General features: G+C 39.9%; 1 protein-coding gene across 1 annotated transcript; it reads right to left on the reverse strand.

The window, feature by feature from the left end:
• Positions 1-49071: 49071 nt before the first annotated feature.
• On the reverse strand, positions 49072-113897 carry C13H1orf87 (chromosome 13 C1orf87 homolog). The gene is made up of 11 exons (XM_075946260.1): positions 113771-113897; positions 100742-100967; positions 91784-91924; positions 90912-91175; positions 85545-85666; positions 82220-82385; positions 73850-73947; positions 63335-63399; positions 57097-57170; positions 53851-54058; positions 49072-49633 (listed from the first exon to the last, which is right to left on the reverse strand). Exons 1-11 carry the CDS (start codon positions 113875-113877, stop codon positions 49473-49475), a joined length of 1632 nt encoding a protein of 543 aa, XP_075802375.1. The 5' UTR covers positions 113878-113897; the 3' UTR covers positions 49072-49472.
• Between the last annotated feature and the right edge of the window lie 30282 nt (positions 113898-144179).

A 144179-nucleotide genomic window follows, 5' to 3' on the forward strand; every position in this document is an offset into this window, starting at 1 on the left:
CTGTAGGACCAAGAGCCCCTGCCGCTGAAAGTTTACTTTTCCAGAGTCGGATAGTGCTTGGTTTGGCTTTTATATCGCCCTGAACCATGTGACCTTGTGATCTTAAGAAAATGGGGTACACTTTGTGATTTAAAATATTACTTCTGGAATCCCAGGATAACAAAAACAATCCTGTACAATAAAAGAACTCTGGAGGCATCACAATCCCTGACTTCAAACTCTGCTACAAAACTACAGTACTGAAAATATCCTGGTATTGGCATAAGAACAGATAGGAGGACCATTGGAACTGAATTGAGGACCCAGATATTAATCCATACACCTTCGGACACCCGATTTTTGACAATGAAGCAAAAATTATCAAATGTAAAAAAAAAGAACAAATGGTTCTGGCATAACTGGATATCAACATGTAGAAGAATGAAAATTGACCCATATCAATCACCATGCACAAAACTCAGGTAGGTCCAAATGGATCAAAGACCTCAACATAAAGCCAGCCACGCTGAACCTTATAGAAGAGAAAGTAGGAAATACACTTGAACGTATTGGTACAGGAGACCACTTCCTAAATATAACCCCAGCGGCACAGAAACTAAGAGAAACAATTAATAAATGGTACCTCCTGAAACTGAAAAGCTTCAGTAAAGCAAAGGACATGGTCAACAAGACAAAAAGACAGCCTACAGAATGGGAAAAGATCTTCACTAACCCCACATCAGACAGAGGTCTGATCTCCAAAATATACAAAGAACTCAAGAAATTGGTCATCAAAAGAACAAATAATCCAATAATAAAATGGAGTACATTCCTAAATAGAGAACTCTCAGCAGAGGAATTTATTTTATTTATTTATTTATTTATTTATTAAAGATTTCTGTCTCTTCCCCGCCACCGCCTCCCATTTCCCTCCCCCTCCCCCAATTAAGTCTCCCCCCAGCCCGAAAAGCAATCAGGGTTCCCTGTCCTGTGGGAAGTCCAAGGAACCCCCACCTCCATCCAGGTCTAGTAAGTTGAGCATCCAAACTGCCTAGGCTCCCACCAAGCCAGTGCGTGCAGTAGGATCAGAAACCCATTGCCATTGTTCTTGAGTTCTCAGTAGTCCTCATTGTCCGCTATGTTCAGAGAGTCTGGTTTTATCCCAGGCTTTTCCAGACCCAGGCCAGCTGGCCTTGGTGAGTTCCCAATAGAACATCCCCATTGTCTCAGTGTGTGGGTGCACCCCTCGCGGTCCTGAGTTCCATGCTCGTGCTCTCTCTCCTTCTGCTCCTGATTTGGACCTTGAGATTTCAGTCCTGTGCTCCAATTTGGGTCTCTGTCTCTGTCTCCTTTCATCGCTTGCTGAAGGTTAATATTCAGGAGGATGCCTATATGTTTTTCTTTGGGTTCTCCTTATTTAGCTTCTCTAGGATCACTAATTATAAGCTCAATGTCCTTGGTTTATGGCTAGAAACCAAATATGAGTGAGTACATCCCATGTTCCTCTTTTTGGGTCTGGCTTACCTCACTCAGGATAGTGTTTTCTATTTCCATCCATTTGTATGCAAAATTCATGAAGTCCTTGTTTTTTATTGCTGAGTAGTACTCTAATATGTATAAATTCCATACTTTCTTCATCCATTCTTCCATTGAAGGGCATCTAGGTTGTTTCCAGGTTCTGGCTATCACAAACAATGCTGCTATGAACATTGTAGAACATATACTTTTGTTGTATGATAAGGCCTTTCTTGGGTATATTCCCAAGAATGGTATTGCTGGGTCCAGGGGTAAGTTGATCCCGAATTTCCTGAGAAACCGCCATACTGCCTTCCAAAGTGGTTGCACAAGTTTGCATTCCCACCAGCAATGGATGAGTGTACCCCTTTCTCCACAACCTCTCCAACAAAGGCTATCATTGGTATTTTTGATTTTAGCCATTCTGACAGGTGTAAGATGGTATCTTAAAGTTGTCTTGATTTGCATTTCCCTGATCGCTAAGGAAGTTGAGCATGACCTTAAGTGTCTTTTGGCCATTTGAAGTTCTTCTGTTGAGAATTCTCTGTTCAGCTCAATGCCCCATTTTATAATTGGGTTGATTAGCCTTTTACGGTCTAGTTTCTTGAGTTCTTTATATATTTTGGAGATCAGACCTTTGTCAGTTGCGGGGTTGGTGAAGATCTTCTCCCAGTTGGTGGGTTGCCTTTGTGTCTTAGTGACAGTGTCCTTTGCTTTACAGAAGCTTCTCAGTCTCAGGAGGTCCCATTTATTCAATGAGGTCCTTAATGTCTGTGCTGCTGGGGTTATACGTAAGAAGTGGTCTCCTGTGCCCATGTGTTGTAGAGTACTTCCCACTTTCTCTTCTATCAGGTTCAGTGTGTTCGGACTGATATTGAGGTCTTTAATCCATTTGGACTTGAGTTTTGTGCATGGTGATAGATATGGATCTATTTTCATTCTTCTACAGGTTGACATCCAGTTTTGCCAGCACAATTTGTTGAAGATGCTCTCTTTTTTCCATTGTATACTTTTAGCTCCTTTATCGAAAATCAGGTGTTCATAGGTTTGTGGGTTAATGTCAGGGTCTTCTATTCGATTCCATTGGTCGACTTCTCTGTTTTTATGCCAATACCAAGCTGTTTTCAATACTGTAGCTCTGTAGTAGAGTTTGAAGTCAGGGATGGTAATGCCTCCAGACGATCCTTTGTTGTATAAGATTGTTTTGGCTATCCTGGGTTTTTTGTTTTTCCATATAAAGTTGATTATTGTCTTCTCCAGATCTGTGAAGAATTTTGATGGGATTTTGATGGGGATTGCATTGAATCTATAGATTGCTTTTGGTAGAATTGCCATTTTTACTATGTTGATCCTCCCAATCCAGGAGCAAGGAAGATCTTTCCATTTTCTGGTGTCCTCTTCAATTTCTTTCTTCAAAGACTTAAAGTTCTTGTCAAATAGATCTTTCACATCCTTGGTCAGAGTTACCCCAAGATATTTTATGCTATTTGTGGCTATCGTGAAAGGTGATGCTTCTTTAATTTCCCTCTCTGTTTCCTTATCCTTAGTGTATAGGAAGGCCACTGATTTTTTGGAGTTGATCTTGTATCCTCAGCAGAGAAATTTAAAATGGCTGAAAGACACTTAAGGAAATGTTCAACACCCTTAATCATCAGAGAAATGCAAATCAAAACAATTCTGAGATTCCATCTTACACCTGTAAGAATGGCCAAAATAAAAAACACTGATGACAACTTATGATGGAGAGGTTGTGGAGTAAAGGGAACACTCCGGGATTGCTGGTGGGAATGCAAGCTGGTACAGCCCCTTTGGATGTCAGTGTGGTGATTTCTCAGAATATTAGGAAACAACCTTCCTCAAGACCCAATAATACCACTTTTGGGAATATATCCAAAGGGTGCTCAATCGTGCCACAAAGACATGTGTTCAGCTATGTTCATATCATCATTGTTTGTCATAGCCAGAGATTGGAAACAACCTAAATTCCTTTTGACCAAAGAATGGATAAAGTAAATGTGGTACATTTACACAATGGAGTACTACACAGCAGAAAAAAAAATGACATCTTGAATTTTGCAGGCAAATGGATGGAATTAGAAAGCACCATTTTGAGCTACGTAACCCAGACACAGAAAGACAATTATCATATGTACTCACTCATAAGTGGTTTTTAAACATAAAGCAAAGAAAACCAGCCCACAAATCACAATTCCAGAGAACCTAGACAACAATGAGGACCCTAAGAGAGACATACATAGATCAAATCAACATAAGAAGTAGAAAAAGACAAGATCTCCTGAGTAGGTTGGGAGCATGGGGACCTTGGGAGAGGGTTGAAGGGAATGAGAGAGGTAGGGAGGGAAAAAGAGAAAAATGTAGAGCTCAATAAAAATTAAGAAAAATTCATTTTGGAAGAGAGTGGTGGTGATTGACTTCATGGCCTTTGGCATGCTAAGCAGGCATTCTTCCACTTCTATCACTGAGGCACAGCCCCAGCCATAAAACATGTGTTTTTTTGATGGCAGGATCTCACACAAGGTTTATTCTAGCCTTGAAATTGCTATGTAGCCAAAACTGATACTGGATCTTCCAGATCTCACAAGTTGGTATTATCTTCATGGACTCCCACTCAGGGCTTAAAGTATTCTTTCAATTTATCCCAAGAGTTTTATACAATTGAAAAAACTATTAGCTAGCTCAGGCTGCTATTTCCCACTTGGGGGTAGTTAAATGAGCCTGTGATTGTTTTTCAGTTCTATTCTTCCTTTGTTCAGTCAGCTTCCAAACAGGTGTCAGAATACAATTTCCAAACCTAATCTCAACAGGCAATGACGAGGGATGTCTTTCTATTGCCACAGTGACTTCAAACAGCTAGGTTCTGTGCACCAACAACACAGCTCTACTTAGGTTCTACGAAATTCACAAGCTGTGTATGATACAGAATGCATAAACAGTACTGAAATATCTTATGCATAATCTAAAATTGATCTTATACTGTCATATTTTTGATGAGAGGAAAGATATTGGATGTGTTTGATAGTTTTTGAAACTTATAGGTCAATACTCTTCTACTTTCATCTCGTTTGGTACCCTACTTTAGTGACTGTTGTAGCAATATCATCATCACCATTATTATTATTATGTTTGGTGTATGTTGTGTAGATGTTTAGGAGTATGAGTGAGTTTGTGGAAGTCACTCTGTCACTTCCCACCTAACTTCTTGGCACAGGATCTGCCACCGAACCTGAAGCTCATCTATTTGGCCCAACCAGCAAGCCAGGAAGCTCCGGAGATTGTCCAGTTTCCATTCCAACACTGGGGTTACTGGTACATGCTGCCACATCTGGATTTTCATATGGGTGCTAGAGATGTATAACTCCTGTCCCCATGCTTTATCACACACACTTTGCTGACTGAGCCATATACCTAGTCTGGCAATCCTATTATTATCAAAAGCTTTAAAAATCCAGTAGGGAGCCTTGTACACTGTCGGTTCCTGTACAAATCTGCCTTGGAAATTACTGCCTGAAAGAACAGAAACAAAACTCTCCAGGCTATGAAGACTGATCAAATCTACCTTTCCATCCTGCTTCTGAATATTGTGTCCCTGTAGTTGACACATTTGGTCTCAGGCCCCTAGGATGAATTGTGGATCAATGGAGGCACACTCCCATACCCATTTCTATGACCCTTGGTATATGCATGGGATGCTCCTATAGACTTTAGCCTGCAGTGTACTCATCAATGAGTCCCCAGCTGTATTTTTTTATTAAAAATTGAATTAATTTTATTGACCCATCCCACCAAATGCATATGCCACATCTTGTGCATGGAAGTCAGAGGACAAGCTTTGAAAGTTCTTTCTTTCCACCACAGATTCTGTGGATCAAACACAGATCTTCAATCTTGCAGTGAAAGCTCTTTTCCCTCTGAGCCATCTTAGTGGCTAACAAAACTCCAGTTTGTTTCTGACAAAATCATGTTGACACCACACTGTGAATCAAGGCAAATACAGTTATCATGGGATTCTAGCCTTGCTCTTACTACTCATCATTGCACCCCACTCTGGGTGGGGGGGCATCTCCCATATCCTTAGTCTTGACTCTGCCTGCATTTGTTAACTTCCATTCATTAACTCTTGACTAAGAAACACTTTGGACGTGTCTCCTCCTCCACTTCCCCTGTACTGCCATTCAAACTGTGAATCTGACAACTCCATTATGTTTACAGAGGATTGAGAAACCATGTCTGTTTTGCTTACCACTGTCTGTGCACGAAAAGGTCCATATACTATCATGCAGCTTAAATTAACTAATCCCATTCTTTAGGATCGCCCTGGGAGCTAACAAGACTCCAACAGATTGACTGGCAGAGAATCATAATGAACTTCTGTGAAGCTGTCTTTGTGCCTTTGAGGGGCATAAGGGCAGGCTGTCTCAGAGGGCCTTCCCCTGAGTCAATCAACTGAGCGATCCCAAAGGAAGCCTGCCTAACATTGCTATAATGAACCCTGAGTCACAGGGACCAACTGATTGCCAATTCTCTATGCATATGGCGCTCTTTCTTGCTAAACTTCCCTAGAGCTCCTCCGCTTGTTTAACTTTCCTTAATAACCAGCAGATGGCTTCTGTCTGGGCAGTCATCAGCTGGTGCTTAGCAATGGCACATTCAAAGGGAGGCATGGGGCTTGTTAGGGGTGGGGATCCAGATGCTGACATGCAGAATGCCAGGTGAAATTATCAGGCACCGTCTAATTGGTGTCGGAGAGGCAGTGAGGACAGCTGAGAGGGGTGTTAGGAGGACTCCTTCCTGGAAGGGATGACTGTTGCTCAGCAGCATGTACCAACTAGCAAACACAAAGCTTGTGGTACCCAGGAACTGCTGTAAACTAGAGCCTTCTTATTTTATGAATCCTCAGCATTACCATGATGTCCTAGGTATATGGAATTTTCATTGATGTAGAGTGACTAGAAACTCAGAACCATCATCTAATCATTTGGTCAAATACCCCAAAGTTTTGGTATGATCTTGCAGTACATCCGGGTACATTCAGTGTATATCACACTTAGGATCAAACAGTGAAAAATGATCTTTAATCATTAATTTTTATTGCATTTTAAGACTTGTATTATTATTATGTTTGAATGAAAATGATAATTGTATGGAGTTTGGGGTACATGTTGATGTTTTGATATATGTATAGTGTGATATTATATAAATATGAGTAAATGTATTTATGAAGGAGAATTGGCAGATAAATAGCTCACTTAGCTTAAGAGGGAGTGATTTAGGTAGACCTTGAATAAAGTTGATGTTGAGCATCCGAAAGAGAAGATAACTGAAATTGATGCTGCTGAGGGTTCCTGAGATTGTGGCTGATGGGTCTGAGGGAGGTGATGACCACGGGTTCTCGCATCATATTGCATTGAGGTTTCCAGAGACGTGCCAACTCGTACTGAGAGTTGGGCACCTTGGAAACACCAGAGGTGCTTGAGCATGCTGGGCTTGGTGGGTGTCTTCTTGGCTGCCTGCCTACTGGGCACAGTCAGCTGATGAATTGCTGTTTCTGTTGCTGGGTCCAGGTCATTAGAAAGGTGTCTTTCTCAGCTGCTGCTGTGGGAGGCATTGTTGGGACCACTGTTCTCACTAGCATAGTTGTCATCTTCTCAGTCACCTTCACCTTGGGTGGCAAGTGGAAGGGGGAGTCTAATTTGCCATCTACATGGGGCCAGGACTAGACAGTGGTGACAATGGTGATGATGGTGCCATCAGGCATAATGATCTGGTCCAGATTCATCTTCTTGGTATGTGTAATGCTAGGGCAAGGGGTGGAAGAGGTGGGTGTACCCAGGTTCTGAAAGGAGCTCTACTCATGGTGCAAGTACACTGTCATGGTGGCTGCTGGGCTCACGGGATTCCCTGGCCCTGGAGCTAATGGGCCACAATGTCTGTACAAGACTACACAGGCTAACAACAACAGCAAACGGAGCCTAGTGCCATCAATGAGTTACTTCTTTTGGAATTGTTGGTCAGTGATGTCCCACAGACACCTAAACATTATAGTTTGTTGCCAGTGCTCATGGCTGCCTCTCAAACTTGATGTCAAAACCCTATTGTCAAAGATACTACATACTTGAGTCATAGGAGATGGAGAAACCAAGCTAATACTAATCTAAAAGCTTCGTTCGTGCTAGATAGCTTTCATAGTGCTTAAAGGTGATATGCAGTCTGTTTGAGGAGAAGATTAATGATCAAGCATACCCAATAGTGAACCCTGCGATCTATACTGACATAGTCAATGATGAGTAGGGGCATGAACATCATGAGAACATTCAAGCACTTTTAATTGAATTCAAGGTACACTTCACAAGATAAAATACCTGCATTGTTATAAGGCACAGAACCTATGGCTAGACAGGTAGTAGGCTCAAGGAAGAATATTAATATTATTTTACTAAATGGACATAATATTAATCCACACATAAAATAACTTAATAGACTATTCATCTCTCAAATGCCTCTCTCAGCCCTCATCTAAGAAGCCCATGTTTGTAGTTTATGATGATCAATACAGAGACCTTTAACTGGCCAAGACGCAGAGAACAAAAGATGGCATTCAGCCCTAAAGAGAACATATGTACTGAACCATCTGCTCCAAAGCTCAGGGATTATTGAAGAAGAAGGCATAGAAAAACCATAAGAACCACAGGCAGAAGATGACTATAGGATAGTACCTTCTGGACCCAGCAGGGCAGCTGTATATGTGACCTGACACCAACTGTGAAAGCATGCATAAGACATAGGTAGGGACAAGGTGCCAGCATGCAGAGGAAAATGGGGCATAAAGTTCTACCCCTGCCTGAGGAACTGTTAGCATTTGTTCGCTGTTGTGAAGGGATGGGCCAATTTTATTTTATTTATGTTTTGGGAGCTGTGGGTCGCATTCCTGCCACCCGGCTCCTGGCCGCTAGCTAGCTTATGCCCCTAAATAACAACACACAAACTGTATTCATTTAAACACTGCTTGGCCCACTAGCTCTAGCCTCTTACAGGATAATTCTCATATTTTGCCTAACCCATTTTTAGTAAACTGTGTAGCACCAGTCTTACCGGGAAAGATTCAGCATGTCTGACCTGGCGGCTTGCTTCATTGCATCTGCCCCAGAGGGGAAAGCTATCGAGTCTGAGCTCACTTCCTCTTCCTCCCAGCATTCTGTTCTGTTTACTCTGCCTATCTAAATTCTGCCCTATCAGATGGGCCAAAGCAGTTTCTTTATTAGCCAATGACCTTCCTCCATTATTTCCCCTTTTTCTGTTTAAACAAAAAGAAAAGGATTTAACTTTAACATAGCAAAATTACATATAACAAAACAGTTATCAAGTAAGAATTATAGTTACAATATTAACATCTACTTTATCTTTTATCATAACTAAGGAAAACTATAACTATCTATATATTTTTTAACTCCATCAAAGACTCCAGAAGGATATAATATTACCTAAGTAAATGAGAAGTAAGCAACTTACAAAACTCTAGAAATCACAGAGACATCTTGCTGCCTGGACAGTCATCCAAAGTTCCTCTGTACCGTTGGGACATCCATCTTCAGCGTACAGGCCCATAGTATCCAGCAGACTTTTTCCATAAAGCAGGAAATTTCAAAGGCAGTTCAGTCACTATCTGCTGTGTCCTGCAGAATGTCTCACAGACTGTTTCATGAATCAGGAACCCTGAAAGATAATCTCACTTTTAGGCAAGTTCAGCAGTCCTATCTCTGCGGGTTCTTTGTGTCCAGTTTATGCAACAGTCCAGGCAAGAGCAGTTTCTTGCCCAAATGGCTATCAAACTCCATAAGGAGCCTCTTCGATGCCCATCGTCTTTTTGAAGTAGATTGGTGCTGCCAGGAACAGATGTCTCATTGTCATGAAAAACCCTAAGTTATTAATATATTTTAAATGCCATATTCTGCAGTCTTTGAAAGATATGAAGAATGTCTATCTAACTGAAATACATCTCTATATATCTAGAAAATCTAACTAACATGACTATAAGCTTGACTATTATTTATGATTATCCATCAACAACCTATATTTCCTAATTATACATTACATTTTTAAATGAACTACAATCACAATACCTTAATCAATATAAAAATACATACATATCAAAATTGACCTTAAAATCCATACCAATGCAAATTATTCATATCTATATCATATCCCCCTTTAAATGTAAAATAATATTTATAAACAATATTTGGGAACATGGGCACAGTTTTTTCTCTCCAAACTGCTTCCTGCTGAATGGGGGCGCTGTTAATCATATCTTTCATGGGGTAATCTGTGTGCTAGTTTCATCTCAGTTGGCAGTTGAGTGAAGCAATTTTCTGAAGGTGTTCACAGCAATCCTTCAGGAGGGCATGGTCCATCATACCATACTGGGATAGAAGCAATCCACAGACTCTTACCCTCTGTGAAAACAAAATAAGAAACTCCTTTCCAAAGCATCATGTCCTTAGATCCAAATTTCAAAGTCAAGGCATTTTCAAAATATCTATGTTGGATCAGTTCAGCAGCATTTATAAACAATATCTTTTAGCAGCTGTTGCTCCTTCCTCAGCATTCAAACAATTCAAAGAGAGCATAATAGCATACAGTATCAAAATTCTCTGTTTATTTTCCATCTTTGTACGGCTTTATTTTAACTCTATTTTGTTTATTTTTACTTTGATTTTATATTCTCTGTATATCTCTGTCCTGGAATAACTCTGTAGACCAGGCTGTCCTTGAACTCTCAGAGATCCACCTGTCTCTGCCTCCCAGGCATTGGGATTAAAGGTGTACACTACTACACCTTGAACTCACAGAGATCCACCTGTCCCTGCCTTCTAGGCACTGGGATTAAAGGCGTGTGCTACCACACCTTGAAGTCACAGAGGTCAATCTCCCTCTGCCTCCCAAGTGTTGGGATTAAAGGTGTGTACTACCACACCCAACTACTCTCTTTCTTCCATTTTTTACTTTTAAGAACTTTAACTTTTAGCTTGCAGATATTTTTAACACACTGTAAATCATTTAAATGTTTTCTTTGACTTTGAATCTTTCTTTTACTGTATATGTCTCTTTTTTGACCACGAGTCTTTAATTTACTGAGCAATATGGGTAGGATTAAAGCCGTGGCTTTGCTGGCTGGATCCAGCCCATTCCTTAGCTTTCCGCCATTCCAACCTTGTGGCTGAGGTACTGGCCAGAGCCGCATTCAGTGCCACAAGTCTACAGTGTTTCAAGGTCCTTGCCAGCAAGTAAGCTGCAGCATTATGTCCATAGACAACACTCAAGTCCTCTCTCTGTGGCTGGCCCTCCTGCCTCAAACAGTCAGAGTCTGCCCTGGCAGGATGGCCCAGAAAGCCGGCATTTTAAAACAACACAGGTTTTTTCCTGCTACTGCTGAAAACAAACAAGCATTCAGTGGGCTTTTCATCAACACCATTTAAATGTTTCGTGGCAGGACCTCTTAAGAGCTGCAGGGTTTTGCAGCTGAAGCTGAGTCAGGAAGCCTCTCTTAGATGAGAGCACCTGCTTGCCTCTAGAAAGCAGAGCAGACCCAAGAAATTGCTGTATCACGTTGGGCGTCATTCTGTTGTAGGAGCTGCAGGTTGCATTCTGCCACCCAGCTCCCGCCACCGGCTAGCTTTACCTGAAACAACAACACACAATTTGTATTCTTTTAAACACTGCTTGGCCCACTAGCTCTAGCCTCTTACAGGCTAATTCTCATATTTTGCCTAACTCATTTTTATTAATCTGTGTAGCATTAGTCTTACCGGGAAAGATTCAGCATGTCTAACCTGGCGGCTTACTTCATTGCATCTGCCCCAGAGAGGAGAGCTATCGAGTCTGAGCTCACTTCTTCTTCCTCCCAGCATTCTGTTCTGTTTACTCCACCTATCTAAATTCTGCCCTGTCAGATGGACCAAGGCAGTTTCTTTATTAGCCAATGACCGTCCTCCATCAATGAGTATAGAGCCCATTAGTCAACTCTGCTCCAGTGAAAGTTCACACATACAAGACTTTTTAGACAGTACAAACTAACCTTGATGGGAACATAAAAATACATAAAGTTGGGTAGGAAGAGAAAGGAAGGAAAGGAAGATCTGGGAAGGGTTACATTTAGGAGATTCAGTATGACAAAAACTCAATTTTCAAGGCACAGAAGGCCTCACATTGGTGGGATATAGTGTACTGGTTTTCTAAATGCAAACTAATTACAACCAGACTGACTGTATCAAAGGCTGGACATGCAAATGATGGCTATTTTAACCTGCATGAAAAAATTAGTAAGTAAAACATAATTTTTTAAAAAAATATAGCATTTTCTGAGTTATCTACCTCTTTTTCATGTAAGATTCTTCTGCCTTCTTTGGAACTGGGAAATGAGTACAAGAGATGAAGAACTTGTTGAGGTAGCACTTGGTGACTTATGAAGCGGGGCCATGAGAAGACTGACATTTCTGCCTGGTGTACAACTCTGGAAAGATATCCCTGATATACTGATGAATAACATCCTTCTACTTTTAGGCTTTAAGGGACCCAAAGGAGAGGTGACAGGAAAGAGCCTAAGACTCATGAAGAGAGACATTTGGCCTCCCGTATAGTCCTGCTCCAGCACTATTTGTTTAAAACTGCAAAAGTGCCCTAGCCCATAGTGCACATTCCCTGGGCACTTACAGAATTTAGGGTGCACAACAACTGTGGGAGAACATAAATGGTTGTTTTTGTCTTAAACTGCTGTTTTGGGATAGATAACTGTCTCATGAAAGGAAAAAATGAGGTATCAACAAAGAGGGAGGCAGTTTCTAGGGCTTGCAGAAAGAGAATGAGAGCAAAGAGAAATTTAGTTTACACCCCGAACCTTGGGAAGAACTTTGGGGTAGCTCCTACCAAGGGAGGTGAGGATGGAAGTTGGATTTGGAAAGAATGTTGTTTGTACTGTTTCTGTTTTCACACAGCAGCTGAGCCTGCATTGCCCTTTGCTGCCAGGTAGGTGCTTCCACTTTACTCTGGCAATATGTAAAATGCAGCTCTGTGGAGAAATGGAAGCAGAAATGCTTCAAATTGAGCAACATCAGAGTAGAGTTCACAGAGAAGTCTTCATACTAAAACTAGGAAGAGTTAGTAAATTTAGTAAAGTCCTCTGCTTTATCCTGCATACACATACTCACACACACACACACACACACACACACACACACACACACACACACACACACACTTGCACACACACCACCAATATGAAGGCTACCAAATTTAGCACTGGACTTGCAATTTTTCCTACTAGACCATCAGGATGACATGCTCTTTCTGTGCTGTTCCTCTATCCTGATAGATGGCAGAAGTCCTTACTTAAGATCTTCCCAGGCCGGGCGATGGTGGCTCACGCCTTTAATCCCAGCACTCGGGAGGTAGAGGCAGGCGGATCTCTGTGAGTTCGAGACCAGCCTGGTCTACAGAGCTAGTTCCAGGACAGGCTCCAAAGCCACAGAGAAACCCTGTCTCGAAAAACCAAAAAAAAAAAAAAAAAAAAAAAAGATCTTCCCATGCCACTTGTATCTGTGTCTCTAGACAAGTTTGTGTTTTCATTGATTTGACAAAACTAATTTGACCTAATGACACATCCTTACTTTGTCATCAGTAGTCTTCATGTCCATAGTCCCTTGTGTGAATGATGACTACACTTCCTTGTTCTACCTGGAACAAGCTTCTCTCATTGACACAACATCCTCCACCACCATTTCACATAGTTCTGGATTTCTTTTCACACCCTGTGTGCATCAGTTTGTGTTTTTGTTGCTGAGAAGAGACACATGACCACCTCCGTATACTGCCACTCCCTTTGGGGGCTATTTTCTTTCAAGCCACCACTTTAATGATATCATAATGCAAAAATGCATTTAGTTCAACTTCAAAAACCTGCATAGTGTATAACAGTCCCAAACTTATTTAGAAGTCTAAAGTTTAAAGTCTCTTCTGAGATTCATACAATTTCTTGACTGCAATTTCTAGTAAAATCAAATAAAAAGGCAGATCGCATACTTTCAATATAATGGCATGGGATAAACCTTACCATTCCAAAATGCAGAGAAGAGAGAATACTGAGGAAATACTGGACCAAAACAAGACTAAAAATCAGCCAGGCAAATTTAAAATTCTGCATCCCCATGTCCGATGTCAAAATGCTCTTCCTCTGTTCAACTTTGTTGACAGCAACACACTTCTTTCTTTGGGCTGGTTCCACTCCAGTTAGCAGTTCTTCTGGGCAGGCATACCATGACTCTGGCTTCTCTAATATCTCTAGCATCTCCATGGCAATCCAGGCTTCAACTTCATAGCTTCATGCAATGGCCTATTTAGGCTTCCATTCGGGAACATCCCTGACACATGCCTGGCCTCAGCAGCTTTTCTTAGCTGCAGACAAATTCCATACTTATTTCTTCTATCTTTAACTGTAAAGCTAATCCACGTGGCCAAAGCTGCGAAGTTCATCTGCTTCCTGTGGCTGAGACATGGCCGCCTCATTCAATTATAGCGTCACCTTTCTGTTTTTGATTTCTGACTAAGTTTGACTGTCCTTGAACTTCCTTGTAGACCAGGCTGGCCTCAAACTCAGAGATCTCTGCCTCTTGAGTGCTGGGATTAAAGGCTTGCAACATTACACCTGGCTTTTAAGCTTTGCTTTAATTCCTTTTTACAAGTTGGAAACTTACCTCAGTGGGATCTTGTCCTGAGGTCACCACTCCCTTTATTCCGTTTATTTTTCCATTTATCTTCTTAAACATAGGATTTACCTCTATTTCACTTCCTCACGCATCTTTTCTCAAATTTTACATTTTGTAATTTACCCTGCTTAGTTTGCTCCCTTTCATTATAAATCTTCATTAGATAGAGTTACCACTAACAACCAATGACAGAGTATGTACTAGGCTGTTTAGATATTTCTTCTGCCAAGAGAACTCTTCACTATAGCCTCAGGCAAACTTTTCACAAAAGGGCAACAAGAACCATCTCTAGGCAACATATCAAATTCTACTTTAAAACATCTTGACCCCCACAGTTCAAATCATTCTCAGCATCATTGTCTTCCATGTTCTTACTAGCATGGCCCATTAAGCAGGGCTTAATACATTCTACTGCTTTCCTAGCCCAAGATACCAAAGTCCAAATTCCTCCAAACAAAAACATGGTCAGGCCTACCACAACAATACTCCATTCCCCCGTACTAAATTCTGTCTTAGTTAGAGTTTCTATTGCTGTGAAGAGTCCTCATGACCACAGCAACTCTTCTAAGGATAACATTTAATTGGGGTGGCTCACTTACAGTTTCAGAGGTTCAGTCCATTATGATCACAGGAAGCATATACCAGTATGCAGGCAGACATGGTTCTGGAGTAGTAACTGAGAGTCCTACGTCTTGTAGGCAAGAGGAAATGGTCTAAGTGTCATACTGAGTGAAGATTGAGCAAAAGAGCCTTCAAAGCTCACCTCCACGGTGACACACTTCCTCCAACAAGACCATATCTACCCCCAGAAAAGCCACACCTTCTAATAGTGCCACTTACTTTGTGAGGGCATTTTCTTTCAAACCACTACACTGTGCATAACCGGAATCAAAACAGAAAGTGGTCCATGCTTCTTTGCCCTTTGATTTCTCTCTTTTACAATGCTAAAGTTGCTGTGAGGCACAGTCCTCTCTAACCCACTGGTAATACAGGTAGTGTCTGTCACCCTTGCTCATTGACATCCTGTTTGCTTTCTGTATTCCCACAACTACTTTTTTCATTCTACTCAATATTACAAAAATGATAACTTTCTCATACAATACTTACTTGCTTTATCTCATTCCCTCAGCAACCTTGATCTCTATACCAGGTGGTCTAATGTTTCCATTAAACCAATCTTTCTTGTCTTACTCTAATATGCTTTCCAAGTTCATTCATATGTTTATCAGCTAAGCTTTGACTTTACTGATTTTATGAGACTTATTCTGATAGTGGTCTCTCTTCCTACCCACTGGATCCTGTTCCTAAAGAGGTTTCTCCCTCTATGCATACATCTCTCACACCATCTCACAAATTTCTCTCTGCAGTTAAGTACCTCATTGTTTGCATCATTAATATCTCTAAAATTGTTGAAACATTTTTACAAATCTGTAAGCATGCTTAGTATTATCAAACATGTAAAAAAATCCAACTCCATGTTTCTTTGTTATTCTCTCCATTTAAGGAAAATACCTGAAATGATTACATTTTGTAGCCTCACTTTCTCCAAAAGTATGCACCCATTGAAGTCACGAATGTTTTGTTCCAGATGTCTCCCAAAACAAACCTGGAGATACGGAGCCTCCAGAGAGGGATTTGAGGGAAACAATTTTGGCGAACATTGCCAAGAAGGTGCAAAAGTGACAGAAAGGGAAAAGTCAATAAAGATAAATAAAGCAAAAGCTGGTCATTACTGCGGGTGGATAGGACTAACTCTAGCAACTCTGCGAAACAATTAAAACAACCAATTATTGATGGCCATGATTTTAAGGTACATTCAATTTTAAATATGCAGTATTTACATACTGGACACATCAAGAGGTTGAAAGTGCTGGGTATGACTGTAATATCTTTACAGCCTTTTTATAATAGCAAATTTAGATAATCCTTGGGGTAGGATTGTTCTTATTCCCATCTGCATTCCCTAGCCTGTCTGGGGACAGTTCTAGCTTTTACATCAGTGGGGATCAGCTAATGTGGTTTACTCTGTTCCAAGGAGACGTCAGGTAAATAATTGAACTTCTACATTCACCCATGGCTCAGCCCCTGCAATACCCCAGTTTCCTCCCTTCAGTTCCTTTTTTAGGTCCATACTGGAGAAAGGATAATCAAGGTCACTCACATAAATCAAGGTGGAAGAGGATGCCTTTCTTTCTCTTTCTCATAGGAAAAAGATGACTTTCACTTCAGGCACACTTTGCTGACACACTTATTTGTATTTCATTGTATGTATTAAAAAAAAAACATCAGAAATCTTGCCACCAAATCATGGTGATGTTGGTTGACTGAGTTTTGAAAGCTCTTAAGCTTTCTCAGTCAGCTACGATTCCCATTTCTAGCATCCTGTACACTGCTCTCACCAAAAATCCCTGCCCATGAAGGGAGGGACATTTGACTTTTGACTTATGACTTCCAGATTCTGTGCTCTGAGGGATCCCAGGCAGATACCTTTTGTAGACCCATTGCAGATAAATGAGTAGTTGAATAAAAATATCAGGGTCAACTCAGGACTTGAATGAGGTACTTGAGATATCAGTCCTTGGAGCCAGGAATATGAGCTGAGAAAATGACTAGTCTTCTGTTTTGGTGCCACAAGAAAGCAAGCTTGCCCTAGAAAACTGACCATATCGGAGCTGTTCATTTTCTTTACTGCTCTTGTGCAAAACTTTATTTTCAAGCCACCAATCAATGAGAAGCTGAGTGCAAAGTTCAGAATGGGCCACACTCTTTCGCCAGTCTGCTAAAGCATCTGTGCTGTCTCTAGACTGTGATGTCTGAGATGGAAAGAGAACAGAAGAAGAACTGACATGTGCTCTCAAGATGCTGGGGTCTTCTCACCTGGGACGGGACAGGATGAAGACAATAGAAGATGGAGACCAATGAAATTGTATGTAATTCTTAGACAACTATTATCTCTATGTTATCTCTGGACAAATCACTCTAATGGACCCAGTGACATATCTTTTTATCTAAAGGAGACAGAAAATGGTGACTCATTTCATAAACAAATTACTTAGAAGAGTCAGAGTATTTATGAGATTCATGGCAATGGGAGCAGGGCTGCCCCTGGTGCTTTGACTGGCTCTTGGTCACTTATTCCTTATGCTGGACTGCCATGCCCAGGGAGAAGTACATGATTTTAAGGCGTCTTGTTAATATGTGCTTTCCTGATACCCATGGGAGGCCTGCCCCTTTCTGAGAAAATATGGAGAAAGGGTGGATAGGGGAGGAAGAAAGGTGGGGAGGAAAGAGTTGGAGGAGAGGATGGAGCGGAGGCTGCAATCAGGATGTAAAATAAACAAATTTTTTAAAGAAATAAAGAGTCAACGTCAGCAAATAGTTGAATAAAATTATCTAGCTCATAAAAAACATCATAATAGTTATATCTTCAGTTTTCATTTTTTTCTCATCCTGTCATAGGTATGTATTCACTTCTGGTCTATTCTAATAGTTCATTTGGGTAAGGCAAAAAGAATCAATAAAGGTTAAAACTAGCCCCTGAGCGAGCCATAATGGCTCACCATAAATGCTCTCCCAACTGACAAGTCTGTAGTTGCCTCATTTTTCTCCACCTGAAGGGTCCTCCTAGAAGTTTTCAAGAGAGAGTAGTTTCCTAGCCACAGTCTGGCAAAGCCAATAGTGTGTCTCTACATCTCTTCTTATATGCTACCAGAAGAAGCCTCTCTGATGATGACTGGATAAGGAGCAGACATAAGTACAGCTGTCATAAGCCACCTTTTTGGGGTGACTTCTGCCATAGTCCAGTCGAGGCAGGTTTGTACGCTCCACAGTAGGGGCATGAGGATTAGAAGAAATGCTAGGTAGGCAGGACAGAGATAAGAAACACAGAGACATAGGATAGTACTAAGAGGGCAGCTCAGGAGATACTGAATGCCGCATTTTGACTTCTGAGTTCTGAGTTTGCCTGTGTTTATTTTTTTTGTATTCTTTTACAGTCCAATACAATAGAGGAGGAAAAAGGTAAAAGACTACTTTAACATGACACAAAGAACAACCAAGACAGGTACTTGTTTTAATAACTGAGGCATCAAACCATTATTTTCTGAGTAAAGCATTTGATGTTTAAGACAGTGAACACACCCTAGACCAAGTATCCTGTAGGCAGTCACTCCCTATGTCAAACCTCTTATTTTAAGTGAAGGAGCACAGGAGTATGCTTGACTTCTTTGATCTTTGTTCAGGGGGCAGCAGATCCACCTCTATGGTCCATCTTCCTGTCCAAAACACCAAGTAACCACACCCTAGGTCAGGATATCTTATTTTGTAGCCACGCCAGTTGTCAACAACTTTGAAATCTCTAAAATTATAAAGATGGACAAAGAAAACACTAAGCAAACAGAACAAAAAAAGAATATTAAAAGCTGCAAAAGAAAAGACCAAATAACATATCAATGCAGATCTATTAGCATTACACCTGACTTTTCAATGGAGACACTAAAAGGGAGGAGGCCTGAAGTGTTGTGGTACAGAATCTTAGAGACTACAGTGCCATTTCAAACTAGTACATGCATCAAAACTTTTGGTCACCATAGATGGAGAAAATAAGATCTGGTGATTTGAATAAAATGGTCCCCGTAGGCCCACAGGGAATAGCACTATTAGGAGAGGCGACCTTCTTGGAGTGGTAGTGACTTTGCTGGAGGAGGTGTGTCACTGGGGGCAGGCATTGAGGTCTCAGAAGCTCAAACTAGGCTTAGTGGCTCACAGTCTCTTCCTGCTGTCTGTAGGTCCAGATGTAGAACTCTAAGTTCCTCTTCAGCACCATGTCTGTCTGCATGCCACCAAGTTTCCTACAATGATGGAAATGGACTAAACCTCTAAAACTTTAACCAAACCACAATTTAGTGTTTTTCTTTATCAAAGTTATTCTAGACATAATGTCTTTGCACAGAAATAGAAATTCTAAGTAAGATATAAGACATTCCATGATAAGATATTTCAAGTCAAATTTAAACATTATCTATTTATAAATTTGGTCACTTAGAAGGTGCTGGAAGGAAAACTCTAACCTAAGGAGGTTAATTATACCCATGAAAACACAGGAAATATTGTCCACTAGCAAAATCAAAAGAAGGGAGAAAGAGAGAAAGAGAGAGAAAGAAAGAAAGAGAGAGAGAACCAGCACCAGCACAGCCACCACCACCAAAATAACAGGCATCAATATCTGTCAATATCAATGATATAAATTCTCCAATAAAAAGACACAAACTAAGAGGATGAAAAAGAAAACAGGATCCATCATTCTGCTGAATCCACGAAGCATACCTCAACATCAAGAATAGATATTACCTCAGGGCAAAGGGTCAAAAAAGGATATTCTAATTAAAAGAACCTAAGAAACAAGCTGGTAAAGCCCCTTTAAAATCTACCCAAATAGACTTCTGTCCAAAACTAATCAACAGAGAAAGGGAAGGATACTATTCATTAAAGGAAAAACTCACCAAGATGGCATTTCAGTTCTTAACATATATGCTCCAAACACAATGGCACTGAAATTGGTCACCAAATTTTTTATATTAAAACTCTGTGTCATTTGACTGCACTGTGTTAAGCCATATAAGTCACCTGTCTGAGAGCAGTGCATTCCAAGTCTTTGCAGCCATTCTGTTTCTCAGCATAACTGTTTTTTTCTCTTCAACAGATAAATAGCTCCAATGAGTGAGAACTGATGAGATTTATGCCCTATTCTATATTTCATAGTTTTAAAAATCATTCTAGTTGTGGCAATGTAGCTAAATTGATAAAAATTCAAGGTCATCCTTGAGTACCTACCAAATTCAAGGTGAGCTTGCAATATAGGAAACACTGTTGGGGGGGGGGAGGGGAGGAGGGAGGGAAGGAAAGAAGGAAAGAGGAAGGAAAGTGTAACATGAGAGCCAGCTTGTTGGGGTTTCTGTCCTGCCCAGTTCTTGCAGCCGTTTAGCCTCAAAGAAAATCACACAGAGGCCTATATTAATGATAAAGTGATTGGCCCATTAGCTCAGGCTTCTTATTAGCTCTTGTAGCTTATATTAACTCATTATTTTTATCTATGTTAGCCACATGGCTCAGTACCTTTTATAGCAAGGCAGGTCACATCCTGCTTCTTTGGTGGTCTGGGAAAGACTGTGGAAAGAGTTTCCTTCTTCCCAGAATACTCCTGTTCTCATTGCCCCACCTCTACTTCCTGTCTGGATACCGGCCAATCAGCATTTATTTAAAATATAATTGACAGAATATAGAACTGTCCTGCATCAGAAAGCCTCAGTTTACCTCATTTCCCAGGCCTGAGCATTCCTTACTTATATACTTCTCTGGAAATGCGTATGCAAAACTTGATCTATTCCAGGCAGTCTAAACTTGTTCATTGCCTCATTTAACTGAATTATCATTGCAGCCCCATGCTGCAGATATTTCTTACTTTACTGTTCCAGGTTTGCAGATGTAGAAACTGAAGATCAAGGAGATGTGTAGTTGTTAATGACAGAACTAGGAACAGATGAATTTAACTTCAAAGCTGTTTTTTTTCTGTTTTATTACACTGCTTTTGCCAAATGCCATGTGGAATTTAACGCATCAGCTGGAAATGTAACAAATCTTCTAGGTGTGTTCTAGTAGGCTTCACTAGAAATAATGCAGATGGGGCTGATTGAAAGTCCAAATGGGCTGCACATCTTTAAACATCTTTACAAGAATGTTAGCGGTAATAGAAGATGAAGGCTCCCCCTTACTGTCTTCACTTATCAATCAGTTTGTCTGAGTTCAGATTAGAGAGAAGAAGGTGCAAAACATACATTTCCATCCATATCACCTAACCAAGCACCTTTGATTGCTTTATTGGGTGGTTGTTTATCATGTCGTTGTAGCCTTTATGTCTCAAGCTATTGTATATTTCGAAACTTAGGTCTTTGGGCGAAATTGTTCCACACGCCAATCAAAAACCTTCCTCCTTTTATTCTTTCCTTGAAATATGACCTTGGCTTCCACCTCTGAACCAGCTAGCCTTTGAGAAGATGCAGTTTATCATTCAGGTTGAGAAATCCAGATTCAAAAGCCTACAGGAATTTTAAGAATGAGCTGAGCTAAACACATAAGAAAACTCTGGCTGGAGGTGCCACAAAGCGAGGCATGGATATTCCAGCCTCATAGTTACAAGCAGTTTATGCAAACCTCTCAAAGGAGTTTTACACAGATACACATAAAATTTCCTCTTTGGAAAGGAGCTATTTCTACTCAAAGACTGTTTAGCAGAGCTTAACTGAGTGTGAGCTGAAGGCTGAAAGAAGAAGAAAAGAGCCAGCCTTTTTCATTAAAGAAGAAAATAACCCATAAGATGAATTATTACAGCCTGCCCTCAAGCAGCAGGGAAAGGGATTCTGTGACCCAGGGCATTCAGGTGGGCTGGGCACACAGTCTCTGCTTGTCGGACCTGCCTTGTTATCTGCTTCCTGCAGATGATTCTTGCTTTGTGTTTGAAGTCTTTGGGCATGCATCTGTGGGCAATTCGGGGTTATCTGGGATCTGAGTTTGAATGGGATGGGCAACATACTCAGTAGAGTACCTACCTCCCACGTCTAAGTCTTGGATAAAGTTCCTTTCACATTTTCATCACATGAGAAAAGGTCTGTGCTCAGTGTGGGCATAGCAGGATTACAGTATTTTAAGCCATGAATGGTGACCTTTTAAATAAAACTGCAAAGTATTTCTAGACACCTATAATTTAGTCATTTTGTCTTGAGGGAAAATGGGAAAAAATATTCAGTGTACAAAAAGTCAATATACAAAAATCTACAATATATTCAATATATGAAATATCAAGATATTGGGCAGTCTACCAGCCCAGGCAGGTCTGTCTTGAATTCTCAAGAAGTCCTTGGATTGTCTTATCTTAGTATCTTGTCTTTATTCTGTTTTTTTCTGAACAAATGGGATATGAAAGGCATTCAGACCATCTCCTGTTGGATCTCCATGTATCGATAATAGTGTAAAGATGACAGAGGTGAAATAGAAATTGCTTACTTGAAATAGATATTTCAACTCTCAATAGAAAGTTTGTGGTGCCTGCTATTTTATTCCTCAAAAAAAAAAAAGATTTTGCTCAATGAAGATTTCAAGTTACCAAACATAAGATGGAATTATCTTAATTAAAACAAATGAAACTATTTAGAATTGTTATACATTGTGTTTTCTTCATCCCTCCCACCTTCCTTGCCTTCCCTGATACTGGTCTCCATTCTTGTCTCCTATCTGTTTGCTGACCCCTACTTCGCCTGTTACATCCCTTATTGGTCTGTTTTCCCTCAGTACAAGCAACTGGACCCTCCCAGGAGAGGCTAGCTACTGGAGTGCTTGTAGGAGATAGGGTTCCTGGGAGGAGAGACAGGGGAAGGGCCACAGCCTAAACAGCAGAGAAGGCTGTTCACTTTGATTCTAGAGCATTCCTCCATGGGGAAGCTCAGCAAAGGCAGCATCCCAGCTGGCTATCATTGTGGTGTGGTGGGTGGTGTCATGTGAACTACATGTCACATGACACCATCAATACTGACATCAGATGGGTATAAATGGTTTCACTAGGGATGCTGCAGCTTGAGGATTACTAAGACAGCCATTCTACCTTTACTTTGTGTTGAGCATGTGGCTGCAGGTGCTTCAATCATGGCTGCTGCTCAGCAGCTCAACAGCATCCTTAGCCAGGTTTAAAACCGCCAGAGACTGATTCCATGGCAATGGGTTTCTGATCCTACTGCACGTACTGGCTTTGGGGGAGCCTAGGCAGTTTGGATGCTCACCTTACTAGACCTGGATGGAGGTGGGTGGTCCTTGGACTTCCCACAGGGCAGGGAACCCTGATTGCTCTTTGGGCTGACAAGGGAGGGGGACTTGGTTGGAGGAGGGGGAGGGAAATGGGAGGCAGTGGCGGGGAAGAGACAGAAATCTTTAATAAATAAATAAATAGAAAAAAGAGAAAAAAGAGAAAAAAAGAGAAAAAAATGAAAAAAAAACCACCGGAGAGGTTTAATCAGGGAAAGCTATTGTCTTATAACCCTGGGTATGAGGGATAAGTCAGCTGTCACTTCAGAGTGTGATTCCTACCTATCAGATCCCTTGGTTCTTCTCGCAAAGTGATGGCAACAGAAGTAACTCCATGGTGTGCCCAGTCTTGGTAGGTTGAAGACTGGCCTGTTACCACGAAGGAAGAAAGCCATGGTATCAATACCAAGTGTATGGGGGATGGTTGGTGCTGAACAAGTATTGGATGCTTTCCAACTCTGCTAGAAAAGTTTGGTCATGAGACTGCTGTCTCACGAGTCTCACAGGATTTGGATCCAGCTGGAATACACCTGGGGACAGTCTCACCTCAGCACTCCCTGAAAAGGGGTGCTCTTAGAGGAGCTTGCCCAGTGACTCCTAGTGAGTTTTCCAGGAAGAACGCTCCCGGATAACATTAGCCTAAGCAGGATTGTGGGGTGACCATATGTGTTTATGGATCTATCCAGCCCTGAGGTGACTCAAGTTGCTCTCTGGCCTTGGGCTACACTGCCTCAGGTCTCATTGCTTTCACGCGGTTGCTCACTGATCCAGTTTCCAGATTCTATGAGGCAGCGACGGAAGGAAGCATCTCTTTGGTTAGAATCTTTGACCCGGATGCCCACACTTGCCTTCTCCTTACCTCCTTAACACAGCTGGAAGAACACTGTGTCTGGAGTGGGCTGTCAGTGAGAATTTACCAGGTGCACGGCAGGGTGGTAAGTGACGTATGCGTTTTCATTGACTGGCACAAGAAACTGCAGCTGTGGTCAGTTCCTGTTTGCTTCCGGACCTCTGCAGGGTGATCACCCATTTCACCCCAAACTGGTAAGAGATTCAAACACTAGCTGTGTCTCGAGGAGGGAAATGCATTTTATGCTTATCTTACTTTGTTAATACAGACAATGCAAGTTCTCTTTAGTCCTCTTAAGTGTCCTTTTCGCAGATTTCACTCCCTGTCCACTTGAGGGCGCTGGAACCCACGTTACCGAGCCTCGCCCGAACTAGTATCCAGGGATGCTCAGAAGCCATCCAAAGGGGCATGCTCCAGATGGTGGCACCAACCTTGCCAGCCTTCCTATCTGTGAACGTCCAAATGTGCTGACTCGCTCAAAGGGAAGCCCTAGCTCCCATTCAGGAATCCCACAGCACAGGTTTGAGCTCATTTTGAGAGAGGCATTCACCACGGTGGAAGGGACCAGTGGGAAATAATTGGAGAAGGGGGCACTTGCCCAGGAACTTGGCACCGGTTGGTCAGAAGGAACACAGATTTGGGGCAGTGGGAGCTGGCTCTGCCTTTCCGAAGGGCTTTTGTTTGGAAGAGGAAATAACTTCATTTTATGGCTCCTGTAGCCGAACTGGGGCCTATAAATAGTATTTCCTTCGCTGTAGCGAAGAACACGGTAAGAAGAGGGCCGGCAGGGTGGCTGATGCAGCAAGCTGGGCTGGGATTGAGTTCCCAGATCAACCTACGGCCTGGTATTGCCACCACCTGGGGGTTTGACAAGCCACTTAACCTTTAACCGTCTCCTATACTCAAACTTTGCGTCAAACAGTATCAGTCATGTTTCCTGAGTATGGCTGTGGAGATCCCATAAATAGAATACAAAGTTGGGCATAGTGCCTAGCAATTTTATTTATCTCTATTTTTGAGAGCGCAATTAAAAAGGAAATCATATAGCTGACCCTGAAGGACTATGCTGAGCTCTCACGAAAGGCTGCTGGTTCCCTTTAAGCGTCCAAGCGAATGTAGTTGATAAGCGCTGCTGCTACTTTTTTTTTTCCCCCAAAGGGGCAAAAGCTGGGCTCAGGGAGCTAAGAGATTTGCCAAGGTTTCCCGGCTCTGAAGTAGTCATGCTGAAAGCCCAAGCCTGGTTTGTGTCTTCCCGTGGCCCCCAGCCAGGACACGCCACTGCCTGCCTGTGTCAGTGCTGGGTCTGCACCCAGAGGCCCCTAGGTCTGGTGAGCTTTTGGCGGGTTTATTCATCATACACAATGGCGCAGGGGCACATATGTTGCGCTGGCAAGGCCGGGCATATTTTCCAACGTCGGGGGAAGCAGTGGATGAATGAATAATACAGGGAGTGGGATCAACAGAAGGGGCAAAAGGAGGCCAGAGCCATATCAGCTCCCCTGCCCCCAGCAGGGCAGCAGAAGGCGCAGCTGGCGAGCTGCAGACTGGTGCTCTAGTCCAATCATCTTGCCGCTGGATTTTTGCACAGCTTTCCTTCCCCATTCTTCTCGGTTTTGACACTTGTGATTATTACCAATCCTGGTGGCGCTGACGCACTGAGTGCAATGGTTACCATGGCATGCTTAATAGCGAGAGCAGATGTTTGGCAGGGAAACACCATGCATTCTAAATACACAAGGCGAAAGTCGGTGGAGGGCGTAATTGATTTGCTGACTGCCCTGGGAAGCCAGCCCATGCTTGCTCAGGGCCAGGGCACCCTACCACATCCTCACTTTAATACCACACAGTCTCATCAGCAGCTGACCTCTGGTAGGCCCCTGGTATCCATGCTATCAAGTCTCACCTGCTCGCTTGTCTTCTGCGGTACTTAACACCTGCAGCCTCACAAACAGGCTTCGTCTGGTCTGTCTCCCATCTTGGTTTGGCACAAGCTGTTCCCACAACTCAGGCCTAGGTTCCTTTGTCTGGTGAGCAACACCCATGTAGCCACCACTTCTTGACTCGATCTGTGGTGGACCTTGATGGTGTCTGATTTGCTGAAGCCCTGCTTGCTCTCTTCATAGGACTTAATCCTGTGTTGTTGCTTGCTTGATTTCTCTCTCAGCAGAATGGTGGTTTCCTGATAACTGTAAGAAAAATTGACTTTAATTGGCAGGGGAAATTACACCAAATCAAACTTTTATTTTTTTACAACCAGGAATACATTTCTTGCGAAATAATATGTAACCCGTAGCAACACCAAGTGCTCACACCCTCACTCCACACAGGACAGCTATTCTGTATACACAGGGCCCTTTCCTATTCCCCGCTCTTCCTCTAGAAATCTGCAGTCCTCTCATTCTTCTCTACCTTTTTGAATCCTGCCTGCCAGTCAAGATGCTTCTTCTTAAATGCTCCGCAGTTTCCCTGGCATACCCTCCGGAACACGTGTGATCCCTTCTTGCTACTGCTTCCTTAGCACCTTGTGTTAATTGCTTTCTCATTGCTATGACAGCATACCCTGGCAAAAGGAACTGGAGGGAGAAAGGGCTGATTTGTGCTTGCCTTCCAAGCAGGCTACGGTCCATCATGACAGAGAAGACATAGTAGTAGACGGAGAAGGCACGGTGGCAGGAGCAGACGGATGGCTAGTTACACTGCGTGCAGGCTCAGAAAACAGAGAGCGGGGAACAGGAAAGCAGGCGAGTCTTAAGTCCTACTCCAGTGTTGCACTCCCTGCAGCAATGCCCTATAGCCTTGTCTGAGAGCACCACCAGCTAAGGACCAATTATTCAAAATATGAGCTATAGGGGACAACTGAATTCCATGTTCCACCCCTGACTTCTATCCAACTGCAAAGGCCCCTGTACTCTAACAATCCCAGCGCTGGTCTGTGGTGATATTTTGTTTGTGGTTTAACAAATAAAGCTTGCCTGAAGATCAGAGTGCAGAGCTAAGCCACTAACTAGTTAGCCATTGAGGCCAGGCAGTGGTGAGACACACCTTTAATCCCAGGGTTCGGGAGGCAGGGACAGACAGATCTCTATGAGTTCAAGGCTATCCTGGGCTACACAGGATTGATCCGGTCTAAAAGAGAAACAGAGTCAGGCGGTGATGCCTCAAACCTTTAATCTCAGTACTAGTGAGTCACATGTCTTTAATCCCAGCACTAGGGAGGTAGAGATTGCAATGGATATGGCGGAGCAGAGAGAGGAATATAAGGCAGGAGGAAACTGGAACACATGATATTCACTCTGAGGACTTGTAAAGACAAGCTACTCCATTCGTTCTGAGCATTTCATAGCGGTAAGAACTAGTTGCTGTCTGCTCTGCTTCTCTGATCTTTCAGCTTTTATCCTCCTAATATCTGACTCAATGTTTTTTATTATTAAGACCAATAAGAAATCAGCATACACTGTTTGAAAGTCCAATGTATCTTCTGAGACTCAAGGCCGTCTCTTAACTGTGAACTCTGTGCAATTTACAAAAATTATATGCTTCCCCACATACAATAGCAAAGCATACATTCCCACTCCAATAGGGAGGAACAAGATATATATATATATATATATATATATATATATATATATATATATATATATAGCAAGGAAAGATAGAACCAATGCAAGACCCAAACCTAGCAGGGAAAATATTAAATGTTACAGTTCTATATCTAGCATTTGGAATCATCTTGGTGACCTGCAGAGATATCTTTTCTAAGATGAAAGATAAATTATTACACCTGTGTTGTAGAGTATTATCTTAACTAGGCAAAGTTGTGTTACATTTGTCTGTGCTGCGGAATAGTACTTTAACTGTGTAAAGGTGTGTTACTTTTTATGCTGCATGTGTTTAATTATGTAAAGAAGTGTTGCATCTGTTTCACCATGCCTGCCTAAGGCACCTGAATGGTCTGATAAAGAGGTGAATGGCCAATAACTAGGCAGGAGAATGGACAGGCTGGGTTGGTGAGTAGAGAGAATAAATAGAAGGAAAAATCTAGGCTTGGGAGAGAAGAAGGAAGGAGGAGAGAATGAGGGAGGTGCTTGGGGCCTGAAGCCAGGCGGACACCAGTCAGTCAGATATAGAGAAGCAGTGAAAGTGAGATATATGTGATATAGAAATGAATACTTTGCATTGGTATTGATCTTTGTCTATTGATACAAATTTAGTGTTGAATTTTTACATTGTGTATATATATATTTCTACTCTTATTTAAGGTGTTATGTTGGTAAACATCTCATTTTAAAATGTAATGTAAAATTAAGAAATATAGGTTAATAGTCATATATAATAATCAAACTTTTAGTTATGTTAGTTAGGTTTTCTAGATATACAGAGATACATTTCAGTTAGATATATAATCTTCAACTCTTCAAAGACTCCAGAAGGATATAATATTTGCTAAGTAAACAGGAAGTGCATTGTAAGCAACTTCCAAAGTTCTAGAATTGACAAGATTTCTTGCAGCCTGGACAGTCACCCAAAATTCTTTTGTAATGTTTGGGTATCCATCTTTAGCCTACAGGCCCATAGTATCAAGCAGATTTTTTCCATAAAATAGGAAATTTGAAGATCTGTTTTGCCTTGTAATGGCAAAGTTTATCAGTTGCTTTCTTCTGTTTCCTGCAGAATGTCTGGCAGTTTCTTCTGTGAAGCAGGGACCCCAAAGGACCATCCCATCTTTTGGAAAGATTAGCAATTACATTTATGTGGGTCCTGAATGTCCAGTTTAAACAGCATACCAACAAGTAATTAGCTGAGGAAGAGAAGACTAGGACCTCTTTTAGATGTGGTCCTGTATACTACATAAGCACCACCCATAAGAGTTCTGCCACAGCGTTACAGCCTCTTTATTGGTCAACTCTGAAGGACACTGATGCAAAGGCAGATCTTCACAGTGGCAGAATTTTGAGCACTTCAAATGGTTTTGTAGCTCGGTTGAAAGGATAAATGGCCACACATGTAACTATATACTGATTTATGCTATACCCTATAGTTTGACTGGATGGATGATCAGTGGCTTGAAAAGAACATGGTTAGAAAATTGATTAAAAAGACATTATGAAAGAACTATGCATCTAGGTATCTCCAAATGGGCCAGGACATGAAGATACTTGCATCACATGCTCAACAAAGGATGACTTTAGCAGAGGAGGATTGCAATAATCAAGCATATAGGATTACCTTTCTGCAGTTAGTATCAGTTTCTTTTGATAGCTATCCCTGTCATTGTCCAATGGGTCTATAAATAAGTAGTCACAGTGTCAGAAACGGAGGTTATGCTTGGCTCAGCACCATGGACTTCCACTCCCCAAAGCTTACCTAGATATAGCTGCTTCTGAGTGTCAAATGTGTCAGCATCAGAGTCCTTGATATGGTATAATTCCCTGGGGATGGTCACGCCAGGAACATGGTGGTATGTGGGCTACAATGTACCAGTTCCATCAGTTAAAGGGCAACACTTGTCCTTACTAGAATAAACACTTCTTCTGCTTATTGGTTTGTCTTTCTTTCACATAATTCCTTTTCCAGAGCCACTAATGGACTTACAGAATGTCCTGTCCACCATAATAATATCATTTCTGACTGAGGAACTCACTTCATAGCCAAAACCGTGTAGTAGTGAGCTCATATTTATGGAATTCACAGGTCTTCCTATGTTCCCCATCACCCTGAAGTAGCTGGTTTGCTATATCAGTGGAATAGCCTTTTTAAAGATGCAGTACAGTACCAATTAGGGGGTAATAGATTGAAGGATTCAGTGGGGTTTGTCTAAAAGGCTTTATGAGCTCCAAGTTAGCATCCAATATATGACACTGTTCCTTCGGTGGCCAGGATTCATGGGTCTGGGAATCAGAAAGTAAAAATTGGAATGATATCACTTTCCATTATTCCGAGACCCATTAGAAAAAAAATGCTTTCTATTCTCACAGCCTTATGCTCTTTTGGCCAAAAATTTTATTTCCAGAAGGGGAAATGCTTTTGCTAGAAGGTCACAATACACATTCATTGAACTGAAAGCTCAGACTTCCCCTAGTCACATTGGGCTCCCTATAACCTTGATTCATCAGGTTAAGAAAGGAATAACAGTGCTAGAAGGGTAACTGATCCAGATTATTTAGGTAGAAATTGTACAGCTTCTCCATAATGGAGGTAAGAAAGAGGAGTACTTCAAGTGTGCAGTAGAACCTTTAGGGCATATCTTGGTGTTACCATGGATCAATGGGATCTTATTAAAACTACAATAACCTAATCCAGATGAAATGATAAATTGCCCAAATACTTCATCAATGAAAGTTTAGGTCACTCCTCTGAGTAAGGAGCCACCATGTGCTGAGGGACTTGAGAGCAGAGGAAATACCGAGTAGAGAGTAAAGGAAGGCAGTTGTCAATTCTAGCCAAGAACACACAGCTCGGCACAGAAATGAGGACTGCAATTACCTGGAGTGTTCCCATCCTATTTTGTTAAGAACATGTTTATGCATATCTACACATATATTAAGTAGATATTTTGTGTACTTTCCTTTGTTTCTTTATCATGTAATAAAACATTGGTAATCAGATAACGTGTCTATGCTATCATATTTACATAGTGGGACACTGAAAGACTAAATATTCTTTAAAGGACTTTGCTGCCTATTCTCAGGGAAAATGGTTAATTTGCAGTTCTGCATTGCATAGCTTTATCATCTTGGGTCGAATTCTGAGATTATTTTTTATTATTTTAATTTTGGAAATTAAGCATAGCATAAGGGAGTAAGATTGGTTATAAGGCTGTCACAGAGTGGACCTGTGATGATTCATCTTAGGTGTTAACTTTACTTGATCTGGACTCAACAAACAGACAGGCTGATAGACATACCTATGAGACATTTTCTTGGTCAGGTTATTTGAAATGAGAAGACTCACTCAAAATGCACATGGTATCTTCTGGTGGCAGTCCATATAAAAAGAAAAATGATTTTTCTGCTTTTCGATCCTTTGTCTTCATGTCTTGCTGGAGGGTTCAGCACCAGTCTCTTTGCTAGTTCATGTACGCTCTTCTGCCATCACTGTTGCTGCAGCCAGTGCTGCAACATTCCTTTTCTGACATTAGAACCTAGCTTCTTCAGTCTGCCAATGTGAATGGGAGACCAGTGGCTCTCTGAGGATTCTCTGGACCTTCAGTGCCAGACTGAGACTGCTGAGGCATCCAGCTCACCAGAATGAGCAACTCTTGGGTTCTCAACATCCATAGTGTGAGGACAGCCATTGTTGTTTTATTGGGTCTAACACATCTCATTTTAAATATATATCAGTCCTGTTCATCTAGAGATTCCTAATACACATTCACATTCTCACTACACATCACTTCTATGACATTAGGAATACATTTCTTTCAGGACCTTTAATTTCCAAGATGCAGGAAAAACTCCTGTTATAAGCCCAGAGCTTGTCTACAAGACTAAGTTTGCATCCCAAATGACTCCTTATTTATCATGTTGGTTATGTGAAATGACCTGTCTCAACTTAATCTTTTATTTACTTGTTTAACAAAAATGTTTAAACCCATGACCATGTGTATACTGTGTGTGGGTATATGGAGGCAAGAGGAGGGTGTTGGATTCCTTGGAGCTGGAGTTATAGGTGGTTGTGACCCATCTGCCATGGGTACTAGGAACTGAACTTAGATACTCTGCAAGAACACATTTAACAGTTGAGTCATCTTTCCAGCCATTCATATATTAATGATATGGAGGTGATTATACTTCAATAGATGCTTTGTGAATTAAGAGACATTGTGATAGCTAATCTTGATTGCCCAGTTGATTAGATCAAAGAAATGCCTAGAAAATTTCTTTATAAATAAGCATGTTTTCTGAGAGGATAAGCAAAAATGTCAGTGTGAGCTTGGGTGGCATAATTCTCTAAGCTGGAATAGCCACCAAAACAAAAAGAGAAGATGGTGGAACCCCTCGGCACAGCCATTATTCCTCTCTGCTTCCTGGCTGCGATGGTGTGAGCTGCTTTGTGATGTCACTCTTCTGCACCCTAATGCATTGAAAATGCAGAGACTCCAAGACAAATATAGATACTTTCTCAATTAAATTGTTTCTCTCAAATATTTTTCATAGCAGCAAAAAACCAATTTGACTAATGTAGATGACGAGGATGGGCATAGTAAGATCTCATTAAATGGTTGTTATTTAAAGGTGATTGATTACATAGTTGCCTATAAAGCCACTAGTGACACCATTCCTTTGTGTTGGATGTCATAATAACTCTGTGTACCCTATAGCATGGTCTAAGTCCATTGCTTCTGTCATGAATCTTATCCCATCTATTGATATCTACTACCTTGTATGTAAATTAGATACATGAGGTAGAACATTAAATATTTGAGTATTTAATAATGAATCTTGTCTGGGTGGTGGTGGCACATGCCTTTAATCCCAGCACTCAAGAGGCAGATGCAGGTAGATCTCTGTGAGTTCGAGGCCAGCCTGGTCTGTAAGAGCTCATTTCAGGACAGTTAGGACTTTACACAGAAAACCCTATCTTGAAAAATAAAAAAAAATTCTTCACGATAATTCAAGCCCACTTAAAAGGTGCAATATAAGAAGAAATACACAGAGAAGTTTCTCCACCAATCCTACTTTACTTTGAAATTGCTTAGACTAAGAATAGTTTGCAGTTGATGATTGTCATAGAGATATCAGTGAGTTTAAATTTCCTCATGAAAGAATTCTGAACTTAGAAAAGGAAGATAGTCTATGTCTCTTTCTCTCCCTCTCCCTCCCTCCATCCCTTTCTCCTTGCCCCATTTCTCTCTGTGTGTTTTGTGCAAGGTGTGAAGGTGCAGGATTTTCCCAAGATGAAACCAATGAAATTTACCTGAAGACAAAAAAGAGGAACGCTTATATGTTAGTATTGTTTTTCAATAGTCACAACTAAAACTATTAATAAATTATGACTTTGGTAATTGTAATCAAGGTGTCATGTGACTGGAGTGGAATAAGAATGTAGTATAAGAACATAAGTGAGACCTGTGGGTAGAGGGCCTGTGCTATTGCCTTCCTATGCTGAAGAACTGTGGCTTCCTCCAAGTTCTGTGGTCCACAGCGGTGGATTCACGATAATTTCTACTTTGTGCCGCTGAGGACATCTGGTCCTTTATCTTCTCATTAGAAGAACTCCAGTGTTAGACTCCACCACTCTCGTTTATGTGGTGGCTTCTCTTCTTTACTTTATTGCACTGTAGTTTTCATTGGTTGACTTTTGAGGTTGAACCAGCCTTGCATCCCTAGTACAGTCTCAGTTGGTAATATACACCGTTGGATTAGACTTGACAATATTTTGTTAAGGATTTTCAGAGTTTAGTCATAAGCCATATTAGAATGCACATTTCCTTGTAATGTTTTGGCTTTGATGAAAAATATGTATTGTCTCTGCTATTCCTTCTTCTATATACTAGAAAAACATGAATAGAATTGATGTTTTTCTTGAATGTTTGTTTGATTTTTCAGAAGACTGCATCACTTTGAAGGTTTTTTATGTTCTAGGGAACCCCGGATGATGGAAAGTCCTTTTAGGATGTCCTATGTTTCCTCCTTGGAAGGGAGGGAAGGTCCTTGAGAACCTCCATGGCAACAGTGCAGCTCAGATGGTCCCATTTTCTTGAGGCACCACCTGACCACTCTCCTTTCCATTTCGGGCCACCATTGTTCTGTTTCCCCAAATGGAGTCTCAGTCTTTGGATACAGTGTGTTAGGAGGCTTGAAACTCTACAGTCTCACTACGTCCTTTGTATCTGTGTGTGGGAACTTAAGCTCACTGTGTTGTGAGGATGGAATGACAGATTACTTCCAAAATATCTGACAGCTTAGTAAGAAGTGATTTTGGGATTTTTGATAGACACAGTAATTGTCTGTCTGTCTATCTATCTATATCTATCTATCTATCTATCTATCTATCTATCTATCTATCTACCTATCTATCATCTTTCTAGGTAAGATGCAATTTTTTTAAAAAAAAATTACCTACACAATTGTATAGTGACGGATTCAGGAGACTTTAGTATATCTATCACCTTGAGCATTTATCACTTCTTTGTGAGGGTACCTTCCAAGTTCTCTCTACTTTCTCTCTCGAATGTACAATGCATATAAAGCTCAGTCACAGTTTCAGAGGAACCAGAGAGCTTATCCTGCCTACTACTGCACCCCTGTACTCTGGCATCATAAGCTTTCAATGGACTCAACTTCCTTTCTCAGGAAATGGAGCCATTTTTTCTCAGTCTATGAGGCCCACCTGGGTAGAAAGTCTGTTTGCCAACCTACGAATCTGAGAAGAGTTTCCAAAATGGAGTCCTGGACACAAACGAAGTCCCTATCCTTCCATTCCACTCTCTCTGTCCCTTCCTACTCCTCCTGTCTTCCTCCTTTCCCTTTCTTCGCTCTCTTTACTCTCCAAGATCAATCCTTTCACCTTAAACATGGCTACATTACACATTGCAAAGTGGAAATGATTTGGAGATGCGAACAATCTGTTCTAGCTTTTTGCCAGATGTGGAGAGGACTCCCTATGTTACTGAGGCTCCTGAGCCTTCCTGACGTGTGTGAAGTAAAGGCAGCTAGTCCAATTCTAACTCCACTCTAGAAGGGGAATTCTTTTTGGTTGAAAAGAAAAATCATGAGTCAGCTACTTAGAAAAGTGCATCGCTGATGATATTAGTACCTCAGAGCAATTTCATCAGTCTAGGAAGCATATTTTCAGGAGACAAAACTGGCAGGGCACGAAGGACAGAATATTAATAAAGCTGTCAGAGGCAATAGTGCTGTTTCAGTTCTGGGCAGCAGAGGGAGCTGTTAGCTCCAAATCCTTAAGTTTAAGGCAAGAAGGCAATCAAGCACAGAGTCTGGGAGAATAAACTTGGCAAAGTGAATTTGGTCTACTTCACTAGAAAGAACTGGAAGGGCAACGTGTGGTTAATTATAATAGGCACAGGTACAATACGTAAGACTTGACTTGAGCTAGGTATTGGTCTGTATGTACCTTATAAATTCGAATATATTAAATTTTCAAAGCAGAAGTATGGAGAGGCAATATTACTGTGGCCTTTCTGGTGGTGAGGAACCTGAGGATCAGTGATATTCAATGGCTTCTCTAAGGTCACACAGTAATTGGCCAAGGTGGGATTTGAACCAAAGTTCTCTGGCTCCAAAGTCTGAGGTCTTAATTATGAATAACTGTTTACATATGCATGTTTGATCCCATTTAATATTGCAAAAAGTTGATATTACCTAAGTTCTTTTTCTTGCCGTGATTTCATTCACACACATTTACAGAGGTGGGAGAAAGAAGGAGGACAAAGTAGAGGATGATATCAAAGAGAAGAGGAGAGATGAAGGGAGAAGGGAGGGGAGGCAAGGAGAGAGAACTTTAGACTGAGAGAATGAACAGTTTGTCTCAAGTCCTCACGTGTTTATTTTTCCTTAAACAATTTTACTGCTCATATGTAACATCTTATGGTTCTATGTTCTTTATCACAAATCAATAACACAGAGAACCTGGCAAGTTTGACCCAGGACCAGGTCATCTGTCTCTAAGGCTAGTGTTCTTATTCTATTGTGTCCTCTACCTCTTCCTTTATGCTAGATTTTGCTGTTAACAGTCATGAGATTTAGAGCCTGAAGACTACATTATCTTAACCTCATCTATCTCTTCTTGGGCCTGCGTCTCTAAGTCAGAAACACAAGAGTTTCTACTGCTTTGATGCATTGCAACACCTATGTTTTGCTCAGAAGATAGCATTCCATGATACTTCTTTCCTCTCCCTCTTCTGTGATATTCCCTGAGCTTGGGATAGGGAATGCTCATATAAATATCTTATTTATGGCTGAATAAATAGGATCACAATCTCTTATTCGCAGCACAATGCATCCCTACATTGATTGCTGCCTAGTGCAAAAAGAAATTTCTCTCATAAAATAGATTGTAATCCCTGTAACAGTCATGCCACTATTGCATTAGTGGTACAACGTTGCTGTCAGGTTAGTATTTTCATAGCCAGCCTTTCCAAATCTTGGGAAAGCGTCTTACAAAATCAATATAACCTTAATATTACATTCCAACTGAAGCAGATCTCAGACAGTGAAGTGCTTTGCCCTTGACATTGTGGTAATATATTGAGAACCAATAATATAAGTTCAATTTTCCCAGTTCAGAGTCTACTCTTTTTTTTTTTTTTAAGATCAGACACTACTGATTTTATGTTCTCACCAAAAGTGATTCTCTGCCTCTGTCTAGCTTCAGGTCTTGACCAGGAATTATTCTTATTTCATATAATAGCTTTCCACAACTACACGATACAGTTATCCAAACAAAAATTTTTGCATCAATGGCTCCCATGCAGAAAGTGCTAGAACTGTTGCTATTCTGGTAAGTGTGTGTGTGTTTGACAAATAGTCCTAGCTCTCTCATATATAAATTGTGTAACCCTAGTTAGATCCTCAGTGTTTTCTTCTGTCAAGTGGGCATCTTATGTACTTGTTGGTTGCTGCAATTGTGCAATGATGAACACATTATGGGAATAAAGTCAAGGTTATCAAGTGGAATCCAAGGCATTGTGACTCTTTCATCCTTCCTTCTGTCTAGATAGTATTTTTTCCATCCGCTCTCATTACACAGTAACCAATGACAGTGGACAAACCTTATTACTAATGTGAAAACCATGTGGGAGAATCCATCTCCCTCCATCAGGACTAATCAACAGGGCCTCATGACCCAGCTCTGTCCTGCCATGAGCTCATAGGAACAGATGGAAAATGGGTTGGGCAGATGGAAAGACTCCATTTTCTGACAGGAGTTATTTATTTGTGAAGGTGGAAACACTTGGAGTGACTCTTTTGTATTGAGAGGATGAAATATCGTGAAATGCACAATGGGGCCAGGGAATTAACGAATGCACTGTGACTACGAGAGTCTCTGTGAAACAGGGAGAAGGAATAATAATGGAGCTTTGAAAAATGCTCCAAACACATAAATTATTTACTCGGTGTATGTCACCCATTCCCTTGCAGCTAGTTCTGCTGTTGGAACTATCCTTCATGCCCTTCCTACGAAAGACGCTGCTCTTTGTGACTGAATTCTTACAAAACATGAGCATTGCAAAAGACATAGCTACCATTAGGAGACCTGTTTAGCACTAGCCACCATGTGTGTTACTTTGCAGGTCTTATATCCAATCTTTATGGTAGCTTTACAAAGTAGGCACTTTAAAATGGCCTTTCCAGGTGAAGAATATAAAATTCAATGACATTGATTTCTCAAGGTCATTGAAATAGGCTTTTTCATTGCCATTGTTTTTGCATGTCAGACCTGTTACCTCAAGTGGCAATCAAGCCGAGGTCCCCAGTTAGTTCCTTGGGCAGCTGGGGATAGGGAACCTGAAATGACCCTAGCCTATAGCAATACTGACGAATATCTTGCATATCATCACAGAACCTTCATCTGGTGATGGATGGAGATAGAGACAGAGACCCACACTGGAGCACTGGACTGAGCTCCCAAGGTCCCAAGGAGGAGCAGAAGGAGGGAGAACATGAGCAAAGAAGTCGGGACCACAAGGGGTGCACCCACCCACTGAGACAGTGGAGCTGATCTATTGGGAGCTCACCAAGGCCAGCTGGACTGTGACTGAAAAAGCATGGGATAAAACTGGACTCTCTGAACATGGTGAACAATGAGGGCTGATGAGACGCCAAGGACAATGACATGGGGTTTTGATCCTACGTAATGTGCTGGCTTTGTGGGAGCCTAGCCAGTTTGGATGTTCACCTTCCTAGACATGGACGGAGGGGGGAGGACCTAGGACTTACCACAGGGCAGGGAACCTTGACTACTCTTTGGACTGGAGAGGGAGCAGGAGAGGAGTGGGGAGAGGCGGAGAAGGGTGGGAGGAGGGGGAGGGAAATGGGAGGCTGGGAGGAGGTGGAAACTTGTTTTTTTTTTCTCCTTTTCTCAATAAAAAACAAACAAAAAAAATTAATCAAGCCTCGTGATACCCTGTGCCCTTTATGTGACATCTTAGAGAATATTCAGGGTTTGTTGGGGTCTGACCCTACTGACCCTGGCTTTGTATCCTTGTGTTTCACCTGGGCTGTGACTTGTGCTTGCAAGCAATTCACAGTAGAGAGTGGATTCCTGACTCAGAAATTTTACTCATCTTACTATGCATAGAGCATTCATTTCTGTGCTCCATGGGCTTCATTTAACCCACTCTGGCCAGTTGTTTTTCTTTGTTTAGCTTTGATTTGGTCCTCACCTAGGAAACGGTTTCTGATGGCAGTCATGCTCCTGTTACCATACTGAGCACTGTTTCCCTGCACGATAGTTGATCATCCTGTCATTCTTTCATATGTCATTAGCATAACATAACATAACATAACATAACATAACATAACATAACATAACAACATACTACTACAGTCAACGTGGTCAGTGTCCATTTTCACCAAAACCTGGACCTTCTGTCTTTCTTGTTACCATGTGAAAGGATCCCAACAGGAAACAGATTGTGTTTTCTAAACTGACGAATGAATGGATGGACAGCAGTGACAAGGGCTTCCTTCTAAAACATCCACAAGAATACTTGCAGCATTTGTGATGACCTTCATCAATGTTTATTTAGTATCACCCAAGCTTCAGCCCTATTTTGGACCTCGACACCTCAGCACAATTGAATCAATATGTATAGGCCACTTGGAAGACTAGGGGTGTTGGAATATCACTTTGAATAGCATTTCCAATAGTGTTTTACATAGTTCTTAGAGATGGTTAAGGTGTCATTTGAAAAGAATAACTTCAGTGGACTATGCTTTAGTAAAATAAAAGTTGAGAAGTTTTTTGTTTGCTTGTTTGATTTTATTTTAATTCCTCCTTGCCTTAGATAATGAGATATATTTTATTGATAGATAGTATGAGACAGGGTTAAACAGAATGGAGTTCATATTTCTCTCCCTGAGGAGAAAGTCACCAGTCATAGGCCAAATCTGATATCAATGAGGGAAGGAAGTATCATCCTGATGTGGATTTCCCTCTGTATGCTGTGAATATGTTTTACTACCATTGGTTAATGAAGAAGCTGCTTTGGCCTATGGCAGGGCAGAATATAGCAAGGCAAGAAATCGAAGCAGAGATAAAAGAGGACAAAAAGTGGAATCAGGGAGATTTCATGTAGCTACCAAAAGAGAAAAACACCAGAACCTTACCAGTAAGCCACAGTCTCATGGCAATGTACAGATTAATAGAAATGGGCCAATTGAAGATATAAGAGCTAGCTAGGAATATGCCTAAACCATTGGCCAAACTGTGTTGTAATTAATATAGCTTTTATGTGATTATTCGGATCTGGGCAGCTGGGATATGCAAGCGCAGTCTCTGTTTACATAATCTTCCAGGGGAAGGAAACAAAATTTGGATAATAGTTGTTCTGAAAAGAAGTATAATATTTCCGAGAGGGACCCAGGGATCTTGCCTTTTGGGGCTTGGGTATCAGATGGTCCAGTGGAACTGCTCACCAACCAGACAAGGGTCACACCATCAACTCTTGTTAGTATTGTTTTTACAAGAGAGGATTCCGATTTCCATTTCCAAGTTTCTAAATGTCTGAAGCCAAATCATTTACCAGGAGCTATTAACACCCCAAGTCAGTATTCTCTGGAGACTAGTACAGTGAAAAACAGATTCCACAGTTCATTTCTGGGGCACAGTGGAAGATATGCAACCTACAGTGTTTATATGTTAGGAAGATATACAACCTACAGTGTTTATGTGTTAGGGAAAGTGGGCAATGTGTCTTGACAGACATCAGAAGGGAGGGAATATTTGCTATTTATTTATTTATGAGATTAATATAATTACTGCAGTTCTTTTCCTTCCCTCCCTCCAAACTCTTCCATACAAACCTTTCTGCTCTCCTTCAAATTCATGGTCTCTTTTTTCACTAATTGTTATTGCATTCATTTTTTTATACATATATATTCCTAAATGTAACTTGATCAACAATGTGATGTTACTTGTATGTAGTTTTTCAGGCCTGACCATTTGTCACTGAACAAACAGGTGATGTATGCTTCTATGGGGAGGCCCTGCTCCCAGCATTCCTCAGCTGCCTATAGCTCTTTTTGTAGGGTTGAGACTGCCTGTACTTTTGCCTGTACTTTGGCATGCCTATTGGTGCCATCCTTGTTAAGCTGAATTTTGAGCAGTCATATTGGTGAGGTTTTGTGGGTGTAATTTGTGATGTTACTGGGAGACACAGTCTCACAGAAAACTCCTGGTCTTACAATCCTGCCTCCTCTTGCCTGGTATTCACTGAACCTTAGGCCCGAGAGTGCTTTGAAGATGTATCCAGTGGAACTGAGCTCAGTTGTGTTTTGATTGGTTGTGATTGTAGTGGTGTAAGTCTGTTACAAAGAGAAGTTTCCTTGATAAGGGTGAAGGTTACACTTATCTGTGGAAATGAGACGAGTGTTTATAGATTGTTGTTAGGGATTATGCTGGTTTAGTAAATTAGAGGTTATAGAATCTCTCCCAGTAACTACAACTTCACTAGCATTATTTGGTCTTTGTTTGTTTGTTTGTTTGTTTTTGAGACAGGGTTTCTCTATACCTTTGGATCCTGTCCTGGAACTAGCTCTTGTAGACCAGGTTGCCCTCAAACTCACACAGAGATCCACCTGCCTCTGCCTCCCAAGTGCTGGGATTAAAGATGTGCACCACTACCACATGGCTTACTAGTTTTGTCTTTTTATACATACTTTTATTTTTCCTGGGAAGATCAAGATCCTACTCAGAACTTTAGCTGAGTGTAAGTGCTTTTCCCTCAGGAAATTCCCATTGCTCAATTCCAATGGAGACATTCCTTCCTCCAATTTTGTCCCCTTTCCCAAGGTAAGTCTAAGAAAAGGTTTAACTCACCTGCACAATCAATTATATTCCCGTCATAATCTCGGTCATGTGCAGCATAAAAGAACTGCCGAAGTCCTAACCTCTAGACATTTACTTAATGTGACAGTGTGCTTATAAAATGGGATGCTTGGACACAGAGATAGGCATAAAAACAAGGAAAATATCAAGGGAAAATAAAGTCAGAGACCAAGGTCATGCTCTTGAAATTCAAGGAATGCCAAATGTCAGCAAACTAGGCAGAGCTAAGGAAGTGACATAGAACAAACCCCCTCTAAGCCTCAGAAAGAACTAGCCCTGCCTCTCCTCAGTTGGGGACTTGTAGCCTCCAGACTAAAACAACACAACTCTGATTAAATCTCCCAACTTGCAGTACATAGTTAAAGAAGGCCTATCAAAGAACTAGAAAGATAGCTTGGGTAAAAGTGTTAACTGTTCCTTCGGGGCACACACACTGGACAACTCATGACTCTCTGTAGTTCCAGAAAACTCGTAGACCATCTTTGAACCTCCCCGGACATGTATGCAGAGTACATATATTTACACGGATGACACAGATACACATACATAAAATAAAAACATCAAAATTATAATACAGTTACATCATTTCCCCCTCCTTTTCCTCCCTCCACACCCTCCCACACTCCCCTTCCTTGCTCTTTTTCAAACTCATGGTCTCATTTTCATCAATAGTTGAAGCGCACATATATTCGTAAATGGATCATTACAACTTTCTCAGTGTGTATATTATTTTTATGTTTTCATTGCTGAAAATTTGGTATTGGGTAGCCAATTGGTTAGCTCTTTTTGGGGGAAGACTACGGCTTTCTTGTAGTATGCCTTACTTGCCTATAGTTCTTTGTATAGGGTTGAAGCTTCCTGGGTTTTCCTCCAGCCACATAAACATGTCTACTTTTGTCCTTGTTAGCCTGTGCTTAGGCAGTCATGTTGGTGAAACCTTATGGGTGTAGCTCTGACATTCTTAGGAGACACAATCTCACAGGAAACTCACTGATCTTATGGCTTTTACAATCCTTCGGCTTACTCTTCCCTAACGATCCCTGGGCCTTAAGTGTGACATTTGTGCTTTAGATGTATTCACTGGGACTGAACTCCACACCTCTGCATTTTGATTGGTTGTAGAGAAATTTCTTTGATGAAGTCAAAGGACTAATTATACTTTTCTCTCTGTGTTTGGATATGCATTTAGCATGAAGCTGGAAATTATGCTGATTTAATAAAATGGTAGATACAGGTTCTCTTCTAAGATTACTAACCATAGGTAGTTGGCTGATGTGCGAGGGTCTTCCTACTACAGTTGGCTAGGTGTTCAGTACCAGGAATGAATTACCTGTTGCTGATGGGTCTTACTTAATTCTTTAATCAAAAGATACAGGCTGACTAAATGGGTCAAGAAAAGAATACATCTATTTCTTTTCTATGAGAAATACATCTCAGTTTTAAAGACATACATGGCCTTAGAATAAAAACATAGTCAAAAGTACTCCATTCAAATGGAAACAGAGAGTAAGCAAGCGTTGCTGTCTTAATATATGACAAATTAGACTTCCAATAATACTAACCAGAGAAGGTAAGGAGGGCACTTCATCCTAATCGAGAAAATAATTAGCCAAGAAGATGTCATTACCTAATGGTATATGCACAAAATTTGGGTGCAACTAACTTCATTAAAATCATGCTATTGGATTTAATATTTAGATTAATCTTAACCCATTAGTAGTAGGTGATTTCAATATCACTACTTTCTCCATTGGACAGGTCATGTGGGAAAGACCTCCAGTGTGGGGAGACTCTCACTCAAGTCTCAGGATAACACGACCCTCCCCCCCTCAATAACTCACAAGAGACCATCCTTCCTGCAATCACACGAGGTTTAATCGATGAGATGGGAACCAGTGCACTGGGGCTGAGACTCATAACCCATGCAGGGGAAGAGTTCGACCTCGAGTGACCGGGAGAAGGGGTTTTTAAGGGAAGAAACCACAGCCCAGTAATCCAAAAGGGGCAGGAAGGGTGTCACATAAAATTCTGAAAATACCAGTGATGATCACAAGGGGGAAACTACCCGTTTCTCAAGATTATTCTCAAGATGACAATCTAACTTTATCTTCATCTAGTTCCTGAAACACAGTCACTGAACCGGCTAATCCTAGATTTCTGATTCTTCTCTTCCTGCTTAGATTTTTGGCTATTTTCTTCCGGCTGTAGGGTCTGGATTTATCCAGGTCTTTCAATGTCCACCAAAATATGAATAAAAGGAACTCTTTAAAAAGGACAATATCTTCTAGATATGGCAGAGAAGCTGCACACACAAAATCTCAACACATGTATGGTTGCTTAAACAAGACCTGAGTAATGACCATGCCCATCAGCATGGATAAGAGAGTTTATAAGGTTCAGCCACTCAATGAAGAGCTACAAGAAGTCCATGGCTGCTAAGAGAGGGAGAATATGTTTTCTCAAGAAACCAGCTTCCTGAGAGCTTATCCAATCCCAAATGGTCAACAATAATCACATGTCATAGAAGCAATACTAAATTGAATCAGTAGGTTTGGTGTGCGTGTGTGTGTCTGTGCATGTCTTTATATGCATGCCTACTTAAGAATAATAATAGAGGTTACGAATTTGAAAGGGAATTGGGATTATGAGAAGAGTTAGAGGGGAAAAAGAAGGGTCCGTAGAAAGGATGTAAATACAGCATCCATATATAAAATTCTCAAAAATTGAGAAAAATTTAAAAAGAACCTTTTGTAACTTAATGCTTTTATTTATACACGAATTTCTCTAGCTCCCTGCATATTTTGAACCCCCCTCCCCGAACTTGAGTCAGGAGAGAAACAAGACCCTCATTTCCTTTTTCCCCTCCTGCTTCTTTCTTTCCTTCTGACAATAAAGGTCAGGAACAATCTATCCACTGTCACCAATCTTCAGTCTCTGTGTCCACAGGGAGTTTAGAGATGACTTTTGGAAAAACAGATTAGACTTGTCCAAAAGGATAGATAAGTAGCAAAGAGTCACATCTCAGAAGGTGGCCGAGTACAGGGAAGCTCAAAGAATTTCTCCTTAGAGCTAGCTCTGTGAAAGAGCAGAAAATGAGCTTCAGCTGCAATCTTCTGGGGACTGGTTAAGTAGCCAGTACTTTGGAATCCTGACCAGGCAGAATCTTGGTATGAATCTCCTTTGAGTAAGAACAGAAAACTGTGTGGGATATCAGCCTGTGTGCTTTAGGGCTTGGTACCAAGTGCCAATTGCTCTTCGCAGGATAAATCTCCCATGCCCTTTTTCAGAGCTCAATCTGCCTGTGAATTTGTCTGGACTCCATTCCCGAAAGCACCATCTGCTAGTGATTGTCCTACCATCTGACCATTTACCCTTTGTCAACTGCCCTCGTCTGGGCAACGTCGCTACCAGTTGGAGTCTACCCATTGTCCAATTTGGAAAAACTGAGTCTGAAAAGTGACAAAGCAGAGGAGGGAGGGGGAGGGGAACACCGTCATGCACAGGTATCGGAGGCCAAGATGTGTTGTGGGAAGACCGTGAGTCTTTGCTCAGAACCTGCAGAAAGAGCATGTGGCCAAGCCAGAGCCATATTGTGTCCCAGGCAGCCTGATGGTTCCACAAATAATATTGATGCCTTTTGTTTGGAAACTTTTATGGCGGCTTCCCACTTTCCAACAAGCCGTGGTAAACGCTGGGCCTCCCCCAAACCACTTTGCCTTTTGCATGGTTCTGGGCCAACTGTGCAGGCAGATGAGGCCCCTCAATGCTAATGAGGGGAAGGGCTGGCATTCCTGAGGCACCCAGCTCTGGGAAGCAGGCCTTTGTTGCTAAGGAGCATTGGAACTGTAGCTGAAAGGCTCATAAAGACAGGGGGTGAAGAGAGGGGGAGAAGAAAGCATGCACTTGTTGCCAGGGCGTCACAGTTCTCTAGACAGAATCAAAGCTGTCCATTTTCTGATCCCAATTAGAATAGCACCCCCTCCTTACTGTTGCTTTTAATGATCATCGGAATTCCTCAGAAGAGTTAGAGAGCACTTAGCAAACTCTGGACTGTACTATTGCTTCTGTTGTGCTTTGGCTTCTGTGAACATCCCATCCCCAGGTGACTGGAGCATGTTCTTTGTTTCTGGTTCAGAGGGGTGATGGAGCTGGGGGAAAGCAGGTGGGGTTTGCTAACGGTCATATGTGAGCTTCATTCGCTAGGTTGCTTACCAGTGGCCCACTCAGTGAAGGATCTGGGCTTGGTGTTGGTGACAAAGATGAAGAGGCTCTGCCCCAGCTTAGATTTGCTGCCAGGCTTGCTGAAGACTCAGGTAATTCATTCTGGAGTGTTCTGCAAGTTGTTTGCTGCCACTGTGGCCTGCACAGCTTTGCTGGACATGGAGCTTGCACAACAATTTACCAGTCCTGATTTGGTCCTTCTCACTAGGGCTATTAGAACTATGTGACTACAGTAATACCTTGAGCCTGTTTCTCAACTGTGAGAGGGACATAGTAATGCCAACCTCTTTTATGTACTATGAAGAACAATCACAGGCAGGAGAGTAATGTAAAATATAGTTTCTGCTGACAAGAAAGGACCCCTGTGAATGAGCCAGCTCCTAATTAATTTTAGTATCTGGAAAAAACTAATGATTAGGCCCATTGCTTGAAGGTAAAGGGAAATACTGTATAAAATCAAAACACACTCTCACTTCCTCTGTGGCACTTCTCTGAGGTGTGCAAGATATAGTGCTAAGCTACTGATGCAGCACCTCATTTAATATGAATGGAATGCTATTTTTCTGTTACGTAGTAAATTGCTCAAGGCTATATGGTATGAGAGAGTCTGCCCTTGGTAAGATGATGCCTTTGTCTTCTTTTTTCATCTTTGAAGCTTTCAGTGCTTGGAAAATTAGAACACACACACACACACACACACACACACACACACCACTGGATTATCTCTAAGAAACTTACTATACACCATCACTCGCTGCAGGAAGCTTGTCAATCAACAGGCATCAGGCTTTACTTCTCCATGCTTATTAGAATTCCACAATGACACACAGGGAGAATACAACATGCTATCTGAGAATAATACAAAACAACAGAGGCCACAATGACATTCTTAAGCATAAGGACATCATATTGATACTTACGTCCATTTTGGCTTCAAAGAAGACATCATATCACCTCTACTAATCTATTGTGACCTTGATAATATGCTTCTCTCTGAAGGTCAATTTTGTTTCTTTATTTTTTACTTAGATAATAGTAATAAGTATATACACATAACACATACATACCCAGGCAGAAACACACACATATTCAATTCTAGCCATAATTCTAACTATCCTATGATCATGTGGTCTGACTTTATTCGAAATCATATCAGGTAGCTTTAGTTATAACCCCCATTCCCATTTCTGATGCCTCTTTTAAATTTTCACATATTCATCCTCCTGCATTTTTGATCATTAGCAGTAAGTTCCATTTCCCTTTGCCATATTGAAGTTGAACCCAATATCTCTCCTTTAGGGCAAAACTCCCTTGCAGTAGTCCCTATGCCACTTTGACAGTTCTAAATAAAGCAAGTCTTACTGTTCTTTTAAAAATAATATACTCTCGGCAGGGCAGTGTTTGTGCATACCTTTAATACCAACACTTGGGAGGCAGATGCAGGTGGATCTCTGTGAGTTCAAGGCCAGCCTAGTTTACAAGAGCTAGTTGAAGGACAGGCTCCAAAGCTAGAGAGAAACTCTGTCTTGAGAAAAACCAATATGTATATATATTCAAGAATTAATGGGAGATATATATATATAAGAATTTCATACAACATATTTTGACCATATTTACTCCCATTTCTTCCTGCAACAGTTTACAAATCCACCCTCCCCCTTTCTCCCACACTACTTCATGTCTCTGTTTTAAAACAACACACAGACACAAACACACACACAGACACACACACGACTTGGGGATAAAGCAGTGAAGAACACTAGACAGGAGGTGATTCAAAAGCAATTGTTATTTGATACTAGAAGAACAAAATACATATCAAAATTTGTTTTAGTATGGCAATGGCCTGATTCCCCTCTGTTACACAACACAGACCATTTGTTCAGTTTTTTTTTTAGATTTCCTGAGAGTTCATGTTTCCTATATGTGAGGAGCTGTAAAAATGGCATTGTTTCCAGTGTTTATCACACTCTTACAAGGAGGTCCAATTACTTCCTTCTTGTAGATGAAGAGACTGAAGTTTGGAGAGATCAAGCCACTGCCAAATCTACTGTGTATTGAATGGCTTTTTGCTGTTTTTAGAGCCTGCTCCTCTTCTATTATTGGTGTAGTCTGGATGGTGAGGGTGGGAACTGTGGGTTATGAGCTGGCCATGGTTTCGCTCTGTAAAGAAGCATTCATCCAGCCAATACTGTTGGAGAATTAGTTACATTCCACCTGTAGGCACACAATTCTAAGAACACCTGTTACACTGCAGTCTATAGAAAATGAGCCCCATCCATGTACATTAGTTTTTGCAACAGATTCTATCCCCGCTGGATGGGGATAGAAAATTATGAGCAACAGCAAAACTTGTGTCATTGGCAATTATGACTGAGTTTATTAATCTTATCTCAAATTAGATATGGGGGTCCCTCTATCCCAGCTGCTTTTCCTGCCCTCCTGCCCAGAGATAAAGGGTCTACCAGGATCCAGAGCTCCCAATGGAAGCCACCTCTACTTGACAAGTTGATGTGGGAGTGTCATATCAATCTGTTGCTTTCATTGGTTAATTGATAAAGAAACTGCTTGGCCTGATAGGTTAGAACATAGGTGGGTGGAGTAAACAGAACAGAATGCTGGGAGGAAGAAGAAGTGAGGCAGACGCCATTCTGCTCCTCTCCAGGGCAAATGCGGTGAAGCTTCAGCCCAAGATGGACATACGCTAGAATCTTCCTGGTGGGTCACCACCTCGTGGTGCTACACACATTAATGGAGGTGGGTTGATAAGGATGTGAGAGTTGGCCAGTAGGAGACTGGAGCTAATGGGCCAAGCAGTTTATATATGAATACAGTTTGTGTGTTGTTATTTTGGGGCATAAGCTAGCCAGGCAGCCGGGAGCTGGGTGGCAGGAACACAGCCCCACCGTTCCTTCAACAGCAAGTGATTAGCACAGCCTGGCACTTTCTTACTCTTTACTTTTCTAAGCATATTTGCTTGTCTGTGAAATGGACTTATGAGACATCTTATTGAAATATCAATGTTGGGGGAATGAAATGTCAACTTCCTGGTACTTAGCAGTTGCATGGAACCATTAGACCCTCATTTTCTTCACTTGGCAAGTTGGCATAGTGAGAAAGCTATTCCTGTCTTTACTCTCTTGACTTAATGAAGCAGGTCAAAGAGTTCCAGGAGTTAAGATAGTAAAGAGTTTATTTTAATGGATCTAGGTTATTTTGCTCTTGGAAGTTTGATCATGCGATATTATCATGAGGTACCTCACTAGAAAATGGACAACATGGCATGCTCAGAGGTCATTTTGTTTGATGCTTCCCTGACATGGTTGACCTAACTTATTCATCTTATCTCCCATACCATTCAAGGTTAGCAACCAAATTAGTTTGCATTGGTTATGTTCCCAGGGATGGCTTATTTCTGAAGTCTTCAGTGAACCCATGGCTATCTCTGTTGTGCTTAGGAAGGGAAGAGCTGAAGAACATATTCAAGATAGAACTCTGTGGTTGATAGAAACTCTACCAGGTTTTCCTGCCCTGAGAGAGCAGAACATGTTCCAAAGTCTAAGTCCAGGCATCCTTCCTTAATACTTCTCTCAAGGATTTTGGGAAATATCACTGAAGACACTGGTCACATTACCCTGGAAAAAATGCTGGACTTATATAGAAAACTCTAACTTAAAATTATTGTCCTGCTTACTGTTCAGTGTCAATACTTTTATTTTTCTTGTAGTGGAAATCCTTCCTAGAATAGTGACTAGCATATGAACCTATTTGCCTTCATGGGAAATTATGTATTGGAGCCCAAAGGAATCTCAGACAGTAAGACTACAGGTTGAAGGCCAGTCTGGACTATATATTTAGACCCTGTCTCCAAACACCCAACAAAAATATTTATTGAGTTGACTCTTCATTAGATATTCTGGTGAGTTAACACCATCTTGCATGCTTTTTGATACATGAACTCATGTTGTTTACAAAAGCAGTTAGCAATGTAGAAAAAAGCATCAAACACATTGATAGTAAGCTCTATAAGAACAGAAGAGCAAGTTAAGTGATTGGACTCTTGTTATATCAGAAGAGAAAACCAGATTTCTCTGATCATTGTGAACAGCTCCTCCTGATAGCCAAATCCAAGGCAAAAGTAGGTAGAACAACTATATCTGTCTCAGCTCAGACAGAGCCTCTATCCCAGCATGCAGATTGAGGAAAAGCACAAGTTCAGGTAATGGGAAGATGAAAGAAACATCTGTTCTCAGAGTGCATGCTTGTTTTCACAGCTCCTTCAAGTACCGCAGTGCTGGCTCTAAGATTACGTTTTCTCCAGAACGGAATCTCCGCAAGGCCAGGTCAATTTTCTGAGGACTCAGGGACAAGTTGTAAATGAGATTGTAGTTGTGGATGAGGCGTTTGACTCTTTCCTTTTCCAGAACTCCTGTGATGACATTGATAGATTATTATTTTTTAAATGAGGAAAGAAGAATCAAGGAAAGATATAGGTTAGCTTGAATGAGTTGTAGGTAGATGTTAAACACTAATGTTTTAAGACTTTAAGATCTCCTGAGTGTATTGGGAGCATGAGGACCTTGAGAAAGAGTTGAAGGGGAAGGGCGAAGCAGGGAAGGGAGCAGAAAAAATATAGAGCTCAATAAAAATCGATTTAAAAAGATTCTTTAAATTAGCTTAAGACATTTAGAGTCTTGGATATGACTTATAGATCTTAGGGAGTGACTTCAGGGTAGAATAAAGCAGATGGGTCCAGTAACACCACACATATGTTCTAAAGAATTCAAGCTCATTCTTTAAATCCATACATCTTAGCTCAAATTTTCACAGAAGTGGGGTGCCTGTTAAAAGTGTTCATAAATATTGTGATTTCTTTTTCTTATCCAAGCACCTGTGGATGTTCTGAAACATGTAGGCATTAAAGTGCTCCTTCTTGACACATATTTCCTGTGACTCTCTCCCACTAACCTGTGTGATAGAACTCAATGAGGACAACGTTAGCATGGTTTCTGCATGAAGGTTGGGTGATAGCCACAGAGAGGGCTGTAAGTGCGGGCCACAGTATTACTGATGATCGCGAACTGATTCATAAGCCCAAAATGGAAGCTTAGATATGTTGGTTGCTGCACTTAAGATGCAGGGAAATGATTCTGTTGCCTGGGGAAGCTTTCCAAACCTTGAGGAAGATAAGCTATGCAAAAGATTAACTGAAGTGGAACAACAACTCCAACAATGACTATTTTTCCCACAAAATAGCCCGTGCCTCAAACTCCATTCCAAGCATTTTACAATATTGATTTATTTGACCTTAACCATGACCCATTTCATAAAAGGAGAAACTGAGTCCTAGAGTTGTTCAATCATTTGCTTAAGGGTGCTCAAAGTAAACTACTATATCACATGAAATGAAGGTACAATATTCAATATGGATCATATGATCTACTACTTGTGTTCTTTGAACTGTGAAATCTATGCCATAAAGTCCCCCACACACCACAAAACAAAAGCTTTCCAATATCTTTAAGGATTAAAGGTGTACTCCTCATGTCCTGGTAAGTTTTGACTTTCCACTTGACAAACCTAGGATCACCTTGGAAGAGTCTTGGTTAGGAATTACCTAAATCAAGTTAGCACACAGTCATGCCTTTGGGATTTTCTGAATTGTTAATTGAAGTAGGAAGATCCACCTCGTTGTGAGTTGCACCATCCTTGGGCAAGTGGCTCTGAACAGTCTCAATGGTGGGGAACATTGCCTGGTAGAGTCTGGGCTTGAATCTATATCTCTGGATCAAAAATAAGCAACACCTCATTCTCCTTCTAGTATGTCTTGAGAACTAGCTGTAGTGGAACATTGAGAAGACCTAGGTTTGATTTATGAATTAGATTCCTACTGGCCACTGCGTTATCACTTTGAGCTTGAGTTCTTCCCCTGGAAAGAAGGGCACTAACCCTTCAGCTTCTGGCCAATTTGAAAATTTAGAGATGAAAAGCATGAAATATCCAGGCCTGGGGAAAGAATGTCTTTTACAGCATTCTGCCTCTTTGACTTTATTATTTTCTATTTGGCCTTTGGTTCACTAAGTGAATTCTTAGTATACCATTTGCTCTTTCTTTAGAATACTTGTCATTCCTTGTTTCTTCTCTTCAAGGCTATTTTCTTCACAAGCCCCATTAGAGAATCAGCTCAGTGGGTTCCCAGAAACCCTGATTTGATGATGGATGGCCTGCCTTGGATGCTGGATAGGGAATGCGCTGGCCTACTTAGCTCCTTGCACATAATAAAGAACAGTGAGTCATCTGTGGGCAGAGCAGGTGTTGTCAGCTCCGCATCTAGAAAAGGCCTCCACGGTCTGTGAAATGCTGTGGCTAATGAACCAACAGCGTGACCTTAGTTAATCCGCTTTCCCATTAAAGACAGTAGTAGATGTTCCCAGATCTGGCTGATACATTCTTTGGCTCTTGAGCAACTAGCAAACTTCATAGAAACGGAGAAAACAGGCATAAACAGTGAAGGGGGCATGAAAAAGACATCTCACGGCCATCAGCATCTGTCCCCAAAGTCAGCAAAACTACATTTTTTTTCTTAGACTGTTTCATTACTATGAGAAAGGTCGAAATCTTTGGGGAGTTTCCTAGCAACTAAGTTTAGGATCCAGCATCCATTATCCATTATCATGATTTGACATTTTATTTAGAAATGCCTTTTCTTTCTCCTCGGTGTGTAGCTCTGCTCAGGGTTGCTTCAATAACCTTTTATTCTCCCTTCTGCCCCAGAGAAATCTTCACTAACTGATATATCTCAGCTCTCTTGATGGCCTTCACTGGTTAATCTTTTGATGGATTCTGGTAAAGGAGGAGGCTTCATCTTAGCTCCCAGGATTCAGGTAGAGTCTCAACATCACCATGTGTCTAAGGACCTAATGGAAACCTCCAGGTCTGTCTTGTTCATCCCTTTTCCCTGTTGCAAGTCAGCTCACCTCCTAACATTTGCAGAAGATGGTTTCAAGATAGCGTAACCTGTTAACATCACCCAAATATTCTCTATATCATGTTGCAGGTCCAGCTATGCCTCCCCAGTACTGTCTCTGGTACTTCAGCTCATACTATATGCTAACCTTCCTTTCATAGCTTGTCTCTTTCCTTTTTATATTATCAATTTCAATTGATATATATTTATGGAGTACCCTGTGATGTTCTGCTAAAAAATAAAATTTTGTAAAATTTAATCAGAGTAGGCATATTTATCTCAAATACTTAGCACTTCTTATTGGGGAATAATCCAGAATTCCTTCTTTTGAGATTATTTGAAGCACATAGTATATTAGAACTTTTCCTCATATGTAATAGTAGCTAAGCACTATTACATGCCTTTCCTTTGGAATACTTAATTCTCAATTCTTCCTTTAACCAAGAAACTTTATTATATATTATCTCTTTACTTTTCCTTTGTAATGCTGTTAACTACTGCAAGTCTCTGTATCTTACCTAGAAGTCTGTCTTTGAGGACAGAAGCTGCGACTCAGTCTCTTTGGTTTTCTTCTTGGTCTAGACTCTAACACAGTGCTGGGGTCATTAGCAGATTTTTAATACATATTTTATTATCCAGTCAGCTTAATCTTGTATGTAAAGTTCTCAGTTCTTTCTAAATATATTTTTCTTCCTTTCTTTCACATAATTATTGAACAAAATTTGGCATATTATATAATTATATTTCAGGAGATCTAAAATGTATTAGAAATTCAAAACAGAAAAAAAAACACAGAGACTAAAGACATTGCTATTTTCATATAAGTGCTTTTACAGGGCATGCCTGCACTAAACCATTGGCGATCATTTTAACATTAATAAAGCCTTTGCTGATCCCACAAAAGGAGTCTTCTTTCTCTGAATGCCCACATGGCAAAATCTAAGAGCCTATGTCACCTCGCATGTTATACTTGGTTATTTATAGACATACAATCTTTTATTTCCTCCAAATTAAAGAAAAACTGTTGAAAAAATTATGCTAGTTTCAGGCAGTAGGAAAAAAATACTGTCTACTAGTGAGGGAGCAATAACCTTCAAGTAAAATATACGTGATATCAATATGATGGTAGATGTTCAAGAGGCTGGCAAAGCCAGATGAAGTCTGACCTAGAGCCATCTCAAGTCCCAGAGAAGAGTGATTGGATTCTAGTGTAAATAATATTGCTGGGAAGGAGACTGGGCAGACGCAAGACTTGGACAAATGGGAAAGTAAGGCATATCCGGGGAAAGGCAAGTGACCTATTAGGACTGTGCAAGGAAAGCTAAGAGTAAAAATGGTAGAGGAGACAACTCAGGCCCGCAGACACTGGGTTTCGACTTGCTAAGTAGTTTGGAGTTTCTCTTGAAAGCAGAAGGATTTAGGGGAATGGCGAGAATGAAGCCTGTGTTAAACTGGTGGAAGAGTGGAGGTAAGGGATAAGAAACACAATGCCATTTTCAGTCACCTCATGGGCAATTAATTCTTCTTTGATTTATCTTCGTGTTTTCTGGTTGTGCCAGGCACCTGTTTTCCAGATAAAATGTTCTATTTACTTATACAATGGGAGTAAGGCAGGCATTTATGTGTAGGTGAGACCACAAATAGAGATAGGCTAGTGGACTTTGGAATCCATACTTTACCTGTGTTGCTCAGGTCACATAAGTAGAGGGCGTTTTCCAGCTTTCTGAACCTGTCTATCCACAGCTCAGGTTGTTCAGCCTCTTTCATCATGGCTGGACTCAAATCAGGCTGAGAGTCTGGCCTTTTCTTAAAGGAGTTTACTGGTTCTTGTGGGGCTGAAATCATAGTGGTAGGGTTTTCCGGCCAGAGATTCTCTTCTGGAGTTTTCTACCAAAACAACATAAGCATTCAGTACCCGGAGCTCCAGACTGTTGGCCAGAGACGAGGCCACACAAGTAGAAAGATTTATTGCAAGTTCTGCCTTTGGAAAGCAAGGGAGAGTCTCATGTATTCGGCAGCCCAAGGCTCTCTCTGCCAAGGTTTTGCTGAATGCAAACATGGTGAGTTTTTCTTTCTTTGAGAAAGGTGACATCATCACTTTTGTCCAGTTTTCTGCTTTGAAACAGGCAAAGGACTTGGGACCTGATTGGCAGATCCGATGTCCTTTTCTAAGGTGCTAGAGGAATCTACATGGACTGAGCTTCTGAGAAAAGTCACCACTTCTGCAGTGGTTTGTGGAGAACGAGTGACTGGCACAATAATAGTGTCACCTTTGACCTGTGGGTCAAGTTTCAAGAATAGCTAAGTTTCTCTCTGTATAATTTAACAAGGGAGATAGAAGCTCAGAATGGACAAGAGACTTTTAAAATTGCTCAGGCCTCATACTAGACCCAAAACTATAGGCATAGAAGTGATGCCTAGCTCACTTCAATATCCTAATCACATGCCTATAACAGAACAAAGAAGTATGATGAAATAGACAAATGAGACCCTTTGGTGCCAAGTAAATAAGACATCCTGGCAGCTTCTGTGAATATCTGTGGCCTGATCAGCACTACTCTGGGCTTTCAGGAAACTCACCTCCTGCCTGTCTGGTCCACGTGGTTATAAGAAGAAACACCATATATATTGCATGGTCTGAGGCTGGGCATCCAATGCAAAACAATTAGTGTATCTGTTGTCCAGCAGCAAGGGGGCAGGGAACATGAAGCTCACAGTAAAGATAAGAAAGCTTGCTTATGTTTGACTCCTTGGTTTAGTTCATGTTACACTTCTGTCCATATTTAACACATTAAAATTTTCTGGTTTTTTTTTACTTAATTATACTATAGAGTTTGTTCTGTTCATCATAGTCTAAAATGTTCACCATAAAACAATACCTTTGATTTGTACCATCTGAGTACCCTTAACCTTCTAATAGCTGAAGCTTTGCAGTTCTTTCCCATGTCAAATTTATCAATTGGAAGTGGTATGCACCCCACACTCCAGAGAGGAATGGCTGTGACAAGTTTGCCTGTGAGTTGGGTAACAGACATGGATGAGGTTGCTCCTGGGGAATGCGAAGAATTTTTTTGTTTGAAATACTAGAACACTGTGTGAAATTGCGCTGACACAGTTGACAGGAAACTAGTAAATTTTCAGGATGAATATAAAATAATTTTGTTTTGATAAAATTAACTTTGGGACAAAGAAAACTTTCACACAGTAAAATAAAATAGTGATTCTTATGCCTTTTTAGAGATTTGGGCAACTTTAGAAATGGCAAAAGTTTTAGAGAAATCTGTTAATTTACTATACTTGCATACATGGATTTTTTTAATCAAAAAGTCCAGTTTTATTTATTCATTTTTAATTTCTTTGGGTACTTCCCCATTCTCTGATAATTAAAGACAAGGGGAAGTAGAGATTGTGTGAACCCAAACCAGGCCCAGTGAAGGAGCAAGTAACTAACAGAGCTTATATGATTTTTCTGTGCCAGGAGAAATCCAAATTCTTGCTTGGTCCAGTGGACATTAGTGTTCTGTTTGCTAATTTCTCTGCTTATCCTTTTCAGTATTACATGGGCATTTTTTTTCTCCAGGCACATAAAGCCTGGCAACTGAAGATATCTTTTGTCTTTATCTCTTTATAATGTTATTCCCTTGGTTACAGAAGCCCTTTTTGATGCTCGCACCTGAAATAATTGAGCTCCTATGAAACTTGCAAGACCCATCTCAGATCCTATTTCTTGTACTGAGTTCCTTCGTAGACCAGGATGAGCAAGAGTTTATTCTTCATCATCCGTTTGCCTGTCCAGGTGCTCACAATTCAATATTATATTTGTCTAAGTATCTATTGCCCTAGAGGTAGTTATTGATGTATCATCAAGGTCATATGAGATAGTTACTGAAAAATCTCAAAAATCTGGGTACTGCCTAACAAAAGTTTTCAATACATGCTTGTTGGGTAAGTATGTCAATGAATGAATCAATGAATAGACATATGGGATGAATTATTTTCTCTGGTATCATAGGAAAGCTGTTTTATCAATCCCCTTCTTCGCCTCCTTTTTAAAAAAGTGGGACAATGAAGACTGATTATACAAGGATGTGAGAAGAGTCAATTATTATGGAAAAGCAAAAAAGCCCCTTCAACAGGAGGCAAAATAAAAGAGCAAAATGTATTTTTTATAATCTTATTCACAACAGATTTAACACTCAAGGAGAAAAGCATTTGCGGTTGTTTTTTACATGACAAGATGCTTGCCAAAATGGATACTGTTTTCTAAAATATTTCCATGTGTGAAGTGCATGAAGAGGACTCCCATAACTTTAAGACAAATCATGTTCTAATCTGGACATTTCAAAACAACAACAATCGAAAAGCCCATGCTGCTTTTCAAATCTTCAAAATTTCCTCACTAACTGCTGAGAATATTAAGATGGATTTTCAACCATTTGCTAGATAGTTGTTTTCTTATTTTTGTTGTTCTTTTTTCTTTTAAAATTAGAGAAATTCTTAAATTTTAAGAAGTGATCCCTTAGGGAAAGGACACTCTCAGGTTCTGGAAGCCAGCGATAAGCTATTAAAATGGTCTTCTGGCCACCCTTTAGACTGATGACAATTGGTGGCCATAAGTTTTGGAAGCTCACCTGTATATATGCGACAAAAACAATTGCTTGGGGCACATGACAAGTCCATCACTGAGCAAGGGCAAGAGTCTTCCACATACTAACCAGGATGGGAATTAAACATATCATATTTTAGGAGTTAATCTGCCTCTCCTTTCCAGGTGAGGCAGGTCCTAAAGAGAGTCTGATAGCAAGGTATAGGGTGGGAATAAAGAACCCATAGGGGAGGGTGGCCTTCCAGCCCAGCAAGAGGTGGGAGGATGCAATCAGGGTTCTCAAGGCCCTCCCAAGAGCTCCACATGCCCAGATGCATACCATATGATCAGTTTTGCTTTGGGGTCTCTCAGGGACTTCGACCAAGGTCCCTGGGGTTTTCTTTTCATTCTTTCCTAACAAGAAAAACAAAGAGAGAGAGAGATGAGGGTTGAATTTTGCATGCACATTTAACATATACATACGCATGAGGAAATGCAGCTTTGTGGCTCTGCTGGCTGTTTGCATTGTACTAGGCAACAGGGAGACTCTTGGTGGATAAAAGGCAAGTTTCTACCTGTGAATTTCCACATAGTTTCTCAGACCAACTATTCAAACACAATTATTATACATACCACAGAAAGGAAATATATGGACATAGAAAAACATTTCAGTTTATTTAGAAGCAGTAGAAGCTGTGGGGAGGGATTATTCTTAGAGGAAGTGAAGCAAACTGATGACTGGAGGAATGAGCAGGAGTCATTTGGACAAAGGCACTGTGATGGTGCCCGTGAAGCAAAGGTGTGGACCAGCTGAGTACAACCTGTAGAAGGCCCTGAACCAGAAAATCTTATGCTGCTTAATGAGAATGAGAGTCTCTTCCTGTGACTCTGTCCTTTAGAACGTAAGCTCTGCACTCCCTTTCCCATCATCTGTGTGTACGTATCTCATTCCCAGGCTGTCGGCTGCTGTCTTCATGGATAAGGCCAGCTTGCTTTAGTTGCAGAACAACCAACCTTCTGCTCAATCCTCCCCAGCTTAGGGAGGATTTTACAGACTCTAAATCCCTGTGACTATCCCGGAGTGCTGAGTGAAATTTGATAGGTCACTAACAAACATACATTAGTCCTCAGTTGGGTCTCACTATTTTTAATAAAAATGAGCCAAAATAAGCAAAGTTGGAAGGGGTCAATGTAACATAGTGGGCAAGAATGTCAGTTCTGAGGTGGAAGTCTTGGGTTTAAATCCTAGATATTTTCCTTATGAGATCTATGACCTTGAACAACCTATTCCACATCTCTGTGCGTCTGTGTCAGAGAAAGGAGGACACCTTGGGTAACTGCTAGTATTAAATGGGATTAGCTAGAACATAGCAAGTATTCAGTAAGTGTTAAAAAGAATGAAGAATGTTTCCTAAATTTCCACAACAGGCTTAAATCACCTTCGTAATACTCTATTAGCATTGAATTCCTGGATCAATATGAATTATGATTTTCAATTACTTTTTGTATGTTGGTGTTCACATATGCATAGTAAATGTGGGTATACATGTTTGTGTGTGTGCATATGTATTGATGCACTATGAACACGAGTACATGTTTGTGTAGTGGCCAGAGGCATCTTCCTCAGTCACTCTCCAACTTATACCATCTTATATTTTTGAGGTAGGGTCTCTCCTAGAATCTAGAACTTACCGTTTAGTTAGACTGACTGCCACAGTCCTTTTTGTCTCTGCATTCCCAGCTCTGTGGTTATAGCCACTCCATGCCCCGCTGGACCTGTTTTTTTTTTTCACATAGGTGTTGGGAACCAAACTCAGGTGCTCCAGTTTGTAGAGCAAGCACTTTACAAATTAAGTCATCTCCCCAGTTCTTCTTCAGTTTGTTGATAATGAAGAAAATGCAATTTCATATTCACCTGAAGCTTCAGGACCCAGCAGAGAATGGCCCTCCGAGCTTGCTCCTATATGAATGACTATGCACTATTATATCACGTTTGGAAAATAGAGCCACTAAGTGGGTAGCTCTTCTCCGATTCCTTCTCCAATCCTCTAAGAACATGGATGTGTCTCTGTAGTTCTTTATCTCTCATAACCTACCCAGATACCAAAGAATAAACTTCAACTGATACTGTGGCAGTTTGAATGTAATTGGCCCACCTAAGCTCATAGGAAGTGGCACTATTAGGAGGTGTGGCTTTACTGGAGTAGGTATGGTCTTGTTGGAGGAAGTGTGTCACTGTGTGGTCTTATATATGCACAGGCCACACCTAGTGTCTCAGTTCACTTTCTGTTGCCTGTGGATCAAGATGTAGAATTAAAAATAAAAAAGTTGTAGAATTCTTAGCTTCTTCTCTAGCACCATGTCTGCCTATATGCCACCATGTCCCACAATGATAGTGATCTAAACCTCTGAAATGTAAGCCACCCAATTAAATGTTTTCCTATATGAGAGTTGCTGTGGTCATGGTGTCTCTTCATAGCAATAGAAACCCTAACTAAGACAGATGCTCACTGAAGGTTGTGATAGCAGTCCCTTTGAAGCAAATCTGAATTAATCTGTTGAGAATTTAAGTTATCCTGGGAACCCATGAACACCTACTTGCACTGAGATTTGTTCACTGCATCACATTTGTGAAAGAAAAGAATTTGCTCTTTATTGCAAGAAGAAATGCCCAGCTTACTCTGAAGCAGAGATGGACAGCTAAAGGGCCTCTAGTAGGGGTGTTGACTAATGGTCAGACAAGCCTAACCATTAACCCTGTATTTTTCTTCTACCAACAGTGAACTTTTGGACCAGTTCTTTTGCCTGTGAAATTCCAGGAACTTGCTGTAATACCATGAAGTTAAAATCATGTATGTAAAATACTCAACAATGGAAGGTGTTTGACATTAGGCAAATCTCATTTCCCCAGAGGAAAAGATTTACCATACAGCATACCAAGCATTTTTCTGAGCATCAATTAATGCATGACACTTTTTAGAATAAGACCTAGAACCTAGACTTATCTCTTTCTAGCTATTCCTTGCTGTCTGAGCCTTTCAAAGTTCCCTTAGGAGAATATATGAAAAGTCTGCTTAGTTTCATTTAATTTACCCCTTTTCCTTGTCATATCTTATGGTGTACACAAAGGTAATCACTTGCATATGTAAACATTGTTTAAAAGACCTGTGCTGGAGATCTCTTTTTCTTCTTCCTAACACAGCAGGAAGGGCAAATGAGAAACATCTGTCTAGTCAGCCAGTGGAAGATTTGCACTGAGGAAATAAACCCCACTGGCTTCTAGAAGTTTCCAAGCATGGGAAGGACCAGGATTTATAAGGCTGCCAGGAGAGTGTGATGTTCACACAGCCATCCTTCCTGTTTGCTCACACTGACTGTTGGAATCCGAATCAGAACTCTTTGGTGCTGCTCTATCTTATCCCAACCTGGGGAACTTTAAAAATAACTAGTGTGCAGATGACTCACAAGACCAATTAAATCTCGATTTCAGGCAAGGAGAATACTTTTTAAATGTGTTCTCTAGGTGATTTGAAAATAGAATGAAGCTGAGGGCATTTAATCCAAGTAAAAGCTTCTGGATTGATGAGTTCTAATAAATGAAGCTTATGTGATCAGCAAACTAACATCTATCAAAAGTTTGCCACATAATCTAGAATAATTCTGTGAGGTGGAAATTATCTCTATTCCACAGATGACCTAACTAAGAAGATGAAAATTCCAGTTGTCTGCTAATATCAAAAGTGGTTGTAAGCCTGCTTCCAACTCGTTCATTCATGAAAGACACACTAGTCAAGTGTTTACCAGAAGCCGGTATTGTCTTGGGAAGGACACACAACAGTGAACAAGACAAGCTTTCTTCTCATGCAGTGTACATTCTAATTGTGAAGCTAGGAATCACAAACACAACAATGTCAGGTCCAGATATGGGCCATAACAACCAGACACAAATTCACAGGTAAGAACCACAGGTGACACCAAGCAATTTGCCCAAGGCCTCCTAAGAAGTCACAATTAAATAGAATGTTCAATAGACTAAAAACAAGGGAATAAACTATGCAAATGCCAGGGGAAAAGCACTTGGAAAATTACATGAAAAGCAAAGCCTTTGGCAGCAGTGTGTAGTGTGTTCAACAATAGCTGCAAGGAGAGAGTTGGTGTAGCCCAAGGAAAAGCGAAGAAAAAACATGTGCTAAGAGTTACAAGATCTCCTGGCTGAGCCTTAGCACTGATGCCAACTTCTGGTCATTTAGCTTTCAGCCCTCTCTCATTCCCTGGGGATTCTCCTCTTCTTTTACCCTCTTTGGAGATAGAAACTTTATTTTGCTATGCAGGACCACTCAACTCAATCCAGTGCCCTGTGGTTTGGTAGGACTGATAAATTGTTCCAGCTCTGAACATGTTCTAGTTAACCTAAGCCTCTAACAATGTCTTAACCACTGTCTTTCTCGGTTCCAAGCTGGACATCAAACTTCATCACAGGTCCAGTCATCTAGAAATGGAAAATTCCCATCAGTAACCGTGAGTCCATAACACAGAGCAACAATGGCCATTCTGCCCTCTCTGCCTGGATGCTCTCCAGTGAGTAACATTATCTGTTGTTTTTCAGGTTCAAGTCACTCTGCACACTGCATAGAACCCAGCTCCTTAGCACATGCAGTTTCTTATTCTTCCTTTTTCTTTCTCTCTGTTTTTAAAGATGATGAAATAAATAAGTCAGAGTGCACTAAAGTAAATACTACAATAGAAAGTTTATTACGTATCTATAAAGCCAGTACTTCATCTGTGGCATCTGCTATGGGATGGATTGTGTTTCTGTAGCCCCTGTGTACTGATACTGTAAAGTTGGGTAGCTCGGATGTGACTGTATTTTGAGATAGGGCCTTAAAAAGTGATTGTGAAACTGAGGATGTTTGGGTACGTACCAACACAATCTGACTGATAAGCTTAAAAGTTAAGGAAATCTGGTCTGAGAGGTGCTGGGATGCATGCAGGCAGAGGAAAAGTCCTGTGGAGGATGGTGCAAGCATCTCCTTGATGCTGAGGAAGGGCTGAGCTATTACACTCTTCTTCATTCTCAACAGGAGTTATATGTGAATTCACAGGCACAGGAAAGCATTTAGAGGTCTTAGCATTATAATATGGGATTCTGTTTGCAATACGAGTATGCCAACCTTCCAAACTATGGGGCACTTAAGACCCAGCGTCCCAGGATGTCCTGGGGAATGCTTTCTCGAACTCCCTGACTTTCATTAGAGATACCTGACCAGGTGAGTAAGAATACTGCCTTCTAGCTTTTTGATGTAGTGTGCTGATCTGTAGTATGCTTTCTCCAGAACCCAAGGGTTGGAAATGTTTCTTAGTCATTAAGGTCTGGAGTGCATCAAAGTATTGAGTTATGTCCCCCAAATTACATGTTCAGTTCCTACCCACTGGCACCTATGAGTTTGTCTTATCTGAAAACAATCGTTATATATATAATCAACTTGAGAACAGCTGAGATCTTTTTAAGAGGAAGGAGAAGGTCTTTAGATACAGAGACACAGAGGGAACAGAAGAAGGCAAGGGGACATGTGAGCAGACATGGGATCATATGTAACAGACTTTTGGAGGCTTCAACCTCCTACTCAAAGTAAGAAGCAACCAGAGGCCCTTTCCAAGAGACTTCAGAGGTATTATGGCCCTCAATGATACTTAGATGTAATATCAACAGACTTCAGAACTATGATTGAAACCTTTTCTACTTTTTAAAGTTCCAGGATCATAAAAATTTGTTATCGAGGCTGGGATCATAAGTACATTCTTCATACCTCTTTTCAACTTTTTCAGTCTCTGATTCTTACATGACTAATGCCCTATACCTATACCTGTTTCCATGTTTCCCCTGGCCACTTGGACTGATATATTCATCCCTAGCAACCCCACCATACACACTTGGTACCTTGCACTGTGATGCACAATAGTTAGTGGGTGTTTCAGTAGAGAAATCATAGCAACAGATTAATACAAATGCATATATTTTTCTCCTGTCATATTTAAACTTGCTAATAGCTAAATATTTTGCCATATTCATCTTTAAAATCTCACTTAATAATATGTCATGGAAATCATTATGTGGCAGCCCAGTTATGTTGTTTAAAACTCAACAATTTAATCAGCCAGTTGTAGTATAATTTAATTAAATGTTCCCTGAAGGATCTTTTCCATGCTTCTAATTTTAAGACATTTATAAAAGTTGCTGCACTAAACATATATCAAGGCACACACATACACACACACACATATATGTTTGATAACTATATTTGTAGATGCTAACCTGAAGGATTGGTAGATTCAAGAGACTGCATCTGAAATGTAAGCCAATAATACCAACTTCATGTGTAAGTGTGCTATATTCTTATCAAAGGGTTGCCACAGAAAGTAAAATATGGAGCTAGAAGACTTACACTTTCCCTTATCTAAAAACATAAATGGTTTTTAAGGAAATTTTCAGTCCTGTCCTTTCTTCACTGAGTATTTTTGGGAAGAATGAAATAAAACCCAGCTAGGTTTGCTGACGAATAAGAAAGAACAGTACTCACCTACAGGCGAATCGCACAACAGATCAGAAGAAGCCCTTTTCAGCCACTTAACAAAATTCTGCCACCTGTGTAAGAAGAGGAGCCAGGATTGAGTGATGAGTAGCGATGCTTCCTCTACTTCAGGAGCATGCGTAGCCAAGCTGAGTTTTACTCGTTGGCAGCAATATTGAAAGGGATTTTGATTCAGTGTAGGAAACAAATAACTTGAGGTATGTATATCTACCAGGAAGAGCATTGGTATAGGGAACCAGATGCCCTCAGAGTTACAGGAAGCGATAGATGAGTGTGGGACATAGGCCATCAACCCCAGAATATCAGGGGTAGGGGGCATGGCTAAAGCAGGAGGATTAGGGGGTTGAGGCTAGCCTAAACTGTACAGTAGTACCCTGTCTAAAAACCAAACAAACACATAATAATGGACCATAGGTTAGAAATTCAGCATCCTGAAACAAATGAATGAATTACAGCAAAGTCAGCAGACTGGAGATTGGGGTCTGCTGTCAAACTCAGGGCATCCAGAGACCAGGAACTATGAGAAAATCTGGCTAATGTCACAGTCACCTCTAGCCATAAAATCAGTTACTGTCCTAATGGCTGTAAAAACATGACTAGCTATTATTTTTGCATTGTTACATAGGAAAATGAATAAGTCCACGACCTTTCAGTGTTAGCGCTATTCTGCCCCCTTTTCCACCTCACAATCTTATACCTTTACCTATCAGTGAAATGAATTAAATCAGTCATGGAATCTTCATTTCAGGTGGCTATCAGAAATGAACCTTTTTGTTGCCGTGAGTGTCAAAAGGATTGCAACACACAACAAACATAGAGGTAGGATAACTCCATGTGCTGGACTTAACATTTAATGACTTCCCAGGAAGAAATGTATTGGAAGAAATGTATGTTGCAACTGAAAAATCAGTTATCTAAAGCATAAAATAATCCATCAAAATTTTGGTAGTGTAAATCATTTATACTTGCTTGCCCAGAATTCATTTATATATTATATAAACATGCTTCTCTGGCAGTAATAGGTGCCTGGCTTCCTTTTGGATACAGTGTGGCTAGGACTATAGTCAAATATCCATATTCTGCTCAGTTAAGACGGTGATCCACCTGTTTATGAATAACTTTATTCCTTCTCCTTTCATCCGTCCCTCCTCTGTCTTTGTTTTTATCTGTCATTAATTTGTTTCTGGTCCTGTGTGATTTTTACTTCCCCCTAATATTGTGAGTTGCTTCACATTATTAACACAGAGACTCACACCTGGTCAAGGTACATAGACTTCCAGACATACAGCCCTAAATGACACACCTGTGTCACACCCTCCTCACACACGTCAGTGGTCACTGCGAGCGGTTAGAGAGATGGCAAGAGCCAGAGGCAGTGGCTGACTACAAAGAAACTGTTTTGAAGGTCCAACAGAGCTGTTGCAGGTACAAATCCACAGCCACTGTGACAGCATGCACACGGCTTGCACAAGTCTAACCCAGACCACATCCTAGCTTGAAGAGGGGCGGAGGCATGAAGTCCCACTCCCTAATGAGGTAGCTGTTGGAAGTCAATGGTTTCTGGAGAGGGAGAGCCAGTTGTTCTAAGAGTGAGACCCCAGTGAAGGTTACACATTCAAGAGTATACAGACAGCACAAATTAGAGTCCATACCACGAAAGACAGGACACAGTTGGGTGGATGGGATGAGGAAATAAACCTAGGATAATTGGGGCATGAAATGAATATGACCAAAATGCATTATATGAAGTTCTCAAAGAACTAGTATTGAGGAAAAATGAAGAAATTGACATTTGCTCATGTTGGGGAGAGACAGTGTCTGCTGCTAGCAAACAGACTAAATGGAGAGAAGATTAGTTTCTAGTTGACCCATCAGCAGACCAACTGAGATAGAGAGAAAGTTGGCAAAAATGTGTCTTAGGTTTTCTCAAGAAGTTTTAATATCATATAATTTTATTCTCTTTAAATAGAAGTGATACGTTAACAATGAAACCAGCTTATTTTACTTATATCTCATAAACCTTTTCCTATACATGGATCATGTATCAGGAGCATTCTTTGATCAGCATGTGGACTCTGATAGGAGATTTGAACATGTGGTCTCCAGAGCTCCATGTGAGAAAGAGGTAAATCCTGATGTGCAATAATGCAACCAGAAAACCAGGTGACTGTATCAGATGCATCAGGCCTAGGATGGCAAAGAGAAGCTGGAGGGAGAAAGCTCTCATGGGGTAATAATCATACAAGCATCAGGTAATAGCTCAGCCCTGGAAACAGACTGTAGTTTTCTTCACCGCTTCATTTTAGACACTATTTGGAAGAGCAGGCATATTCTTAGACCACCTTCCAAACTTTTTATAATAAAACACAGCCAAGAGCCTAGATCTACTGACAGTCATAGATTGCATATTCCATTTATCGTTCAGAGCTGTCAGAAAATTTCAAGCCATGTTGTCAGATATCAAGTAAGAGAGAATGGCCAGAGAGCGGGCTCAGAGAATAAAGGACTTTGCTATAGAAGCCTAATAACCTGCACCTAATCCCTAGAGCCCACAATGGAAGGAGACAACTGATTCTGAAAATTATCCTCTGAATTCTCCAGGCATGCGCATGATCACATACACAACACACACACACACACACACACACACACACACACACACTGATGAGTAATGAGTACATAAACAGAAAAAAAACTATAGGAGACAAGGCCCTAGATAAAACACTATTAGAAAGTTTTCTACTTTTTCTTGATTATATGCTGCAAATAGGGGGAAGAGAAGGCAGCAAATATTCCAAAAGCTTCAGCTTGGGCGTTGTCTGACACAAAAGGCTTAAGGGACTTGTGTGATCAATACATTTCTTATGATTATTCTACAAAATATTCCTCATTTTAATATCTCATTTTTAGACCTTCAGAAAAATATTCAACTTAAATGTAAGAATAGGTTCCTGTTGTAATAACAGGTACTAGTAATTCTAATAACAAAAGTATGTACCAAGCTTTCTCATTCCAGCTAGGGAACAAAGACTGGGACCCTGATTCTAGATTCAGGAAGATTCAACTTCACATTCAAATTCTAGACTGGGAGTGTAGCTAAGTGGGGAGAGCGCTTGCTTAGCAAGCATGAAGTCCTGAGTTCACTCTCCAGGGAGCATAGTGTTGTGTACTTATGATGACACTTGGGAGGTAGGGATCAATGATCAGGAATTCATGGTCATCCACCGATACGTAGTAAGTTCTAGACCAGCCTATGCTACAAGAGGTTCTTTCTCAAACACCAGCAAGTTTCAAATTCAACTGTGTTTTTTTTTTTTACTTAATATAGATTTCAGAGGGTGTTCTTGGTACCTTTTATTCATTATTGTAAGCTACTCACCCTGAGACACAGGTTAAAGGGATGAGTCATTACCATCCCCTTTTCATCTGACTCAAGATCCACAAGTGGGCAGGTCATAGAACTTGGCTTCACAGCCGTATTTTCCACTTTGTAATTATGGGCATTCTTTCAGTGTCTACTAACATTGACCGTTGTAGAAGTCTGTGGTTAGTCTGACTTTTATTCATTGTTAATTAATTTCCCCTGTATTTTCAGAAGATCTTGGACAAATTTTATTTGTCTTTATAATACAAATTTCTCTTTGTAACATACAAGCACAAAAGTGTATTTTTTTTCTTAATTTAGCTTAGATCGTAGTGAAGTGAGTTTTCAATTTGTATACACGGGGCTCTTTCTCACCAGCTCTGTAAACTTTTTTTAGTTGGTGCTATCCCTTGAGTATGGTTTGTGTAGGTCACCTAGTATATACTAGACCTCCATTCCGCAGCTTGACAATATTGAGACATTAAGATTCTTGCAAGGTCAAGTCTAAAGGAAAGTTATTAGGGCACCAGGACTGCTACCCTTGGAGGAGATTAATGTAGTTCTCAAGGGACTCTGGTAAATTCCTTTACAATTAGTTGTTGCAAAATTAACAATACTGGTCTTCCAAATCAATGGCTTTGTGTCCTGTCACGCAATATCTCCTTTTGTGTCTATTTCTGCCACATGCCATCGGTCACATTGTTACTCAGGTATCAAAAACTCTAGCCAGAGGCCAAGCTAACAAAGCCACCTGATTTGGATTTTCAGTCTCTAATGCTTTCAGCTGAATATACTTAAAATTACAGCAGAGAAATTCAGAATTTTGTTATGTAAGGAAAATGAGCTACCATAGGAGGACTTTGGTGTTTATTTTATTTTATTTCTCTATTTTGTTCCTAATATCCAATGATGCCAAGTAACTTTAGTATTCTAGTCTTATATAATATGCTCTATCTTTTTCTCCCCAAGTTTTTTTTTCCAGGTATAGATTCTATAGAAGTCCCTTAAGTTTGGCATAACATATTAGATTTTTCTACTGTGTTCCTTTTGTTTATTTTTATTGATTCCTAGTGACTTTAATTCTCTAGAGAAGTTGAGGGTTCCTTGAAATCACCCATTCTTCTCCAAGTTTTTCATGATTTTATCTAATCATCTTCAATAATTTTTAAGCTTTATTTTTTATCATTGGTTTGTCTCACTATTCTTATCTCTTTATTGTTTTATAATTCATATCAACAGGATACATGGCTTTTGCAACTTTGAAAGAACCACAATAATTTCTCAAACTTTGCTAGGTTTTAGAGAAGAAATATTTTCTTTCTTTTTCTTTTTTTAGAGCAGAAATATATTCGAAGTGTTATTGAAGTTTAGAGAACTTAGGGTTAAACTTCCTTTCCCATGTTTTGTCATGCTTATTTTACTTTAGAGTTTTTTTTAATTTCTTTTTAAAATTATCTTTTAGGTTAAAAGTACACCTTTAAAGTAGGCTTTATATGTTGGTTCTTTTCTTTTTTTTTATATTCACCATTAAATGAGAGTTTGTCCTGATTTCCATGGTTCTGCTCACTGTTCCCATAGGCCTGCAGACAAGGGACAGGTGACAATTCCTGTGTATACTTGGCATCTCAGATTCTTCTTTCTTAGATCCCTCACCATACTTGTTGGATACAAGACATGGGTATCATATGTCATGATCCATAATCTCCTTAGTATACACAACTACCATCTGTCTCTGCGCTAACTGACACAACTTAACTTTCAGGGATGGCACTGCCAGAGGCACAAAGCCCAGGCTTTCCGCTTCCTACCTTGCTCAGCCCAAATCTTTCCTGTTGTTTCAAAGGTGTGTTCTCTGAATAGCTATCGATGAGGGCTGTGTGGGGAAGCAGCCACACATCTGTGCTTAGGCAGGATGGGGGGATAGTGCTGACTGCAGTACCACCTCATGTTTCTAGTGTGGGAAGACTTGTCTGTGGTCTCTCAACCAAGCGGGAGTCAGCAGTGCATCTTCTGCCTGGCACGCTTCTTAGAAAGCCCTGGTCAGGTAGCTTGCGGATTCCCTCACATTCTGCTAGGTTATGTGACTGGTGACAATTCATTCTTGAATCTGACATATCAAAGGAGTGCCCATACATTTTAGTAATGACAGTGGGTTTTGTCTTAATTTTTGTCCATTTATTTAGGGACTATAAAGCAGATGTCTTTTTATATAAGAACCTTTGATATTTAAAAAGACATTAAGCCTCAACACCAAAAAATCAAAACATGGGCTATTTTACAGTGCACCCTTGTAATCTCAATGGAGCTAACTCTGGGAAGAATGTTCCCCTGAAAACTTCATATAGTCAAAAAGAACTCTGGGTATTCACCCAAGCCAGCCGTCTTTCTTCATTCTCCAATCTGTTCACTGTGGTCTTAGCACCAGGGTGTGGTAAACTAGATTTGCAAGGATTGTGCTTCTGTTTGTCATTGCTCATGAAGTTAGCTGCTACAGATCCAATGATGCTCAGCCAGGAGGGCACAGAGGAGGCAGCTCTGTCCAGACTGCCAGGTGGAAATGATGCTCCTCGACAGGAGAGTTCAATCGTCCTGGAATTCTTAACTCTTACTGAAGGGCACAAAACGTGCCTGTCAGAAGAGACATCTGACAAGCAAGGTGCAAACGTTTCCTAGGGTTATCTCATATATTTGTTTTTATGTATCCCTTGATTGAAATCTTCTCACATGATGTATTAGTAGGTAGACTCTTTGGAACGTTTAAGTCCTGGGGAAAAATCATCAGGAATTTCTAGTAACAGATCCTTCATCCTTTCTATCATGTGAGGTTACAGTGAGAAAACTGAATTTCCAGCCTCCAGGATTGCGAGAAAATGGTACCTGGGGCTCATACAGCTGTGCTATAGAAACATGTATAGACTAGAAAAATCTGCCATGACAAAAGCCACAGCTCCTGGGATGGAAATTCAAGGCTTAATTGCCAGGGGAAGGAAATTCTTCCAGACAGACCCAAGTTCCAAACTGGGTCCAGTACCAAACCGAAGGGTGAACTCCAGCACACAGTTTATCCAAAGCCTGTTGCCCAGTCACACACAAACTTCTCAGAACTGTAGGACTTGCAGGAAATTAACTACATTATGTGGTTATGGTCGAAGACTAAAGCTGTCAAATCTGCATTAACTCAGCCTTTCTGATGAATTCATTCATCAGGGACATGGAAGTTTTCCACTTCCTCATTTGAAAACTAGAATAGCACCTACCTCATGGAGCTGTTGCAGGAATCAAAAAGGTTAAAATTTAACAGAACACTTGAAATATTGCTTGGAATTGTTTAAGTTCTACAAATGTTCTCTATAAGCAGTGACACCTCTATCAGCTCTGTCATCATTATGAGAATGCAGACTAGCAAGACAGGTTTGCTGTCTACCACCGAGTCACTGGGTGAACACAGCACATCTCCAATAGTCCTGTGTGAAACACTTTTCCTATTCCCTTCGACAGCAACTGCTGAATAAGACACCTCATGCTTCCTTTATCTCCTAAAATTCTCCGCTCGTTCCCAGGATTTGCAAAAATTCCTTTCCAACCTAACTCTATTTGCTATAATGGGCCAGATGTGTACGCTACGTATGTCCTCCTTGTGGCTGTGTCAATTGGTCTGCGCCATTCAGGAAGCCTCCATAGCAGCTTCATTATTTATCTCCTTCCCCAACACAATTTGGCTTGTGCACGTGTGTTCTACACTGGTTTGAAGCATTTAATTTTGCCAATATAATTTCCGAGTATTAGATTGCCTCCTGTTCTTGCTCTGCCCTCCTAAATTACCATTTATTACAAAGTCACAGAGAAACATTAAATGTGAATTCTGACTTCCATCTCCCCGGCCAAGAATAGGGATAATCATTTCCATCCAACACAACCTGAGCTCATTTTCCATAAGGGTGATTCAGAGTGGAGATTAGGAATCGTAATCAAGTCTTTCTCACAATCACCTTATCCTGGCCGTCATTCACGAATGTCTCTGCTAATTGTTAGGAACATGGGAAGATGAAAAATGAAATCTCCAATTTTAAAAAAAATTATCTAAGAAACAACAACAACATCAACAAAACACATTTTTTTGTTTCAGGACTGGCAAAAATTTTCCCTCTTGTTAGCTCACAACACGCGAGTTTAAAAAGGGAACACAACTCATTTTATTTGGCTAGATGGGGCTAATCCCACATCACCACAATCCCTCCTGATGTTTTATTGATTCTAAAGGACATTTAATCAGGAAGCAGCTCAGCACTAGAATCCTGCTAATTAGCGCACAGCCACATTCCAAATGGCTTTCCAATTGAACGCAGATTAATGGACAATATGTACTAAGATAATGATTTGAGCATTCAGCTCCTAAAATGTGTGCCTAAATTGCATCTTTAATCTCTTAAGGATATAGGTTTGCATACAAAGCACATAATGGAATGGGTTTAATTCACAGATGAAGCTTTAGCCAATGAGTCTTTAAAGATGAAATATGTTTATCTCTTGTAACCATATTTTTTTCTTTGAAAAAATTTCTCATGGTTTGAAATCCTAGACTATTCAAAGGTCGAAGAAAGCAACTGTCTGCTCTTATACTCCAGATCCCTGAAATACTGGTTCTGAATTAGTTGTTAATCAACAATATCAATGGAGTCTTTGCTATATCCTATGTATAATGTACACTCTGGTGCTTGATTTTTTTCTTTTTTTTAGAATTTATTTATTTGTTTATTTATTATTTTATATATATATAGTGTTCTACCTGAAGGTCAGAAGAGGGCACCAGATCTCATGACAGATGGTTGTGAGCCACCATGAGGTTGCTGGGAATTGAACTCAGGACCTCTGGAAGAGCAGCCAGTGCTCTTAACCACTGAGCCAGCTCTCCAGCCCTTGATTTTTTTTCTTTAGATTAAAGCCACTTTGAGAACTTCCTTTAGATTTCTAGTCTTCTCCTAACTCATGCTTTTAGTAGCTTAGCCATCTCTAAGGAAATGCTCATGTGCAAAACTGGCCCATAGGAATTCATCCATTGGGTTGGACTCGAACTCATTCACTTATTAATGCTCTTTGCAAAACCTTAAACTGCTTTATTTTTCCTTATTGCCCCTATGACTTTGGGTTATGCCATATATTTTTCTTTATTTTATTTTAAGTCAGGGTTTCAATGTGATGTCCTGCCTCTTCTGGAATTTATTCTATGGATCAGGCTAGCCTCAAACTCACAGAGATCTGCCTGTCTCTGCCTTCCAAGTGCTGCGATTAAAGGTGTGCACCACCACTGTCTGGCTATGCCATATATTTTAAATTATTTCTGATTCCAGGTAGGATATATCTTCATGAGGAACAGGCTTTGTTTACTGCATAGCTGTACTCCCATTGTCTAGTATATTGCTGGTTCTTGGCAAATGTTTGTTAAATAAACGAATCATCAAGCTCAGCGAATACACACTATGTAATCTAACCACACTGTACGTTAGATGTTATGAATGTGAGGAAAGCAGCTATGTTTCTTGTTGTAGGGTGATCATTGTATAGACATAAATTAAGAAAAGACACAATTAAATCAGGGTTCTAAAGAAAACATAATTAGGGTAACATGACTAGGTGCATCTAATACTTTGGACCTGATTTCGCTGAGATGCTGGGGAAAGGCACTCTTCAGGTTGACCATGAGCTATTTTGAGATAACTTCTCTCCTAATTTGATTCAAGCGCATAAACATTTATCATCATAATATCTACTGCTTTAGACATTTGGTATACAAAGCTGAATAAGGAATCTACTGGCCTTATGGTACTGTAGTTTACTATTTATCACAATATGGCAATGAATATAGCATGCTAAATCAATGTTATTTCACTTATTGGAAGTTAAGGAATTTTTATGCTAGGTATAGAATATATATTTATACGAAACATTTTAAAAAAGAAGTTGGCAGGTTTGTAGAGCAAGCAAAAGCAAAGCAGATAAAGGGGAGAGAATGGAGGATTAGATTTTTGCATAAAGTAATTAGTGTAGCCCACACAGATTATATGTGCCCTAAGATGTTTTCTATATTTTCCTTTCCAGTGTTATGAGCAGTTTCCTAATTTCATTCATAAGCTAGTACCTATAAAAATCCTTGAAGACAACTCTTTAAAATCTCCAGGGGATGTGTGTGGGGATACATGTCCTGTACCTACGTACCTGGTAAAGTATGCTATATCCTCCTTGCTCTTCCTAACCTCCAACTCTATCTCATTCCAACTCTTTGAAGGTTCTAGCCCGTTATTTTTTTCCCCTTTCCTCTGCAGCAAGCCAAGCCAATTTCATTGCTTTCCTGCCTTTATTACAGTTTGATGACAATGCTCAATCCTCAACCTCTGAAACACTATTTCATCTGTCTGGTCCTACTCTTTAGCTGTTTCAGGAGGAATGGCAAGTATAGACCATAGAGGTTCCTAAGGGCTGAAAGGAGAGGTCTCCTCATTTGTGTTTCTATGACTATTGACAACCCTTTGTCTTAAATATTTAAAAATATTACATCTCTTTCTTTAGTGTGTATGTGCTTGCACATGTGTGGAGGTCCGAGGGGACCTTAAGAGCAGATTCTCTCATTCTACAATGTGGCATTCTGTCATCAAGCTAGGCAGTAAAGGCCTTTACCAACTGAGCCATTTAGCCAGCCTCCTTTAGTCTTAATAAAATGTTCTTTAGCCTAGCTGGCAAGTGATTGAAATTGGTTGGTTATCACATGGAACTTGTTCTCTAAAGGCAGATGTCTGTGCTTGGCAATAGAATGCAGTAAGGTTACAGAGTTTCCATAGATCCACAGATAGCACAATACAGATGTCAAAGTGTTTAACATCAAACACTGTCTTTTTCTAATGAGGCTGAGATGACAGAAAGTTTTAGTTCTGATCATTGCCTTCTTGGTGTGTCTTTCTAAGGTAGAAAGAGAAGGAAGCTTTCCTGGCTTTTTCTTGGAAAATTACTATTTTTCCTAGGATGCTCCAACTTCATCTAAATTTAGTGAACTTCCAAGGCCTCAGTCACCAGAATCATCATATTGAGAGTTAGAACTTTACCATATTTTCATTTTGGTGGGGCAAAACCTTCAAAATTCAACTTACTTTATTTCACCTTGGTAACCCAAATCTTGGTGGTTAAGCAATGTTTCCAGCAGGGTCAAGGTTAGATACAATCCATGTTTGCCACATATAGCTCTGACCTAGAAATAAGAAAGGATTTGAAGCTTTAGTAAAATGAAATGAGTGTTTGGATTTCTTCCCACTATGGTAGCCCATATGATTCTGCAAGGAGCTATTTATTGCTCAGGAGTATATTCTGTCATTGAGGTCAGCGTGTGCTTTTTCAACCCCATCTTTATGGGTAACACACTTATATTCAGTTGACCGATAGGTGTAGTATATTTTTCAGAAGCCACTAGGCATTCTGTTACTGATCTTATATTTTTGTCAACCCATGTGTGGTTAAGGCCTCGGAAGGATCTTCCTTTCCTCATGCTGATACATTTTGTATAATGTACTTCAGTTTATAAAAGCAATTGTGTTTTATTCATGGTTAATGCCATTTTCTTGGTTTCTTTTCTTGTTGTTGTTAGACATTGCCCTGGCCAAAGCAATTTAAGGAGTAATGAGTTTAAACTGACTCAGTTCAAGGTTCAGTCCAGCATTGTGGCAGCAAGGCAACAGGAACATACAGCAGCTGGCCAGATTGTAGTCAGAGCAAAGAGCTAGAAATGCATGCTCCCCTATCCAACCTTCCTTTATCCCTAATCATTCCGTTTCCCCAAGTTCTCCCCATCCTCCCCTTCTCACTTTTCTTTCCCCATCTCCCCTTACCTCCACCTTACCCCACCCCCAAGATCCAATTTTTTGCCTGGCAATCTTGTCTACTTCCCATAGCCAGGAGGATAACTATATGTTTTTCTTTGGGTTCACCTTCTTATTTAGCTTCTTTAGGATCACAAATTATAGACTCAGTGACCTTTATTTATGGCTAGAAACCAATTATGAGTGAGTACATCCCATGTTCATCTTTTTGGGTCTGGGTTACCTCACTCAGGATAGTGTTTTCTATTTCCATCCATTTGCATACAAAATTCGAGAAGTCATTGTTTTTTACCTCAGAGTAGTACTCTAATGTGTATATATTCCACACTTTCTTCATCCATTCCTCCATTGAAGGACATCTAGGTTGTTTTCAGGTTTTGGCTATTACCAATAATGCTGCTATGAACATAGTTGAACAAATGCTTTTGTCATATGATCGGGCATCTCTTGGTTATATTCCCAAGAGTGGTATTGCTGGGTCCAGGCAGGGAAGCACATATCTTAGTTAAGGGAGCCACCTTAGGGTTGGCAAGAGACTTGAACCTAGAGTGGCTCCCAGGTGCCCAGGGCAATGTCCCCAGTTAGTTCCTTGGGCAGCTGAGGATAGAGAACCTGAAATGACCCTATCCTGATGAATATCTTGCATATCACCATAGAACCTTCATCTGGCGATGGATGGAGATAAAGACAGAGACCCACACTGGAGCACTGGACTGAGCTCCCAAGGTCCCAATGAAGAGCAGAAGGAGGGAGAACATGAGCAAGGAAGTCAGGACCAGGAGGGGTGCACCCACCCACTGAGACAGTAGGGCTGATCTATTGGGAGCTCACCAAGGCCAGCTGGACTGTGACTGAAAAAGCATGGGATAAAACCGGACTCTCTGAACATGGCGGACAATGAGGGCTGATGAGAAGCCAAGGACAATGGCACTGGGTTTTGATCCAACTTCATGTTCTGGCTTTGTGGGAGCCTAGCCAGTTTGGATGTTCACCTTCCTAGACCTGGATGGAGGGGGAAGGACCTTGGACTTTCCACAGGGCAGAGAACCCTGACTGCTCTTTGGACTGGAGAGGGAGGGGGAGAGGAGTGGGAGGAGGGGGAGAGGGGCGGGAGGAGGGGGAGGGAAATGGGAGGCTGGGAGGAGGCGGAAATTTTTTTTTCAATAAAAAAAAATTCATGCATGCTAGGGCTTAGCTTCCTTCTTCATTTTCTATGGTCTAGAATTGCTAGCCTCGAGAAGGGTCTTCCTTTAAGGAGAATCTTCCTTCATCAATTAACATAACCAAGATAATCGTCACAGACCTGGCAAAAAAGCAGATCTCCCAAACTAGATTTTATCAAACTTACAATTAACACTAACCATTGCAATCTGCCCTTCTTAGGTTAGTTAAGAGAGAGTAGAAAACTCAGCTGAATGTGAGCCATTAAATTAGAAAAAGGCCTTTATAAGTACCTGCAGGGTTCCACTGCCATTTGAATTTTCATCCTGGAATAGGAACCAGGAAACCAGGGACAACCTTCAAATTCCAGCATTCAAGGGAGTTGTACAAGGCAGCTAATCTTGAGCTTGCTTACTTTGCTTTGCTCATTCATTATGCAAGAAACATAGGAAAGGGCTCTTGCCCATCTTCCCCTTTTATCCTATACCACAATGGCACCTCCCTGGGAAGCCCTACGAGGTGTGCTGTCTTCTTCTCAGTAGCAATTGTCTACTGACCTGTTAGTATCAGCATAGCCAAATAGCAATGGAGTTTGCATGTTAAAACAGTGAGAAGGGCATAGTTCTGTAACATTTTCTTTGCTTAGGCAAGGTCTTGGGTTCACCCTCAGCACATAGTAGGCAAGCAGAGGCAAAAATGCTCATCTTTATTTTTCTGAGTTTTAAAACTTGCCTTCTACTTTCTAGGTGTAGAGGAATTAAAGTCAGAGGGACATTAAGAAGAAAATAAACAACAGATTATTTTGAAACATTTAAACAAAACAACAAACAGACAGAATTTACCCAAAGCATAAGGAGTTGAGGAGAATTCTGGAGAGGACAAGGGGATATAAATAACAGATGAAAAACAAAACAAAACAAAATGAAAGGAAACTCCAGTGCTATGTAGAATGGTAAGTATCTTGGTGTTGCCCTTTCTGCTGTAGTTTCATGCCTCTTCCTGACAGGGCAGCAATCCTATCGCCCTTCTGAGCTTCCTTGTGAGGCAGTGTCTTTTCCAAGGTGAGATGGTCCTTTATTCATTTATTTTATTACCACTATTGCTTAGCAGTCTTAGAAAATAAAGGGTTCAAATCAAAGATGAATGCAAATGGAATGGGTTTGGGGAGAGGTTAGCAAAAAAGGAAAGAGATACAGAAATTGATCACACATTTTGCCATTTTTATTTAATAAATAAGTTGCTAACTTTAATAAGTAAAAATAGATTAGCCTCATGATTATAGCATACTTATGTGTTTTTGAACACCTATATGGAAAGTCTATTCTCAAAATAGATCACGCTGTCAACGTTCAGTTTTGCTGTAGGCTAAAATGAATAGCAGATTAGAAAGAGTACATGATCGTACCTAGACACAGGCTGATTGACGGCTGCTAAAAACTGACTGGCAGTCATGAGGAGCAATGAAAATGTCTACCAGAAAAATTAATTATGGCAGCATTATGCAGGATTACCAGTAAAACATAACTTTAAAGCATAAATATTAAAACTGATGACTCTTCGTAAGAAATGCTTAATGATTTCATCTCAATGAGGAAATGGTTTCAATCAGAAGTAAATACTTTTAGCTGGGTAGTGGAGGCAAACACCTTTAATCTCTGTTCTCGGGAGGCAGAGGCAGGCAGATCTCTGTGAGTTCAAGGACAGCCTGATCTACAAGAGCCAGTTCCAGAATGGCTAAGGCTGCTAACACAGAGAAACCCTATCTTGAAAAACAACAGCAACAACAACAAAAAAGAAGAAAAAGAAGTATAGACATTTATTTCAATGTAAGTAAATAAACTACACTGTTTAGCAAGTGACAGACTAAGGGACTATTTATGCTAATAATGTCTCAAGAGCTTGGATGGTTGTTACAGGCTCCTGTTTCCCCATGTTTTGTGTTTTACATTATTACTTGGCTCAACCATCATTATCAATTACAAGGAAATTCTATGGGTTTCCAGTTAGCAAATTTAGTCCTATTTAAGGATGATCTCTTTGCAGCATGGGCTCTGTTCCTACAAACTCTCCTGCACTGCTGTCTTTAAGCTCCCATATCTCCTTTGATGCTAATCTTTTTCACTGACTTTTCTTGCCTACCAACTCCATAAGGAGTACCTTCTTCAGTATGCTTACAGCCTCACTCTCCCATATGTTCTGGAGTAGTCTACAATGCTCCTATGATGGCCCATCCATCTTGAAGGGTCTCAAATCATTATATAATTTCAGTCTTACTACGTAGACCAACAAGTTCAAAATTTGGTCCATCAGCCCATACTCTACTCCTTCACATTACTCCTGTTAGTTTCTTATTTTAGTGAATAGCTTTATCATTGAACAAGTTGATGAATTTGGAGTTAGTTTTGGCCCATATTCAATGACACACCCAAACCTGCTTTATCGTTTGTACTGTCTCCATCCTCTCTGTTAGTGCCTTACTTGAAACATCATGGTTGCTTTCTGCTTTACTGGAACAGCTTCCCACAAGGCTCTCTTTCCTTTCAGTTTTGCTTGTTTGAAAAATTCTCTAAATTATATTAAAATGTTCCTCTAAATGTTCAAATGTAATCATGTCATTTGAACATTTAACATGCTTTGGTGGTTACAAGGGTTTTATAGGATAAAATATAAACTCATTGGAAAGACCCTTCATACATAGGCTCATACTTTTTATTCCATAGTTGACTGGAAGCTATTCCTTTAACTAACCATGGTCTCCCCCAGTCCGTATTCAGGAGATAATTCACACTGTTCACTTGATCCAGATCATCATTTTATATTCTCTTTTTTTGGTCAAACTTATATGTTGACAAGAAGCTCTCTGAACCACTTTCAGATAAGCTACACAGGTGTCTAGTTCTGCGTTCAAGTTAATAGCTAACCCTAACTTTGTCACAAAATTTTGATGGCATTTGCCTTTTCTTAACTTTATGGTGAACAAAAAATTTCAAATTATTGTTACTAGTGCCTAGCACACACAGTAATTAATGTATCCAAAAGTGAAAGTCAATTAAATAATATTGATCAGAAATATCATTATTGCATTGAAGGCAGAGAACAATCCAGAAGTAGTTGAAATATTTGGACTGTTTTAGGACAGACATATAGAAACAATGAAATATGAAAAGGATGACTGAGAAACTGTAGAAGGTGGCGAGGGAATCTGACATGTTAGCGCACATTCAAAGGGGACTTTTAGAAGTTCTCCAAACATGTTAAACTGAGACTACATGCTCAAGTCTGGACAGTCCCGGCGAATGTATTCCTTGCTCAGGAAATGGACAGGTATAGCGCAATGCCTGTTCTATGTGCCATGTGCTACGGTAAGGTTCACAAGTCAGGCAAGGGGCTGGAGATTGAAACACACACACACACACACACACACAGAGAGAGAGAGAGAGAGAGAGAGAGAGAGAGAGAGAGAGAGAGAGAGAGAGAGAGAGACGGGTAACGCTAAGAAAGCCCCAAGAATGCTCCTCTTTATTATGTTCCAGGGCAGCTTATATAGTAGGGTCTCCTTGACTAATGGCCATGCCCTAACTTTCAGCTGTAAGCCCACCAGAAACCACTCCCCAGCCATCAGAAACTCCTGAGGGTCTCATGCTCAGAGTAGCTGCAAAACAAGTTGCTTGCTCAGAGCCTCTGCAGGCATAGGAAAACAAGTCGTTTACTCCGGCAGGCAAGGGGGTATCACAGCAAATTCAGGGTCTGAGAGTTGGGAGTCCCCAACAGACAGGTGTGATAGCTAATCTCAATTGTCAACAAGATGAGATCTAATGTAACCTGAAGGATGGGGCTCAGGAGATAACTGTTAAACTAGGTGGGATGACCTCCTCGTTGTGGGTAGCACAATTCCCTGAGTGGGATCCTTGACTGTCTAAAAAGAGGAAAGTGAGCTGCAAAAAAAACCATTCATCATGATTCTTTACTTCGTGACCTTGGATGCAATGTAACCAGGTACCTCAAGTTCTTATTGCTTTAACTTACCTGCCATGACGGCCTGTACCCTCTAACTGTGAGCCAAAATAAGTCCTTCTTTACTTGATTCTGCTAGGTATTTTTTACAGTAGCAAGAGTAGCTAAGTCAGTGGAACAGTTAATAAGGAATACAAGTGGATTCACGTTGCCTTTGCAATCTTGTCAAATCAGCATTATACCGAGGATGTGCCAGAGAGCAAGGTGAAGGATAAAGATGACTGACACCAAATTTGTTTAGAGGGTTTTTTTTTTTTGTCACTGGTCAAAATTCAATTGATGTGGGTCACAAGATCTGTAGATTATTTTCGACAATGTTTCGATTTCTTGGGAGCTACAAGCGGTCTGCAAATACTTTGAACTGAGATGACTTTGGGTACTTTATTCCCTCTTTATCCTTACTTTTGTTTGTTCTTCTGGTAAGGGGTAGTGTATAGCTGTCATGGACTACTTAAGAAAGTTCTCTCTTCTGCACTTTAAGAAAGTTAAGACTTACAGTTCCAAAACTTCAATGCTTCTAGTACAAGCATGGTCTTTACATTCTGCTTTCAACCTAGGTCCGGGAGAAAGGAAGCTGTGGGGTGGCTGCACCTAGTTGCTTCCTGTATCAAATATCCCTTGGGCCCTAATTTGCTTCACATTCTGAGGAAACCGAATTCTATTTAACATGCCTCCCAGAACTGTATTAGTCTTTGAGTGAGTTCCAGATGTCTTAAGAGATGCCAGATGGCTCATGAAAGACAGACCAGCTTTAAGGAAAATACACCCCATTTTCTTGGATTTGAACCACAAAGTTAAGCTTTCAGGGCCAGCTATAGACGAGAACATTTAAAGACTGTTGATAGCCAAAGTTTAATGTTGTATCATCTGACCACAGGACAAAAACCTCAGAAAACTGATGTGTGTGTGTGTGTGTGTGTGTGTGTGTGTGTGTGTGTGTGTGATAGAATTTATTTAGGGCCTTGTGTATGAGGTTGTACACAAATACTTTCACATATTTAGTCTCATTTAATCTCCACAATAGTCAAAGGAGATGTTATTTGGAACCTACGTTTTCCAGATGAAAATCTGAGACCAAAATAGATTAAGTGAATGTGTTTTAATTTTCAAGTTATTTGTGTTATAGTCTATGCATAACATCTGAGAACACAAGGCTTCACCGGTGGCATTACGTGGTTTCCAATCTAATAAAGAACTGTTGCTTCTTAGTTTATTCTTAGTCCTCTCATGAATACAAAATAAGCAACTCATGAGGTTCAGACTGCCCTGCATTATTCTCTTTCTACTGAAATGTTTGTGTGTACAGTACGCATATACACAAGTACATGCACACAGCGACATTAGCATAAACCTTGCTTTGCATGCCAACTGCATAAATGCAGTCTCAAAGAATGATAGCTTTTGTTTGGGAATGAGAACCCACCTGTACTGTGTTGTATCTTTGCTTTCTTAGTAAATATCAGAAACCACTTTGACTCCCTCAATTTTAACCCCTGCATGCCCAGAATGAAGGATATGTGACAATGTGTTTGATAGAAACTTTCTCCCTCTAATTTTCAACCTTTCCTAATGTTCCAATTTCTATCTTTTGAATACTGTTGTCAGTAAAATCTTCTGGATATCAACTATTTATTAAATTCTCTTTGCTCACCGGTTTCCAACCTTTTCTAAGCTTCAGATCTTGACTTTGCCCCTTGTTACTTGTGACCCAGGAATTAGTTCAACTGTCTTTTTCAAAATTCAGAATTTATTTCACTTATGAAGTGATAATACCAGTAACAACATATTTCATGATATTCAATATATTTCATGATATTGTGTAAGGAGTTAACTTGGTTGATGTTACATTAGATCATGTCAGTTAAGCATTTAGCACAGTGATTAGCACCTAGTAAGTATTAAACAGTGTGAAGCCGAGGTATTATCAGTGCAGTTATAGTAATAGCAGCAATCATCATTCCACCTCTATCCAATGTAGTTTATTTGGCTACGGAAGATTCATGAATTAATACAGTTCTGGGTCCTCTTCCATGAAACACATCTGCACTGGTAATTACTGTCTCAAATCAGCATGCTGAGCTCTGTGCACCATAAATTACATCAACCCTAAAATATGGTGCTCCCAAGGCATGAGATGCCACATGCTGGCCCCCGTAGAAGCTGCGAGAGTATGTGAGAAATGAGTTTGGCCTTGAAAAGTACTTGTTTCCATGTGAAGTATTATTTGGATATTATCATATTTTCTATTATTAACATTAAATATACACAATTTAAGTAATTGCTGCATACTTCAAAAAATCTCTTCTCTATTTTGTTTTTCTCTTCTCAAGCACACACACACAACAAAACAGTGGTGTGATATAATTCACAGGGAAAATACAAATCATAGCTGTACCTTATTGTTAACATAAACTCAATGTTATGTAGTACTTCTGTTGACACTTGCCAAATCTAAAAGCTAATTTTGGTTACCTTGGACAGGGGAAGGCAGCCAGAGAATGACCGATCTTCTTTGCGAAGGCTCAGATTGAGGTTGTCTATGTTGACTCTGCCTTGGCATATTCTTAGGGCCATCTTCAAAATCTCCAGCAAGCTCTTGTTCACTTCAGCCAGTAAGCCAGAACCTTGAGGGGGTGTGCTGCTTAGAGAGGCAAATCGAAGACTGTAAAAAAATGTTGGCTTGCTAAAAGTCTCTGTGTTTTTATGCTGTGTTTCTTGGTTCAGCTTTTCCCTGGGATCCAAATAAATGTTAGTAACGTGGACATGGGCTGCATGTGCAGTTTTCATAGATTGATACATTTCTTTTTCACAGAAATGAGCTCTACAATTTCTACTCGGGGGAACAAACCAACTGGGCTACTACATAGACCTAGGCACCTAATTTTTTCTAGCTCTCTTTTCTCATTTGAGAGGAAAATGGCAACAAATAGTAAATGATATTCTTAACCTACTTAGTCATTCTGCTTTTAAATTCAGTTAATTACTAATAGCTGTCCAAACTACTGATTGCCACAAGCAAAGCCAAACAGATGCTGCCTTATTGTAATGGGTGATTTACACAGGAAACCCTCTATTGGGAAGATGTATTGCAAGGATTCTAACCTTCCTCTTTGTGTTGGGAAGACCTAGTGTTTTGGGAATAACATTTACTTATAGTCTTACATGCAAATCTATAATTATTAAGATAGTCATGTCTGGCTATTGCTTCTTTAAATAATAGGTGAATGATACTAAATGGATGATCAGTAACCTCCCGGGACCATAATTTCATTGTCTATGGTACATGAAGGCTGGTTGCTGCTTACTTATATTTCCTATGGCTCATGGCTCCTAATAGCATAGCTGTTTCCTGAGCCACCCGGAGTATCCATGCACTAATATAATTTTTTGTAGATTATGATCCAGTAAGGAAGAAAATAAGCCTGTTCAATTTGGGGATTGAACTATTTCCAGCAGAGTGTACTTGGCAAAGAAATTTGTAAAATTTATGAATCACACTTAAGGAGTGAACTATAGGAGGTATCATTGCAGCAAAGAGTGGGATCTACCTCTGGATAGAGACATACCATGTCTTCTCCCTTCAGAGTTAATCACCTAGCCAAGGGACCACCTTAAAAATGTCAAGGTCACAATAAGCCATGCTAAAGAGATGGAAAAAAATTATCCCCTTAATGAGACAATGTGCCTTTTCACTCTCTGTGCAGTCAGTTACTGAGACAAAGCCATAGTCACTTCCGTAAGTCTTTCCACAAGGCATAACTTGACCTTCTTCTTTCTGTTTCTTTCCTAAGTATGAATTTCATAACCCTGTGGGGTTCCATTTTCTGCAAAGCTCTGTCCAGCTATGTGGCTGCCTGCCTGACACATGTCTGACCTCTTTGCTGGCTCAGTTCAGGTGTCACCGTGTCACAACTCCTCCTCTTCTTTATCTCTGTTGTCTGGTGGGGCAGCTGCCAAGGTTTACATCTTGTCTGCCTTGGGGTTTTATTTCTAATAAAATTGTCTTTGAGCTTTCTTCTGAGTTCCTTCCTAAATTATTTTACTAATGAGACTAAGAACCCAAAGGGTAAACCGCAATTTGCCTGGTACATATGACAACTGCAGTGGGACTTGCCAAAATTTCGAGAACAGAAGCAACTCCACTGCCTGGCCCAGGGATATTCATCCCCAGAGCTACAGCTTCTAATTATTAAGTAGCCTTATTTCTATCTGAAAGGAGAAATAATACAAACCACCATGTATCAGGCACTGTTCTAAAGTGCTTATCCATTTATTTTATGCTATTTTATTTTACTTTTAGTTGTTTTATAACAGAATTTCACTTCATACCTCTGCCTGTCTTCAACTTACTGTGTAGAAAAGTCTGATGTGGAATTCAGAGTTATCCTCCTGCCTCTGTTACTTTTTTTTAAAATTAACTTTCTGTGGTAGAATGGAATACAAAACTTTTCATTATGACAGTTTTGCAACACATCTCATTATACTTTGTTCTTAGCTATCCTGTTACTCATGTCCCATGATTCTCTGCATACCTCTGACCGGTTCCCTTGAATCACCAAGAGTGTCCCTGCCTGAAATCTGCCTTCAGGCACATGAATTCTATTGTTCTTTTTTTCCCACCCCTTTAGCTCTCTCTCTCCTCTTTCATGGTGTCTTATTAGTTTTATGGCCTATATTTACACAAGAATAAATATGTACACGCACACACTCATGCACACACACACACAAGCACACCTACAAACACTTTTAAATTTAAGGTAAATGATATTCAGAAAAGGGAAAACTTATGATATTTACTGATCTTGGCTTTAATAAATATGTACACGCACACACTCATGAACACACTCATGCACACACTCACAAGCACACTGGACACTGAAAGCCCAGCAGAGGTAGCAAATTCTACGGTCACATAGTTATTCTGTAGTAAAGAAGTTAAGCCCAGGTTTTTGGCAATGAAGCCCATATTCCTGACAACTGAACACCCTCCCCATTCTTGGTAAACACAAACATTTCACACTTCATTCTGCTTCATGTCTAATATATCTCACACATACACTTTGATTAAAAAAAGTTCTGTCATTTCTTTTGCTTGTAACTAAACAGAAACATAACTGATTTTTATATTTCAAAAGTTTTGTCGATACTGATAATCTAGGACTTCGCTAATAAAACCTACTTCTAGCCTTATACTTTATAGGTGAGTTCTACACCCTACATGAGTCTTTCTCATTTTGTAATGAGATTTTTTTTTCTTTTTAAAACATAAACAAAAGGCAGATATTTTTATATTAAGAAGTAAATAAAGTTAAGTTAAATTACTTTCTATGCTGAGAGGGAGAGAAATGAGAGTGAGGAGATATGGGGAGGGATGGAGAAAGGAGGAGAGGAAGGAGAGAGAGAGAGAGAGAGAAAGAGAGAGAGACTGAACACACACATTTGTAAACTGGGTTACTAAAGTAAATATGCCTCTCCTATCCTTAAAGCTCCATCTATAAGTCTAGGGCAATGGACTAAATGTTAGGTTCACAAATTCAAACTCTAAGACTTTGGTCATGAGGTTGGAGCCCTCAGGAAAGGGACTAATGCTGTTCTAGGAGAGGTTACAGGGTTTCTTTCTACTTTTTCCTACTGTGTAAGGACAAGAAAGGAAGGGACATCTGAAAACCAAAACCTAAGCATCTTTCATCTTAAACTTTGAACTTTCAAAACTAACTAGCAACAGCACTTCAATCTACTATAGCAGTATGGTCTGAGATATGGAGGAACAATATGCCCACACAAAGGAAGAGAATACCTTTGTCTGTGGTGGCTTTGATTTGGAGTTTTCCTTGGGTTAGGGTATAAAGCAGTTCCATTTTTCTGCAAATGATCTGAACTTGCCCCCTTTAAAAACTGAAGTAGCTCTCCATAATTCACCTGAAAATCAAATATTAGATAGAACATATTTACTTAATTTGCATTTAAGGGAAAGGGAGCCAAGGTACTTGGAAAATGTTTACCATTGATATTTTTTTTAAATCCTATGTAAACAATTCAGGCCCATAATTATTAGTGGCTTGGGTTAGATGGTCTTATCTGGATAACAAAACAGTGCCTCCTCATTGTAACCTGGTTGTTGGGTATAACCCAACTTCTAAAATCCTGGGCAACAACCTTATAACACACTATAAGTTTTTGAGCGTGCAATAACTGTATATTCACTCAAATCCTAACTTGCAAGGCGTTTTTGGCCACTCTCATGCATGTTTCCTTCACTCTGGCCTTGGCCAGAGCACACAACATATGCACATACACTGCGCTTACATCATATCATGCAACCTTGGCCTTGTACGCTAGACAGCTGTGCGCTTGGAACTGCAGGGTTCTGACTATGTGTAGAGTTTTCTGCTCATACAGAAATAGTGGACTTAATTACAGAAAACAGAGACTTTTGATATTTTTATACAATCATTCCTCAGAATATATCAAATTAGCATATTTTTGTATTATATTTTGTCAGAATGCTTGGTTTTCAAAGCTGATGTTTGAGTTCCTAACTTGAGTTTCATGAAAATGGATTCGATAAAGTTTAGCTTGGGATTAGGATAGGATTTTCAACTTCAGAAGTAGCTTGAAACAGGCTTCTGCAATTTTGAAGCACATATTTTTTTGTGTGTGTGATGAGGTGTTCTTAGCACTGGTGACTATAAATATCAAAATGTTGTTCAATTTCAATCAAATAACATCTAAAAATGTTGAAGATGCTTTACATTCTGCAGTAATAAATATTCCTTTGTGATTGAATTCTTTTTTGTTGTGGTGTCCACATATATATATATATATATATATACATGTTTATATATGTGGGCACGTGTGTCTACTTGTGGAAGGCTGAGGGTGATGTTGGGTGTCTCCCTTCATCATTCTTTGCCTTATGTATTGAGGCAGATTCTCTCACTTGAACCCAGAGCTTGCTGATTTGGTTAGTCTAGCTAACTGGTTTGCTCCAGGAATCCTGTCCTCCTCTCCCATGGGCTAGGATGAGAGGCGGGATACCACTCCTCTAGAGCATGAATGTGGGCGCTAGATTTCTGAACACTCATTCTTCAGGTCTTCCTTTCTTATGTGGCAAGTGCTTTGCCTCCTGAGCCATCTCCCCAGCTCTAGAATTAGTTCTCTATAAATAATATAGAAATTCTATATAAGTAACATATAAACAAATAAATAGCATTTACAAATAAGGAAGCTTGACAAAGCCTAAGGAATGGTATTGTTTTATATTTATCTAAAATTATAACTAATACATGAAAATATACATGTGTAATACACCTTAAGTGAAGTTATGCCACTTGGTCTGACAGTGTTTTCACAAGAGCCGAAGACGGTCAAAAGCAAAAATCACAGAATCAGGCATGCAAAACTTCAGTTTGGGTTTGTTGGTCTAGATAGTCCATGTGAACAATACAGTCTATTGCTCTTGCCTTTAGGTGCTTCTCACAGGTTGAAAATAAGTCCCTATTCCCGAAGACTGCACGCTGCAAACATAGGACTTGGGAAATACATGCTGGATCTGAGTGAAAATCTTTCTTCCTGCAGTCTAGCTTTTACAGTATAAGAAAGCGCCAAGCAAGTCATCAAGGGATGGAAGCAATCAATATTCCTATGCAGCTAAAATTTATATGTATTATACCTGCAGTGACCAGAATGGCAAGTTATTCAACATGGTGCAATGGCAACATCCATATCTTGATGGTAACTAACAGCTATTTAATTGGATTTAAGGTCTGCTGAACAGAAAGGAAATCATGCCTAGTACAAGAAATCTAGGTACTCAAGACTAGTGAGATTATGGATCTTAGAGCTGTAGAGCTATCAGTTAATAGGCCAGAATAATTCCTAAATGTATTATAAACCATACCCTATAACCACAGATAAATTTAGCTTTCCTTCCATATCAAAGAAAATTCTCTTGGCAATAAATGGAGAGCATCAGAAGAAACTGCTATACCATAATGCAGAGATTAGCTGATAATGGAGATGCCAGTCCCCATGGATATATCTACAACACAACTCATATAAGGCTCAGGGAACATCACTGAAGAGAGGGCAGAAAGATTTTAAGAGTGAGAGAATTATAAAGTCTGCTGTGAGATTGTTGTCTCCTAGAAATGACAGGAAAATTTCATTCATAAGTATTAAATAATATGGCTGTTTAAATAATACCTGGTCAATGACAATACCAATAGACATGTTAACACAGAATAGGGGAATCTCACAGGATCCCACTGCTAGACAAAGAGCTACAGGCTGTTAGTGACTGTTAAGAGAGGAAGAATTACCCTCTCCTAGCAATGAGATGTCTAATTGGTTATCCAATGCAAAGTGGTCAACTCTGAAATTAACCATATAGACACAAGCAACAAAATCTGGTTCAGAAGTTGTATTTATGCATATTTATATATGCAATAATAATCATAATAAAAGAAAAAGGCAATCAGTTTGAGTGGAGAATGGAGGGGAGTAATAATAGAAAGAAGTGATGTAACTATATTTTTATTTAAAAAATAAATAAGGGGTTGAAGAGATGACTCAGTGACTAATAGGGTTTGTTACTCTTACAGAAGACTTGAATTTGGTTCCCAGTAACCACATGCTGGTTCACAGCCATCTGGAACTCCAATTTTATGGCATCGGATGCTTTCTTCTGACCTCTATGGCCACCAGGCATACCATACATACATGCATTCAGGCAAAATATGTACTCACATAAAATAAATAAATAAATCTAAAAAGAAATAATTAAGTAAATAACACATTTATCTCATTAGTATAGAAGCTTGCTTTCATCTTTTATAAATATTGAATTTTATGTATGCCAAAAAATTATTTTTGAAAGCTCTTTGTGATCCATAACCAGTAAATGTTTGATTTGTATACCTATTTTATTTCTCTGTATATCTGAGGTAACAAAAACATTTCTTTGGCAAAAAATTGTCAGGGGTGATGAAGTTTTCAGAGCCAGGGGCGAGCTTTGCAGCTAGTTCTGGCTAAGGTACTATGAAAAGAAATAAAGAAAACCATATTTGGTTTAATAATTAAGCTTCTAGCATGAGATCCTTGGAAGTCTCACTTTTGCCCTTTGGGATCACAAGCGAAAGTATTCCTAAGTAACTGTTTCATCAGGATGGGTCCAGCAGCTCAAACAGTATTAGTGCCTACTATTGTAATGGGCATTTAAAAACTAACAACTATCAGGACTTGGCAATGTACTCCCATTGATACAGTGCCTAATGAAACATAGTTCCTGCATCAAATAAAACTGGGCATGGTGGCAAATGCTTATAAGGGCATAGCTCTTATAAGGTGGGGGTAGGAGGATCGTAAACTCAGGGGCATTTTCAGCTATATGGTGCCTTCAGATGCCAGCCTGGGTTGCATCAGACAATGTTTAAAAAAATCAACCAATAACCTTTGTTGTTTTAAACCACTGAGGACTTGGGGTTGTTATTGCTGAATAACAGTGTTTAGCCTCTTTTCCCCTCTCACATTGCAGGAATGGTTATTGTATATAATATGTGCTTATAAGTTTACATGCATTCGTATATTCTAGGGACAATAATTTATTGAGCTAGGTGATAAAAAGTCAAGATTGCTTTCCAATATAGTAAGGGATTGAAGGATGGTCACTGTTTTCCACTCCTAAGACAGAGACCACCCAGAAACTGTGAATATTAGAACCTCCAGAGAAAAGAGGAACAGTTATGGAGAGAGTTGGGGAAAGTCTCATATGAGGTAGGTCTTAAGCCATAAAGTTGTATTAAACTCAATTTCCATGTGGTTTGTGTCATGTATTATCAGCATACAGCTAAATAATTCTCATAAGGATAGAAAAAAATTCAATTACAACAGCTGAGAGGAAAGAAATTTATTTTAGCATCTAAGCACTAGATAAAACATCAGTGCTTTTCATTTGTCATATCATTAAATCATGATATGATACCAGTGAGACCTGATTTTTTTTTTAGACAAGATCACTGAGGTACCAAGGACATTGAGTAGAACAGTCACGTGTCACAGAGTTGCAGCTGCTGGCATTTGGGTCAGTGATGGAGGAAGGGCATTGGTTAAAAAATAAACTGCTTGGCCCTCATAGGTTAGAACATAGGTGGGTGGAGTAAACAGAACCAAATGCTGGGAGGAAGAGGAAGTGAGCTCAGATTCAATAGCTCTGCTCTCTGGAGCAGACACAATGAAGCTCTGACCCAGGATGGACGTAGGCTAGAATCTTCCCTATAAGCGCACCTTCGGGTGCTACACACACTATTAGAAATGGGCTAGTCCAGGTGCAAGAGTTAGCCGAGAAGAGTCTAGATATAATGGGTCAAGCAGTGTTTAAAAGAATACAATTTGTGTGTTGTTATTTCAGGTAAAGCTAGCCAGTGGTGGGAGCTGGGTGGTGGAACGCAGCCCACAGCTCCTTCAACAGGTCAGCACCCTGAGCTTCCTTTTTGAGGTCTAGTCTGTCTAAGACCCTGTGGTCAATGATACTTACTCAAGGTTTTCTCATTGCTATCATTTCCATTTCAAGATATTTTACTGTAACTCTGTGATTTATCTATATTCCAACCATATTACAATCATACACAAGTGAGTTTGTGCTCAGTGCCCAAATATAGGCCATATCCAAAGCCACTATGGTGAACTCATGTCTCAACTCCATTTCTGCCATTTATTCCTTGGACTCCAGTTTCCAAAATGGTAGTGATAAATTATATTTCAAATTATATTTCACTTCTGACCTCTAAGAGACTGTTAACGATACAAGAGAAGTCTTAGTCAAGCCCTCTGCTTTTACCTTGAGGCTTGCAGACCAAGTCAGCTCACCATTGGACCCATCATCTTGAATCAGTACAGGCTTCATATGTTTAGAACAGATGGTGAAAGTTGAAACAAGAACTCTTTAAAGAGAAATTGAACATAACTGAGATCTCTAATTTTATTTCCTATTCTGGTGTTTTCTGATGAAGACTCCCATTCATGAATATGAATAAGTTTAAAAGTCCATATAAAAGACTATGTTCAAAGATGAAAATGGCTTCTTATTTTATTACCCTGTTGGGTTAAAGGCAGAGATATAAAAACAAAACACACACACACTACTCAGATCACATGATAGCCATACCATTTCAGGAGAATCCCTTCTAGAAAATCTTTGGCAGAGTAGCTTGACTGTTGGTAACTGTAGAGGGACTTCAAGCCTTAGGAAGAGGCGACTCAGCTGCGACTGGAGGAGAAACCCTGAAGAGATGGGATCCAGAGTCTTCAACTCTTTCAGAAGTTTGTCCCACAGACTGGAGCTCAATGGGTATGACTTGAGTTCTTTTCTGACCAAAGTGAGGAGAAAAGCATCTTCTCTTGTCATAATACTCGGCCTTTGAACAATTTCCTAACACAACAAAGAGCAGAAATGTGAGCAGAGCTCTGAGACAAGACCAGTAAAAGCCTAAGGAGGAAGCAGAAATCACTGGGGTAGGTGTCACAGATCGTCCTTGTAGGGCTGGTCTAGGACGAGACAAGATGATACTTTCATTAGTTTATGGGGCCCCAGATCTGTTCCTTAGGAAGGAAGAAAACAACCCTTCTGAGAATACATGCACAGCCTTTTGAACACCTATCACTGTCTTGCACAATGAACACAAAAACATTTCATCTTGAATAAAAATTTCAAACAATACATTTTAAAGACTTGTAAGATTGACAAGCTTAGTGCTAAGAGTATAACAAAAGATGAAAGCTGAATCCAGATTGAGTTAACAGGACTGCAGAAGCCCTTGTGGGTAATTTGGAGCAAAGGAAGTTGAGGTCTATGGGTTTGCCTGTCAAGTCCCCAAGGAAGATTCCTTCCTATAAATCTGCTGAGCATGGGGATTATGACACCTGCCAGTCCATACTCAGACTTTCTAATTAATATTTCTAATGAAAATACGCAACCAATGAGTAATGCTCATCATCTACACAGCTGTATAAAACAAGCCAATAATTTAGTATACACACCTCAGGCTGGCCAATTCTCTCCTTGTTCATATGTTCCAAAGAGCAGTCTCTAGGTTTTCTGCTGGGGAGATAGTGCATATAGGATAGAGACTGGTCTCCAGTTGGTACAGAGCTGCAGTAGACGTTTGCCTCATGGGAAGTCTTAAAGAAACAAAGACAAATATGAACAAAGAGCAGAAAAGCAGAGAAGAAAAAAAAAAAACCAAGAGGGGGAACAGGAGTGAGCCAAGCAGCGACTTTCAGCAAATTGCGGTTCTAAAGGGACTTCAGTCCACGCAAATATTGAGGTCCTGAATTTCCAGTGAAGAAGGCACGTGCTACACCAATGTCATCAGTAGACAATGAATACATGTTGAACAAAAATGTTAACAATATACTACTGTCTTATCTGGGAAAGAAAGGTGTCTTTGACAGACACACACAGAAATTAGGTAGAGCATGAGGTGTTTATAGGCAAATGTATGCTTTTTCTCAGAAATATAAGTCTTTGTAGGATGTTTTAATTAGAATGTTTATAAAGGGTGGCAAAGGTAATTATGAACATTGCCCAGAATGAAAGAAACTAAAAATGTTACTCTCTAAAGGTATTATTAAAGTTTATAACAAAATAATAATGGATTTAGGGTCAAGGTTAAAACATCATCTCCTTGTGCCATAGAATATGATGAATTATTGATTCTTTATAATATAATATATGTTCCATAAACTATTTAGCTGCTGCCTTTATGTCACTTTCATACTTTTAATTATTGACAAGCTAGTACCAGAATTCAGATACACAGGAACAATCCTTTCATCCAAATTTGGGGAAAATTCTTCAAGCTAACCAGCAAGTTGTTTGTGCTGTCCTGCATCAATGATCCTGAGAAACTTCACGAACTTTGGCCTTTGTTTTCCCTTTAGTCTCCTTCATCCCCTTGAGTGAAGTTGGTATTTACCAACATGGCCTAAATCAGTCAGTGTAGCAACCTTTCCTTTGTGGGACCACCAGCTGCCCAATAACTACATGGAGATTTAAGACTAATTGTGAGAGCTTGGCCTTTAGCTTAGGATTTTCCCCAACTAGGTCTTATACTCTTAAAAATTCTGATTTTATTAATATACATTTTGTCATGTGGCTTGGTTATCTCTTCTCTGTACAATATGTCTGACTTCTTCCACATCTTGCTGGTCTAATCTGTGCACCTAGGTTCCTTCTCCTCTGCCTCTCTCTCCCTGAAAATCTTGCTTAGCCTCTACTGCCTAACTACTGACCATTCAGTTCTTTATTAAACCAATCAGAAGGTGCCTTGGCAAAAATACATCTTCACAGTGTATGAAAAGATTATCCCATAACATTTCTCCCTTTTGTCTAAACAAAAAGAAAGGTTTTAACTCCAACACAATAAAAACTATATAAAATAAGAACAATTGTCTATTAAGAATAATTTTCATAGTGTCTAGTCCATTTGTATTTGGAAAATTCAGGGAAAATAATTTATTACTTATCATATCTTGAAGAATTTACAGTTTTATACCTAAACCACTTTTTATCATAAGTTGTGTTACCAACATAAAATATCTTTTTAGACCTTAAAACATTTAAAAGTTTCCTTAGTCTCTGTCAGGCACTGTGATAAGCCCTAAAATGAACAGAGCAGAATCAGTTGTTTCTCTCATAACTTTCAAAGAGAGAGATGCACAGTAAAGAACCACACCAGTAATACAATAGAGGGTAGAAAAAGTCCTATTAGGAAAGCTCATAGATCCACCTAACAAGAACTTAGGAGACCAGGTCAACAGGCAATGGCACCTAAGTCTACTCTTGAAAAAGAAATTAGATTTTATAGGCTAACAACTGGCTAGGAATGGGAAGGGCAGCAGAAAGATGACAGAAAAATGGAAGTGAATATAGAAAATGCTAACAGAATACACAGTGTACCAGCAAGAGGGAGAGACCTTTTCACAGTCTAATTTAACTTTTGGAACAAGCAAAAGATAAAGCTGCAGAGGGAGACCAAAGGGAGGTCATGAATTTCCTTTAGGACTTGCTAAATTCTGTGCTTTGTCCAAGGGCAATCACAAAATCCTGCTTTTAGATGGCAAAACAGTCTGCAATAATTTCAGTCAATGCTAGTTTTGTTACATTTGCCTGTAAGAATTATTAAAAATTAAGCTTAAGAATTTCACACACACTTAAGTTTTCTTGGGGTTATTAGAAATGTTGGAAGTCAAACAAATCTTAAATATTGCTCTAGATGTGTCTAATTGCATTCTTATGGATGTTCAATTTTTAAAGTTCTATTTATTGCATGATGATATCTTTTATCAGTGTGCATTTTTGACATCTGTGTCAGACATCAAATGGCTGTATTTATGTGCACTTATGTTTGTCTTTTATTTTGCTCACTTGTTCACCTATCTTTTTTCTATGTTACTACCCTGCTGTTTTTATTCCTACAGCTTTTAATATATCCTGAAATCTGGACTTCTGGTACCTTCAGAATTGCTCTTTTAACTTAAAATTGCTTTGACTCTTCTGGGTATTTTGTAGCTCTAGATGCATTTTGGGATGATTTTTCTATTTCTGTGAAGAATGTTGTGGGAATATTGACTGAAAGTGCATTGATATTATAAATTTCTATGATAGAATGATCATTCTTATAACATCAATTCTACCAACACATCTCATGGTGGGCATTTCTATTTCTGAGTGGCTTCTTCAATCTCATTCTTCAAAGATTTAAAGTTCATTAAATCTCTTTGGTGGTATTTTGTAGCACTCTCCTTGGTTAGGGCTATTCTTAATATTTTGAGACTATTGTGAATGAGAGTGTATAATTAGGAATGAGATCATGAACTTGAGAGGGTGGAGACTTGGAGAAAGATGGAAGGAGAGTGAGATTGGGTCAGAATGAAGTATATCATGTATGAAGTTCCCAAAATATAAATTATTTTTTAAAATGAACAGCAAAAGAAAATTACAAAAGGATAAGAGAATTTTGTTTATGAGGTAAAATTTTATTTTAGTAAAAGAAAATAGAGAGAATTGGGTGAAGAAGTTTGAGTTTTGTATCAGAGAGATAGAGATTACCAATGAATTTTAAATGTTCGGAGGAGAAGCTAAAGCTGATAGGTTTTGAAGTTCTTCCTAAAAGTTGTGGCAAGCACACACACACACACACACACACACACACACACACACACACACACACTATTTTATTAATATTCATCTCATATATATAAACATTTTTTTGAGATTATACTTTTATTTTTTGAGATTATAATGTAACTATATCATTTGTCCTTTCCCTTTTCTCCTTCCAAGCCCACTCATGTATCTCTCCTTGCTCTTTCAAACACAGGGCCTCTTTTTAAAAGTTATTTGATGTTATCTGTGCATAAATGTGTATGTGTGTGTATATATATACACATATGTATAGTTTTAAGAATATATATATATTCTTTCTATATATTAAACATCATAATATTATAATAAAAAATACATAGCACAATAAATGAAATCCCAATAAAGCCAAAATATAAGAGAAAAAAAAGCCTGAAACAAGTTTCTACTTTGGAGACAGTCCAGCCAATTCCAACTGGGATCAATTAAGTTTGTGTTAGTTCCCACCTAGAGATGTGAGTGCACATGGTGATTGTCATAAACCACCCACACATTAGGTCTTACACAACAACATTTCTTGTCATAACTGGCCAGTACAAAGGAGGAGTTTGCAACCAAAAACATCCAGTGGTGTGAAGATCTTTAAAATCTGTATAAGACAGAATGGGTCTCTAACTATATTCTTAACAGAAGAAAGGAAGGAAAGAGACACTGGAAAGGAATAATGTAAGGATCTCAGGGACTGGACATCAGATTATGGAGTGAGAAGACAAAAGTATGTCTAGATTCTTGCCGGTGCAACTGAAGGAGTGCAGCAGAGCCCATTTGAAATCAGGTCAGAGGAATCTGCTTTGAACATGAAGGACTGAGCTACAAATACACATGGAAGTTGGACATCCCCTTCTATCTGTCTATTCACCTCTACAATGAAGACAAAACTATAGAGTTCTACTGTATAACTAAATGCCAAGTTTCCAACGGGGCTTTGAAGAGCACTGTTACAAACTGGCTGTGATAGCTATTAAAATGAAAGCGCTCACACTTTTATTTTCATACTGCCAGATGCTATGAGCACTCTAATTCATATGTTAAAATCATGTTACTGCCTTTGATGTTAGTCACACGTTCTTTAAACAAATTTATAGTAGAGAAATCAGAACTGATGTTTCCGAGAATCTCTCTCTCGCGCGCGCGCGCGCGCACGTGGTGTGTGTGTCTGTGTTTGAAACATTTTCAAAGGTTTATCTGTAGAAAGAAACAGATTAGTTACATAATAATCCAATTCTCAACTTAGAAGACCTTTAAGATCTCTAAGCCTCATTCATGTGTGAGGTTAAGGTTTGTCCTGTTGATTTCTAGATGTCTTACTATTCCTAAGCATATAAAGTGTTATGTTCTTATAGCATGTTAAGCCTTACCTCTTATTAAGGCTATCCTTTGATCATCATCTGCTATTTTCTGTTTGTTTGCCCTCCTTCCTGCAGTATCGGTCTTTATCAGTAACTTCTCTTTTGGAGCAAATTAGTCTGTCCAGATTGTGGGATCCATCCCAGGCTTATTTTTATCTGTGTGTGAGTGATAAAGATCTAGAAGTTGTTTTGATTGGTGTGCTTCTATAACTACAGCAGGATTCCATTTACCACTTAGTCAAGGTGGTAATGAGGGTTTCTGTACCAGGCAACTGTGGTTGCCATCTGGCAAGCCAGCATTACATGCCTGCCTGGCAGACAGAACCAATTAGTCAGTCCCCACACCTCCCAGGAGGCCTTGCTGTATTTGGTAACTGGTGTCCCACACTGAGCCTCTGACAAACCCATTATGAATTCTAAGTGGAGAGAGGAAGTCATTTCCCTTTGGTATCAGAGAACAAGCAAAGAATCCGAATCACGGAAGTCCATGAGCTGAACTGCTGATACAGCAAACTTCTTCCAGGTGGTAGCAATAAATGCATACTCCATGTCAGTAAGGAGCTGAACGCAGGGGATGAACATCAAAATTAGAATTAGCTTGTTGCTACGAGGGCTTTGTTTGTGTTTAAGCAAAGGAGTAGATTCAGTCTGGGGACAACAGGGCCTAGAATCTGAGCTTACGTCATCTGGTTGATACTTCTCAGCATTATGATACTGCCAAGGCAACTGACCTCATCTGTCAGTGCCCTTCTCCATGGCATCCCTGGTGATTTGGGATAGAAATTAGTTAATATATGTAAAGATTTGACACATGGCTTCTAGCTTTAAATGTGAGGAAAGAGCTCTTACAGTTATGGAATAAGACACACTTTCTTCATGCAAATGGAAGAATCCTTGATGTGAAATTAATTGAACAGGAGAGCAAAGAATACATATAAAATGATTCTTACTCTGTGTCAACATATAGAGGGAGAAGAAAAAGAAAGCCGCCAGAACCAGCCTTCATCTTCTACTTCTGTATGTTGCTGGGCAAGGGGAGAACCCTTTTCCAGACCAAGAACTCAGTCATGAGGAAACTCTGTGGAAACACAGTCTACTTGGAAGAGAGGCACCATCACCAGTCTGAGGTGAATTCAGTCTTGAAAAAAGTGCTTTAAAGAGCAAGGGAAGTTTGTTATTCAAGACGTTGAAGGGAAGAAATGGAGACTGTAGAGTTAGATCACCCATTCTTTGTTGGGGTTCAATACCACACTGATTTCCTATCCAGGCCCATAAAGTCCTCCTCACCCTACTGTGGCCTCCTTCTGACCTCTGACAGGAGGCTCCCGTACTACCTGCAGAAAGGTTGCCAGCTTTCACCCAGGGACAATTAGAGTGACAGAAGTGGGGACAGCTCCCCGGACTCTAAAGTCATTGAACTGAAGTTTCCATCAGTAAATCAGGACTGACGTGGATGATTCTCCAAGAAAGCCTTTTACTTTTGATAGCTTACAACTATAACTCTGACACTTCCTTTAAATTAGGTTTTAATTAAGATTATTTTATTATGGGGAAAAGGTATTTGGAAAACATTGTCATTTGCAGTTCTCATCATGGATATTGGATCCTGTGACATACGTATTTGTGCGACAATATCCTTGCACTTTTGTGTGTTTCTGAGGTGGGAAGTCAGGCTCAGAATGGAACCTGATGGTGGCCAGCAGCTGTGGAAAGTCATCAACCACTTTGTTTTTCTTGTCACTTGCGTCACTGTCATTACTGTTATTTCCCCGGGGTGCCAGCTCTACTGGTGCTGGGTTGCTAAGTGTGAATGTTGCAGGAATCTCAGTGATGCTGAGTTGTGGGGGGACCTGGAGCCAGCTGTGGTTGGCCCTTGCCATCCAGAGGGATGTTTGGTTCTTTGGTACATCAGATATGTTCTTTCTATGAAGTGTCACATAAAATCCCTGGGACTCTCGCTACTCTGCTTGTTCTTGGGGCTGAGAACACTCCTTGCATCAATGGGTCAAGAAGCAGGGAAATCTTGGAAACTAGTTATGAGCCTTCTTTTGCCTATGCAGCATTGATTTGAAGGTATATTTTTCTTCCGGAATGGTGTTATTGTAGTTGAAATATAGTCCCAAAACGTATTTTTTAATGTGGCATAAGCAAAGCCATGTGCCCACACTATGGCGGCTGTCTCAATGTATACTCCTAAGATTAAATAATGTGGAACCATTAAAGAAAAATGAAAATAAAAGCCACTGCTTTTCTATTTTAGGTTTTCTTTTCTAATTATTTGTATTATGCTGCTTTCTAGCAATTATGTAGTACTTCATGATTAGGAAAATCAATTAAAATTTACAGAAAATAGAAGACTGAGGGTATAGCTCAATAGTATAGTGTTTGTATCTAGCACGCACAATGCCTGCGTTCCATCGTCAGCACCACATAAACCAGGCATGGTGGTACATGCCTGTAATCTGAGCACTTAAGAAGGAAAGATGGGAGTATAAAGGGTTGAAATTAGTCCTCAGCTACAAGAGAGTTTGAAAACAGCTTGGGATACATTGGAACTTGTATAGAAAGAGAGATGAGGGAGAAGAGAAGGAGCAAGAGGATATAGAGCAGAAGGGAGGATGAGCTGAGGGAGGAGGAGCAGGAACAAGGAGGAATAGGAAGAGCGGGGGGGAGGGAGGCAGAAATGAACCGGGCACATTTCAAAGGTACACTTTTGAGTCGCTTCAACTTTGGGGTCTCAGGTTGTCATCTATTATGGTAATAGAAACAACAGTGGAACCTGCAGCAGGTAATGCAACACAAAAAACACATAAAAGATATTCCTGAAAGTACCTGTTTATAAACCATAGTCTTATTACCAAAGTCATTTTGGGGAGTGACAAAATAAATCAATCAATACTAGAATCAAAATTAGAGGAAAACTCATAGACTTTTAGATGTCCTTACAGTATTGTTTTTAGTGTTGCTAATTCATTCTTCCCTGCCCTACGCAGACCATATAACTTCGAGGCCACATCTCGGGAAAGTCAATGGAATATACTGAATGATGGCAAGATCTGAGTTTCAGCCTCAGTTATACCACTACCTTACTGGCCAAGTTACTTTCATAAATGGACTTTGTTGCTCAGCTGGAACCTTTGGAATGCACTCTGAAATCCAGTGGTGGGCTGACAAGCACTCGAAATGTACAGTCTTTTGTCTGGATCTTATGCACAGAGGATTGGAATCCATAGGCATTCATTTCCTCATATGGAGAAAAACTAGCTAGCATCCAAGTGGTTTTTAAAGGCCTATTAAAATTATAAGCTAAAAATATTTCTGTTTGAGTTTTATGCAGACTTTAATCAGTATTCTACTAAAATATCTGGCTGTCACTTAATGCTTGGCAGCATTGCAAGACGCCCACTCTATGTATCCATTTAATTGAAATTTCAGTAATTTTGGGAAATGGCATTTTGTTATCAATGAATCATTAGTTTCGTCTTGATTTGGATCCAGTTTTCAATTGGTGCTATATTTGGCTTTTAATTTCAAATTACTAATCATTTAGATTTATCCTTCTCAGGACAGCTTTTACGGATTGTTTGGATGGCCACTAACAGAGTCCAGTGATATGTATTTCCATCAAGACAGTTTGGGGATTTTTTTTTTATAATTAAACATGGTTGCATGGGATTTTGAAAATTACTAATCTATTCTTGTAATGTGAAAGCAGACAGACTTTCTTGTTCCAACAGACTGGAACCTTACATGGTGTGCTGGTCACATTCTAGTCAACTTCCCAAACTTTAGAGTCATCCAGGAAGAGGGAACTTCAATAGAGAAGATTCTTCTTTCAGATTGTCCTGTAGGCAAGTCTGTGAGGCATTTTGTTGATTAATGACTGATGTAGGAGTGCCCTGCCCAATTTGAATGGTGCTACCCTTGGTCAGGTGAACCTGGGTTATATAAGAAAGTGGACTGAGGAAGCCACAGAGAGAAAGCCAGTAAGCACCACCCCTCAGCAGTCATTGCTTCAGTTCCAGAAATCCAGATTCTTGCCTTCAGCTCTAGCTCTGACTTCTTTTTCTTCATGATTATTTATAAACTACATGGTAAAGCAAGCCCTTTCCCTCTCCCTAAGTTGCTTTGGATGATGCTGTTTTTCCACAGCAATAAAAAGCAAGCCAAGACACATGGCTGGTGACACTTATTTACTGTATTGATTACCAAGTATCAGTGAGTTTGCCACAGATAAGTTAGGTTGACCAACTCAGTTCGGTATAGACAGATGTAATATATGACATCCCCTTGAGATTTATTTTAAATTGAAAAGTATCATTTATAATTTCTATTCTATAAAAATGTACTAATCTCTACTTGTATATGTTTGTGTGCATTTGTTTTTCTCTGCATCTTCCTAATGAATTGCCAAGAAAAGCTTAGCTCTTTCTTGTTACTCACCCTGCCATCCAGGAATCTGTTCCTGGATGAGAATATTTGGTTGTTCTCTGGCTTCTTACTGCTGCCTGGGTGGTTGCTGTCCTCCTTCTCAGCAGGGTTAGAAGTGATTTTCTGATCAGAAGGGTCAAAGGGTACTGGCAGGTCTCTGCTCACCTGCCTTGAATAATCAGCCTGGGATTTCTGGAGTGTGGTTTGGGGTTCTGCCTTCGATTTTTCATTCTGATTGCTGTGAAGAGAGTTTGCACCTTGTCAGTCATAAGGAACACTCATCATGCACAACACTGGCATGAGAAACAGAAGGTGTTAGTCTGGAAGCGTGAACAGCAGTAGCAGCCCTGTGGGATGTGGTGGTTAGCGTGCCTGTCTATCTAAGCATCACGCACCAGAGAGAAACCATGCTACTCTTCTGAATAATCTGTTTATCTGCTCCAGAACACTTACTATAAGAAATGACAAAACTGAACAGTAACCATTAGCACATTGCTCTCTTATAAACCAAATAGGTGTTTCTAGCCTTTGCACCTGAGAAAGGAAGAAAATCAGAATGTGGTGCCCGGCCCAGGCCTGCTCTTTCTCTCCTCAGTTTTACCCAGAGACTTATTTTTCTCTCAATAATCCTCCAGATCATTTTAATGTTAATTAGAAAAAAAGAATAAAAACTATAGGAGTGATTTAAATATAGCTAATAAACAAAAAGTCAGCCTTGTCTAATAAATAAGGATTTATAAATAAACATAGCAAGATATCACTTAAATGTAGAAAATTTCTTTACAAATAAATTGAGAGCTGGCAAAATGGTTGACCTCTGATAACATAAGTTCAATCCCCATGGCCCAGATGGTAGAAGAAAACTAATTCTCTCAAGTTGTTCCTTGATCTCCATTACAGTAATGCCTAACCGCCCACAGATGCAAATATGTAAATAATTGTAATAACTAAAATGTTAAAAAATAAATTAAAATGTCAATGACTACAGAAACAGATATAGGTCTTAAAGTGGAGTCTTGTAGAGCATCCAAGGTTAAAGAGCTGAAACTTTCTAATACAGAGACACCTTCCAATATATATATATATATATATATTGAAAAATGCAAGACTTTAAAATTTTATTTAGTAATATATGGATATAATGAATACTTCTATTTTATTACTGAATACATGAAACCATTAGATCAGTTGTGAATAATTTTAATTACACAAATGTCCAATTATAAAGGAATAGAAATACCATTTCAACTATAAAAAAATGTATTGTATACAATATGAAAGGACAGTAAGTCTAAAAAGTCTGCCAGAAGTTATCCAGTATCTCTGGGTAAGAAACCTGGGCTGTCGTCAGCTCTATGAAGTCACAGTCTGTCATGCAATGTTGTTTTTATGCTTTCTATGTGAGAAAATATTACTTATCATCAGAAATGATTAATTTCAAGGTAGTTAGACTTGGTGTCAAGAAAGCATTCTATAAACTGTAGTTGTTATTAAAAATGAAGATTTTCTTTAAAATAAGTGTTATGTCTGAGCATGAAACATGTTTTTGTACTTATTCATCTGATCCAAGTTAAGCGATGGTCAGTTCTTTGAATAAATGTATAGATTTTGTAGTTATCTTTTTGTAATGGTGCATGAAATGATAAAGAGTTTGGAGAGAACTCAGATTGGCATCTATGTAAAAGAATGGAGAAGATTTCTAAAAGATGAGTACAAAGAAATTCCTAGGGAGTCAGGGGAAAACCCAGGAGCATAAATTCAGCAGCAAAACAGAGAGCATGTTTCCAGAAACAGGCTCAGACAACATATTCAAATGCCAGTATATTCTGCAAAGTGACTCTAGTTTAGCCATATGGACACTGTCAGGAATCTTAGCAAAGGGTGTAGGGGGAGGTGTTAAATGAGCTAGTGGAAGTGGACACTAGAATTGAGTGGGTGAAGGGAAGACAACAACAAGGAACCATAGACAGAAAGTATAAAGAATGGTGTAGAGAAGTCTACATGAGGGGAGGGTGGCGGCGACAGGCACATATCTGGGCTTTCAGACAACTTATTTCCACTGTTGCATTTAAGATTTTCACACATTGCAATACGAACATGAAGGAGAAGGTGTCACTAGCGAAGAGCAGTGAACCGGATAAAGTATGACGTTGTGACAGAGAGGCCCAGAGCAGAAAGGAAACCAGCGAAGACACAATCAGGGACGTGTGCAGTCAAGGTTTTGTTTGGTGACAAAAGGCTGATAACCCCTAACAGCTTGGGTTTTCCCCTGATAACAAGGCATGTCAGGTCTCACTGGAAAGTATGTAATAGGAGGGCTGAAATAAGGAGAAATGATTTGAATTATCTGGTATGAAGAGTGGAAAAGAGACCTGGTAGCTGGATGGGAAAGGAGGACAGGTAGTCAGCCAGTTAAGTTGGAGAACATGGACTTTGCTAACATCAGGTTGGGAGTATGGATGCTCTCTTCTCCAGGTCCTCTGTATCCCTCACAAAGATGCGGAGAAAGCAGTGGGGTTCACCAAGCATTAGGCCTTTGCCAGATTTGGGAAGCCCAAAGATAATGGTGAAAAGTAGGAGGCTAGAAAGAGAGTGCAGATTTGACAAATAGTTCTTATAGTGAGAAAAAAAAATACATTGCTTTCTTTAGTCATAGTATTTAAATTGTCATTAAAATAATATACTATTAAGTTTGGAATCTTATAGTTTAGAACTGATATAGATTTGATTCTAGAAGTCAGCCTAATGGCTACCTGTTGGAGTTAATATAGAGTACATAGGGAGTGTGTGGGACTTTGGGGATACTGGTATCTTCCCCTTTCTTGAATAGGACATTTGCTACATGACAGTATGATATTTGTGAAAATCCAGTGAATGGCAGGCAAAGGACATGTGCTTTTATGTTGGTGCAGCTATAGTTCTCTGAAATGTCTAGGGAAACTGGTGTAAAACTTACAGATATATCTACCTGACATATGCGTGTCTAATGAGCATTACAAAGAATTAGTACTATTTGTATTCAGAGGAGAGAGGCATAACTATGATCTGGACGAGAAGTAAAATAATTATATTACTGATTGTTTACTTCCATGACGCGACCCTGTAGCTCTTTCCCATATCTTAGTTTATTTGCTCATCAAATCAGTTCCGTAGAAAAGAGATTCTCCTCATTTTCGGATGATGAAATTAAGGTTCAGAGACTTTAAATGACTACACGGATGTTCAATGGTATACTTTGATTTCAATTATCTACTAGAATGCCCAGCTTTACATCCCGCAGGCAATGGAATCATAGAGAGACCATGGATATTTGGGATTGTGTAAGGATCTGAAAATAAAGGAGCGGAGAGCCAAAGCAGGAAGTGCAGACTTTGAAGGCTGTAGAGCAGACATAACACCCCTAGATGAAGGCAAAGAACTTACATCATCTTTGCTTTACACACCTATAAAATCCTTCTCTTGGCAGATTCAAGACAGAAATGCCCAAGAAATTCTGTAATCTATTTGTCTGACTTTTAGAACAACTACACTAGATGTGAAACCAAAAATAACCTGTTAGGTTTATTTCAAGTAAAAACTGTCTTTAAAAAAAAATAACATGGCACTTTAAAACTGAACACGAAGTAGACTCTCCAGCTGAGAAATGACATGTGTCTCTGCTTAGCACAAACAATTCCTCAACACACATTTCTTGTTGTGTTGTTCACAAACTCACAGTTCTTTCTGCTAGGCTGTGCGTTAGCTACCTACTTTTCTGAAAATAGAAGTTTGCTGTTTTTAAAAGAAAGAGGAAAGCACACCGCCAGCAGTATCTTGGAAGGCCAGCAATCAGTCTCCCCATATGCTCTTTTGACCTCAGCTTCCAATTCTTAGGGCACCGTAAAGAGCTCAGTGGTATCCCATACTAGAGCAATGAGGGACAATTACAGTGTTCCTGAGTGATAAGGAAAGGAGGGGAAGCTGTCCAACTGTTCCTGCTCCCACACTGAAGAGTGCTGCAACCTGACCTTTAGGGATACCCACTGCTAAAAGACAGAGTCCTGGGGTTAGAGAGAAACACTGCTTTCATTGAGTTGGAAGGTTCCTGATGGGTCTCCCATGCAGCTCTACCCCACCAGATCACACATTTCATTTGGATTACATACGATCTCAAATAAAGGACCCAGGGGGCTCAGCAAACGGTCACCAGATGCATCTTAAAGGCTACGTTCTTTTCTTCCTGCTTCTGTAACCTTATGACTTGTTCCTTCTTCCAATAGTGAATCTTGGCCTTTTCCTTCTGTTTCTCCTCTGGAACTACCTGGTGCTTCCACCCACCTCATGAGCCTGAAGTCCCAGGTAAGTAACTTTTTAGTAGCCTTCAGTCCAGCCTTGACAGCCAATCAATGCCTCCAATTTCCAACCATGTGCCAACTATCCTCTGGAGTAGGCAGACTGGACAGTAACAGCAGAGGGACTGGTAGTCTAATTATAATCTTAGTAAAATGTTCTTATTTAAAGTCAGGAAATATCATCAGCACAACTAGGGTCTTGGTCATCATCATCTTTTAAGAAAGATATTAAATGTAAAATAGCAACAGGGAAGGCATACACCTGAGATATCTTCAAAGTCCATTCAATAACTGAAGGATATGTCTGTGATAAAGTATGTTGAAAGTGTTATTGTAAAAATCCGTGAGGGTTTTAAACTTTTTCTTTCCTTTCTTAAGCTACGAGAATGCAACAAATGATTCAATTTCCAGAAATCGGGTAAAATTATGTTAATTTTACTCCTGTACTCATGCCCAACTCAAATCCCATCTCTATCACTAGTGATGTCATATGTTGAAATAGGAGCGGCAGGGCTGCGTCCCCAGCACCCCGCTGCCTGCAAGGCTAGCTTTAGCCGAAACAATTACACGGGAACTGTATTCTTTTAAGCACTGCTTGGCCCATTAGCTCTAGCCCTTACTGGCTAATTCTGATATTCCGATCAACCCATTTCTAATAAACTGTAGCACCGGTCTTACTGGGAAGATTCTAGCCTACGTCCATCCTGGGTCGGAGCTTCATTGCATGTGTCTGCCCAGGAGAGGAGAGGATGGCGTCTCTGAGCTCACTTCCTTTTCCTCCCAGCATTCTGTTCTGTTTACTCCACCCATCTATGTTCTAAGCTATGAGCCCAAGCAGTTTGTTTATTACTTAGCCAATGAAATCAACAGATTGATATATGACACTCCCACATCAGTCATAAATGTATATATTACCACACATAAAGTCACACACATTCCTTCATGCTGAACTCATGTTCTATGAAGTAGATATACTGCCATGGTAAAAATAGATGATCAAAGAGATTAAGAAAAATGCACAATGCTGCCTTTTTAGTCAGTATGCATGCCTCAGTTTCACACCTGTAATTTTCAAACTATCAATGATTAAATAGGGCTTTAAATCTCTTGTCCGTAAAATGTTGATGCAAATTCTAGTAAAAAATAACTTAGAGTGACATCTGTTCTATCTTTTAATCTAGTGTTTTTGCAGAACACCAAAGTGATCATTCAGCCTGTGTTTGTACTTTCTCAGACACAGAGATGCTACAATCCCCAAAGTAGCTCAACTCTCTATAACACTGAACTAAATTATGGTATTAATGAAAATAACCAAAGTTCATGTGTTTCAGCCCATTTATACTATAATTTTATAATTTTGGAGAATACAGCAGATTTTTAAAATTAACATGATCACAGAGGATATAAAATTAGTTACTAAACCAATCAGCAATTGTTCTTTGCTGTGATTTACTCTTAAATTGTAAATGGTGCTATCGCTATCTCAATGTCCCAGCTCTCCTGAAATATCTCTTCATTATATATAATTTGGTAGTAATAGATACGCTTGCATCATGGGCCTTGTCTTCTGTTTGTCATTTGGGTATATATAATTAACTCCTTATTCTGATGGTTATATGGAGGTATACAGACATTTAAAGGCTTAACGAGGGAGTACTTATAAAAGACACACATATTCTTTCTCCAAGCCTTGTCAACTCTGAATATTTTCATTTTTAAAAATGCTTTTAATTTGATTTGTGAAAATAATATCTGTTTGCTATATGAATTTCTTGTAATACATTGCAGGCTGAATTTTTCAGATCATTTGGTTGTTCATTTCTTCTTTTGTGAATTGCCTGTCTGGTCTGTTGTTAAGCTTTGGAGCTGGACTGCTCATATTTTCCTTATGAGCTTGAAGGAGCCCTGTGTGTTAAGAGGCTTATTTTGTGAAGGGTTGGGACCACAGGCATCTCAAATAGTGCTTGGTATTTGGTTTGAAGTGTTCTTGCCTGCTTCCTTCTTTTCTTTCTTCTATTTTTGAAAAATGTAATTTTAAATGATAAAATGAAAACTTTTACCATATACGCTCAATGTCTGGGATCAGGAGGTAAACATTTTCCTCGATGTTCTACAGGATGCCATTAACTGAAGCTTTATGCCTGTGCCTTATACTCTGTGCAGCGTTCACAACAGCAGTAGCTTATGTATCTTTGCACTTCTCATAATAACTCAAATAAAAACAAAACCAAACACAAGGAATCAACAAAACCATGGTGAGAGTTCATACTGGCCACTTGGCAGGATCTAGAAATGCCTAGGAGCCAGCTGCTGAGTATGCCTATGAGAGTTTCAAGATTAGATGGGCTGAGAAGGGACCCACTATTACCGCCTGGACTGGAGTTATGGGATGAGAAAGGAGAAAGCAAGCTAAGTGCCAGCACTCACTGCTGTGTGCACCGACTGTGGATGCAGTGTGAGAAGCTGCCCATTGTTGCTACTGCAAACCTTCCACCAGAGCCAAAGTCAACCCTTCTACCGGTGTCAATGACAACCCTTCATTCTATTAGTTGTTTTTTGTTGTTTCATGTGTTTTGTCATAGCAAGCAGAAGTTAACTGATATAACCTCTGCAGGAGAGAAAGAAGTAGCTCACGGGAGTATAAAAGGCACAAGAAAGAATGACTTTAGCGTATTCATCAATTGAACGTGTGAGAATGGACATGACAGTGTTTGCTCTGGTGTTCAGTTGTTTTTAAAGATCTGTTTACTTTAAGTCTGGGTGTATGAATGTTTCACATGCATGTACATATGTGTACCACCTGTGTGCTTGCTGCCTTTGGAGGTCAGCAGAGGGTGCCATTCCCTGGAGTTACAGACAGTTGTGAACTGTCGCATGGGGACCTGTCTCCTCTGCAGAAACAGCAAGTGCTCATAACGACTAAGCCATCTGCCCAGCCCCCAATTGTACATCTCAGAAGATTAGAGTTATAGTGTGATCTTTATTTTCCTCCATATTCTCCTCCTCTCTTGATGTTTCCCTCTTTCCCGGTACTGGAAATTGACCCCTGAGTGTGGTATATACTACGTAACTTCTCCACCACTGAGTTTTATTCTCAGCCCTCTAATATTTCAACCCATCCATAGATCATTCACTGAGGTCAATAATTTACATAATGAAGTTTATTCAGGGTTTATTGACAAGCTATAATTTCACTTCTCCAAGATTATCATTACAGGGCCCTAAATTGTTTCTCTCTCCCCTGTTACTCCCAGTTTATCCACCACTCGGCCAGCACCATGTTTTGGAAAAGGGTAAACATGATACGCTATCCACTGTTCTCAGTTTTCCAGTGGTCCATCATCCTACATAAAACAGAGTTCACACCATGGGTCACACAGCCCCAGATCCGAGGCTGCTGGCCTTTCTGAATTCAGACATTTTGTTGTTTTCCTGTTGTTGTGCTTTGTGCAGACAGCTTAGTGGTACTATGTGTAAGTTTCTGGGAAGGCCAGTTGACTGATACCTGAACTTTGACCTGTGGAAAGTTACAGCCTCTTCTTCTGAAATAGAGGAAGAAAAAGATGCACATGTCTTTTCACTAAATGAGAATCTAATAGGAGGGTGACTGCTGGAACTCTGGCCAGTCAGTCCCAGCCCTCTTACTACCAGCTAATCTGGGACCCTTCTCATATACGCCACTGCCTGTGTGCTACCACCAAGACTTGGGCAAATGTCCCTGCTCAGAGGCCTCCTGAGAATACTCTTTGTATCTTTGCAGCCCTTTCCTCTTTTTTCTGATTGTACTGTTCTCATCTGAGTAGTCTCTGCTTGATTTGTGTCTCTCGCCACTAGCACTTTATGTGTCCCGCTAAATTCCCAAGGTGCAGTCATCAGTTGATGCTCACTCAGAGCTCTGGAAAGGATGGTGATGGTTCCTCATGCAGCGCATTGATTTCTAAATATGTTGGCACTCCAACAAGTTTGAGAAAAATCATGCAAAATTTATTATTGTGAATGGCTTCTGAGGATTAAACGTGACAATTATGTGCTCTAAGAGATGCCTGTGAGAAAACACCAGAGAAAACATGAACCTATACTACTGAGGTAAACAGTTACAAGTGTTTGCCATCCTTCCCATTAAAACTTTACAGGCTGCTTTTCTGAAGTCTAATACTGCTCTGCTTGTAACCCTATCTACAGACCAAAGGGATTTGTCACCTGCCTTTGGCACTGGAAGAAATTATAGAGGTCAACTTTATGTACTGAAAGAGGTTTCTTAGAATATGCACACTTAACTTTTATTCATTTTCCCTTAATGTTCCATTCCTGCCATATTTTACTTACTATAGCTCTGCCATAAAGGCCTTTTGTAACACTCTCTGCATCCTTCATCTTTACCATGATGGGTTTCCTTATATCTAGAATCTAGCACAGTCCTCCACTGAGTACAGAGTACAGAGGGCATCGACATCTCTCTGGGTGTCTTAGTGCATGCTCACCACAAACACAGGCTAACACCTAAGCATTTAGCCCTTCTAATTATGACTGTGAACTCCCACCAAGGGTAGACTTTGCATGTACCATTTTGGTAAGGTCGTTAGCATATTTTCCTGCCAAATTCATGTCCTCAGGAATTTGCCACTTGCTTCTTTACTCCAATGAGTACCTGTGTGTTTTCCTTGATTGTATGTTAGAAACTGTCACACACAAAACCTCCCCACTTCAGGAGGTGGAGTCGTTAATCATTCCATCACCTAAGAGCAGCTATTTTGATGTCCACTGTAATTTCAATATGGTCTGTGCCCTCTAAAACTCATGATGGAATTTAATACCCATTGTGAGATACTACGAGGGTGAAAATTTAACCAAGCCATTATTTTTAGAGTGGGAACTCTATGAGATGATTTAGACTAAGTAAAAATCTAGACCAGAACCCTGTGATAGAATCCTGAGATGTAAAAAGGATGAGAAAAAACAGATGAGATAGCCATGCGCACACTCTTTTTTACTGCCTTGCGTGTCTGCACCATTTTAAAACTCTGCCAAGAGGAAGGCCATCTTCAGACACAATCCTCATCCCTGGACCTCCAGAACAATGGGCCCAAGCTAACCTGCTTTTCTCTGATTTGTCTGGTTTGTGGGATTGTGCTGTTAGCAACAGCATATGAATAGCAGTAGTATGCCTTATGTCAGGCCATTGTGAGAAAGACAATTCATCAGAACTAACAATAGCACATCGTTTCATTCCCTTCATGTGGGCTGCACAGTCTCATCAGTAAGGGGATGAACTGCACAATTGAATCTGTTTTTTGTCAGCATGCGCTGATCCTTGGAGATCATCTCCTTATGATTCATTCTCATAATGATATATATTTGGCTGTTTGGCCTTAATTTGTCCAGGGGTTGTTCACAAGCCTCTGAATTTCATTCCCCATTCTTATCTACTTTTTTTTTTTTTTGGAAATTAGATAGAGGCATATTTTCCTTTCAATGGGCTATCAAAGCCTATCCAGGAATCCTGAGTAGTAACATCTGCATGCTATTTGAAAGCTTGGAATCTCAGGCCTGAAATCCTTTAAAGTTACTAAACATTGTCTTTCAAATCTTTATCTTTCTTGGTAACTGCATTGCTCTAATTCATTTACTCAGCTTTCAACATGTATAAGACTTTGTATTTTCTGATAAGAATACAGTTTTACAGATAGGATTTCATAGTTAAATGAGACAGACAGAAGTACAGGAAGTTTCAACACAATATGATTGTTGGGGGTGTTGTGGGTGCTACCAGGTGCAGTGGGTTTGAATTTTGCAAAGACCCTGATGGCCACAGTGTAAAATGGGTATTGTCACACCAGAATGTGTAGGAGTCACTTGGGAATCCATCTAAAATGCAATTCTGACTTAGTACACCTGCAGAGGGAGCTTGGGATCTGTTTAAGTTCCCAAGTGAGAGGGGTGCAGTAGCCCCTGCAGGATACCTTGAGAGCAAGGCTTCCTACAGTCCACTAGGGGAACAAGAAGGTCAGAGGCAAAGCATTGATTCTGAAGGTTTGGATGGAGTCTCAAAAGAAAATGATGATAGTACAAACCACAGGAAATGTGCTGCATTCTTCAAAGGTCTTAGTTTGATCTTCTTTGGGAAAAGTAATTATATTAAGTAGGTCTTGAGTATTTTGTACCTAATAACATCAGTACAGTTTGAATTTATAGGAAAGAGGAGTGGGGACATCTATTAAGTATAGGATAATCTTAATACACCAACTGCGCTCAGTGCCCACAGTTATTTTACTTGTGGCAGAGATGACTGGTTGATATGGGCGAATTGTGTTGCCACTGAGATTACTATGTTTAAGACCCAAGTCTTGTACCTTAGAATATGGCTTCATTTGAAAATCAGTTTATTGCAGATCTAATGAGTGTGTTTGTGGGCAAATAGTGGGCCCATAACCCACTTGACTGACATCCTTGTAAATAGGGAATTAAAAGTGCAGATATGGAAAGCTACACAGTACTGAAAGCCAGATGATAAGCAAGGGTGCACACAGGACACTCAAGTCTTTTCCGGCACCTCTAGAGGGAACTCAGCTGGATGCATACCTAGCTGTTGGACCTCCAGCATCCACTACTTGTGAAAAAATAAATTCTGTGATTTCTTGCACTTTGACAGAGTAATAACTTGGTCTTCAAGTTTGACTTCATATTTCATTCTCAACAGTGTCCTATAGGAAATCTCTGCTAAATGTGCTTCTACTTCTTCTCATTATTTTTTTGTGATTTTTTTTTAAATTCAGATTTTCGTTTTGATGACACCTATTTTTGTTAAGCTTCTTATGCAGATTTTTACTAAGTAGTTCAACTCAAAGTTACACCCTTTTCAGGTTGTGACCTTGTGTTAATACATTTTGGGACTTGGGAGACATAATGGCTGTTGGTCTCCTTTAGTTCAGCAAAAGCAGGCTTTTGACAGCTGTTTATTTTTGAACTACAGAAGATTATTTCAGCAAACCATGTTAATTATCTTGGGGCAATCCAGCAACAACAGAATTAAGTTCACAGAAAACCTACCTCAATATAAAACAATACCACTTTTGTAGTGTTTCAGGGACAAGAACTATGGTTTCTACTTCACAATTTACTTAATGTACCCTTTACTCCTTTATTATTTAAGTTAATCAAGCATTCCTCTTCACTTGCCTTTTAGAAACAAGTTATACTTGACATTTTTAAAAGAAGAGTCTGGATAAAATGAGGTTAATCAACCTAGGAGGAAGAGGAACTAGAAGTGCAGCGATGTTGTCTTCCTGGTAGATGTGTGCTCAGTGCCTAATTCTCTCTGATTTTCTAATAGTAGCAGGAAATTGGTAAAAAGATCTTAAAATGGTCATTTATCTCATCACAATTTTTTATCTATCTAACAGAAATGACCTACTTCTTGTCCATTGAATATAAAAGCAATGGCAAGAATTTCAAAGAAAGGTATTTGGTTTTCATTAAACACTTTGCATCCTTGGAAAGATATGCTTCAATAACAACAGCAGAGCCATTTATTAGGTATCCAAGACATCCTGGACCCTGCGAAATGAGCATATACTTTCCTCAATACACTCAATGACCTACTAGACAAGTGTCATTAATTCCTGCTTTATAGATTTAGAATAGAATGCAAGACCTTGCACCATGCTTTTTCAATGTCAACACAACAGACCAAGGAGTAGAACTAGGATTAAACTTCTGTCTCTCTGCTTTCTAGAGATACCAAAATCATGGACCCCATTTTGACATGCTCACTTCCTAGTCCTTAGTCCTGACAACATTCATGTTGGAATTGCTCTGGTGTGACAGTGCTACTGGAGAAGCAAAAGCATTTGATGTTGCTTATTCATTTTGGCAACACAGGTTCTGTGATCTGCATTTGAAGATTCTGACTCAGTTTCTCTTGAGTTGGACTTTTAGCTGTTCATTTTTAAGTATGCTTTTGGTGATTGTCTTTTGAGTTTAGTGCATATTATTCATGTATCTATATTCAATAATGCAATAGTGGAAAGAACTAAAGAAATCATCTTTGGAGGGAAAGGCAACCAGCTACTGACTTGCCTAAAGACAATAGGTATTATTGGCATTCTTTTCTTTTGCAAACCACTAAAACTCAAGAAGAAAGAGATTGCCATGCTCTTCTGTGCCCAATACCTAGTTAACTTTAGAGGTGTTTGAATGACCCTCCTCAAATGAGGGATCAGTAAGGGAAGGGAAGAAAAGCATGTCGGCAATGCTCTGAAAAGTTTGCTTAGAGAAGGAACAAATGCAGGAAGAATAAGTGAAAACCTTACAGGTTGTGATTCATTATTAATCCCACTCCTGTAATTCACAACAAATTGACTAATAGTCTGACTCCCTGTCTCCCTCCCAACACAAAATTACTGCATGTAGTAGATTACAAACTTGACTAGGAGAAACAGCAATATTCCATTAATATTTATAAGTGTCATAATGCTCATATTTCCCATCTATTTGGAAAATCAGCCCAAGTAATTAAAGAGAATTGGGGAATTACAAAGATGAAGATATCAGAAAAATTGCTCATGGAGTTATCAACACTGTTTTATTTCTACTTTTACATCTTAATGACTTAATTTTGCACAGATGGCACTTTTAAAATTTCTAAGTATTAAAAAAAAGCAATTTCATTATTATCCAAGAAACACAGTCATTTTTCAGAGAGGAAACTTACATCTTTGGCTTTTCCACAAGGTATCGAAAATATTTACTTCCAATGATTTTCACCATGATCTCCGGCATTGGCTCTGATCTATGGCAGATCTTTGAAGCTGAAGACATGGTCTCTCTCCCAATCTTGCCAGATCCTTAGGGGTGAAAAATAAATAGGTCCTTCCTCTTGATTTCCCATCAGATAGTTATGGATTCCTCATCAACAATAACATCAGGACCTACTGGTGTTGTACCTGTGAAGGGCTTATATAGAGTACCACTCCAGTGACCATGTTAAAGATATTTGAAAACATCAGGGGGAACAGAAAGATCATTCAATCCATGATGTTCCCTAAATGCAGAAGTTGAAATTTTGGTGTGAAGGATGCAGCATCGTTGTCCTTTGAGAAGTCAGGATGAAGGCTGGTCTGAGAAACCTTGTTAAAACAACTCTCTTCAAACCTCCCCAGATAATTCAGTTGCTCTATTTAGACCATTCCCTACCTGGTTCTGATGCAAGCAATTTATTCTAAACACTTTCTTGAGACGCCTCACTTCCTTACTGGGGATGGGGTAGCCACTTCTGTGCTATCTAAAGCTTGTATTATTTAATGCATATGTGTAAAGCTTATTTTACATAATGCATATACTTCTTTCCTGTTAATTCTTGGAATAACCAGGGCCTATGAAGATTGGGTAAAAGGTTGTCACCCCATACCTCATCTACTACTCCCAATAAAATTACCTTTTTAAAATTACATTCATGGTGTATGCGCTCATGTGCACGTATGTGTTTGTGTGTGTGTGTGTGTGTGTGTGTGTGTGAGAGAGAGAGAGAGAGAGAGAGAGAGAGAGAGAGAGAGAGAGAGAGAGAGAGAGAGAGAGAGAGAGAGAGAGATATTCAGAGAAGAACCTGATGCAATCAGTTTTCTTCAACCATGTTTCCCAGAAGTGAGCTCAGGCTGAAAGGCCAAGTGGTCCCCCCAGTCAGGCTGTGAGGTTCTATTAATAACCACCACTCTTCTTGTTTTGCCACTGAGGAATAGGTAGGTGTAGCTAGAGCTGTCAATTCCAGAAGGACTACAAAGTACATGTATTGAGTCCTTAGATGACTATAATCTTTCTGCACTACAGGGCCTGGTAAGGGATTATCCTGAGGCCAGAGTTGAAAGCTCGGCTTTAGTAGAACACTCCAATCAAAGATCAGCTAGGATACTCCTGCTCACCATCTGTGATTCCTGTTATGCTCAGAGACTTCTGGTGAATCCAGAAGACAAAGTGATTGAAGAGGCATTTTACATTAAAGAGGACTCCTTAGCTCCCATCTATACCCACAACTACCAGATGCTGTAGCTGGCTTTTTGGAACCCACTCCCTCTGGTGGGGGGATGGGGATGCTTTGCTCAACCTTGACACTGGAGGGAGGAGCTTGGTTCTGCCTCAACTTGAGATCCCAGGCTTTGTTTTCTCCCCATGGGGAGTCCTTACCCTTTCTGAGGAGTGGGTGTGGACAGGGTAGAAAGGAGGTGGGGGAGGGAACTGGGGGAAAGAAGGGAAGAGGAACTGTGATAGTATGTGAAATAAATTTAAAAATTAAAAGAAACGGAAAGAAAAGAAAACCTGCTTGAAGATAAACCCAGGATGTTTAAGCCAGACTGGTGATAGGTGAACCCGGCTGATCACTTCTTTCCAGAGAATTCAAAAGGCATCTAGAACTTGCTCTAAATTAAACACTGGCTTCCCCAATTGAGAAATCGAGACCCAAATGCTTTCTCACAAAAGTCTTCCAGATTGGAGGGGGAAGGAGAGGGTGGAGGTCTCTCCAGTGTTCTGCTCTAATAGCTAGGACAGGGTCCTTCCTTAGAGTACAGTTTACTTAATGTGTACAGCGCTAAAGCCCAGAAGAGACCCATCCAGCCCACCTCAGGCTCTCTGAAGCTGTGGGTGTAAAAAGTCAAAACTGGGATTTGAGACTATTAGGTTTCCTATTTGCCCCACAGTGGAATATCAGCCTTGAGACCATCCCCGGAAGGGACAAGAGGGGCAGGCATTCTTACCAACGAGGAGCTTCCTACTCAGGAAGTTCAGAGATGCGAGTGCTTCTGTCGGAAAAGCAACCCAGAATGTTGGCAAGGAGCTTCGGAATCCAGCCAATCACAGGTCCTGGCTCTAGGCAGGGGCCTTGCTCTCCGGTTGCTAAGGACGCACAGAGGTTGTTGCTGGGCGGGAACCAGATTTCTCTTCACCAGCGACCACAGGCTTCCTGAGGGTTGGGGAGGGAGCAGTTGTCCCAGGCTGTGGTTGCTGACAGGAGGAAGCTGGATATTTTGAAGACTGTGCTGAAAAGGTCTGGAGTCTTGCCAGAAGTCTGTCCTGTTCACCTCTGAACTGATGCTGCCCCGCCCTTCCGCTTAGGTTTCTGCTTTCTAAAACTTGCTCAAAGTTGGATCTGTAGATTAACCCGTGCTTCGGACCTGCTGTACAGAGATGCAAAGAACGAACAAACAAGATGATTTGTTAACATTAAATACATTTAGAACACTTGGAGATGTAACTCAGCTGATAGAGTACTTGCCTAGCCTGCATGAGGGTCTGTGTTTAATCCCCAGCATGAAGACCTGGGTTCTTTTCCCAGCACTACATAAAAAAGATGTGATGGTGAGTGCCTATAAGCCAAGAAGAGGAGGTCCAGAAGTCCAAAGTCATTCTTGGCCCTTGGTTCTGGTTAAGTCTTTACACGTGAGACCCTGTCACAAAATAAACTAAATTCTAATAATAACCTTGAATGCCATCTACATGCAAGATCCCTTATTTGAGTCAGATATTGCATTATTGACAAATGACAACTAAACAATTTACTTTTATTTTAAAGAACAAATAACTGAAGTTTGGGTGTTGTGAACTCACTAAGACCCTGCAGAGGCAAGTGAAGGAGCTCAGCTATCACAGGTCCTCTCTGATCATGTCTCAAATATCTCTTCAGTTCTAGAAGCCCATGAATTGCATAGTTTGTTCTCAAGATATATTGGTCCATTCCAGCTTAAACCCTGCAATTTCTGTTTGAACAAACTTCTAATGTAGTGTTCTCAATCTTCCTAATTTTGAGACGCTTTAATACAGTTCCTCAATGTTCTGGTATCCCCCAACCATAAAACTATTTCATTGCTACTTCATAACTGTAATTTTGCTACTGTTATGAATCATAATGTAAATATTTTATATGTAGGATATCTTATATATGATCTTCATGAAAGGGTTGTTTGACCCACAGGTTGAGAACATCTGATCAAGTGGATAACACACCCAGTGGAGTTAGACTTACTCAGTGTAACCCAATGTATCCCTCCACCTAAATAACTTTTTCATCCAACTCAGATTTCTAAGTTCTCTGTCCTGTGTTTAAATACTGTAAATGTAGGTAATGACACTTTAAGTTGACTCCAAATGATATTGTATTGGGTCCAACATTCAAGGACCTGCCTTCGGCCCCTGGTCTGCTATGCTTGCAGTTCTACTGCGGCCTCTGCTGCCAGTCGCAGGCAGAGAAGGATGTTTTTACTTCAGGGTCTCATTCTCTGGCACTTGGGAGGCACAGGCACATTTCATGATATAGAGTACCATGGGAGCAAAATAGAAAGGCAACTCCCTCTCCCTTCTGCAGCCCTCTTTTCACGTTTCTGCTCAGCCTTCCCAGCTCTAACAGAACCTCTCCTCTACTCATGTCTCAAAGATCTCAGCAGCCCCAGAGGCCCATAGCTTGCATATTCCCATCTTACTACAGGCTTAAACTCAGCAATTTCTGCTCGATTAAACCTCTAATGAATAGAGCACTCCCTGGATTGAGTTTCTCAGTATAAATTTCCATTCTCCTAGATAACTTTCCCATCTAACCCTTTCTTGGAGATGCTATTTTCTATTCCAAATAAACTTTGTGAAGCTGTCATTTAAAATGTTCCTTCAACAGTACATCTTCTTAAAACTGATCAGACTATTTATTGACCAACAGACTTTAGAAACCAAGGAGGCATGGCATCTGGAGGGACTATCAGGCAGTGAGGATGGATGCTGAGACTTTTGGTGCATGTTTGTATTCAAATACTCTGTTTGGAAAGCTGGTCAATGGAGCGAAGCAGAGCTGAGAATGAAACATGTGGAAAGGAGGGGTCAGCACAGAGCCTGGGTCCTCCTGGGCATGCAATGGGATTTAGGGATGTCAGAAACAGGTGTGAACAATGTCCCATTTGCTGAAGATATTTTGAGATGAACCTTTGTTAATAGTTACACCTAAAGTCACCATTGATTCTCTTGAGAGTGCAGATTCCCTTTAAGGTTCAGATGTGGGGCACAGTTAATCAACTGCATGGTATGGTGATTTGCATAGGTGTGGCCTGCATAGACCCTTGTGTCTGAATGCTTGACCTATAGGAAGTGGCATTATCAGGAGTTGTGGCCCTGTTGAAGTAGGTGTGACCTTATTGGAGGAAGTGTGTCACTGTGGGGGTGGGCTTTGAGGTCTCATATGATTGGGATACACAGTTCATTTCTTGCTGCCTGTGGATCAAAAAGTAGAACTCTTAGCTCCTCCAGCACCATGTCTGCCTACCTGCTGCCATGCTTCTTGCCATGATGATAATGGTCTAAATCTCTGAATCTGTAAGCCACCCAATTAAATGCTTTCCATTATAAGAGTTGCCATGGTCATGGTGTCTCTTCATAACAATAGAAACCCTAACTAAGATGGCATGTCCAGTGTCACTGTAAATTCTGGTGTGAAATTTGAAGGAACCATGAATTATGTCCTTTGACTTTATAAGTTTTACAATGGCCAACGTTAACTAATAACACTAGCAGGAAGATGAAAATTGTTATGTTTTTCAGACCCAAGGGAAGTTCTGCTTTGCAACTTCTGAACCAATAAGCATGAGCATGCCATCTAATTATTTTGTCTGTAAAGTGGAGACAAACAATAATAACTGCTCCTGGGTTGCATACTAGGCGCTCGAAAATATCCCCAAATAAGTCCCAGGCATGCAATAGACTATGCATTTATTTGTAATAATGCAAATAACACTGTGCATATTTATCATGTGCTAAGAGCTTTACCATCAACACTTCATGGTATTAGTCATAACAACATTCTAAAGACCATTAATTCTCTTGTTTTATAGAGAGGAAGCTGAGCTTAGCAAAGACACCTTGCTTGTGGGAATGTAACTGGGAAGTCAGAACTGTAAAGAAAGTCCAGGTATGCCTGACTCCAGAAATCATTAGCTCTTCCGCCACAGTTCCTCTGTGGATTTTTAGTTGTCATTACAGTCGTTAGTGCTAGTGTTCCTGTTGATGGTATTTCAAGGCTGAGCTCTCCTACAGCACTGCACAACACACAGTGATTCTGAAGCAGGACTGGGGACTTTCATCTCTCACTCTGCTTTATGAAATGCTAGAACCAAGAAACACCTCTCCTGTGGTTTATATTAAACAAGCCAAAACAAGAGGCTCTGCAGTAAATGTCTCCATAAGATTAAATGCTGTGGTTAAAGCTTCCTTCCCTGGATTCAGCAGCTTTAGATTATGAGTCACCGGAGAAAGATTCTACAGAAATGTCTCCATTCAATGTCAGCTCTCTCCTTTCCCCCAAAGAAAGATGAATGACTGTAATAAGAGAACCAAAGAAGGCCCCCTCCCCAAATGTCAGGACTTTCCATTTACCATCAGACAAAGGTGCAGAGACAAGAATCCGGTCCAGTGCTTCACTTTGGTCCGTATAAGTTAAAGAGGAATGAGCATATAAACAGGAAGTAATAAAAACTGCTCTTTGAGAGGCTTAATCAGAGATCTATAAAAATGAGGCATTTTGTAGTGAAGTCCCTGACCCACAGAGAAGACATCAATGCTAAGCTGTTTTACAAAAAAATATGTGGATTTCATTCCTTCCTGTTTTGTTCCTTCCTTCCCTTCCCCCCTCCATCTTTTTCTTTCTTTCTCCTTTTACCCTGCATCCTTCCCACTCTTTCTTTCTCTTTCCTCCAGGAGTCTAATGGAGTATTCAGCTGGCCAGGCAAAGGAGCACAGGCTGCTTCTAGAAGAGAACAGAGAATAGCTATCCCTTCTCTTCTTCTTAGAGCTTTCACTGTTCTGAAAGGAGGCTGTAGCATACAGACAAGATGGACACACTTTGGCTATGTAGTACCAAAGTGACACAAAATGAGTAAATTCAGTAAAAGACATATGTCCATTCTGAACCAGAGTTCAGCCTGCAGTTTGGCAGGGCTGGCTCTTTCAGAGTCTAAAGGGCCTCTTTGCTAGCCACAGACAGCTTGCTGACCACCTGGACATTTATTTCTTAACTTGTAGATAAACCTGATGATCATGATGTATCCTTTTGTGGAATGAGTATGCATCCACATTTCTCCTTTTTACAAGGACGTGAGATGATAGTGGCTTAGACTCTCATCTCTGTGTAACTTTGTCTTTTACTCAGTTACTGTCCTATGTTTATACAGTGTCACAGTGGGACATACTGAAGGTTAGGTTAGTACTTCTATTGGCAATTTCAGGGACACACAGGCCAATCTTAAACAAGCCCAGGAGCTGTTAGTTCTTAGCATGGTACTGGTCCTAATTCACACCGCTACCTTACTTTTCCGTGATCTGGTTGTCTTGGATAATACTAATTACATACATAAATATGAGGATAAAATATTTTAAAAGATATTAAAAATATTTAGTACGTGCACAAGGTTGCTGTCATTACATTTGTCTCCTTAATGTTCTTTATTACGGCTTTTCTGTTTGGCCCCTAAGCCTTTATGTCTAGTATTTCTCTTCCTAGTCAGTTGTTTGCATTGCAGTCACTTGGCACCAGGGATTCCTGCATGCCTTTGCCAACCCTTTGTTTGCCTGAGAAACAAACAGCAAAGCTTCCTCATGGCTCAGCTCCTGACTTGCAAGATTAGCTCAGATTTGATTCCATGGGGGAAGCTATGCCACCATGTCTCTTATCAATTGACCCACTCACTCTTCAGTAAACTAGCACTTTTTAATGAAGCTACTCTTGCCGCTGTAATTAGTTCTTTAGTAATTCACCTCGCTCTCCCCTTTTTTATTTTATAAACAATATTTTGATTAAATGTTTTCTTTGACAATTTTATCCAAGAACATGACTACACTGTGATCAGTCTCCGCTTCCACTGGTTCTTATCCCACTCCTGTCTCAGACTCCCCAACAAACAATCCATTGTGCAGATTCACAAATTTTCATTTTTTCTTTCATCCCTTTAGTTATGTTCACCTATTAAGTCTATCTCTCTTCAAACTATTTTGAAATAAAAATTACTATCTATTAAAATGATAATTATTTAATATTTATTAATATTAAGTGGTAATTATTTAATAATTCTATTATTACTAATCACTAATTTTTATACTAACTAGTATTAGTATTATTTAATAGTTACTAATTACTTATAATTAGTATAAAAATAGTAATAATTATTTTATATTAAAGTAGTATTATTAGAGACAAGTTCTCACTGTCTAGCCCTGCCTGGCTCAAAACTCAATGTGTTGCCCAGGCTTGAACTCACAGAGATTTACCTACCTCAACCTTTTAAGTATTACTGCTGGGATTAAAGGCATCCACCATTGTGCTTCTCCTTCCTCCTCAGGTTCATGACTGCTGGTCTGTGAGGGTAGAGGGAGCAGAAATGGGGAACAGGGTTAAGACAATTGTGGATATGATGGAGACAGCCTCTGGATGGTGACTGGTGAATCAGCTCAACTTTATTCCGGTGTATAGGAAAAATAAAGGATAGGAGAGCAGGGTGGGGGAAGGGGGGAAGGGGGGGACCCTAATTTGTATTCAGTGGCATGCTCCTATTATAAGGCTGGGTTAGTGGCAGTAGCATTTTGTAGCAAAGCTCCCAGTACAAGTCTTAGTTACCATACCTGCAGGAGTGGGGAAACTTCTAGAAGGAAACAGCGCCAAGGACCATACTAAGAGATAAATCAGGCAACCAGGTTTAGGGATGGTTTTCAGATAAGGTCAATCTTCTGGGCCTGGAGACATTCTCTAGATAAAGGCAGGTAGAGAGCAGGACCTCTCACTGGGAAGGAAGTCCCTCCTGTTGCTGAGATTTGGAGGGAGCTGCCAGGCCATGATGGACTGCAACATCTAACCATCAAGGCCTCCAAACACCACAACACCTAGTTATACAAAGTACATTTTAAATTTGGTGGCAAAATAGGTCTCCATGTGACTTTTTTCTATTCCCTTTGTTTTGGTTAGTACTCCCCTTCCTTCCCGTGTCCTCTATTCCCTTCTGCACAATCATTTCTACCCTTAGGATTCCGTTGCTTTCATCAATGATAAATTCTGTGTCCTATTCATATCACTCATTCTATGTAAAACATTGACATATAGCATATGATCACTCATGAAAGAGTGGTCATGAGAGATTATTTGTAGTATAATATGATGTTGACAAGTAAATATATCTGAAAAAAGAATCAAAGCATCCATATAGAAACTTTATTAAAGGTTTACTTTCTGTGAGTTACTGGACAAGGCACTTTTTATATATTACCTCATTAAATTTCAGTAACACAAAGAATGTATTATATTCCCTGTTATTGCGACAGGATAAGACAATGCAGAACTCTCTCCCTCTTGTATTCTTGCTGAGGCCACTTTAGATTTCACTAGAATTTAGTATTCCTGACAGAGAATCCCATGGGAAAATTATCCAACTTTATTCTAGGAATGTGAGGTCAAGATGCTCCAGCTAAATTACCTTGGTTTCTATTAAACTGTCTGCTTGTGCAGAAACTCCTTCCACCTTCAACTAACTGCTTATCTTAGCTTCTACTAAATTGCTTACTTGCACACTCCCCACCAGCCTGCAGCTGCCTAGAGAGACAGAAGAATGGAGTTTTGCCTTAAAAGAGCCCTTACTCTAAATGCTTGGTGCTGTACTGGGGTCCCAAATATGTGAGTGTAATACCAGCCAATAGTACTATACTTTCAATTGACTATAGACAGTGTCTGAGTGGCTTTGCTGTAGTAGGAAGGAGGAGAGAGCTGATAGTTCCCGGCTTCTCAGCCCCAAAATAATCACACAGAAAGTATATTATTTAAAACACTGCTTGGTTTTTCGGACTAGCTGAACATAGCAGACAATGAGGAAGAATGGGAACTCAAGAACAATCGCAGTGAGTTTTTGATCCTACTGCACGTACTGGCTTTGGGGGAACCTAGGCAGTTTGGATGCTCACCTTAGGAAAACTGGATAGAGGTGGGCGGTCTTTGGGCTTCCCACAGGTCAGGTCATCTTTGAGCAGATGAGGGAGGGTGACTTGATCAAGGGAGGGGGAGGGAAATGGGAGACGGTGGTGGGGAGGAGGCAGAAATCCTTAATAAATAAATAAATTTAAAAAAAAACACTGCTTGACCCATTATCTCTAGCTTCTCATTGGCTAACTCTTACATCTCAATTTAACCCATCTCCATGCATCTTTGTATCACCATGTGGCAGTGGCTTACCAGCAAAGTTTTGGCACTTCTGACTCTGGTGGCTCCATGGCTTCCCTCTGACTCTGCCCTTCCTTTCTCCTTGCATTCAGTCCAGCTTTCCCTGCCTACCTAAGTTCTACCTTGCTATAGGTCCAAAGCAGATCTTTATCCATTAACCAATAAAAGCAACACACAGACAGAAAGACCTCCCACACCACTTCTCTGGTAGGCTCCCAATAACATTATATGGCAAGGAAGCTGTTCTCAGAATGGATTGACCAAAATGTCTCACTATTGTAGTGAACAGACCACTGATACTAACTCTAACCAAAGGAGAGTTCTCATAGAGTCCAAGTCAGGGACTTAGAGGAGAATTTCCCTTTCCTGGTTCAAATCAGCTCTTCTTTGTGAGTCAGCTGTACTTATTTTTGTCTTGATTTTTATTGATGTTTTTTCATCTCTCAGACAATAGGAAAGATCACCAAACTTAGTTCATGAGTTTACATCATTTCCCTTAAAGAAACTCCAATCCAAAAACTTATCAGTTTGCCCCTTTAGAGCAAAAATCAGTGTGACCAGCAAAGCTCGAAGAATGTCAAAACTGCCCAACTCTTGTATTAACAAAAGATATACAATATGAAATCATAAAACTGTTTCTCAGAGCCCTTGGCCAAGGGTTCTAAGGTTTAAAAGCCTGACTTAGATTAACCTGGCAGGAGGTTGGATAACTTGTCCAAGTTCTTGCCAACAGTAAACGGTACAGCCATGACTCCAAGTATTGTTTGTTGAAGTGGATAGCTTATACCTCCCCTCCTCAGAGCATTATGTTTATAAACTATAGAGTGCAATAAACGAATCTGAGGAAAGGTGAACAAAAAATCCCAAGAAAGCGTCCTCTTCTCTGGAGTGGTAGGAGAGGTACTTGCTTTCAGAGTTAGTATTTTAGACTGAACATACCCCTTCACCTCATATGTTGAATCACCCCCCATACAAAGTGGTTATCTTAAATTGGAGGCTCTGGAAAAGCGTCTGGTAGTGTTGGAGCCTCAGAGCAGCCAGCTAGAAGTTAGAACTAATAAGAGCTCAGACTCTGATACCGAAAGCTCTGGACACAAATGTGGCTCTGCTATGTCCTGGGGCATTTGTGGTTGATATTGGAACCTACCAATAGTGGCTAATAGCAGTTACTCCATCATTCTTATTTTCAAAGGTATGTTACTGTGAAATATTGACCAAGTAAAGACACTCTGCTGAATGTTTTGTATACTCACCAACACATTAACCATCATTAGATTAGGGAGTATTGTCCCCACTGAACTAAACAGTGGCAGGGAGAAAATAAGCACTGGGTGCAAGATGGCAGTGAGACTGACTCCTCTTTGTATGATCATCTCCTTGATATCCCTTGCTTGAAGAGCAAGTAAACCTGTAACACATGAACAGAGTACATCATAGTTCTGGGTGTAACTTATATCCTCTGTGATAGTTCCTGCTGTTGTCTTAGCGCTGGGAATCTCAGTGTCATACTTCATTCATTAACACTTGAAGAAAAACAGGGAAGACGTATCTATTTCCTAATACTGCCTCAGGGTCTTATGGAAGAACCTGTGTGCATATTCAGGACTTTTCGAGACCTACTATTCCTACAGCTCATCAATAAGCATAACCTTCTGTGGGAGAAACTGAAAGTGGTCCAGAGAAGGAATGTTTCTTGATAGCACTTCTAAGTGGCATCAAGTGATATTATGATGAAACTTATTGGTAGAGAAGTATGCTTGATAAAATATATAGTGAATATAATATTAGGCATTATAGTGAGTCATTGAGGATACAGTGATGAATCAAACTGCAGTTTCCCTTTCTGGGGCAAGAGAAATAAAACATGACTATAAATAAATATTCTATGGAATATAAGGTAAGAGGTAGTTAGAAGAAATAAATAATTAAATTTGATAGACAAGAAACTTGCTTCAAAATAATGATAAAAAGAAGGATTTTATTGAGTTAATGTAAGGACTGCCTTTAAAGGGTAATAATTGACAGATAAAGAAGAGACAAAATATACAAACAAAAAGAATTACAAAGCCATAAATTGTGATATGATCAAGGAACACTCTACTTTCATCTGAAAAATGTGAGAGACAGAATTGGAAAGAGTGTTGATGATCTTGAGTATCAGATTAGAATGCATTTATTTTCATTAGGGAAGAGAGTTGTACATATTTCGTATGTGAATGAAATCATTTCTCTATAGTGTTAGTTAGGAAAAAAACAAATTGCATATGCTAATATATATTACCTACATCTCAGTGCTTATAGAAGTAAAAGTCAGGCCAGCAAGATGGCTCAGCACATACCGGCACTTGATACTCAGCTGGATAACTTTAGTTCAGTTCTCAGGTCTATATAAAAGAAGGAAGGAACTGACTTCCAGAGCTTGTCCCCTGATTTACACACACACACACACACACACACACACACACACACACACACACACACTGAATATAATAGAAAAAGAAGTAAATGGAAGCCATGTTTGCATTTACATAGTATGTAGATTTCTCTAGGACAGTTTTCCTCGAAGTGTTGTTGAAATATTTGGTCCAAGTTTCTCATTTCCTTGATATCTGTGGATAGAGAAAAATATGTTGGAGAGCTACCCAACTTAAAGAAAATGGTTTGTTTTATAAGAATTTCATGGAATTTCTGCTTTCATCCCAGTGGTTAGAGTGAGTCAGAACTCCCTAACAGCAAAAGAGAGGGTCTGGAAAGTAGGTCTCCATGTGACGGAAAGAGCTAAGTGTGTAAAGACGAGCCCCTTGGTCTACCATACTCCACTTACATAAAACTATGGTTCAGAACAAGTATGTAATTGCAAACAGAATGGAGACATGAAGATTTCTAAGAGGCTGTTAATAGCAATTTTCCCATCTGTTGCATTTACCACTTTTAAATAAAGGAAATGTTACTGTTTATCTACCCACAGCACATATTGAAAGAAAGATACCTACTCACTTCTGTACTCTGCCTGTTATTATTTCTAGAGGGTAGAAACTGGTGTGCCTTGCATGTGATGTGGGCTTGGCTGACACACAGCTGATAATCTCCTTTGGATTCAGCTGTAGGCTTCTTGACTTAGCTATAATCATCAGCTACCCAATCACACCTTGATGAGGGAGAACACAGTGCTCACAGAATAAAGCATGTGTGTACAATGTGACATATGTTCATATGCGCATAGCCTCTGATGTTTGATATTTTGCTGTATTACCTCAAAACACTTTAATTTTTTATGTGATAAAACGTAGTTTACATGCTTTAATCAAAAATTCCTGGAATCTGGAGTCAGAAAAGATGAGGCAAAAATCTAATTCTATGAACTAATTGTCTTGTGACTTTGAGTCTCAGTTTCTTTATTTGTCAGTGGCACTGCTGTACGACATCCTAACTAAAATTGAGAATCTAGTGCATGTCACCCATTTTATATTTGACTTTCTTGCTCATAGGCTTCTCCCTTCCTTTCTCCATCACTCCCTCCCTCCCTTCTCTCCCATCCCCTCCCTGTTACTGATTATAGGCAATTGAGTTGAGTTTCAAAGTTTATGGTCTCTTATTCAAAGGATTAACATAAAGACTTACACATCTTTGCAAAAATAGCAAGAAAAGTTTATGTAAAAGAGAGCAATCGTACAGATACAGGTCAGAAATATTCTGCCAGGATTGACAGTGGGTCACATGAGTGAAGACCCTTAAAGATCATAATTATTATTTGAAACTTCTTATTGTAGGGTTCAGGAAAAATTTAGTTGATAGATCATGTCAGATTGTCATTTTCTATAGGGCATGTCCTTCTGATAATATTTACACATATTATAAGACACATATGCATATGAATATTATAATAATAAAATACTATAATAATAATTATAATTATCATATAAAATATATGTATATATTAGAATTATTATATATAATATTATTATTACAATATTATGCTATGCATTCCCAATTAATAATAAGTATAGGATAATAAATGGGAGGGATATTAAAAGTTCATAGGAAGACTCAGTTTTACCTTACTGCTCACCCCAAAACAGTTCAGGCTGATTGTTTCTAGATACATTGGTAATATACTGGAGTAGTAACTGTCTAAGTCTGATTTTTGCTAGGGGAGAAAAATCCTATTGTATTGTTCAGAGAGGAGTGCACACACTCAATAGCCCCGTGCTGGTAGAGTATAAGAATATTATATTAGTTGTTTGGAGAGAGGTATATGTGCAGGGAATAGGCAGCTAAAGCAGACTGACCATCAAGTGCATGTTTAGAAGATAGGATGTGCATATTCGAGCTGAAATAGACTCCCATGTTACTAAACTATTCCCATGCCCTAAACTTGGCTGCCTCCCTCTCTTTTTCATCAATCTATCTACCAGTCTATTTAAACAATGCAATCTATTTATCTGTCAGTTGTCAACATGTGTAAAGGAAATATAGTTGGATCACTTCAGAAGAAGTGGGAGGAGAGATTCCAGTATGATTGTAACCTGGTATTAACATACATCTGCTAATTTAAACAGGTGTGCAATGCTGGAGGGGGTGTTCAGGAGAGGATTACTTTCCCCTCCAGGGATGGAGAAGAGTTGCTGCAGGAAAAGAACGTAGTAGTTTTATGTGAGTAAGACTATAAGGCTGAGGTAGGATAAAAATTAGTGTTTATCTAAAATCTAGATCTAAGGCACCCCAATCTACACATTGCTCAGGTAAGATTATACAAAATATGTGGGAGACTGTGAAATAAAATAATACATGCAATACTTGTTTAGACAGTAGGTGATTATGTGTCATGCAACAGGGAAGAGATGGCATGTCCTTCTACATTGGCATGAGGTCCAGTGTTGCTTCCATACTGTAAGGTTTATAAGGAAGGCAGCTATGTAGTCATCTCCCAAGGGTTTGGTATTTTGAACACTATGGACAACATCCTGGGCAGATATCCAATATCCTCCTTTGCATCCTCCTCATCTGAGACTGTCAAGTCAGTACTATTCTCAAGTGGTTTCCTTGATACTCCCATGAGAGGAAAAATTCCACAAAGGTACAGAAGTGATGTGTTGCTGAAAATGGGAGGTGTATCTAGTGGGATGCTTGGGATTTGTTAGAGGAAATGTCTTTGCTGTCAGATACATCAATTCTAAATGAGGTACCGTATGATGCCCCTCAAAAAGTATGGGTAGAGAAGGAAATAAAAATGCCCGTTTGTCTCTGTTGTCTAGGCAAGATTATTTCAGTTGAGACAGTACTGTCATTCTCCATTGGGATGGACTGTTCAGAGCACTACAGGCCATTTAGAATTCCTAGGTCCTACGAACTAGCTTGCAGAAGTGTGTACCATTTATTGTAGTACTTCAACTATACTGATCAAAAGGCCCTCAGCACTGCTGTGTTGGATGAGGGCCATTGTGTCTATGGAGACCCATGCAGCTTCTGCAGGACAGACCTTTTTTTTTATTTGTGTGCTCAGCACATGTGTCTGGGTTTCTCCTTTTCTTTGGTGCTTAGTGCCCTTGGCATCTTCCAGACAGGAGCCTCACTTAACAACCCAGCCTTCTTCCTAGCCCAGTAAGCCTCTGCCAAGGTAGTTTCTGTAGAGATCAAACTTTGGTCTGCAATGCCACTGATGTCTTGGTCCCTGTTCAGCAAATATTAAAGATCAGAATTCTGACAAAAATAGATCTGGCATCCTTCTGATATCCCTAACACTAAGGTCTTTCCTGGGGGATGGCCATGTCTTTAGAGCAGACTTTGAGATGCATGTATGTGTGTTTAGCCAAGAGCTTCTTGGCTCAGAGATGCAAACATCTGCAGAATGTAATACAGAAAGGGGAAGCTTCCTTTGAGATATTGCCGTTGTCCCCTCATCCAGATAAGGCCTGGTGTTTCTCAGAGGTGCAGGCTACTTTTTGTGTTGCTGTGACAAAATGCCTGACAGAAGCAGCTTAATGAAGGGAGTAAGGTTTGGTTTTGACTCTCAGATGAGGACACCATTGAGTATGACAGACATGATGGCCACAGCAATCAGAAAATCAGCCATCAGAGAAGAAAGAAATGAATCCTGGTTTTGTTATTTTTGTTTATTATTCTGTTTATATCTCTAGCCCACATTTAAGATTGGCCATCTCACTCCACATAACCTAAAGTAGAAACTCTCTCACAGACATGCCCAAGGTAGGTCTATCTCCATTGTGATTCTTGCTTGTGTCACTTGGATAGTCAGTATTAATCATCATACTACATTTCCTGATCAGCATTAACTGCTCTTCCCTGTGAGGGCCTATGGTTGGCTATGCAGGGGATGGAAAAGAATAGGAGATGAGGAGAGCTTGCTCTCCATGGTCTGAGCAACAAGTGAAGACAAAAAGGGTTGCCCTTTAGTGTTCTATGTATTGCTGCTCTGTACTATCACGAATAATTATTTTACCATAAAGTCATGTTCTTTTAAGAAAGGTGGTATTTTACCTGTGCCACCCTGCTTCTGTGTGATGGAGACTGAATTTTAAATTGACTTGGCTTCCCTCTTAAGTCTGTTTGTATATTTGCTGCATATGGATATTCTTGTATATGTATGCATGTATATATCTAACTAAATATGTGATATATTATATATAAATATAAACATTCGTCTCCATGAATGAATATAGACACATAGATTGAAGCTTTAGTTTCAAATTTCTTTCAGGTTTTGTATCTTTGCACTGGAGTTTCAGACAATTTCATGTCACAAGCTCTTCAATAAGAAATTAGTTAGGTGGGAGGTGGTGGCATGTGCCTTTAATCCCAGGACTAGGGAAACAGAGGCAGGCACATCTCTGTGAGTTCAAGGCCAGCCTGGTCTGCAAGAGCTATTTCCAGGACAGGCTCTGATGCTACAGAGAAACACTGTCTCGAAAAACCAAAAACCAACCAAACAAACAAACAAAAAAGACATCAGTTACTTAATTCTAAACAAACACTTCATATATCCTGTGACATATGTTTATATTATATTAACTGGGCTGCTGTAACAATGTCCCTCAAACTATGTGGCTATGTGGTTTAAACAAAGATTTTTGTTACAGTTCTGGAAGCTGGAATCCTAAGTTCAAGGCATGGTGGACTTGATTTCTCTTTGGGTCTCTCTATTGCACAGTTAACCTCCTCTTCATTGTGTGCTCATGGCCCTGGTGTGTCTTAGTTCAAACATGACTATTACCAGTCATGTTGGATCAGAATCTGCCGGGTGGCCTCACATCAGCTTAACTCCTTAATTCTCCTCATCTGCATAGCCAGATTTTGAGTTCTTTGGGCTATACCTTTAATATGTAGATATTTTATGAATATAGTTTTGCTCCTAACTATGCTGTGATGCTAAAATATTGGACATGTGATCTAAGGAGTGGGTGGACAAGAGTTATTGGAACAAAGAGGGCTATTATAGTTTCAGTATGCCTCCTTTACAGATTGGTAAACTGAGGCAAGAGGATGTAGACTGTGGAGTCAGCCAGGGCTACAACAAGATGAGGCTGTCTCAAAAACAAAAATAAAACAAACAGACAAACAAAAAAGGACAGACAAAAACAAACATAAAATATTCAAATACCCTTTACCCAAACTGAAAGCCAGAGAAACTGAAAAGACAGACAGAAAGCCAACTTGTTGTTATATGTGATGTTATAGGCATGTCATATGAATATATGACAACCTAATATGTTCAACTGGAACTACGTCCTTATTATGTGTGTGCATCCATATGTATTTGCATGTATGTGCCTATGTTTCATGGTGGGGGGAGGGAGGTTTTGGGGTGAAGTTGAGAGAGTGAGCCTGGCAGGAAAGGGAGTTTCTTCTCAACATTGCCTCTTTGCATCTTATCATTAAAACTAGAACCACCCTTATTTTCTCTGCGGGAAACACCAGCTACAAGATTGCCAGTTCTAATCTAGACCACTTGGTGGCAGTAAAACAGAAATGTCTGCAGACGGTAGAAATCCCTTCAGAATTGTAATACATTTTATAGACCAAGACGACTGCGGTTGTAAAACATTATTGTGTATCAATTGGCATATTTTCTGATCAAATCTTTATAAGGCTCTAATAGGCTCATAAATACTGAGCTTTCTGGTTTGCCTTGCTCATGCTTCATGCTTCCGTTTAAGATATTTTGGAGGAATGGAAATCGAGCAAATGGTTGAAATATCAAAGCAATATGCCGCTGCCAATTTGTTTTCCTGCAATCGAGGGAAAATATATGTGCCTCGATTAGAAACACGACCCAAACAAGAAGAATCTGCTGCATTCGAAGCTGAGCTCATTTCACATGCAAAGCACAGCCCAGGCTGGAGTAAACCAAGAGCGAAATCGTTTTGCTACTTGATTTTTGTAAGTAAGCTCCAATTTCTATTTCCACAGGGTATCATTATGCAAGGGATTTTCTTTCATAAATAGTTATTGCCTGATGATAGAATCAGCCTTGATGATAAACACTTAGAAGCACATGGCAGAAAGTGTCAGCAAAGCAAACTCTCGACAAAACCTTAATCATGTATTCTTGGTCCAAAAGAAGATGGGGAAAATGTGCTATGTGTACACAATGGAGTTTCAGTCAGCCATAAAGAAGAAGGAAATCACCTTATTTCCATGGGAATGGATCAGACTGGTGGTCATCATGTTAAATGAAATAAGCTTGACTCAGAAAGGCAGACATAACATTTTCTCTCATATGCAGAATATACATCTCAAAAACTGACAAGATACCGAAAAGAGACCACTTGGGAAAAGTATGGGGAGATAAGAGAGGAATCTGAACAAAGGAGATAGTGCGCTTCCATGAGCATATCATCATAAATCCCATGTTATTATGCCAATTAAAAAGAAAGAAAGGAAGGAAGGAAGATTGAGTTGGTTTATGACTGGCCCAACACACCAGTAGGAAAACTGAGGTCTGGGTATTCGGTGACATGCCAAGAAACACCACAGTTGAATGGGTTGCCAGATGGTAAAGTCAGACTTCCCACATTTGGCCTCATTCAGTAGTTTTTGTCTCTGAAGCTGAGCCTTCTCTGCTTTGATTTTATGCCTGTATATAGTGATCATCTTAGAAAAGGATGGTGCCACTGGGAAAGCTATGCTGTCAACACGTAGGTTGCTTAGTTATGTTAGTACCTCCAGACCATGGGGCTACTTACGTTCTGCTAGTATTTTCAACACATGGAGTCTACTTTTTCTTTTCTCTTCTTCTTTCTTTTCTTTTCTTTTCTCCTTCCTTCCTTCCTTCCTTCCTTCCTTCCTTTTTTGCTTTCTTCCTTTTGTTTAGGGGGTGTTTTGAGACAGGGTTTCTTTGTATAGCTGTGGAGCCTGTCCTGGAACTCACCCTATAGACTAGGCTGGCCTTGAACTCACAGAGATCCACCTGCCTATGCCTCCAGTGCTGGGATTAAAGGCATGCACCACCACCACCTGGCCCACCACTTATCTATCTTCTTCTTCTTCTCTTTTAAAGCATATACTGTTCTTCTTTTTAAAAAAAATATTTTATGTGCATTGGTGTGAAGGTGTCAGATTCCCTGGAACTGGAATTACACACAGGTGTGAGCTGCCATGTGGGTGCTGGGAGTTGAACCCGGGTCCTCTGGAAGAGCAGTCAGTGCTTCCAACCATTGAGCCATCTCTCCAGCCCCCTTATCTTCTATTATTACCTTCAACACATGGCGACAACCTATGCCCTATTAGTACTGTCAACATGAGATGGATACATATTATGTTCTATTAGCAGTTGGGGATTTTATCTCTTGCAATCAGTTCCCTAGATTAGGCCCGGGCTTGTCTTTCGCCTTCGATAGATCTGCTGCCTTCTGCCTTCTCATCCTGCCAAAAGTTCATTGAGTCTAGTTTGAGTAGAGTCTCTTGTGTGTTTTCACAAATGCCTTGTCTAGGTACTTTCCCAATAAAGGAGCAGTCCTTTACTTTTCGTTATGCTTCAGACAGAGACAATGCCTGCTGTGCTACTGGGTGTTATATACACTGACCCTTAAGTAACCTATGTGACATGAGAAAATGGTCCTATCTCTTCCCTTTAGAGAGTGGCTCTCACTTTAAATAGGGGAGATTTATTAAAGAAACCTAAATAACACACAGGATATAACGTTTAAGTCGTACCATATTATTATACATTTTTTTATTTTAAGAAATAGCTTTTTACTTACATGTAAACATATATTATAATAATTTATATTATCTATGTATTTTGTTTTTATAGTATAGATACACATAATTGCTTATTTTTCTTTTATCATAAAATAAATTGTGTACTTGGGTACAGTTCATACCCATCTGTGTTCTCCTTAGAATTCACTGTCTCTCAACTCTGCAGAGCTAATGGGGCTTAGAGACGGAATGGAACCTTCTAAGTTGAGATGGTGGCATAGCTGAGTGGTAGACTTGAAACTCGACCCATATCCTTCCAATCTCACAATCTATTCTGCACAATGAGAAAAGGAGGTAAGACGTTGTTTACATGCTGCTGGAGCACTGCCACAGATTCCAAGCTACCACGAGGCCCAGGCCTCCATTGGTCCTGTTTACAATGGCGGGCATATTCATTTGGCAGCTGTGTGGGATCCACGTGAACAGATGCTAACTTGTGGAGACAGTTAGTTCACAGAGCCCTTCATCATTATGACTTTAACTGCTGCAAAAAGTTTAGAATTAGGATAGGAAGATTTTGTAATTTATTTGTTTATATGAAAAAAAAGTATTTTCCAGCTCTCTCGCTCTTGAGTGGCTTTCTGCCTGAGCCATCTTGCTGTGCATTTGTTGAGAACGTTCGTCATTTCCAGTTTGGATAAAACCACTCTTGTCAGAGAAATCTAGACACCAGAATTCACTGAAAAATATATTTGAAGCAGTTTAAAAATGGAGAGGACTATATTTGCTCCTAACAAGCAGAACACTTTAAAAGAATCAATAATAAGAACAACAATAGTGGTGATGATGCCTGTCCTGACTCATAGAGATATTAAGAGTCCAATGATGTAATTGATGGGAAACACTTTGAAAAATAAAAGCACCATGCAGCATAAGATATGCTTATCATAAGATTGTCCCTAAGCACAAATAGAAGAAAGCTTTTATCTCTCTGAGGACCCAGTGTCGTTGACAAGACACATGCAGAGCTACCAGAGTTTAAAGGATGTCGGTGGGGCTCCAATCTCTTGTACTTGTTACAGTCCTACATTGGCAAGTTCAAAGCTGTGACCAAAGCCAAGCCACAAGCTCTTTGTGCCTATGATCTCAAGGCTTAGAGTTATGGACTAGTATAATTGATTATTACTACTAAGTACATAATATTTATAAGCATCTTGGGAGTTTTCATCCACTTGATTACAACAGCCATTTTTTAAGTGACTTATTTAATAGATGAAGAGATTGAAGCATGGAATGTAGGAATATTTAGACTAAATGACACAGCTAGACTCAGTGAAGTGTCTGTAGAAATCCATGAATCTTAACTGTGGGGACACTAAATGTACTGAATTCCAAGGTCAAATTTCAGATCTCCAGCCTACTTTTATCTAAACCCTCTACTCTTAAGAATTGCCCCTCCCCGGAACGCATATCATAATTTCTGAGAGTGCTATAAAGATTGTGTACCATCATGTGACCATGGGGAAGAATTTGTTCAGGTCCGAGCAGGTGTGATAACCCTCTCATCGTAGTCCTGTTCAATGACTCTGGGGTGGCTCCATGATAAAAGTCTGGCATTAGATTCAGTGGCATATATATGAACCAAGAAAGGAGGGACTGCTGGGTTTGGAGGATTGTTGACAAGGATAGTAGGTCTTAAGAAGTTGGTTTTTAGAAGAGAAGAATGAAGTCAACAAAACACCAAAGGCAAGAGAGATAAGAATTATCCTGATATATCCTTTATGCCCAATGACTCATTAAATTAGAGTTTCAAAGGAATAAAAGTACAGATGCAAGTTTGATTTAGGCAATCACACTTTTAAGATTTCACAGGTGCAACTTCTCTATTATATAAATTTTGATGCAGACGCCCTGGGCCTCTGTCTCTTACAATCACTCTTGCCTCTTGGACTTAAGGCCTACTCAGTAAAAGGGTATTTATTCCGGTTACTATAGATTTAGGCAACTATCCTTGGCTGGCGAGTGTACCAAAACTGGAGGAAAACCTACACTGGCACTTCCTAAACAGCACAGTCTCTAACCCCATCCTATAAATGTATACACACCAGACAATTGTGGGAAGTTTCTTTCTGCTGCAAATGGAGACAGAAATCCAGAACAATCCAGAACACATCAAAAGCAGAGAACACCAACCCATAAAATGCCACTGCCATTTTTAATTGAGCCAAATAAAATTTTCCTGTTAGAAAATAAGAGAAAAATATGTAGTAAAATTGAAGACAATGGACGAAGGTACTTAAGTAGATAAACTTAAATGAATATTGTCATGCAAAATAAAAGCAGTGATGTTTTGTGAAATATAATATGGATGTGTTAGATTCTTTGGCCCGAATAGTAAAACACTGGGGAGAAAGCAATAGGATACAAAATAAATTAGTTTAAATAGAATATTTAGTAATCTGGATTAGAAGTTTCTTGAATATACTAATGTAACTCTATAGCCAAGGTTTTTGGACTGCCAGCCCTAAAATCATGACACAGAGATTTATTATTAATTTTGAATGCTTAGTTTTAGCTTAGGCTTGTTTCTAACTAGCTTTTATAACTTGAATTAACCCACTTCTATTTATCTATGTGCTATTACATTTTTTATGGCTTTTACCTCTCTTTCTGCATGGCCAGCTTTCTCTGTGTCTGGTTGGCAACTCTGCCTTTCTTCTTCTCCAAGTTCTGTCTTTTCCCAGAAGTCCAAACTAATCTCTTCCTAGCTATTGACCATTCAGCTCTTTATTAAACCAATCACAGTGATGCATCTTCATACAGCGTAAAGGAATATTCTGCAACAAAAACCCATTGAAAGTATGAGAAGATTACAATGTACCAGAATCAGCTGCAAACAGTGCCTTTTTAAAATTAGTTTGAGTACTTTCTATTGACCTTATTCCTAATTTCTTATTATTCCACATCAAATTACTATTTTTTTATTTCTAAGTTTTGTCCAGAAACCACTGTTAGCCTTGATTGGTCTTGAACTGACAGTAAGCCTCCTGCAAAAACATCCCCAGTGTTGAGACAATGGGTACATGATGCCAGATTTCAAATTTTTAATGTAGATTAGTACATTTTGAGTTGTAGATATTTCATTTAATTTTTACATGTTCAAATATTCAGATTACATTCTTTATTGTTTGCATTAATCATAGGCTTGTAGATTTCTGCAGAAGATGATATCACTTAAAAATGCCATACGTTATCATACACAGTACCTGACAAATGATGTTCCATAGCAAGTATATCAAAACTAAGAGCCAGATTTTATAGTCATCACATAAGAAATCTGTGTGTCCATCTGTCTGTCTTCTCTTCATTACTCAGGGCCCAATCAGGTCTGCCCTTGAATCTGAACTAGATGTGGCACAGGTATCTTAGCGACCATTTCTCAATATGTAATAGCCATAAGCGGCCCAGAGTCTAAGCATAATAAGGTGTTGCTATGCAAGCTGGAAACACAAGGGACTAATTAGATTTTTCACTTCCATTAGCAAATATGATTTGTGTCCACTCTTTACTGCCATTCATAATTCTGAATTTCTCTCTACTTAAAATGCTCCTTCACAGTTTCAGCCGGGTGATTTTCACAGAATTTGTCTCTTTGAGAAGCACATAAGTGATTGATTAGCTTCCCTTGCAGCATTTGCTAAGCTTGGAGAACATTAGCCATTTCCATTTCTCTCTGCCCTTCAGAGAGGAGGTAGGGAGATAAGGATCCCTGCAGTCCAGGGAGGAGAAGACAGGTCTATGATGAAGCAGCTGGTACCAAGGCAATCACAGCCCTTGAGAGCAACTCACACCATAGGGTCAGGGGAGCAGCATTTTATGTTCCTTTGTAGAATAAACTGAATATTTTTATAAGAAACAAATCCTCCCTCTATGATCCTGTTCCCATTAGTAGGTCAGGGCAAGAGCAAACCAGAGCCGCTTAATTTACTTAGAAGACATTCAGAATAAATACTGTATTCCCTTGTGTGATGTTCTTGTTTTGTTAGCCTTAATATGTGCACAATTTTGATATGCCCAGAGACCATTCCTCTTATAACATGGTTCATCTTTTAGGCTGTATGTCAAGAAGATTCAGAAAGTTGACATCAACACAGCATGTATTTTCACTCCATGAAACTACTCTACAATCTGTAACTGCTAACCCCACAAGTTTGAAAGTTTACCTTAACATTTGTGGGAAGCAGATGGTTTCCATATACTGCCAACCTGTTGTTACCAAAGCGTTTTCTAAGAATTGTTTCCCAACCACAGTCATAAGCATAATTAACCTTTCTGTAGATTGAATAAATAAGAAAATGATCTCTAGTTTGCAAGAAAGCTAAATATTCTATTTAAGTCTGCCTTAGGGCAAGCCCCTGGATGAACATAAAAACCACACACATTGCAATAACTGATCCACATTTGGTGATGCTTTCTCTGGACACGATAATGTCTTCTCCCCCATTCATTCCACAGTGTATCATCTCTTTCTTGTTACATGCTCCTATGTGCCTGCTTCTCTCTGTATTCATTGGTTCTGTTTAGCTCTGTGATATTTGTTCTCAATAGAGTAGAAACAAGACAAAACATAAAGGGCAATGACTGACTCAACATGGGCTTCATTGTCCGTGGATGTCCATGGGTTGCCTCTTTCTGTATATGATAGGCCTCTTTGTCTTGGTTTCTGATCGAATTTCTTGCTGTGCTTTGTATCTTTCTCTGTTTGGTTAGATTTCATGTTTCTCCTGACTTTTTTAAATTCTCTGTTTGGAAGCAAGTGGAGAGTTTTGTAGAGTCACATGAAGTTTTTTTCCTGCCCTCACACAGATGTAAGTAGATAGTCTGTATGCATCTTTCTGACTTCTAGTTCTTCATAACTATACAAAACACACACAGCAGTAAAGCAGCAGTGTTATAATCTGTGGAGCTGGTCTATGGTTTTATCAATTGTGTGTGTGTGTGTGTGTCTATATGTGTTTTTTTTCCCTTGAGACAGGGTGTTGTATATTCCATCCTGATATCAAGCTTTCTGTATAGCTGAGATCTTTAACTTCTGAGCTTTTTTATTTCGTCTTCTATCTGGTATTTCTAGAAGTTTTTGTGTTCCCGTGGAGCATAGCTAGGGTTTTGTGAATAGTAGGCAAGCATCGTCATCCATCCCTGGCCTATCCCTGAATTTGAAGAACATCTTCAGTGCTTTGCTTGGCTTTCACATGACGCAGCACCTTACTCAACAAACAGTCACTAAAGGGGTGTGTCAAATAACTCACACAAAGTTGTTCAGTCATTCTTCCCAATAATCTTCGAAAGAGGATATTAGATTATGTCTTATTCAAGAGGAATTCAAGCAAGCTTCAAGGACATTATATGGGAGTCCCAGGCTCATCTAAGCAATAACCTGCCTTAGTCAGTAGTTATGGTGCTGGTCCTTCTGTCGTGACACAGACCAGGACTCTGCTTACATGAACTGTGCTCGGCAGTCACAGCTTGAAAGGGTGAGCTTTGCAAGAGACTGACATTCAGCCACTCTGTTTTCTGATTGGTAGACTAGCTTTCACGTGGTTGTGCTACTTGCTTTTCTGGTCCGATATTGATGGTTAAACAGAGTGCCCAGCAGCCCATGACAGCTTGTGCCTTAAATATTGGCAGAAGTTATTGAAGCTTTTCTATGCATAAAGCTGGTTGATTCCCACAAGCATTGAGGTTGGGACTGAAATTATCATTCCTATTTTGCAGACGAGGTAACTGAGACTCTGAAAAGATGAAATCTGAGAACCAAAGGTGGAATCTAAATAGGACTTGGGCCTTTTCTGCTTTAAGTTGTGCTACTGCTACAAATTCAACTTCGGTAGGAGAGGCTGATCCGAAATGACAAGTACGGTTAACTGAACATCTGTCATGTTTCATGGATTTTGAAACTCCTTATGTCTCTTGCACGGTTTTGTCCCCACTGCCTATCTTATCAGGCTGATTATGATGCTCCCTAGTGTATGGGTGAGGACCCAGACTCAGAGGTCTCAAGAAACTTAGTAGCAGGCACAGTGACAAAATTAGTATTGGAATCTGAGCCTGCCTCCCAACTGGAACTAATAGACTATACTGAGTACACTTCTTGTTCTCACTGCAGCAAACAGCTGCCCTGCTTTTCTCTCTAGACATAAAGATGAAAATTTGAAAAGTTCAAATTCTGTGAGAAAGTCTAGAGTTTAGAGGTAATAAAATATATATTAAAATTTGAAACATTTACCAATAACTGAAAGCTGGGAAAGTTTATCTACAAATATGGATGACTAGATTTCCATGATAGTTCAACAGAATGGGCCATCATTATGTGGTCTGCCTTTGAATGTGTGATTTAAGATTTGCTAGAGTTTTCCAACAACCTCTTTTTTTTTTTTTTTTTTGGTTACCCTCAATGCTCTGCAGACGTACAAATGTGTGTGACTCTTCAGAGGACCTATTCAGGGAAAAGAATTTGGGGTCAAAGTCCTGGTTTTAAATCACAGTTGTAACATTTATTGTGAGTCTCTAAGGGTTCAGGGTGAAAATTATACTTTCTCTTGTGTGAGTTTGTATGACCAATAGAATATGTTTTAGGGAGGCTGCTTGTTTGTTTTCCAGCTGCCCAGACTCCGTAAATAATCATACAGAAACTATATTATTTAAATTACTGCTTGGCCACTCACTTAAGTGTATTGCTAGCTAGCTCTTACATCTAGTATTAACCATTTCTAGTATTTTATATTTTTACCATGAGGCTTGTGGCCTACCAGCAAGTTTCCAGCATGTCTGTTTTCTGTAGTGGCTCCATGGCTTATCTCTCACTCCGCCTCCTTTCTCCCAGCATTCAATATAGTTTTCCCCACCTAGTTCTACTCTGCCCTATCAACAGGCCAAGACAGTTTTTTTTTTTATTAACCAATGGACCAATGGTATTTACAACATACAGAGGGGAATCCCACATCAAGAATATGTGATTCTTTTCCAGGTTGTAGATATTGTACAGTTTATATCTTGTTCCCAGGAACACAGGTTAGGAGCTAACTAGTTCATTGTTCTGGAAAGGCTGTGTAGAGTTCTGGTCAAAAATTCCAGCTGAGCCTAGTTTCTAGCTCTCCTAGCCAAGGTACCAGGCAGAGTAAAGCTGAACTCAACACTGTGAAGGAACGCACCGGCCAGCTGAATACTGCTGGTATTATATCATGGTACTTAGGACAGAAAAGCTGCACAGTGGAGCCCTGCTCCAATATTATTGCCATATTATGAGATACCATTACTTTTTCTTTCTCCTTCAGCCTAAATTTGTTTCAGCAAGAAATTGGACAAAGTACTTAAGGATCTGTGCCCCCATGTGATTTTTAATATGCATCCTGACCTCTCTACACTGGTCAATGTGAGGAAGAAATTTGAATCACATATGATGTATTGTCATGTGAAATCCAGGCAAGATTATTATGACTTACAGAAGACTCATGGCTTTGTGGCAACCTTTCATTCTTTAAATGTATTCTTTGACAACTTTATACATATATGTGATCCATTCAGTCTAGTCTCTTTCCTCTACTCTCTCTTATCTTTATTCCACCCCAATTACTACCTGTTTTCAATGCAGAATGGCCCCATCCCTCTTCTGTGTATTTTTGCTTCGATTCTTTCCTTGAGATCTGCTGAATATAACCAGGGGCACTTATATGTATATAGGTGCAGTAGAATATAATATAAAGATATGTTACATTTGTTTATGCTGTGGAACATTATATTTAATGATGCAAAGGTGTGTTGCACTCTTTATGTTGCATTTGTTTAAAAAATCTGTGAAGCTGTGGTACTTTGTCTAAAACACCTGATTGGTTTAATCAAGAGCTGAACAGCCAGTAGTGATGCAGGAGAAAGGATATGTGGCGCTGGAAGACAAATCGAATAAAAAGGAGGAGAAATCTAGGAAGAGAAGATGAATGACTGAACAGGAAGAGAAGAGAACATCAGGGGCCAACTACTCAGCAACACAGCATGCCGTGGAGTAAGAGGAAAGGTATACAGAAATAAAAAAGATCAAAGCCAAGAGGCAAAAGGTAGATGGTATAATTTAAATTAATAAAAGCTGTCTAGACACAGTCAAGCTAAGGCTGGGCATTCATAAATAATAAGTCTCTATGTGAATTTTTTTGTGAGCTGGGTGGCATGTCCCCAAAGAGTAAAATAATCAAAAAATAAAAAATAAAGCCCAACATTTTTGTAGACAATGTAGGGCTCTTGACTATCCCTAGGACCAGAGAAAGCTGAAAACCAAAACCAAGCCAAAATAAACCAAAACAAAAAGCCAAAGAAAATGTGGTTCCTTTACAAAGTGCTGCTTTATAACAGGTTGTTGTTTCATGCTAAATAGAAATAAAAAACTAAGTAAAAGTTATCTGTCACAGTGCAGGGTACCAGCATTCCAGTACTGGGGAGCTGAATGAAGTATGTCACACACCACAGACAAGGCCATGAGCTCTAGGCTTGGCTTTCACAACCGGAGAAGTGGGTGGAGTCTGCTGCTAGAGCAGCTTAGAGGACCCAGCTGTAGTTTAGCAGCTTAATGTTTTCTCACAAGGTCAAAAAAGACTAGGGATATGCCATAAAAGAGGTTTGGAAAGAAAAAAGATGAAACTCTAGGTTTCAGTGTGTTTTACAATGTATGTAGGCTTAAGAAATGAATATGGACATAGTCATAGAAAGAGTTTTAGAAATAGTAAAATCTTTAAAGAGACAGGAAAAGTAATATAAAAGAAAAACATTACGCAAGATGCAAAACAAACAGGGAGTCTGGATCCCATGTAATATTGCGTAAGGCTGGGCATTCATAAGTAATAGTAACTCGCCATGTGATTGATTTGGAAGCTGGGTGGCAAGCCTCAAAAGTGTAAAAGAGTAAAAAAGAAAAACAAACAAACCAACCCAATAACATACAGGTGAGAAACAATGTGCTAAGCACAAGTGACTCCTCACTGCTGGCATCAGAACAGGCAATGACTCCCTCGCCTCTCCTTCACTCTTGTGGGCGGGGCAAGGCCTCCTAAGCCCCTCCCCCAACAAAGACTGAATATTTACTGGCTCAGGCTTGTTTAGGTCCTGTGTAGTTAACAGCAGATGGTGTGAGTTTATAGGTGCCTCGGCCAAACCAACCAACCAACCAACCAACCAACCAACCAACCAACCAACCAACCAACCAACCCATCAACACACAGAACCCCTGGTTTTTGAAGCCCTGGTCCTGTCTCTGAGGTACTTTATTCTTTTAGTCCTGTCTTCTGCAATGTCTTCTGGTTTTTAGAGGGAATGATGGGGTTTCCTCTTTAATGTTGAGCACTCACCAGTCACTGTTTTTCAGTATCATGATTAGTCATGAATCTCTACTTACTGCTAGCCCAAACCTCATTTTCTTTATCTCTATAATGAAAACAATAATAGTGATTACTGACTTTGAGTAACACATTAGTATAGCATCAAATGCATAAGAGTTCACTTAGTTTTTAGTTCCATCTGGTTATTAAGTTCTTTGAAGGAAGTTATGCCATTATATGTACTGGACTCCTTTTTCTAGTCTCCAGTGTGTGCCATTTCCCCACCAAAATTTAACAATACTGGCTCTGTGCATCTAGCATCCCATTTAACAGTTGATATCTGGGTTAGGGTAACTGGCACTGGCATGTTCCTACTCTGAGGATCAGCATGCTGGAATGAAATATCTTGAAAACAGAATACAGTACATTCAGATATCATGGATGCATCTCCATCCAAGAAGCATATGAAATTAAGCCAGTATAGTGCTTACATCTTCAAGAAAGAAAATGCTTGAGAAGGCAATGGAATTGGAGGTTGCAGCCTGGCACTCTAAGTCAAACTCACTTACATAGCTCAGGAGAAGAATGCTCCTTGAGAGCCGGGCGGTGGTGGCGCACGCCTTTAATCCCAGCACTCGGGAGGCAGAGGCAGGCAGATCTCTGTGAGTTCGAGACCAGCCTGGTCTAGAAGAGCTAGTTCCGGGACAGGAACCAAAAGCTACAGAGAAACCCTGTCTCGAAAATCCAAAAAAAAAAAAAAAAGCTCCTTGATCTATACAATATATAACTTCCTAAGCTCATTTAAAAAATGCCTTATTCCAAAGGTTTCAGGTTTTCTGATTGAGCAGTAAATTTTTGAAAAAAATTATTATAAAGATTTCAAGATGTCCTTCCCTAGCATGAATCTGGCTTTCTGTTAGAAGATAATAATTTCTTCCTAGATGTACTTTTATTTTCTGCAATGAGGGTCCCAGCTTCTAGGACTGTAACCTGAATGAAGTCCTTTATAAAGTTAGTTTGACTCAGGTGTTTAATTATATCATCAAGCAGACTAATTCTGCTGTGTATGTACTGATAGCTTTTGGGTTTTGCCATTGCAAATGCCACCTTGTGCAATCAAATCTACATAACCTTGCTTAACTTTTACCCATATTTAAATACCTGCTTTTTGCTCCTTTACTAAAATGTTTTTCTTGAGCCAGTTAAGCAATGGTTTGTTCTTCCTAGAGCCATCTTGGGTGGTGAGATGGCTACGTAGTATTTATTTATTGATAATCCCATCTAAACATAAAAGTCATGTTGGATTCTTCTGTGAAATTCACTTCATGGCACTGAGTTAATGCTGGTGAGTAGTTGGATAAACATTTTCAAAGGTTTTA

Source organism: Microtus pennsylvanicus, chromosome 13, assembly GCF_037038515.1.
Source record: "Microtus pennsylvanicus isolate mMicPen1 chromosome 13, mMicPen1.hap1, whole genome shotgun sequence".
NCBI lineage: Eukaryota > Metazoa > Chordata > Mammalia > Rodentia > Cricetidae > Microtus > Microtus pennsylvanicus.

Coding starts and splice junctions, on each gene's coding strand:
- C13H1orf87 (XM_075946260.1), bottom strand. CDS start 113,877: ATGTCTTCAGCTTCAAAGATCTGCCATAGATCAGAGCCAATGCCGGAG. Junction 73,948..82,219: donor GCTGCCTTCCCCTGTCCAAG/GTAACCAAAATT, acceptor TCTTATTTCTAG/GTCAGAGCTATATGTGGCAA. Junction 63,400..73,849: donor GGTTACCAAGGTGAAATAAA/GTAAGTTGAATT, acceptor CTTCTTACACAG/GTGGCAGAATTTTGTTAAGT.